Consider the following 141,061-nt stretch of genomic DNA (forward strand, 5'->3'; position numbering starts at 1 on the left):
ATAAGTTTTTGTATGAGAGACTGACTTGATTTGTAACTTTCACTTAAAGCACCATTAAAAAAAAAAAGAATGTCCCTTCTGCCCGGCTGGGCAGCGGTGTCCCGGTGCTGTGAGCCTGTTGAAGGTGTCCCCAGGTCTCCACCAGCCCTGGGCAGAGGATGGGGGCTTCAGGGAGGAGGGTTTGGTGATAAGAGCTGCAGTTTTCTGGGCAGAATGGAAAATGCTGCTCTGGAAGTGAAATAACAAAGCCGAAGGGGCTCGCTATGAATAGAGCTATTTACTTACGCTCAGGTATGGAACCTTGGCTCTCATTTAAAGTTCTGTTTGCTTCAGGCTAACTCACGGTTAGAGGTGAAGTGATTCCCTGAAGTTAGGAAGGGAGACCTGGAAACTCGGCCCAGATTCCCACAAACCAGAGCCTATAAACTTTGGGCCTGGGAACAAAAGCCCTAAGAAAGAAAGACGGAGAGAGGGAGGGAGGAGAAACATCCAGACTGTGGGCCTTTTGTGTACTGTCAGATGTTCTCCTGAACGCTGCTTCCATAATGACACCACCCTCACATTCCACGTTTAAATTCCTCCAACACACAGAGTTCACTTGTGCCTCAGGGCCTTTGCACTTGCTGTTTGTTCTCTCTGCCTGGATAGGGCTGCCTCTTCTTCGTTCAGTTCTCTGCTCTAAAGCCACCTTCCAGAGAAGCCTCACCTCCATCAAGAAAAAACCCAAACCCATTGCTGTAGAGTCGATTCCGACTCATAGCGACCCTGTAGGACAGAGTAGAGCTACCCATAGGGTTTCCAAGGAGAAGCTGGTGGATTCAGGCTGCCAACGTTTTGGTTGGCAGCTGAGCTCTTAACCACTGTGCCACCGGGCTCCATTCACCTCAGTCAGTCTCTATCAAATCACTACTTTATTTCTTTCTCAGCATTTAATGTTATCTGAAATGGTTTTGTTTGTTTATTCATGGACATGTCTTTGTGCCTGTCTCCGCCTCCTGGAAGTTACCTCTACGACAGAAGGACCTCTCTCATGATCTCTGGTGCCCAGACTGTCCTGACACAGAGAAGGCTCTCAGCAACTCTTCACTGAATGAACAAACCAATAAAGCTGTTGATTGTGGCTGCTGGCTACTTGCCGGGGGTGTGGGTTCCATATCTGAATCCATTGAGATGCTTTTGGCTGAAGTTGCTATAAAGCGCCAACCCGAGCTTTAACAATGAAGACATTATTTCCACAGCTGGGGGAGTCCTAGATGGGGCAGCTTCAGGGTTCTTAGCTTCAGTGGTCAAGGACATTGCTGAAGGCCCAGGTTTTTTCCAGTTCTCTGTTCCAGCACTTCCCACATTGCAAGATGGCCACTGTCAACCCAGGCGTCTTACCCAGACGGGACAATGTTCAACAGAAGAAGTTAGCTGGAGGGAGCAGCTTGTTATGGATTGAACTGTATCCCCAAAACATATGTGTCGACTTGGCTCAGCCACGATTCCCAGTATTATATGACTGTCCACTATTTTGTCATCTGATGTGATTTTCCTGTGTGTTGTAAACCCTGCCTCCATGATGTTAATGAGGCAGGATTAGAGGCAGCTATGTTAATGAGGCAGGATTCAATCTACAAGATTAGGTTATGCCTTAAATCAATCTCTTTTGAGATATAAAAGAGAGAAGGCAGCAGAAGGACAAGGGTGACCTCATACCACCAAGAAACAAGACCCAGGAGAATAGTGCCTCCTTTGGACCCAGGGTCCCTGTGCTGAGAAGCTCCTTGACTGAGGAAGATTGATGACAAGGACCTTCCCCAGAGCCTACAGAGAGAGAAAGCCTTCCCCTGGAGCTGGCACCCTGAATTTGGACTTCTAGCCTCCTAAACTATGAGAGAATATAGTTCTGTTTGTTAAAGCCATCCACTTGTGGTATTTCTGTTGTAACAGCACTAAATGACTAAGACACACCTCATGTCCCTTTTTGACAGTGAGGACACCTTTCCCAGATATCCTCCAGCACACTGCCCCTAACGTTTTACTGGCCACAATTTGGTCACATGACAACCCCTAAACCAATCACAGTGAGAGGACTGGTAATCAGGATTTATTCCTGATGAGTGACAGAGGCCCTTTTTCTGAGAGTTTTTGGCTTCCTGGAGGGAAGCAAACAATCTACTGTGGAGCACAAAGGGAGTGAGAGAGAATAAACTTTTGGGAAGGTAACCAGAGGTGTCCATCATCACACACATTATTTAATTTTATCCTCACAAAAACCGTTTGCAGTATCACCTGTTCCCATCAGCAGTGTAGCTAGTATTTGACCCCCAGGTGGAGAATTTTTTCAATGCAATTTTAAAAACACAGTAAACAATTATTTTCATTCATAATTGTGATAATAGGTTTGATCCTTAACGTTGTGTGTCAGCTTGGCTGGGCCGGGTCCTCAGTGGGTTGTCAGTTATGATGTAGTTTGGCAGTCGTATTAGGATGCGAACACTTCCATAATGAGATTGGGTATAATGTCATCACCTCCATGATGGGATCTGCTGGGAGTATCCAATCAGTTCAGTGGAAGTTTCCTTGGGGGTGTGGCCTGGATCCAATATAAGTAGACTTTCTAGTAAGGCTTGTGGGCTTTTCCTCGCTCTGTATCCTGCAGCTGGCTCCTGTTCGTCTAACCTCCGGTTCTTGGGACTCGAGCTAGCAGTTTACCTGTGGTCTTGCCTCCTGATCTTGGGACTTGTCAGTCTTTGCAGCCTTGTAAGAAAGAGCCCTGCCGTCTGACCTGCCGATCTTGGGTTCATCAGCCCCTGTGGCTATGTGAATCAGGAGAGCCCTCTATCGTGACCCACAGATTTGGGACGTTCCAGCCTCTACAACCGCATGAGCCATTTTCTTGATATAAATCTCTCTATATATATATTTATATGCTTTATTGGTTTTCTGGGGTTGGTTTTGCTTCTCTAGAGAGCCCAGCCTAATCCAATAATAATAATAAAAAAAAAAACCCACTGCCACTGAGTTGATTCCAACACACAGCAACCCTATAGGACAGAGGACAGCTGCATAGTTTCCAAGGCTGTAATCTTTAAGGAAGCAGACTGGCACATCTTTCTCCCACGGAGCGGCTGGTGGGTTCAAACTGCTGACCTTGCAGTTAGCAGCCAAGCACTTTAACCACTGGGCCACCAGAGCTCCGCCTAAGCCAATAAAAAAAACTAATAATTATTTTCTTGATTCCTTTTTTAATTTTAAACAAAAAAGAGAAATAAATTTCTATTTTAAAGATATTCAAATTCAGTAAAATATTTCACGTGTGCGGCTGAGTCTGTGTGTAAGTGGATCTGCCGTTCTCCATACCAAATTCTATGTAGAATACAATAGTTATTAAAATATACGAGACAAAAATATGCTTGTTTGAAGCTTACGTATGTGCTGTTAAAACTCAGCAGCCATCCCAGAAATTGTTTAGACAAGGGATAGTGCAGTTTTTCTGTAAAGGGCCAGAGAGCAAATATTTTAGGCTTTGCAGGACAGACGACTCTGGCGATGACCCACCTCTGCTCTTGTAGCAAAGGCAGCCGTGGGCATGCCTGTGTCCCGTGACACTTTATTTACAAAAACAGGTGGTGGGCCACATTTGACCTGTGGGCTGTAGTTTGCTAACTCCTGGTTTAGTACTTAGACCAGTGAAAGATTGTTTCAGAGGGAGTATTTTATTATATTTTTTTATTTATTATTTTTTTTCCTTTATTTAATTGTACTTTAGATGAAGGTTTACAGAGCAAATCAGTTTCTCATTAAACAGCTACTACACATACCGTTTTGTGACGTTGGTTGCCAACCCCACAACATGTCAACACCTCTCTTTCTTGACCTTGGGCTCCCCATTACCAGCTTTTCTGTCCCCTCCTGCCTTCTTGTCCTTGCCCCCGGGCTGGTATGCCCATTTAGTCTCATTTTGTCTTATGGGCCTTTCAAATCTTTGAATGAAGGTAGAACCTCAGGAGTGACTTCAGTATTGAGCTATGAGAGTGTCTGGGGGCCATACTCTCGGGGTTTCTCCGGTCTCTGTCAGACCAGTGAGTCTGTTTTTTTTTTTATGATTTAGAATTTTGTTCTGTCTTTCTCCAGCTGTGTCCGGGGCTCTCTGTTGTGACCCATGTCAGAGCAGTTAGTGGTGGTATTTGGGTACAATCTAGTTATGCCAGACTCAGTCTGGTGGAGGCTGTGGTAGTTGTGGTCCATTAGTCCTTCGGACTAATCTTTCCCTTGTGTCTGGTTTTCTTCTTTCTTCCTTGCTCCAGATGGGATGGGACCAGTGAGGCATCTTTAGATGACTGCTCACAAGCTTCTAAGACCCCAGACGCTACTCGCCAAAGTAGAATGTAGAACGTTTTCTTTATAAACTATGTTATGCCAATTGAACTAGATGTCCCCCAAGACCATGGCCAGAGGAAGTATTTTATCACTGACATTTTTAGAGTTACTGGCACATGGTAAAATAAAATGCAGCTTGACTTTTACTCGGTTTATTATTGTTTAAAAATCTACAGACCAAGCACCCATTATTGCCTGCAATGAGTGGTCAACTCCTATTAGTCTGCCTTTGGCACCTCTCTGATTCCCAGTTCACAGAATGGCGTCTGGAACTGGACACATGGACACTGGGAACCCAGGGTAGAAGGGGGGAGTGTACTGTCACATTGTGGGGATTGGAACCAATGCCACAAAACAATATGTGTATAAATTTTTGAATGAGAAATTAAAAAAAAAAAGGGCACCTGGGACTTGAAGGGGGTACCCAGAACTTGGAGAGGGCACCCAGCACTTAGAGAGGACACCCGGGGCTCAGAGAGGACACCCGGGGCTTAGGGAGACACTTCGGGCTCGGGGGCGGGGGGCACCTGGAGCTGCTCAGAAGAGACACCCAGGGCTCAGAGTTCAGCAGCTTACTGAGAAATCCAGAATTTTTGTCCTTTGGTGACTCCCTGGCTCCTTCTCTGGCTGCCCTGGACATTGGCATGGCTCACTTCCTCTCTTTTTCCTGCCTCCCTGGGTAGGGCTGCCTCCCTCAGGGACAGATGGCGTCTGAGTCTGTGTTGTTCAAGGGGCCTGACAAGGGCTCCTCCAGTCACACCTGCCAGCAGCTATCCCTCTAACCTAGGCCGGGGCAGGGAGGGAGGAAGTCCCAGGGTGGGCTTGGGGACAGTTTGTAGGCCCACAGGCCTCCATCAAGGTCTCCTGGCCCCTTCCTTCCCTCTTCAGAAGGCCCTTTGGGACCTGGGCCTGCTTTTCCTCCCTAGGCCTTCCCCACCCACTTCTTATCTGCTGCCTCTCCAGTTCTTGTCCAAAGACCGACTCTCAAGTTTGCTTCCTCATAGCCCGGTTTCCCTCACGTCTCCTGAGAGGATCCTCGAAGCGCTGACCAGTGTGCACTTTGTGGGGACCCCTCTTCTATCCTTCCATCTGGCCTGGGCCTTTGAAGCCAGGGCTCCTAACACTCCTCCCGTATTTGGTGTCTCTACTGCTGAGAGCCCAACAGTGAGTGAGGGTCTGGTCTTACACCTGAGGACGTGGCTGCTTCTCTCTGGGTATCTGCCAGCTTTCCCCTCTGTAGAATGGAGCCGACGACAAAACGCACACCGCTCTGGGCCTCGTGAGGATTCTGTGGGTCAGCACATCCAAAGCCCTTAGAACCCGCCTGGCAGATAGGAAGTGCTCAGTAAATATTGTTCTTGCTTGTGCAACCATCACCACTATGTGCTTCCGAGATGTTCTCATCATCCCAAACAAAAACTCGGCACCCCGTAAACAATATCTCCCTGTTGCCCTTTCCCCCAGCCCTGGTAACCACTAACCTACTTTGGCCACGGTACGTTTGCCTTTTCTAGATATTTCATGTAAGTGGGATAACACAGTGTTTGTCCTTTTGTGGATTTGTAGCTGCTTTTTGGTACTTTATTACGCTTCAGGGATGTATGAAACCTGAAGAGTGAGAGAGTTGTGCTTGGAGAAAGGGCTTGTGACAAGGGCTAGAGTGACCGAAGTTGACCTCTTGACTCTGCTGCAGCTCTTGAGAGCCCCCTCCAGCTCAGGGAGTACCCAGTTCCCACCATCTCCCTCTCCTCAGACCCCTACCAGCCTGTTATTGTTCTGTTTCCTTGTTTTGATCTCAGAGCTACATAGAGATGAACTCGTTTAATCCATCCCACAACCCTCTGAATAGGTATTATTAGCCCCATTTTATAGATTGGGAAATGGAGGCACAGAGAGTGTCTTAGTCATCTAGTGCTGCTATAACAGAAATACCACAAGTGGATGGCTTTAACAAACAGAAATTTATTCTCATACAGTCTAGGAGGCTAGAATTAAGAATTCAGAGCACCAGCTCCATGGGAAGGCTTTTCCTCTCTGTCGGCTCTGGGAAAAGGTCCTTGTCATCAGTCTTCCCCTGGTCTAGGAGCTCCTCAATGCAGGAACCTCTGGTCCAAAGAACATGCCCTGCTCCTGGCATTGCTTTCTTGGTGGTATGAGGTCCGCTGTCTTTCTGCTTGCTTCTCTCTTTTATATCTCAAGACAGATTGACTAAGACACAACCTAATCTTGTAGATTAAGCCCTGTCTCATTAACAAAACTCCCTCTAATCCTGCCTCATTAACATCATAGAGATAAGATTTACAACACACAGGAAAATCACGTCAGATGTCAAAATGGATAATCACACAATACTGGGCATCACGGCCTAGCCAAATCAACACACATTTCTGGGGGACACAATTTAATCCATGACAGAGAGGTTAAGTAATGTGCCCAAGGGAGAGCTGGGTCTTGAACCCACATTGTCTGGCTCCAGGTTTTGTGTTTTTAGCGACTACTCTTTATTACCTAAAGGCCTTTGCCCTGGCTACACCTTTCACCTGGAACATTGTCTCCAAGGCTCCCTTCCTCTTCTCTAATGAGTTCCTTTCCTACCTTTAGGGGCTCCTGCATCCCACTCCATCACAGAACCGTTCCTGTATCCATCAGAATCTCAGCAGGAAGCAGAACACTGAAAATAGGAGAAGCTGAAGAGGGTTTCATAGAGGACACAAAGGTGTAGGGAAAACAAAAGAGTGGAGCTTTTCCCATGCCTAGGACCCAGGAAAGAGGGGAAGGAGTTATGATTGGAGCTGGGAAGGAGACAGGTGTATAGACAGGCTGCCTTGCCTAGAACTGCGTTTCCGTTATCTGTTGCTGTATAACAAACCACCCCAAAACTTAGTGACTTAAAACAACACCAGTTTTCTCAGAATTGAGTATTTTGTGGGTTGAACAAGTTTTTCTGTTTCACGTGGTGGTGGCTGGGATGCTGAGATGGCTACCGGTTGCCGACATGTTGTCTCCAATTCATGGTGACCCCATGTGTGTCAGGGTAGAACGGTGCTCCATAGGGTTTTCAGTGGCTGATTTTTCTGAAGTTGATCGCCAGGGTTTTCTTTTGAGGTGCCTCTGGATGGTCTCGAACTGCCAACCCTTTAGTTAGCAGCTGAGAGTGCTTACTACAACACCCAGGGGCTCCCTGAGGTGTCTGAGGGGTCCCAAATGACTTCATTCATGGTGCTGATTGCCAGGTGGAAGCCCAGCTGGGCTGAGGGCTTGGCTCCCCTTCATGTGGGCATTCCACACAGCTGCCTGGGCTTCCTCACAACATGTCAGCTGAATTCAAGAAGGAGTGTTCTAAGAGGCAAAGGCAGAAGCCGCTGATCTCTTAAGGTCTGTTCTTGGATGCTACACAGTGTTACTTCTGCCATATCCTATTGGCTGAAACAGGTCACAAGGTCAGCCCAGATTCAAAGGAAGTGGGAAATATACTCTCAATGGGAGAAACGGCAAAGGATTACCAGCCATGTCTAATCTATCACACTAAGGAAATACCACAGGGAGGAGGCTGGGGAATAAACATTTTATTTCCCCGTTCTTGTCTTCCTTGGATCTCCTATCTCCCATTGGCCAAATCCAACTGGAAACCAGAGGGCAAGGGAGCCTGTGGACATGATTCCTGAGGGCCACCTTCCTGGGGCAGAGGATAGAGTGGAGAGTAGAGGAAAGTTCTTGGCGGGGGTGTGTGGGGGGGTGCTCTTCTAGAACTCCTTTTTTTTTTCTTTGTACAATTTGTAATTATAGTCCTCTGTGATTGTTTATGGCCAGTCTCTCCTTCTAGAGCATAATCCTCAAGAGGACAGGGACCATGTCTGCTTTGCCCACCATTGGATTCCCAGTGCCCAGCACAGCACCTGGGTGCTCCATAAATATTGAATGAGTGAGTCCTTCCTGCTATGACCCAACCTGAGTTTCCTCTCCCCTTTACCCTGCTGATCCAGTCCATCTGCTAGGGATGTACGTTCTGCTTCCAAAATACATCTCAAATCCGCTCAGCTCTCCCTGGTTCCTCCTAACCCAAGTCGCTACAACCCAGTCGCCCAGGACAAACACGACAATTCATCCTTACTGAGCCTTGGCTTTTGCTCTTTCCTCCTACCCAGTGGCCAGAGAGTCGTGTTTTCATTCTACAAAAGCCTGAAACACGCAGGACTTCACCAGATAATCCGTTTTCCAGATTCAACAGTTATCAGGTTTTTTTTTTTTTTCCCCATACTTGCTTCATCCATCCTTTTCTCTCTTTCTGTTTTAGTGAATTATTTCGAAGCGAATCTCAGTCATGGTGGCCTTTCTTCCCTACAGTTTTCAGTATTCACCTCCAAAAACATGGACATTGCCTTGCACAACCATGAATGCTGTTATCACCTCTTAAAAAACTTGCAAGAGTTGAAAGATATTTGGCAAACCTCAATCAGACCAGGTTACTCCTGTCCTTCAAGCCCTCCGTGGCTAAAATCAGAATTCTTCATCATGGGTTAAGAAAAGGATGTCCAAACCAGGAGTGCCAAGGAGGTGCTGTGAATGATTACCTCGTGGCGACAGGCATACACCGAGGTGGCCGTCCTATCTAAGGGGTCCATCTTTGTTGGTAGGTGTGGTGAAGTCAACCCCCAACTCATGACGGTCCCATGTGTTACAGAGTAGAATTGCTCCATAGGGTTTTCTTGCCTGTAATCTTTACGGAGGCAGACTGTCAGGCCTTTTCTTCCATAGAGCTGCTTGGTGGGTTTGAACCGCCAAACTTTTGCTTAGCTGCCAATCACAAACCGCTCGTGCCCCCTGCTTATTTGACCCCTGAACAACCGACCACTCCCAGCCACAGGGACTTTGTATCTGCTGCTGTTTTGTTGGGAGTGCCTTTCCCCCAGTTCTCATCCTTCAGGTCTCACCCCTGCCCCTTCATCTCTCTGTGACATCACTTTGTTGGTTCCCCTCATGGGCACAAAGAATCATTTGAAATCCTTATTTATTATTAGCTTATGCATTAAAAAAAATCTCTTCCTCCCCCTAGAAATAAGGCCAGGACATAGGGGGCCTGTCTGCCTCAGTCATCATCTCATCAGCACCCAGCACACAGTAGGCCTGGCACACAGTGGACACTCAGCACGTGTTTGCCACACCAATGAATCAATGAATGTGCGCGTCCCTTCCCCGGGCAGGCGGGGCAGGGCCAAGTGACCTCCGAGGAGCTTTCTGGGTCCTGGGACAGGACAGTCCTTATGTCTCCAGCTGTTTCCACCACAGGAGCAGACGGAGCATTTGTACCTTTGTCCTGGAAGGCTTTCCTGTTCAAAGGGCTAGTCCTTGACAAAGACATGATAGCTCAAGTCCCAAGGGCCAGAGGCAAAGGTGACAGTGATTGCCAGCCGTGAGTCAGAGAGGGAAGGTCCTGGAGGAAAGTCAGAACTTCAGGAATTTGCAAGGCGGGAGATGGCCTTGCAGGAAGTCAAGTTTGCAGGGGCTCAGGGGCTGAGACTGGCGTCTAAGGGCCGGGGCAGGATCACCACTGGGGACATTGGGGGGCTCTGGGACCGCCCCTAACAGCCACAATATCGAAGGGGCATTTTTAACTTACTGAAGAAAAATAACTTCAAAGGCGTCATTTGTATCAACGTAAGAAATCAGCAGCTTAATTAAAATCAAGCTAGGCACACTCCTGCCTCAGGGCCTCTGCCCTGGCTCTTCCCTCTACCTGGAATGCCCTTCCCTGGATATCTGCATGGCTCCTTCCTGTGCCTCCTTTAGTTCTCCGAGGGGCTTCCCCACCAGCTCATCCAGTCTGCCTCCTCACTGGTGCTACTTATTCTCTTCTGATTTTTGTCCCTAATCCAACCCATTGCTCTCCGGTTGATCCCAACTCATAGTGACTATAGGACAGAGTAGAACTGTCCCACAGGGTTTCCAAGGTTTGACTGGTGGATTCGGACTGCTAACCTTTTGGTTAGCAGCCTTAGCTCTTAACCATAATCCCCTAACACAGCGCTGCCAAACGGAAACACAAGGGAAGCCACATTTCTAGTAGTGGTTAAATTTTCTAGTGGCCACACTTAAAAAAATAAAAAGAAACAGGTGAGATTTTAATAATACGTTTTATTTAACCCATTGGATCCAAAATATCACTGTTTCAACATGTAATCAATATGAAAAGTGATTACGAGGTATTTAAGCCTTTGAAATCCAGCGCATATTTTACACCGAAAGCCCATCTCAGTTAAGACCAGCCCCATTTCAAGGGCTCGACAGCCTCACGCGGCTGGTTGGCCACTATCCCTCACAGCTCAGCTCTGACACGTAATTCACCAGCGGTCATGTTTATTATTGACTGCTATTGTTTGTCTACTGGGATGCAACACCCACAAGGGCAGGCATCTTCATGATGTCAGCTGCTGGACCCCCGGTGCCCAGCGCTGTGTCTGGCATGTACAGGTGGTGGACACACAGTTGTGCAGTGGAGTTGATTGAATTAGGCGTTGGTGGCCCACCTGGCTCCAGCCACCACCTGGGTTAACAGCATAGGATACCCACAGTCAGAGAGGTTATGGCGGGGATCCTGGCAATCAAATTCAAACTCCTCAGCTTGACCTACCAGGTCCCATAGCAGCGGCCCCTGCCCGCCCCTCCTGTACTCTTCTCCCACCGCCACCCGACTTCCCCATTTCTGTGCCCCAGCAACCATGGCTTTCCTTGGTTCCTCTGACCGCCAGGACTTGTACTTTCACAGCTGGGCCCCAGCACCAGCACGGTGCCTGGCACACAGTAGGCACTCAGTCAGCGCTGGTTGAAGAAATAAAGCAAGCCCAGTGTGCTCTCTGGCTCCTTCCCTACCACGCAGGTGGCAGATGTGGCCAAAAGGATGTTGTGACCTCTTCCTCCTTGGCTTTTCCTTTTGCTCCTGGTCCTTTCTCTCAGCCTTCTCTTTCCTCCTCTCCATTTTCTTCCTCCTTTCCCATCCTCTACTTTTCCCCAGCAAAGAGAACAGTGATTCATGGTCAGGCTCTGCAGCCAAGTGGCCTTGGTTTCAAGTCCCTGCCCCGCCACTAATTAGCTGTAGCTCTTTAATCAAATTGTTGGCTTGGATGCCATGACATCTCAGGGCACTCATAATTCCAACCTCCTGGATTGGGGTACCTGGGCTGCCCGCATATAGTGGTGGTCACACTGGACATTTACTGAGCATCTAACCCTACTCCAGACGCCTTGCTAAGCATGTAACAATGATCAGCTCTTTTAATCTCCATGACGGCCCTACATGGTAGGTACTCTTCATACCACCCCTATTCAAATAAAGGAGCCTGGGAACAGAGGGGTTAAGCAACTTGCCCCCTGGGCAGCTGGGTGGCCTGGCTGCTGGGCTCTGATAGCTGCTGTTCGTGCAACCTCAGCACATACCGATCGAGGATGACTGTGTGCCGGGGCTGTCCTAGGAGCTGGGGATGCAGCAATGGACAAAACAGGCCACGATTCCTGCCCCTGTGAGCTGTTTCATTCTAGAGGGGAAGGGAGGCAATAAAACACACAAATACATGAGTGATGTGGTGTGGTGGATGGTGATAAGTCTTTGGAGAAAAATGAAGCCAGGAAGGGAGATGGGAGCATGTTGTGGGGTACAGTTTGTCGTCTACAAAGAGGGGAGGAAGGAAGCCCTCACTGAGGAGACAGGGTTTGAGTAAGTACTTGGAGGAAGTGAGGCCGAGCCCCACGGATGTCTGGGAACAGAAGTTCCAAGAAGAAGACCAGTAAGTGCAAAGGCCCTGAGGCTAAGACAAGGTGGGCACTTTGGATGAACAGCCAGGAGGTAGGTGTGGCTGGAGAGCAGACAAGAGGGGCAGAGGGGGAGATAAGGTCAGGGGGATGATGGGGGACTTGGGGGCCACAGCGAGGACTTTGACTTTTACTACAGGTAAGGTGGAAGCTATGGGAGGTTTGTTTGCTTGTTTAAAACAGCTTTACGGTGGCGCACACAGTTAACCCACCAACTATTAGCTGAAAGGTTGGTGATTTGAACTCTCCCATAGGCACCTCGGAAGACAGGCCTGGTGATCTGCTCCGAAAGGTCACAGCCTTGAAAACCCTAAGGAGCAGTTCTACTCTAGCAACATGGGGTCTCTATGAATCTGAACTGACTTGAAGGCAACCAACAATTGAGATATAATTCACACACCATATGATTCACCCACTGAACAGTGTCTAATTCAACGGCTTTCAGTATATTCACACCACAAGGAATTTTAGAACATTTCCTCACCCCAAAAAGAAACCCTGAACCCGTTGCTCCCCATTCTCCCTTCTCCCCCTTCCCTGGCTCTAGGAAATGACTAATCTGCTGTCCATCTCCGTGGTTTTGCCTCTTCTGGGTGTTTCATGTAACGGGAATCCCATAAGACATGGACTGTTGTGTCTGGCTTCTTTCACTTAGCATTGTTTTCAAGGTTCATCCATTTCGTAGCATGTATCAGAACGTTGTTTCTTTTTTACGCCAAGTAGTATTTCATCGTATGGGTAGACCACACTTTGCTTATCCATTCATCTGCTGAGGGACATTTAGGTGGCTTCCACTTCTAGCTATGGTGGATAGCGTTGTTGTGAACATGCTGGTACAAGCTTTTGTCTGGGGACCTGCTTTCCATTTCCATTCTTTTGGGTACCCAAAAGAGTGGGGCTGGTATAAACCACACCTCCTAGGAGTAAATTGCTGGGCACATGGTGACTCTACACTTACCTTTTGAGGCAACGCCAGAGTGTTTTCGAAAGCAGCTGTACCTCTACATTCCACCAACAATGGGTGAGGTTCCGATTGTCCCACACCCTCACGACCGCTTGTTTTGATCATGGGAGAGCCTGAATGGAGAGGGGACACGATCCAAGTGGCTTTTTCAGGAGCCCTGATGCCCAGGCTGATGACCCTTCGTTATCGCTCACCATTTTCTCCTTCTGCTCCTTTGTCATTCCTCACCCCGACAAGGCCTCTCTCTGTACTGTGACGAAATCTTTCTCCCCCTTTGGAGGTCATCCTCCTTGCCACCCGGAAAGACTGCTCAGCGAGGTCAGGCACATGCGTGGGACATCCTTTCATCTCCGCCTTTCTCTCTTGTCAGGTGACAATGTAGAGCGGCACAAGGGCACTCTGCCACGGCCTTGGGGCTTCTTGGGTAAATACCACGCATACTTGGACCTTGAAGACTGGGTAGTGAATAAAAGTTAGATCGGGTGAGATAGTCAAGGTAAATGCGGCCTCGAGGAGAGAGGACGGACGTCAAGGCCAGGGCCAACCCCAGTTCTCAGTTAACAGGCTCATTTCCAAGAACTACAAAAGTCAGTGAAAATAAAATAATCTCCATAGCTGAAGGCTGTTGGAAGCCTCAAGGAGCTCAGTGAGATTTTATAAATTAATTGACTAGTTAATTAATCGGTGAGTTGATTGACAGTTATGAATGAATTATTAGCTGTTTACTTATAGTCTTTATGGAGTACCTGCTGGGAGCTAGGCATTGTTTCAAGTGCTGGGGAGGCATTGATTTGCAAAGACAGACGAGCTTCTCTCTCACAGGAGTTGGGGAGACAAACATGTGAACAGATGGCTGAATAAGACAACTTCAGATGAAACGGAGCGATGATCTGATAGAGAGTGCTTGGTGGGTAGTGTCTTAGCTATCTAGTGCCGGTGTAAAAGAAATACCACAAGTGGGTGGCTTGAACAAACAGAAATTTATTCTTTCACAGTCTAGGAGGCTAGAAGTTCAAATTCAGGGTGGCTGCTTCAGGGGAAGGCTTTCTTTCTCTGGCAGCTCTGGGGGAAGGTCCTTGTCATCAATATTCCCATGGTCTAGGAGCGTCTCAGAGCAGGGACCCCAGGTCCAAAGGATGCACTCCACTCCCAGCTCTTCTTTCTTGGTGGTATGAGGTCCCTTCCATCTCTGCTTGCTTCTCTCTTTTATATCTCAAAAGAGATTGGCTCAAGATACAACCTAATCCTTTGGATTGTCTCCCCCCTCAACATAACTGCCTGTAATCCTACCTCATTAACATTATAGAGTTTAAGATTTACAACACACAGGATAATTACATCAGATCACAAAATGGAGGACATAATACTGAAAATCCTGGCCTAGTCAAGTTGACACATATTTTCTGGGGACAAAATTCCATCCATAACAGGTGGGGACACCAGTTTCTGCAGACTGAATAGTGAGGGTTTCTCTGAGGAAGGTCTTTGAGCTGAGACCTAAAGGAGAAGGAGTCAGCCATGGAAAGACCTAGATGAGTCACCCAGGATGAGTCCCTTGCTCTCTCAGTAACTCCATCTAAAAAATGAGGAGAGTAGCCTAAAGCAGGGATCCCAAACTCAGATGTCTGGGGTCAGGCAGGCCAGGTGGGGGCTGTGGAGAGCTGCAGGGAGCACGTGGCATCAGAGGGCAAAGCCCCTCAGTGCCAGCCCACTGTTCTGAACCCCGCTTTGTTTTCTTGGAGCATTTATTCTCTGCAATTACTCCACTGTTGATTCGCTCATTTGCTCATCGTCTGTCTTCTTCTCCATGAGAAAGCAGTTTTGTTGACTTAACTGCTCTATGCCTCAGTTTCCTTAACTGTAAAATGGAGCCATAATGTGCAAAGCACTTAGCACAGGCCCCAGCTTGTAGAAGATCCTCATTCACTCGTTTAAGAATGTTTTACTGCCAGGCAAGCATTACCTGCTGGGCCATGTTCTAGCCTTGGGACGTGCAGGCAGCAGGAGAGACAGAGCCTGCCTCATGAGGCTGACATCCTGGTGGGCTGGGGAAACGGACAGAAAGCAGACCAGCAAGAGTGTATGTCACACGGCAGGTGGTGCTGAGATAAGGGCTGCACAGGGGGCATGGGGCAGTGTTTTACAGAGGTTGGCTTGGGGGGGGGGGCCTTTCTGATAAGGAGACGCTGGGACAGAGCATGAAGGTATGAGCAGGGCAGAGACGGGAAAGGGAATTTCAAGTGGAGGGCTTCAAAGACCTGAGGTACAGCCTGCTAGGTGTGTGTGTGTGTGTGTAGGTGCATGACTGTGTGTACATGTCTGTATGTGGGTGAGTGTATATGTGTATACTGTGTGTGCGTGTGTGCATATGGCTGTGTGCATGTGCATGTGCGTGTGTATGTATGCACGTGTGTGTATCGTGTGTGCACGTGTGCATATGCGTGTGTGTGCGCGTGTGCATGTGTGTGTGTACTGTGTGTGCACGTATGCATATGGGTGTGTGTATGTGTGTATGTAGGTGAGTGTATATGTATACGTGTATATATTGTGTGCATGTGGGTGAGTGTATATGTATACGTGTATATATTGTGTGCATGTGGGTGACTGTATATGTATACGCGTATATATTGTGTGCACGTGGGTGACAGTATGTGTGTGTACGCACGTGCATGTATGTGTATTGCGTGTGCACGTGTGTATGTGTACGAGCTAAGGCGGAGAGGGGTGGGGCGGTACTAGTCCATCTTAAGGGTCTTGGTTTTCCTGAGTGAGCTGGGAAGCTCCTTCTAAAAGCCACGTCAGCACCCAGGAGGTGGGGAGGCAGGCGGAGGAAGGAGGACCAGAGGGGAAAGGGACAAAAAGCTGGGGAGACGGAGGGGGAGGCGCGGGGAGGGGCGGAGGGCAGGGGAGGAGGCAGGGCCGAACCCCAGGAAAGGAGGGAGCCAGGGCCGGGCCCGGATCCAGGCGCAGAGAGCGGAGGGCGCAGGGCAAGGGGCGGAGCCCGGGGCGTGTCCTGGCGGCTGCACCCGCCCCGGGCCCGGCTGATCGGCGCTCCGCCCCGGCCCGCCCCCGTCGCAGGCTCGAATCCAGGCGCCCAGGCGGCCCCGGGGGCGGTGCGGACGCCGGGCCAGGCCGCATAAAGCCGCTGGCCACATGCCGGCCGGCTCCTGTGGCCGCCTGCGTCCGAGCTCTCCACGCCGCCCGGAGTCCCCGCCTTTGCCGCCGCCGTCGCCTGTGTCCTCCGAGCCGCCGAGCCCGGCGGGCGCCGTGTGCGCAGATATGGGCAGCTGCACCGGAGCGCGCCGGGCGGCCGTGGCGCTGGGTGTCGTCGGGCTGCTGTGCGTCGTGCTGGGCGCTGTCATGATCGTCCTGGTGCCCTCGTTCATCGAGCAGCAGGTCCTCAAGGTGGGCACGGTGCCGGGGGCAGCTCCCACCGCCCCAGTACCCTCCCGGGCCACGCGGAGGCTGGGGGCCTCAGAGACACCCAGGTGCTTTGCGGGGGACCAGAGTTGGGGAAGCCTGAGTGAGAGACCACCCGGGGCCTGAGCCCTCCACAACTGGTGAGGGGTCTGGGCCCAGGACGGGCCCGGAGTGTGGCCACTGTGCCCGGCAGTGCTGGCCCAGGAGCCCAGGCGCGAGCTTGCCCTGTAGCCAAGCCGGTAAAATTGCTTGCTGGGGTCCGGTCGAGGGCAGGAACCTCTCATTCATGCGTGAGGCTCACGCGGGTGCCCGGCACTGAGGTGGGGGCACCGAGGTAGACGCCTGGCACCGAGACGCAGGTGCTCAGCAGAGCGTCCTTCACCGCTGGAATCTCCCTTAGAAACCCCTCTCAGAGGCAGAACCTCCTCTCTGCCTGCACCCCCCTCCCCCCACTGATGTTGACTGGATTTGATAAGCCGCTTTTCTCCCCCGGATTCCCTCCAAGGCGAGCTCCAGCTCTCAGGGCTGCCAGCAGGGCCCTGGGAGCGCACGTAGCTCAGGAATCTCCTCTGAGCCTAACCTTGCTCTCCACTGCCCTTTCAACCAGGGAGACAAACTAAGGCTGTCAGCTGGACTTCAGGCTCGCAGACTGCCATGGGGCTGGGTGGCCTGCTGGAAGGAGCCTTGAGTAACTTAAGGACAAGGAGATTACAAAGAGAAATCCTGCAGCTAAAAGTCTTTCAGAGCTTTTCAAAGCTTTTTCAGAGCTTTTTCAAAGCTTTCAGAGGCTACCCAGCCAGCAACCACAGTGTCCTTGAGGGGAAACTGAGGCTAGGCTGTGTCCAAGATCCTATCAGGACAGCCACAGAACTGGAGTGGAGATGTGGACATAGTCACGCAAGCTGGCTTTTCCCCTAGACCCTCTACTGGGCCGAGTTTCTTAAGAGCAGGGACTGTCTGCATTTCATGTCTCCGTCCTCATGCCGGACAGAGAGCTTGGCACAAGTGGGGCCTGGGGAGTGAAAAGTGAGTGGATGACTGAAGGGTGCCTCCGCTTAGACCCGGCTGCCACTTCCTGGCACCTGGCTGGCATTAAAGATGGGGAAACATCTGGCCTTTTCCAAGGTCTTTGGGGGAGCAGCTGTCTGAGTCATCTTGGCCTCATGGTATCTTCCTTCGACTCTGGTTTTTCAAATTCTGTCCCGTTAAGTCCTATAATCTGATGCCAGGAGGCCAGGGCCTGCTTATCGATGGTCACACTGTGTCCCTCTTGGCAGTTTGGTGTTTTGTTTTCCTCTCTGATGATGGCTGCAGACACGTGTGTGGGGAACCCTCAGAGGCACTTTTCGAAGCCACAATGGCGACAGCTTGGCATCAGTGAAAATCTTTCCTGAACTCCCTGTGGCTCAGTGGTTTCTGTGATGCCTAGACCACGCTGTGTGCACGCAGCTGGCACACCCTCTCACCCCACCCCGGAGGCTGTCTCTGGGACTGTCACTCGGGGGTGTAAGCATGGCTAGCTATGACTCTGTACAAAGACCTACTTGCCTCTTGCTTTGGGGGTATGGGAGTGAGTGGGGTTTATACTAGATGAAGAATCTTGTCAGCCCAGTAATTCTGGGGCATATTTTAGGGTGTTTTGTTTCTAAGGCTGCTGATCAGGTTAAGGATGGGGGGGTGGGGGGTATGTGTGGAGGGTGCTTAATCTCTGCCACTTTCAAAGAGGAAAGCCACATTGTCCTCGGTTGTCCTGGAGCTAGGATCTCTGGGTATGAGGTTGAGTAAGAACCTCCTTGCAGCTTTGGTTCATACCCTAGAAGTGGCTAGGTTTGGGACCAAGTGGTGTGAGGGCGGCAAGACAGCCCAGCCCCAGCCAGTAGCTCCTCAGGCAGCCCAGGATGGAGCTTCGGCCAAGTGCCTTCCCGTGTAAGAAGGCGGCCTGTGTTCAGGGCACGGAGCTGGGTGGGACGCTGGCCAGGCGGGGATGCCTGCCCGTGTTTTTTTTGGCTGCACATGTCCATGGGCAACTTGAATGGGCAGCCTTGTATTTTATTTTTGTTTTCTAGCGCTGTCTTTTTTTTTTTTTTAATTAAAAAAAGTCTGTATATAAAAGACACAAATACTGTTAAAAAAAATTCAAATAGAGGATAAAAAGAGAAAATTCCCCCATTTTATCCATTTTATTCCCCTCCTCAGTGGTTACCACTATCAGTGTGTATTGTTCTTCTTTTTCTTTATTGTTGTACTTCAGTTCAAGAGTTACAGGACTAGCTTTTCATTAAACAGTTAGTATACACATTGTTTTGTGGCATTGGTTACCAACCCCACGACATGTCAACACTCTCCCCTTCGTGATCTTGGGTTCCCTGTTACCATCTTTCCCGTCCCCTCCTGCCTTCTCGTCCTTGCCCCTGGGCTGGTGTGTCCCTTTAGTCTCATTTTGTCTTATGGTCCTGTCTAATCTCTGGCTGAAGGGTGAACCTCAGGAGTGACTTCAGTACCTCTCGGGGTTTCTCCAGTCTCTGTCAGGCCAGCAAGTCTGGTCTTTTTTTGTGAGTTAGAATTTTGTTCTGCATTTTTTTCCAACTCTGTCCAGGACCCTCCGTTGTGATCCTTGTCAGCGCAGTCAGTGGTGGTACCGGGGCACCATCTAGTTGTCCCGGGCTCAGTCTGGTGGAGGCTGTGGTAGTTGTGGTCCCTTAGTCCCTTGGACTAATCTTTCCCTCGTGTCTTTAGTTTTCTTCATTCTCCCTTGCGTCTGGTGTGTGTACAGTTCTTGCTCTTTCTTTATACATCATGAGCACTTGCGTATACACATTGATATACATTGCTACATAAATTGAACTTTGCTACGTATTAATATCGTTTAGTGTGCATTTCAATTCAGTCATAAAAAAAAAAAGTTGCCATCAAGTTGATTCAGACTCAGAGCAACCCTGTAGGACAGAGTAGAACTGTCCCATAAAGTTTCTAAGGAGCCGAGCTCTTAACCACTGCACCACCAGGGCTCCATAGAGGTTGAAAATTTTTCCGTGTCAAAACATATGAACCTTCCACTTTTTTTTTTCACAGCTGTATGGTATTCCTGGCGATAAATGTATGCTTGTTCATTTATCTATTGATGGATGATTTTTTGTCACAAACAACAGTGAGGGGATATCCCGATACATGTCTCTCTGTGTGCATGTGTGTATAGTTCCATAGGGCAGATTTCTAGAAGTGGAATCTCTAGATCGAAATGTACTCTCAGCTTTATTGAGATATAAATCACATACTATATCATTCACTGATTTAAAGTGCATCCTTCAGTGTTTTTTTTAATATATTCACAGAGTTATGCAACCACCACCACAATCAATTTTAGAACATTTTCATCACCCCAAAAAGAAACCCCATACCCTCTGGCTGTCACTCCCAGCTCTCCAATCCCCGACCCTGAAGCCCTAGGCAACCGCTACTGGACTTCTGCCTCTGTAGATTGGCCTGTTCTCAGTTTGAATTTTAACGTTGCAGGTGTAAGTTGTTGGTGAGCCAACGTTCTGTGTAACAGAACGAAAAGCTGCCCGGGCCTGCACCGCCTTCACAGTCATGGGTATGTCTGAGTTCATTGTTGCGGCTATTGTGTTAGCCCGTCTCGTAGAGGGTTTCCCTCTTCTTCACTGACCTTACTGAACATGATGTCCTATTCTACCAGTTGGTCTTTCCTGATGACGTGTACAAAGTAAGCAAGCCAGAGCCTCCCCATCTTCCCTTCTAAGGAGCATTCTGTTTGTATTTCTCCTAAGAATGATTTGTTTGTTCTCCTGGCAGTCATGGTATATTCAGTATCCCTCGCCAACAGCATAATTCAAATGCATCAGTTCTCCTCTCTTCCTTTTTCCTTGTCCAGCTTTCTCGTGGTGAGGTGATTGAAAAGACCACGGCTTGGGTCAGGCACATCTCTGTCATCGAAGCGGCATCTTTGCTTTTTAAAACATTGAAGAGGTCTTTTCCAGCAGATTTGCCCAGTTCAGTACGTCGTTTGATCTCTTGACCACTGCTGCTATGGGTGTTGATTGTTGATACAAGTAGAATGAATTTTAGTTCTTTCAAGACCTATTATTTTCTGCTTTGAATTGTTTTGTTTGATACCATTTGTTTTCATTTATGGAAGCATGCTGAGCTATTGAGCGTGTTTAATTTTTTGGTTGGTAATGTGAATTTTGAGAAATATTATGTGGAAGTACCTGATTTGGAGGTGCCCACCTGGCCCACCAGTCATGGGTGGAGGCTTTATTGCAGGGCACCTTCCATTTGAGTATACGGGGCACTGCTACTTTTGCCCTAATACTTCAGCTATTTTGCTTCAATGAATGTTTCTTTTGCTTTTCACAAGCCCCCACTGGAGAGCAGCAGATATTTTTAGTGGGACATACGGAGTCCCAAGAAACCTGAGAGGCAGAAAAAGTGGGTATTATGCCAAGGGTATTGAAAATGTTTTAACAGATACTGCCAAATTGCCCTTCTGAAAACTCTACCATTTATCCTTCCACCAACAGGGTGTGAAAGGACCCATTTTCCTCGCTTCTTTGCCATCACTGGGGATTGTTGATTTAAAATTATTATTCTTTTGTTAATCTGATGGGTTTGATTTACATTTCTCGGGTTGCTGGTGAGGTCGAGTAGGACACGCTACATCTGGAAACCTGTGTTAGTGTCTGGGAGATTAGGGTTCTAGGCTGGCTGTGCTGTTGGGTAGCTGGGACCTCAGGCCAGCTACTTCACCTCTCCAAGCTGGGATTCTTTCTTCAGCTCCAGCCTGGGGGTCAGATCTGGCCTGCCACCTGGAGAGATGATGAGATACAAAGGAGGTGACATGGATTTTGAAATACCCTGAGTGAGCCTGGGTTCTCATTTGAATCTGATAGCAGCTGTGTGAAACGGGTGAGGGGGTAGTATTTTTCATTCCTACAGATAAGGAAACTGAGGCATAGCAAAGGTCAGAGACTTGCCCGGATTGGCACAGTTTGTGGCAGTGCTGGGCAAGCATCCCGATCACTGGCTCTTGGCTTGCCTTCCTTTCCCAATATATCTGCTCGAGAATAACAACAACAAAAGATGGCTACTGAGTGGGTTACTTTGCCCCGATTTTCCCCTCACTCCACAAGGTCACTGCTAAAATCGTTACCCCCCTTTTCACAACCAGAGTAGGGGGAAGTGGAACCACTGGCCTCAAGCCTCACAGGGAGGCAGTGGCGAGGCCAGCGTGAGCTTGCAGCCTGCATCTGGAACTGCTGTTCTTACTCTCTGAGCGGGGTCCCTGGGTGGTGCAAATCGTTAATGAGCTCAGCTGCTAACGGAAAGGTTGGAGGTTCAAGTCCACCCAGAGGCCCCTCGGAAGAAAGACCTGGCAGTGCCCTTCTGAAAACGCAGTCATTGGAAACACTGTGGAGCACAGCTCTACTCTGACACCCGTGGGGTCGCCGTGAGCGACACCCGTGGGGTCGCCGTGAGTGACACCCGTGGGGTCACCGTGAGTTGGAGTCAGCTAAGGAGCAACCGGTACTGGTTATTCTCTGAGCACAGCCCGCCAAACTGAGCAGCAGCAAAGAGAAGACGTCACGTGTGCTCGTTGTGTGTGTGTGTGTGTGTTTTCAAGCTTTTGGTCTTACTTCCATGGAGGCGGAGTGGGAAGTTTCCCAGTTGAGGTCCTCTCCTTCTTTTTCCTTCTTTCCCCTGGCCTTGGGCTAGGCCAGGGTACATGTGCTAGGGGGAGGCATCACTAAAAATAAAACTAGTTGCCACCATCAAGAAAGTGAACGACAACCCACAGGATTGGAGAAAGTACATGCAAACCATGTGTCTGATAAGGGAAATAACCTAATTTTAAAATGGGCAAAGGATCTGAATAGAAGAGTGGCAGTTATATTCATGAGATAGGACTCAATCTACAAGATTAGATTGTGTCTTAAATCAATCTCTTTGGAGATATAAAAGAGAGAAGGGAGCAGAGAGACAGGGAGAGCTCACACCACCAAGAAAGGCACGCTGGGAGCAGAGTGCATCCTCTGGACCCGGGGTCCCTGCGCTGAGATGCCCCTCAACTGGGAAAGATTGATGACAAAGACCTTCCTCCAGAGCTGACAGAGAGAAAAAACCTTCCCCTGGAGCCAGCACCCTGAATTCAGACTTTTAGCCTCCTAGACTGTGAGAAAAAATTTCTCTTTGTTAAAACCACCCACTTGTGGTATTTCTGTTATAGCAGCACTAGATGACTAAGACAAGGTGTTTCTCCAAGGAAGAAATGCAAATGGCCAGCAAGCACAGGAAAAGATGCTCAGTGTCATTCAGGATCAGGGAAATGCAAATCAAAACCACTGTGAGACACCACACCCACTAGGATGTTGGATGCGCCTTAGAAGCAAGGACGGTGAGACTGTGTCTTACATACTTCAGACATGTTGTCAGGAAAGATCAGGCTCCGGAGAAGGACATCATGCTTGGTAAAGGAGAGGGTCAAGAGGAATGAAGTACTGATACCTGCTACAACATAAAGGGACCTTGAAAACATTATGCTGGGTAAAAGACACCAGTCACAAAAGATCACATATGATTCTATTCATATGAAATGTCCAGAATTGGAAAATCTGTCGTGACAAAAAATAGATTAGCGGTTACCAGGGGCTGGGGAAGCAAGGGCAAAAAGGGATGATAGCTGAAGGATATGGTGTTTCATTTTTTTTTTTAAATTGTGCTTTAAGTGAAAGTTTACAAATCAAGTCAGTCTCTCGTACAAAAACTTATACATGCCCTGCTGTATACTCCTAGTTGCTCTCGCTCCAATGAGAGAGCACACCCCCTCTCTCTACCCCACATTCCCTATGTCCATTCAGCCAGCTTCTGTCCCCCCTTGCCTCGTCATCTCCCCTCCAGACAGGAGCTGCCCACAGTCTCATGTGTCTACTTGATCCAAGAAGCCCACTCCTCACCAGTATCATTATCTCATAGTCCACTCCAAGCCGCGTCTGAAGAGCTGGCTTTGGAAATGGTTCCAGTCTTGGGCTAACAGAAGGTCTGGGGACTATGACCTCCGGGGTCTTTCTAGTCTCAGTCAGACCATCATATGGTGTTTCTTTTGTGTGTGTAATATATATATATATAAAACAACACGTGCCAGTTCAACATTTTTTTCAGGTGGACAGTTTCATGTTTCTGTTTGAGGTGATAAAGATATTTTGAAATTGCTTGTGGGGATGGTTACACAACTCTGTATGTACTGAAACCCACTGAATTGTACACATTAATGGGGGAGTTGTATGGCAATGGATTATATCTAAATAAAGCTGTCTTCAAAAGACAAAAACCAAAACAAGTTGCTGAGGCTTTAGGTGGGCAACTCCTCTTCTTCACCTCAGGGATCAGCAAGGTTATCTGTAGGCCAAGGAGATCCTTGGAGGGATTTGTGTGTGTGTGTGTGTGTGTGTATTTTAGGTAATTCACTCTCCCTCTCTAGACCTTAGTTTTTTAAAAATTATTGTTAATATTTTGTATTATTGTACTTTAGATGAAGATTTACAGAACAAGCTAGCGTCTCATTAAATGGTTAGTACACATATTGTTTTGTGATATTGGCTACCAACTCCACGACATGTCAACACTCTCCCTTCTCAGCCTTGGGTTCCTTAATACCAGCTTTCCTGTCCCCTCCTGCCTTCTCATCCTTGCCTCTGGGCTGCTGTGCCCCTTTAGTCTCATTTTTTTAAATGGGCCTATCTAATCTTCAGCTGAAGGGTGAAGCTCAGGAGTGACTTCATTACTGAGCTAAAAGGTTGTCCCAGGGGCCATACTCTTGGGGTTTCTCCAGTCTCTGTCAGACCAGTAAGTCTGGTCTTTTTTTGTGAGTTAGAATTTTGTTCTAGAATTTTCTCCAGCTCTGTCCAGGACCCACTATTGTGGTCCCTGTCAGAGATGTCAGTGGTAGTAGCCATGCACCATCTAGTTGTACTGGACTCAGTCTGATGGAGACTGTGGTAATTGTGGCCCTTAAGTCCTTTGGACTAATCTTTCTCTTGTATCTTTAGTTTTCTTCATTCTCCCTTGCTCTCGAGTAGATGAGACCAGTGGAGTATATTAGATGGCCACTCACAAGCTTTTAAGACTCCTTGGAGGGACTTCTATTTGAGAAGCAGACCCTCTAAATTGATTTCATGACCCACTGAAGATGGGGTTTGACAAACCCTGCCTGTCTTAGTCAGGGTTCTCTAGAGAAACAGACCCAGTAAAATATATATACATTTTTTAAGGAATTGGCTAAGGCAATTGTGGGGGGCTGACAAGTTCAAAATCCATAGGTCAGTCAAGAGGCTGAAGATTTCTACAGTCTTGTGTCCCCAAATCAGTAGGTCACGCGATAAGAAGAGGGAAGAATAAAGGAATTCTGTTAAAATATCTATTTATAGTCTGGAGGCAGAACACACTCTAGGGGAGGGACTGGGGGTGTGGGCCAAGAAGATACACTTCTGTTTTTTTTTTAAACAATGGGAATGTATTCATGTATTCAGTGTTTAATTGATAATTAATAATGAATAATGATGGTTGCACAACACAATGAATGTCATTAATGTCACTGAATTGTACATGTAAAAAAAGGTCAGAATGGCAAATTTTTGTTATATTTTTTCATCTGCTGGAATGAACTGGGCAGTTAGTACTTTGAGACCAGGTTGTTTCTTTACGCTTCCCCCGCCCCCCAACACCTCACCTGAGCCTCCTTGTCCCTGGGGACTTCACACCCTTCTCTGAGTTGCTCTGTGTCCCTTGGCAGGTCTCCTTTACCTGGCAGTTAACCCTTTCATGGGTGAATTTTTTTTTTTTTAATTTTTTGGTGATAACATGTTTTTTCACTAATGGAATAGATGCTGAATCATTGTTTGTTGGTAGTTTTTTTAAATTATTATTTGAAACAAAGGGGCGCCAGCTACAAGCAGGGCATGTCGGTCCCCTGTTCCGTGAAGCACATCACAGACACTGTAGGTATCTGTTCCTTGGCCCAGGAAGTACATCACAAACTGTTTTCAGGGAGGCGAGCACTTTATAAAAGATGTCATCTGGGAGGTGACCAATGCAGGTAGGCCATATCGGTCCCCTGTTCCATGACGCACATCACACACGCAGTACATATCGGTCCCGTGGCCCAGGAAGTGCATCACAAGCTGTTATCACTCAAAAATAACTCATTTACTTGCATATTACCGAATGTCAGTAACTGTACCTTCCCAGTAACCCAGAGGAAATAGTAAACATACTTGCAAGCCTTATCTCAATGTACAAAAGCCAAAAGACACAAAAGTTTCACACAGTCACTCCTCTGGGAAGCATCCCCTCATACGAATCGCTCTCAACACTCAAATGTGGTGCAGACCAACTTCCTTGTTTTTCAGGCAGTTGCACCCGTATCTGCCATGACACCAGAACGTACTAAAGTGGCTCAAATGCTGCCAGTAACCCTCCAGGGGCGGAAAACGTAGCAGAAACACATATGTATGTACCATCCCTTGCTAAAGAGTTACAGGTGGGGGTTGATGATAGTTGACAGTTTAAGGAGCATTATTATGTGCCGGACCCTGTTCTAGGTGTGGTACAAACATCAACTCATTTAATTCAGTATCTAAGTCACTACTGGTGCCTCTGTTTTACAGAGGGAAAGGCAAGCACAGAGAGGTTAAGTAACTTGCACCAGGTCACACAGCTCAGAAGTGGCAGATCCAGGATTTCAACCCAGGGAGTCAGATTCCACAGCTCTTGACTGCTGTGCTGGGCTCCACTGGAGACCGTATCTTCCTGCTCAAGGCATTTCTGAGCCTCTGTACTTGGTATTTGGAGGCAGGGCAGGGGCTGCTCCCAAATTCTCTACTTGCATAGCCTTTCCTTTTCTCTACATAGCCAGCGGCCTTTCTTCTCATAATAACCTCCCAAGAAATTGCTGGCAGCGTTTCCTCCTATGCCTCCCTTTCTGGGGCCCTTTGATAGGCCCAGGGGCATGTTCTAAAGTCAGATGCCTTGCCATTCTTGGGGTAGGTGGTCTTCTTCTGGGGGCCGCAGTGACCCCTGGGGCTGGGCTCCCCACCTGTCCTACAGGGTCTGTTCAGCCAGCCTTGTGCCCTGGAAAGACCCCTGATGCTGGGACTCAAGAAAGCCCCAGGGCCAAATCTTGGAGGGCGTCCCAGCCTCAAGGAATGACCAGCTCTTGACACCAGACCCTTGGCTCTTCCCGCCAGAGCCTCCAAGTCTGGGCCCCAGGACCAGGCACAGACCTTGTCAGTGGCTGGGACTGGGGGAGGGAGGCTCCCTTCTCAGAGCGTGGGGGACAGGGGATGTCACAGGTGTGTTGTCCTTCTTCCTCTTTCTTGCCTTCCCACTTCCTATTCCTTTGGCCATGTGAGAAGATCCACTTCAACTTATGCCTTGGTGACAGCTAAAAACATGCGTCTATTTTTAATTTCCCTGAGTCTAGTTGATTTTTGTTTCCTTCTTTGCTCCGGGTGGATCTGCTTCTGGCTTCATGAATGTGCATACGTGTGTGTGCTTGTGCGTGCATGTGCACACGTGTGTGTCGTGTTCCCACCACCACCTGGCTCGCCCAAGGCCCTGGGCTCTTCCCATTCCATGAACCGTCCCTTCCGGAACACCGAGTACTCGCTGTGCCTCCATGCTGTGATCCAATCCGGATCAGCTGGAACGTGGTTCAGCAGACATGCTCAGCTACCCGGAATCTTTAGCCTGGTCTTCAGTTTCTAGGCAGGAGATCCAGCTGTGTGGCCTGGAGGGCTTGCTGAATAAAAGGGCTTTCTTTCTTGGACAAGTCCTGCTCTCAGTGGAGATTTGGCACAGGCGTCCACATTGGCTCTTGGTGTCCGTGGGTCCTGGGCTTGGATCATTAGTGTCCGTGGTCCACAAGAGAGAAAAGCCTAGGGTTATGAGCTCCTGCCCCCAAGGCTGGGGGTGGTTGGGGTGTTCCAGAGAGGCTTCGGCCACAGGGAGTGCCGTGGGAAGGGTTTTCTGTTCCCAATGTGGTAAGGAGACAATTTAGTTAGGGAGCATTTCGCCTGAGCCTTCTGGTTCACGAGGGTCTCATGGTTTCAGCACCATGCTCACCGCTATTCTGCAGAGAAATGAAAGGTCTGGCTTGGCCAAAAATCAAAGACAGAGAGAGAGAAGCCCTCTTATTTACCGCATTTCCCTCCCCTGCAATCAAACGTGACCTTGGCCGCCACTGGCTGAAGCTGAAATGCAAAAAGGAACAAAAACAACACAAAAAAGCTCATTCTTGCTTTGGATCCTTACAGGGCCCAGGAACTGACTATTTACTGGGCGTATGTGTGTGCGCGCGTGCGCTTGCGGGGCGGGGGATGGGGTGGGGTGGGGTGTTGACGATCATAATCCCTGGAGTGAGATTTGAGGCCAGTCTGCTCAGAACCTCATGGCCAGAGGCATAGCTGTGTGCATTTTCTCATCTCCTTCCACCTTCTTTCATCAGCTGAGATTCGTCTTGTCCACTGGTTGCCTCCTGCTGGGCCAGGGAAGGAACAGGAGTGGCCTGACCCTTGTTCACTTTCTGGCATTTGGCCTGACCCTTGTTCACTTCCTGGCATTTGGAAGAAGTTCCTTCCACCTTCCCTGGGAGCCTTGAGAAGGGACCTGTAGACTACTTGAGTGTCTGGTCTCTTGGTTTTCCTCCCTCCTCACTGGCGGCGGCACTGGGCCCCATCTGTTGGGCCCGCCTTACCCCCCTGACCTGTTACTGTTGGAGTGTCCTAGGGCGCAGACCTTGGATCTAGTTTCCAAGCTCACTCACTCCCTGGGTGATTGCATTCCATCACGCTTCCAGCACTGCCATCTTTGTTCTGGCTACTCCCACGCTGGCGTGCCAGGCCCAGATCTTTCTCCTGAACTCCAGCTTTCAGCATCCAATGACCAACTCTGTATCTCAGTTTGGAAGGCTCTCAGACCCGTCCCACTTAACCTGGCCAACATTTCCCTGTTCCTCCCCAAATTTTCCCATCTCAGCCAGCGGCCACTCCATCCACCCATGGCCCAGGTGCCGTACTTGCTCCTCCTCTCTGTCTCTCCATCCCCCATTGAACCCATCAGGAGACTATATGGCCTCTTGTTCAGCATGCACCCAGAATCCACCCACTCCTGGCCATGCCTGCTGCCACCATCTTGGTCCAGGTGCCCTCAGCTCTCACCAGCTCCTCTTCAGCCCCCTGCCTCCATGCCTGCTCCCACAGCCTCCAAAGGGAAGATCCTATTAACACTGCAGTCTAAGCATGGTCTCCTTTGCTCAAAGTCCTGTCCTGAGCGTTACAGCCAAGTCCTCACCCTGGCCTGTGAGGCCTGCACCACCCACCCCGATGCCTTTCTGGCCTCATCCCCTCTCCGCCTTGCACGCTGGCCTCCCAGATGCCGCAAGCATACCAGGCCCATTCCAGGTTAGCTGTTCCCTCTGCCCAGAACTCTTTTCCTCCTGGATACATGCATGCGCAAGGTACCCTCCCTCTTCCTTCAGGGCTCTGTTCAAATCTCACCTGCTTAGGGTGCCCACCCTGTCCACTCTTCTTAATATGGCCTCTACCCTCTTCACCTGCCAGGCTCCCAGCCCTCCTGACCCTGCTCTGTTTTTTCTGTAGCCCTTTCACCCTCTAAGATACCATGTAATTTACTTGTGTACCATGTTTATTGTTTGTTTTTTGGTAAGAGCTTTATTGAGACATTCACATATCATACAGCTGACCCATTTAAGGTGTACAGTTCAGTGGTTTTGAGCACATTCACTGGGTATGCAGCCATCACCATAATCAATTGTAGAACATTTTCATCACCTCAGAAAGAAACCCCATACCCAGCAGTGGTCACTCCCCATCTCTGCTGTCCCCGGCCCCCAGCCCCTGGCAACCACCAATCTACTTTCTGTCTCTATAGATTTGCCCATTCTGGACATTTCATATAAAGGGAATCATAGGACATGTGTTTTTTGTGACGGGCTTCTTTCACTCAACATAATGTTTTCAAGGTTCATTCCTCTTTATGGCCAAATATTATTCCACTGGAGCCCTGGTGGTGTAGTGATTAAGAGTTCATCTACTAACCAGAAGGTCGGCAGTCTGAATCCACCAGCTGCTCCTTGGCAACCCTATAGGGTAGTTCTACGTTGTCCTATAGGGTCGCTGTGAGTTAGGATCAACTTGACAGCAATGAGTCTGGCTTTTTTTTTAATATTCTATTGTGTGTATAGATCACATTTTGTTTATCCATTCATCCTTGATGGACATTTGGGTTGTTTTCTACCTTTTGGTGGAATAAAGGCTGTGAACATCCACATACACATTTTTGTGTGGACGTATGTTTCACGTTTCATGTTCCTTTTCTGTTTCTCCCAAAGGGAATGTCCCAGACATCTTGAACGACCCCTAGCACATAATCGTAGGTTCTCGAGTATTTACTGAATGGATATTTAAAAGACGGGTTGTTTCACAGGGTGGTTTGTGACCACCGGCAGGTTGTGGCCCTGGAGCATGCAAAGGAGGTCTGCTCCCATCCACCCAGCCGGGCCACTGCCGTCTCTCCCTGCGCGGCTTCAGGAATTTCTCTCCCTGCTCCTGTCTGTTTGTTCCACTCTGCAGTCAGCTCTCTGTGCCACACGAGAATGCTCTTTAGAAATGTAAATCGGATCATTTCACAGACCTGATTAAAACCTTCCTGTATTTAGCATAAAACCCTCTGCGCCTTGGCCTGTAAGGGCCTTTGTCCATCAGCCGTGCCTCTGTTAACTCTCAGCACACTCACCTGCTCCAGGCTCATGGTTCTTCCTTTTCCTCCTATGTGCCGGGCTCTTTCCTGCCTCAGGGCCTTTGCACGTGCTGTTCCTTCTGCCTTTTCTCCCCTGGCTCTTCTCATGCCTGGTTCTGCTTTTACTTTTCTGCCCAAATGTGACCTCTTGAAGAAGCTATCCCCTGACCACAACGACCTTGTTTACTTGCTTGTTGTTCACTGTGCTGTCCACAAGGACAAGTGTCTTGTCTATGTTCTTCATGACTGTTTCCCATATTTGGGACCCTCGTCCAGGCCCCGGCTTGGGTAGGACTTTGGGCTGAGGCAGGGAGAGGATCCCAGTGGGCGTCTTCAAAAGCATCCACTTTGGAGTCAGACTCCCTGGGTTCAAGCAGTGGCTCTTCTACTCCTTGTCTGTATGATGTGGGCAAGTTTCCTCATTTGTAAAATGGGGATGATGACCTGCCGACCTCATAGGACAGTAGAAAAAAAAAAAACCAAGAAACAAACTCGTTGCAGTAGAGTTGATTTTGACTCATAGTGACCCTATAAGACAGAGTAGAGCTACCCCATTGGATTTCCAAGGAGCGCCTGGTAGATTTGAACTGCCAACCTTTTGGTTAGCAGAAATAGCTCTTAACCACTATACTACCAGGGTTTCCCTTGGGGGTAATGAGGGTTAAATGAGGTCTTACGTGTAAAGCGCTCAGTACAGTGCCTGATGCAAGACAGCGTGAAGGAGTCTGGGCCTCTAGGGTTCCACAGGAGCATCTGACTTCCTGGCTCATGGGTTCAGGGCCTGAGTCTTAATAAGCCCTATTGTAGATTCCAGGGACTTGTCTGATTCCGGTACTGGGCGATTCCCCAAGCTGAGCGTTGGCGCTTTCTGACTGGCCCTCCCTGCCCCAGCAGGCAGGTGAAGTGGTCGGGAGAGAGGCTGCTTAGAAAGATGTCACTGGGCTGCCTGTGGGCAAAGCAAGCAGCCCTGTCCCAGGGTGGGGATGAGGGTGCGAAGGCCGGGTCTGGGCCCCTCCCTCTGCCTCGGGATGCAGCCTAAGGCCAGCGTCTCAGTCCTAGCTGGGGGCCCTGCATGGGGCGGGGGGCTTTGCCCCCTACTGCATTTAGGCCTCCATCAGGCATGTGAAGTTGAACCGTTTGTGCTTCATTTTCATGTCGTCACCAGCGGAGGCCGTGTGAAGCTGGCGTCGGGAGATGGAGGTCCGTCCTGTTGGTGATCTTACTCAGGACAGCGCAGAGGACGGGGCACTTAATTCACGCAAAGTCACCTACCTACCTGCACGCACTTAATAAAAGCAAAACGGCAGCGATGTTCACAGGTCCAGGTGGTCGAGGTGGGTGGGAGAGGGCAGGGAGTGTCCTGGGACCGCAGCCTCCTCCTATGGGCCTGCAAGGAGAGCGAGGTGAGCTGAGTTCTCTTCCGGAGTTAAGGGTAATTAGGGGGGACCAATCCTTGGCTCTGATTGGCTGGGCTTGGGTCACATGCCCATCCCTGAGCTAATCACTATAGCTCCAGAAATGGACTCCTCTGATTGGTCAGGCTTGGGTCACATGCCCATCCTTGAAGCTGAGGAGGGAGGCTTTTCCCCCCTAAACTACCAGGGCTGAGGTGGGTTGGGGTGGCAACCTAAAGGGAAGCTGAGAGGCTGTTAGCAGAGGGAGGAAAGGGTGACAAGCAGCCAAACAGTGATAGGCCCCTTTGCCCTAAACTAGCTTCCCCACTTGATCCGCACATCACCTCTCACTCTGTTACAGAATTAGAGATTATTTTGTTTGGATACGTTGCCAAGGATTCTTGAGGAGGTAGTACCTTTTCAGCTAATTGTGTTTATCAGAGAAGGTTTCATAAGCCCTCTGACATTAGACCCAGAACTTGAGTATCACTCAGTTCCATCTTTTATTTTTCTTTGGGGGAAATCAAAAGCTAGAGGTGTTCGGAATTTACTCAAGGCGCTAGAGCTGGTTAGTGTTGGCAGAACAGACTATTCCAGGTTACCTCGGGAAGTGGGATGTGGGCAGAGGAGGCCAGAAGGGATGGGGAGCAGGGCTTGGAAGGGGCCTGGGAAGGTGTAGGGGAAGCTCTTAACTAGTGTCCTTCAGGCAGAAGGTCCCCAGGGACCTGTGTGCACCCCTGCCTGCCCATGTCCTGGCAGCAGGACTGGGAGGAGGTATCACAGCTGGGGTATGCCACAGTTCAGGCCTTGTCCATCCCAGCTGGAGGCTCTGCGGGTGTGTGCTGGGCGGGCAGGGGCAGGAGGGGTGAGTTGGACCCTGTCAGACCACGGAGGCAGAGGAGTGCATCTGGATCATGGCCAGAAGGTATATTCTGCAATGTGTCCCAGCACGAATCTCAGCAAGTCCCTGGACAAAACATTGCTATCCTTCTGGCTCTTGCCACCCAGCCCAGGGCAAACTCTTGTTCACCTGGGACAATGTGAAGGCTGTAGCCCCTGCCCCAGGTGTGTGGGGAGGCCCTCTCCGAGACAGGCATGCCAGGACAACCCTCTGGGAGCACCTCTGTCTGGCTGAGAGAGTGCCCTGGTGCCCATGTGGGCACCTGCCACCTGGGTGAGAGGCTGTGGGGTCCTGGATGGTGGTGCCAAAAAGTGTGGCTCTGGGTGTCACCATCAAAGGCCAGGCCTGAGTGTTCAAGTTCCCAGGCTTCTCTCTGCACCTTGGCAGAATCCTGGCTTCTAGAGCTTGAGTGGACCCAAGCTCATGGATTTTGGAGCATACAGCCCCAGCTTGAATCCTGCCTCTGCCACTTACCAGCTGTGTGCCTTTGGGCAAGTGTCTTAGTTATCTAGTGTTGTGTCTTAGTCATCTAGCACTGCTATAACAGAAATACCAAAAGTAGATGGCTTTAGCAAAGAGAAATTTATTCTCTCACAGTCTAGGAGGTTACAAGTCCTAATTCAGGGTGCTCCAGGGGAAGGCTTTCTCTGTCGGCCCTGGGGGAAGGTCCTTGTCATCAATCTTCCCTGGTCAAGGAGCTTCTCAGCACAGGGACCGTGGGTCCAAAGGACATCCTATTCTCCTAGCTCCTGTTTCTTGATGGTATGAGGTCCTCATGTCTCTTTGCTTGCATCTCTCTTTTTTTTTTTTTATTAACTTTTATTGAGCTTCAAGTGAACGTTTACAAATCAAGTCAGACTGTCACATATAAGTTTATATACACCTTACTCCGTACTCCCATTTACTCTCCCCCTAATGAGTCAGCCCTTCCAGTCTCTCTTTTCGTGACAATTTTGCCAGCTTCCAACTCTCTCTATCCTCCCATCCCCCCTCCAGACAGGAGATGCCAACACAGTCTCAAGTGTCCACCTGATCTAATTAGCTCACTCTTCATCAGCATCTCTCTCCTACCCACTGTCCAGTCCCTTCCATGTCTGATGAGTTGTCTTCGGGAATGGTTCCTGTCCTGGGCCAACAGAAGGTTTGGGGACGATGACCGCCAGGATTCCTCTAGTCTCAGTCAGACCATTAAGTATGGTCTTTTTGTGAGAATTTGGGGTCTGCATCCCACTGATCTCCTGCTCCCTCAGGGGTTCTCTGTTGTGCTCCCTGTCAGGGCAGTCATCAATTGTGGCCGGGCACCAACTAGTTCTTCTGGTCTCAGGATGATGTAGGTCTCTGGTTCATGTGGCTCTTTCTGTCTCTTGGGCTCTTAGTTGTCGTGTGACCTTGGTGTTCTTCATTCTCCTTTGATCCAGGTGGGTTGAGACTAATTGATGCATCTTAGATGGCCGCTTGTTAGCATTTAAGACCCCAGATGCCACATTTCAAAGTGGGATGCAGAATGTTTTCATAATAGAATTATTTTCCCAATTGACTTAGAAGTCCCCTTAAACCATGGTCCCCAAACCCCCACCCTTGCTCCGCTGACCTTTGAAGCATTCAGTTTATTCTGGAAACTTCTTTGCTTTTGGTCCAGTCCAGTTGAGCTGACCTTCCATGTATTGAGTATTGTCCTTCCCTTCACCTAAAGCAGTTCTTATCTACTAATTAATCAGTAAAAAACCCTCTCCCACCCTCCCTCCCTCCCCTTGCATCTCTGTTTTATATCTCAAAAGAGATTGATTTAAGACACAACCTAATCTTGTAGATTGAGTCCTGCCTCAGTAACATAACTGCCACTAATCCCATCTCATCAACAGCATAGAAATAGGATTAACGACACATAAGAAAATCACATCAGATGAAAAATGGTGGACACTCACACAATACTGGGAATCGTGGTCCAGCCAAGTTGATATACATTTTTGGGGGACACAGTTCAATCCATGATAGCAAATTACTCAACCTGTCTGTGCCTTATTTCCTCATTTGTAAAACAGGGTTTTAAAAATATGTCCTATTTGGGCAGTTGTGAATGTGGGAAGCTGGTGTATGTAAAATGCTCAGGACAGCTTGGCCAATGTGTTACATAAGTGTTTGGTGGGGTTATTACTGTAATCTTTGGATAGATACATTGACAAGGATTATTTTGTCATCGTTTTATCAAATGTAACCACACTGCACACTGCCCTTCCTCTTGCTTTCCTCACTCTGTCAGCTCTTGTCAAAATCCTCCCCAGTGTCCTGGGAGCTCCAACTGATTAAATAAGAGGTGTGAGTACCTGAAGGTGTGGATGCCCCTCAGTGGGGTCATAGTTCCCATGAGGGAGCTTTCACACTTGTAAAACCATCTGTAAGGCAGCCCAGGGAGTTCTTTCTCACCCTGCATTTTTATTTAGAAAAAAATTTGTTTTGCAAAAATGGTGAGAGCAGCACAGCCAACTCCTGCATACCTCTACCAAGGAGCCCTGGTGGCGCACTCGTTAAGTGCTTGGCTGCTATCCGAAAGGTCAGGCTTTGAACCCACCAGAGACTGTGCAGGAGAAAAGACCTGGTGATCTGCTTCCATAAATGTGAACCAAAACCTGTTGCCGTCAAGCGTCCCTGTAGGACAGAGTAGAACTGCCTCATAGGGTCTCCAAGGAGTGGCTGGTGGATTCGAACTGGTGACCTTTTGGTTAGCAGCTAAGCTCTTAACCACTGCACCACCAGGGCTCCTTCGTAAAGATTACAGCCTAGGAAACCCTATGGGGCAGTACTGCTCTGTCACATGGCATCGCTGTGAGTCCGGATCGACTTGATGACACGCAACAACAACGTGCCTTTACCTGGGTGCACCCGTTGTTTACAGCTTGCTGCATTTGCTTTCTCTCGCTCTCTCTCATTCTCTCTCTTGCTGCTGAGCCATTTGACAGTGACTTCCCAGCTTCCTGACATCTCACCCCTGAATAGCTCAGCATGCACGTCCTAAGAACAAGGACCTTCTGCTCCGTGAACAGACCAAGGCCATGCAGGGAAGTTCGCGGTGCTTCAGTTCTTTGATCTAACACCCCGTCTATATTCACAACCCCTCAGTGTCCCTATGTAGCCCTTTGTAGCAGCTTTATTTTTCTTTTTAAGCAAATTCATTGTGATAAATACATATATAACAAAATATTTGACGTCTCAACATTTTTTACGTGTTTAATTCAGTGACATTATTTACATCCACCATGTTGTTCAACCGTCACCACTATCCATTTCCAGGTTTTGCCATCACCCTTAACAGAAGCTTAGCATCCCCTAAGCAATGAGTCAGGCTTTCTCCTTCCCTCCCGCCCTCGCCTGGTAGCCGCTCATCATCTTTGGTCTCTGTACACTTGCTTATTTTAGATGTTTCATATAAGTGAGATTGCACGATATTTGTTTTGTTTTTAAAATCTGGGATCAGATACGGCGTTTGGCTGTCTTGTGTCTTTCTCTGCCTTTATCTAGACCTGTTCTCCGGCCTTTTGTCTTACTTAATTGGGTCTTTCGCAGTGCTGGCACTTGAGACGTGGCTGAGCCTGTCGTTTGGCAGAATGCCCCCCAATTTGGATTTGCCTAATGGTTTCCTCGTGATTTCATGTTTTCTTTTGACGGACCCTGACACAAAAGCCTCCTTGTGCTATCAGAGGAGAGGAGTGCTGTCCAGGCTGAGCCAGAATGGGCCTCAGACCCCCCTACCCCCCCAGTGTGGCAGCCCCCAACGCACAGTGGGCCAGGGCCTCAGGCTGAAGGAAGTGGAGGTCCCTCTGGTGGCCTCCCAAAGCCACTCTTTCACCTAATTTCCTGGCTCTGGGCCCCTACCCTGCTGATCTGTCCAGGGCTCTGGGCTAGCCTCTGTCTACCATGGGCGCCCCCCCGCCCCATCTTGGGATTACTGCAGTGCTGGGTCTGTGATCCCATTCTACCGAGACCTCTGGGACACTGGGGTGCTGGGGCCTGTCTGGAGGAGACAGGACTCAGGAGTGGCAGGTGGGGGTGCTCTCTTTGGGTCCCCCCCGCCGGTCCTGCAGTCAGTCCACGCCAGGTCTACATGGCCCCATCTGCCCTGTGGGCGGTGGAAGTCAGGCCGGTTTTACTGGGCTCTCAGCTGGGGCCGCTTTGGGATCCCCCACTCCTCAGGAGAATCTCCTTTTCCTGCCTGGTTCCAGGCTCCTGGGGCTACACCTGCTGCAGTCTCACCTCACGGGGCACAGAGCTCAGAGCTTTCGTGTCTTTTTATTACGAAATATCACACACTTCAAGGACATGAACCCCCGCCCCGTGACCATCACCCGGATCAAGAAACAGAACCTCGCCCACCCCCAGGAGCCTCAGCTGAGGATGCCAGGCTCCCAGTTTGCCTTGCTTTTTACAGTATGTATTGTAGATGTGAAACCTGTGAGAGTCAGAACTTCCGTGTTTTCCTAGTCTCGCAAGTTTTCCACCTTTGACAGGGTGCAGTCTTACCATTTTTCTCTTGCTCTCTGTCAGTGGGAAATATTTGAGTTTTCTTCCTCTGACAGGTTTCCACTTTACACAGGTTCCAGATTTCGTAGGTTTTACTGTGTGTGTGTTTTTTTTTTTATATATATACTTGATAAAGTAGAGGGTCAACAAAAGAGAGGAAGACCCTCAACAAGATGGATTGACACAGTGGCTGCAACGATGGGCTCAAGCATAATAACAACGATTGTGAGGATGGCACAGGAGCGGGCAGTGTTTCATTCTGTTGTGCACAGGGTTGCTGTGAGTCCAAGCCGACTCGACTGCACCTAACAACAACATATATCCCTAAACACTGAGGCTTAGTTTTGTCTGTTTTTGAACTTTACTTGAATGTACTCATACACTGTGTTTATCTGTCTTGCTACATTAAGCAATTTTTTTAACTATGGTAAAATATATATAAAATATAGATACATTTTATAAAAATATAAAATTTGCCGTTTTAGCCATTTTTAAGCGTACAGTTCAGTGACACTAAGTACATTCACCGTGTTGTGAAGCCATCCCCATTATCTATTTCCAAAAATGTTTTATCACCCCAAACAGAAGCTCTGTGCCTGGTAAGCTGTAACTCCCCCTTGCCCCTTCACCCGCCCCTGGTAACCATTAATAAACTTTGGTCTTCGTGCATTTGCCTGTGCAGGTATTTCATGTAAGTGGGATCCCGCTGTATTTGTCCTTCTGCACCTGGCTCATTTCACTCAGTATTATGTTTTCAAGGTGCATCCATGTCATAGTAAGGACTATGCACTGTAGCAGGACTTCATCGCTTTACATGGCTTCCATTGTGTGGACGCAGCATGTTTCGTTTATCCATTCATCAGTGGACGGACACTTGGGTTGTTTCTACATTTTGCTTATTGTAAATAGTGCGTCTGTGAACATGGGTGTTTAGGAGCCTGTTTTCAAGTCTCTTGGGCATATATTTAGGAGTAGAATTTCTTGGCTGCATGCTAACTCTGTTTCATTTTTTGAGGGAACTCTCTTACTGCTTTCGCTTTGCATTGCTTGTGAAATTCATCCGTGTTGTTGCAGTAAGCTGGACCTCATTTTCATGGCTGCGTAATATTCCACAAAGACATCATAATTTATCCATGCTTATCATGATGGCTGTAAGGGTTTCCAGGCCTGGGTGATGAACAGAAAAATTGGCAGTTCCAACCCACCCAGTGGTGCCACGGAAGAAGGACCTGGCAATCTTTTTCCATAAAGATTACAGCCAAGAAACAGTTCCACTGTGACATACGTGGGGTCGCCATGAGTCAGAATTGATTCGATGGGAACAGATTTGGTTTTTGGTTTAGAATGAGAGCACTAACAGCCCTTGCCTCACAGAGCTGTTGGGGGATACGAGTGGCATGGGTGTGGCCTGGTGGTGAGGTGACCTGTGTCGGACGGACATCGTTGCTGTTAATGCCAGCCTTTTTGGTATAAGTCCAGAGTCAGTTCATGGAGGCCGTTAGAGCTTCTTTGGATGGTGCTGTGGGGAAGGCCTCTCCGTGGAGGGGTCATTTGACAGAAGGAGGAGTCAGGCATGGGAACAGCATTCTAGGCTGAGGCCTGGAGGTGAGGAGGGAGGAGCTGGCTGTTTCGGTGGAAGAGGAAGCAGTTGGGAGAAGCACAGTGTCTGGGGAGGGAGGTTGGGGAGGGTGGCTTGAGGTGAAGGGGTGGGGTTTGTGGAACACAGTGAGGAGTTTAGATTGCATTTTCAGTTCCTGGGAAAGCCATGACATGATTTGGTCTTAAAGGACCCTCTGGCTGCTGTGGGGAGGAAGGGTTTTTGGGGGCCAGGCTGGAGGCAGGGAGACTCAGGGGACAGTCATCCAGGGAAGAGAGGATGATGGCTCAGACCAGGGTGGGGCAGCAAAATGCAGAGAGGTGGATGGACTCATGATCTTGTGGGCCTGTGGACTTGGGGGGTGAGGCAGGTGGGAAAGGGGGGATCTGAGAGAGCTGGTTGTGGGTGGCTGTTCCTGGAACACTTTTGCAAGATGGAGAGGTTGAGAGAAGGCCGCCGGGGGCAGCTGGAGGGGATGAGACTCAGGTCAGTTCTCAAGGTCATGGTGAGGAGGGTCAGGGCCCCTCCTGGTGGCACAGGTTGGGCTGCTGATTTGTGGACGACAGCAAGGTCCCCAGTCCCCGGGGCTGAGGTGTAGTTACCACACACTGAGCCTTTTGGGGGAGACTCAGCCTTGGCCTGACCCCTGGTGCCTCATTTGACAAGACCTTGGCAGGCTCCAGCCTGTGAGCTGGAACTTGTGCCTGTGGGAGCCGAGGACAGCTCCTTTAGCAGTCCTCCTCTGCCACTCGTTCACACTCAGGAACCTTCTTCAGAACAGCCTTGTTCTAGACTCTGATTCTCTCTGCGCAGCCACGGGTGGGGGCGGGAGCGGGAGTGGGAGCGGGAGGTATTCCTGCGTCCCTCTGGCAGATGGGGAGACTGAGATGGGGTGCAGCTGAGGAAGGGAGAGCAGAATCCGGGGTTCTGGCACTTATTTTTTCCATTTAAAATTAAAAAAAATTTTTTTTTTTTAATTGTGCTTTAGGTGAAGGTTTACAGGGCAGCTTGGGTTCTCATGAAGCAATTAATACACACATGGTTTTATGACATTGGCTGCCAACCTCACAATGTGTCAACACTCTCCCTTCTCTACCTTGGGTTCCCCGTTAACAGCTTTCCTGTCTCCTCCTGCCTCCTCGTCCCTTCCCCTGGGCTGGTGTGCCCGCTTAGTCTTGTATACGTGGTTAAATTATGTCCATTATTATTTGTTTTAGCGGCCTGTCTAATCTTTGGCTGAGGGTGAACCTCAGGAGTGACTTCGGTCCTGAGTTAAAAGGGTGTCTGGGGGCCGTACTCTTGGGGTTTCTCTAGTCTCCGTCAGACCAGTAAGTCTGGTCTTTTTTTGTGAGTTAGAATTTTGTTCTACATTTTTCTCCCGCTCTGCCTGGGACCCTCTGTTGTGATTCCCTGTCAGAGCAGCCGGTCGTGGTAGCTGGGCACCATCTAGCTGTGCTGGAGTCAGTCTGGTGGAGGTTTCGGTAGATGTGGTCCATTAATCCTTTGAACTAATCTTTCCCTTGTATCTTTAGTTTTCTTCATTCTTCCTTCCTCCCGAAGGGCTGAGGCCAGTGGAGGATCTTAGATGGCTGCTCACAGGCTTTTAAGATCCCAGATGCTCCTTATTAAAGTAGAATATAGAACATTTTCATTATAAACTCTGTTACGCCAATTGAGCTAGATGTCCCCTGAGGCCATGGTCCCCACAGCCCTCAGCCCGGTAATTTGGTTCCTCAGGGACTTTGATTGTGTCTATGGAGCTTCCATGACCTTGCTTTGGACAAGTTGTGCTGGCGTCCAGAGTATTGTGTACTGTCTTACCCTTCACCAAAGTTACCACTTCTCTATTGTCTAGTTAGTGGTTTTCCCTCCCCAGCCCTCCCCTCCCTCGTTACCATCAAAGATTGTTTCTTTCTGTGTGCAAACCTTTTCATGAGTTTTTATAATAGTGATCGCATACAATATTTGTCCTTTTGTGATTGTCTTATTTCACTCAGCATAGTGCCGTCCAGATTCATCTGTGTTGTGAGATGCTTCACAGATTCATCACTGTTCTTTACCGCTGCATTGTACTCCGTCGTATGTGTGTACCATAGTTTGTTTATCCACTCATCTGTTGATGGGCATCTAGGTTGTTTCCGTCTTTTGGTATTGTGGACAATGCTGCAGTGAACATGGGTGTGCATATGTCTATTTATGTGACGGCTCTTATTTCTCTAGGATATATTCCTAGGAGTGGGATTGCTGGGTCATATGCTATTTCTATTTTTAACTTTTTAAGGAAGGACCATATCATTTTCCAAAATAGTGGTACCATTTTGCATTCCCACCAGCAGTGCCTAAGAGTTTCAACCTCCCCTTGGCTTCTCCAACATTCGTTATTTTCTTTTTTCCCATTAGTGCCAGTAATGTCGGGGTGAGATGGTATCTCATTTAGTTTTGATTTGCCTTTCTCTAATGGCTAGTGATTGTGAGCATTTCCTCATGTGTCTGTGTTAGCTGCCTGAATGTCTTCTTGGGTGGAGTGTCTGTTCATATCCTTTACCCATTTTTTAATTGGATTGTTTGTCTTTTTGTGGTAGAGGTGTTGGATTTTTTATAAATTTTAGAGAGTAGACCTTTGTTGGATTTGTCATAGCCAGAAATTTTTTCCCAGTCTGTAGGTTCTTCTTTTACGCTTTTGGTGAAGTCTTTGATGAGCATAAGTATTTAATTCTTAGAAGATCCTAGTTATCTAGCTTATCTTCTGGTGTTTGTGTATTGTTAGTTTTAGTTTGTATCCTATTTATGCCGTCTACTAATTTTTTTTTATTAGGGCCTCTAGCATTGACCTTACTTTTTCTTCCATGATCTTTTTATTTTTTGGTTTTATATTTAGGTCTTTGATCCATTTTGAATTAGTTTTTGTGTATGGTATGAGGTATGGGTTCTATTTCATTTTTTTACAGATGGATATCCAGTTTTGCCAGCACCATTTGTTAAAAAGACGGTCGGAGGGTCTGGCCTTTTTGAGCGCCCTTGCAGCGTCCCCTAATGGCCATGATCTGGCCCCACGCACCAGGGTGTCATGCAGGGGACAGCTCTTTCTGAACTTCAGAATGGTCTAAGATGGGCTTTGGGGTCAGATCCGAGCTCCAGGCCTTCTGCCACTGCATGGTTTTTGCCTTTGGGCAAGTGGTTTAATCATCTGGGCCTCAGTTTCCTTACCTGAAAAACAGAGCTAAAAATAGGACCTACCTCACCAATTAATTGTCAGGTTTAAATGAAAAAAAGCATAATTTCAGGTGCAATGCTTTGGGCTGCAAGTAACAAAAAACCTACCTGTATCAGTCAGGGCTTTCCAGAGAAACAAAACAAAGAATATATGTGTGTGTGTATATATGTACATATATATACGTATACATAGATATATATTTCTGTCTTCCTTCCTTCCTTTCTTTCTCTCTCTCTCCTCTTTCTCAATTTTCTTCCTTCTCTCTCTCAATTTCCTTCTTCCCTCCCTCCCTTCTTTGGAATTGGCTCATGCCATTGTGGGGGCCAGCAAGTCTGAAATCTGTAAGGCAGACCCAAAACCCATTGCCGTCGAGTCAGACCAGCAGTCTGGAAATTCAGATAAGAGGTGACATTGTACTCTTGAGTGTGGACTTTGTAGGGCAGGCCAGCAGGCTGGAAACTCAGCAGGGTTTCTGTGTTACAGTCTTGAGGCTGTCACGTAGAAACCTTCTGTGGGAAGGTTTGGGAAACCTCAGTTTTTGCTCTTAAACCCTTCAACCTATTGAGTGAGACCCACCCACATCGTGGAGGGTAAAACCCAAAAAAAAACCCCAGTGCCCTTGAGTTGATTCCGACTAGTCAGCTTTATTTAAAGTCAACTGAATGTTAAACGTTAATCCCCGCTTCACCACCAGGGCGCCTATAAATGTTAATCACATGTAAATACCTTCATAGCAACATCCACACCATCCATATCTCCTAGTTCTTCAGAAGGAGCCAGAAATCCAGAATTTATCATCTGGTTTTAACATATTGTCCACACATTCAAATCTTCTGAAAATACTACATGATCCAAAACACACCCATTGACCAAATAACTGGGCACCATCTGTCCTATTGGATCACTGTGTGTTGGAATCGACTTGACGGCAACGGATTTTTTGGTATAGCCTAGCCAAGTGGACGCACAAAATTAGCCATCACACTACCTCAGAGTGGCTTCTATGCTACGAATGTTTATTATTACTCTTAAATACGAGACTGAAGGAAGCAGGTGATTCCAGATTTGTTCAACACCATCAGAGCTTTGGGTTAATGTCTCTGTGATGCTCTTGGCCTTGCCCTCATGGCCGAAAGATGGCTGCCAAAGCACTAGACACCGTACTGTCACAAAGCGTCATTCAAAGCCAGAAGAGAGGGGTGGAACGATGGGAGGAATCTGCCCAAGTTGTCCTCTTTTATTGGAAGAGGAATTTTCCCCAGAAGCCTGCAACAGACTTCCCCTTCCTTCTCACTGGCCAGAACAGGGTCATGGACCTACTGCTGGACTAGAGTCTATGGCCACCTTTGCTGAGATTTAAGGCTTTCTGTCCAATACTAGAACCAAGTCAGGGTTCTGTCTGCAGTGTGGAGGGGGTAGGGGGATGAGACAGGGAGGCAGAAGAATAGAGATGGCTTTTGGGTGGGCATCAGTGTCTGCCACATGTGTGTCAAATGCTTATTTAGTGTACAGCCTGGCAAACAGTCAGCACACACTAAATGCTGACGTCACAGCCATTAGGCTACTGCTTATCAGATGCACAGAACCGACCTGGCAACCAGTACCCAGATCAAGAACCAACAGTTCCCCAGAGTCCTGGCAGTCACTACACCCAAGGCTAATCATCACCTTGACTTCTTACAACAGAGATTGTAACATAGTTTTACCTGTTTTTGTACTTTATAGACATGGAATTCCACCACAGGTACCCTCGTATCTGGCTTCTCTCACTCAGCATTTGAGAGTCATCCATGCTGTGTACAGGCGTAGGTTGTTCTTGCTCACTGCTATGTACAGGTGTAGCTTCTTCCTCACTGCTGTGTACAGGTGTAGGTTGTTCTTGCTCACTGCCGTGTACAGGCGTAGGTTGTTCTGGCTCACTGCTGTGTACAGGCGTAGGTTGTTCTGGCTCACTGCCGTATACAGGCATAGGTTGTTCTGGCTCACTGCTGTGTACAGGCATAGGTTGTTCTTGCTCACTGCTGTGTACAGGCGTAGGTCGTTCTGGCTCACTGCTGTGTACAGGTGTAGGTTGTTCTGGCTCACTGCTGTGTACAGGTGTAGGTTGTTCTGGCTTACTGCTGTGTGCAGGTGTTGGTTCTTTCTCATTGTTTCCTGTCTGGGGCTATTAGGGTCCAAGAACATTTGTGTGCAAGTCTTTGTGTGGATGTGTTTTTACCTCTCTTGGGTAACACCTAGGGATGGCATCACTGGGTTGCGGAGCGTGTATATGTCCCGTCTTCCAGTGTGGCTGTGCCAGATGACACTCCCACCAGCTGGGTGTGAGTGGTTGGTTGCTTGCCAATGCATGTCAATAAAAGCTGATTTCCCTGATCTCTTCCTGTTGTGTAGCTGAGTTACTGTAAACAACATGCCCTCTTCCCCACTGCACAGTCAGCACCCTGAGGGCAGGAGTCCTATCTGACTGATTTTGCCTCTCACGGCACTTAGCACCAGCCTTGAGCTTATTAGACGCTCAGGAAGTGTTGGAATGAATGAATGAATGAATGCTGTACTCTCATCCTGTGTTACTCTAGGACAGGGATTGCAAACTCAGGTGCCCATAAGAGCCTTGCAGGCACCATAAATGAGCGAAGCAGCCTGTGGTGAGCGATAGGAAGCGGTGGGGCTTGAGGAAGCTGGAGGGCGCACCCCATCTAGGAGGGCAGCTGCTGCCCAGCTCCAGCAGGCTATGCCTGTGTGGGAATGCAGGCCCAGTGCAGGCACACCTCCCAGTTTTTCAAAAGAAGCCAGAAATCTGGAATTTAATGTATTGTCAGCAAATTCAAACCTTTCGGAAATACCAGATGATCTAAGACGGATCCACCAGCCACATCTGACCCCTGGGCTGACAGTGTGTGGAGTTGGTGCGGTGAGATGGATTGCTTTTATATGGCCTTCCTCACCAGGGTCTTGTAACAACCACCAAGCGATTGGGTGGGACTATGCAAATAAGGTGCTTGGGGCCACCAAGGGGATTGGACAGCTTGCTAATAATGCAAATAAGGCACATGGTACCCCTGCGGGGGTGAAGCCATGCAAATAACGTGTATGGAACCCTAACTAGGGGATTGGTCAGTTTTGCCATCCCGCTAGGCTTAAGATGAGCCACCCCAGAGTCGGGAAGGCATTATGCTGAGTGAAATTAGTCAGTTGCAAAAGGACAAATATTGTATAAGACCACTATTCTAAGAACTTGAGAAATAGTTTAAACTGAGAAGAAAACATTCTTTTGTGGTTACGAGATGGGGGAGGGAGGGAGGGTGGGAGGGGGCATTCACTAATTAGATAGTAGATAACAACTACTTTAGGTGAAGGGAAAGACAGCACACAGTACAGGGGAGGTCAGCACAACTGGACTAAACCAAAAGCAAAGAAGTTTCCTGAATAAACTGAATGCTTCGAAGGCCAGCGTAGCAGGGGCAGGGGTCTGGGGACCATGGTTTCAGGGGACATCTAAGTCAATTGGCAAAACAAAATCTATTAAGAAAACATTCTGCATCCCACTTTGAGGAGTGGCGCCTGGAGTCTTAAAAGCTAGCAAGCAGCCAGATAAGATGCATCAATTGGTCTTAACCCACCTGGATCAAAGGAGAATGAAGAACACCAAGGACACAAGGTGATTACAAGCCCAAGAGACAGAAAGGGCCCCATGAACCAGCGACTACATCATCCTGAGATCAGAAGAACTGGATGGTGCCTGGCTACAACCGATGACTGCCCTGACAGGGGACACAACAGAGAACCCCTGAGGGAGCAGGAGAGCAGTGGGATGCAGACCCCAAATTCTCATAAGACCAGACTTAATGGTCTGACTGAGACTAGAAGGACCCCGGTGGTCATGGCCCCCAGGCCTTCTGTTGGCCCAGGACAGGAACCATTCCCGAAGCCAACTCTTCAGACAGGGATTGGACTGGACAGTGGGTTGGAGAGGGATGCTGGTGAGGAGTGAGCTTCTTGGATCAGGTGGACACTTGAGACTATGTTGGCGTCTCCTGCCTGGAGGGGAGATGAGAGGGTGGAGGGGGTTAGAAGCTGGCGAAATGGACACAAAAAGAGAGAGTGGAGGGAGAGAGAGGGCCGTCTCATTAAAAAAAAAAAATTTTTTTTTTTTTTTTAGGGGGAGAGTAATTGGGAGGGTGTAGCAAGGTGTATATGGGTTTTTGTGTGAGAGACTGACTTGATTTGTGAACTTTCACTTAAAGCACAATAAAAATTATAAAAAAAAAAAGAGTTATGGCAGCTAACCAAAAGGTCGGCAGTGTGAACCCACCAGGCGCTCCTTGGAAACCCTGTGGGGCAGTTCTACTCTGTCCCATGGGCTCACTATGAGTCAGAATTGGTAATGGGTTTGGTTTTGGTTTTGGATGAGTTGAAATAGATTCAACAGCAGCCAACGACAGCCACCACCCAGGCAGCTTCTGTCTGGGCCCTCAGCCCCTTGCTGTTAGGTCCCTTTGGGGAGGCTGAGGGATTGTAGCTAAATGGTTAGTGCAAAGGCACCAGCACATCTGTTTCCTGGCCCTGCCTCAGTCTGGATGCTTCTCAGGAACCCTAGGGTCCTTGAGTTGCTCTGACCCCTGGGTGCCTCCACTTTCTTCTGTCTGCCTGTGGGAAGCTACTGGCTTTATGTGTTCTTTTTTTGGTGGTAGAATATATATATAGCAAGAAATTTGCCATTTTAGCCATTTTAAGTATGCAATTTGGTGACATTAATTACACTCACGATGTTGTCAGCTGTCACCACTGTTTGCAGAGCTTTTTCATCACTCCAGACAGAAGGCCTGTATCCAGTAAGCACTAAGTCCTTCCTTCCCTCCTCCCTGCTCTCCCTAGTCCCTGGGAACCCCTAATCTACTTCTTGTCTCTGTGCATTTTTCTGTTCTAGATATTTCATATAAGCGGGATCACCGTGTTTGCCCTTCTTGACTGGCTTCTTTCACTCAGCATAATGTTTTCAAGATTCGCCGATGTTGTAATATGGATCAGAACTTCGTGTCTGTGTATAGGCGAGGAATACTCCATTTTATGGAGGTGACTCAGTGGTTAAGAGCTTGGCTGGAAACCGAAAGGTCAGCAGTTCAAATCCACCAGCTGCTCCTTGGAAACTCTATGGGGCAGCTCTACTCTGTCCTATAGGGTCGCTATGAGTTGGAACTGACTTGACGGCAATGAGTTTGGTTTTTTCTTTTTTTCTGGTTTATGGTTATGGTTTATTTGGTTTATCCATTCGTCTGTTGATGGACACTTGGAATGTTCTGCCTTTTGGCTGTTGTGAACAGTGCTGCTGTGAACACTGGTATCCAAGGATCCTGCTGGGCTTTGATGCCTGCTTTTGGTAAGACCCAGTTCTGATGCTCTGGGGAGACGGAGATGGCCCCCCGCGGGGCCCTCAGATCTCCAAGGAGCGTGTAGTTCCGCAGGAAGCTCCTGGCATTTCCTTCTTTTGTGGCTGAGAATGAAGCAGCAAACCACGTTTCTCTTTGGTGTAACTGGTCAGGAGACATCCGAGGCGTGTTTACAGCCAGGAGGGGCCTGCCTTCCGGCCCCCAGTTGTAGAACAAAGGACCCCCTGCTGGGTCACTTGAAAGGCTCTGCCCTGAGCGTGTCCTGCCTCATACAGGGCCACCTGTGACACGTATCTCTTACGGCTGATCAGGCTGCAAATAGAAGCCTGTTCAAACCAGGGAGTAGGCCAAGCCATCCTGGGCCTGAGGGCTGATGTTAAAGAGAGCAGCTGGGCCTCCCAGGGCATCCTGGACCCCCCGTGTCTAATCTGCTCCAGCTCGTGTGCTGGGTGGACACCCAAATGGTCGCCAGGCCGGGGGACTTTTAAACGCATATGTGGAAATTTCAGATATCAGTAATAGCAGGAAGATAGTACAGGGTGGTGATAGAATGTGAGGGGGAAGGCCAGGTCCAGAAAAGGTGGTCGTTATGTCCGTTTTGTTCACTGTTGTGTCCTCAGCCCTCAGACAGAGCCTGGCATGTGATGGATGCTCAGTAAATACTGCTGATGGAATGAAGAATGTTCAGGTAGCTTTAGACCTGAAAAGAGAGGGGCCACCTATGTGGGCGTTGGGCAGCGGGAGGGTGCCCCAGGAGGAGCAAACGGTCATTGCAAAGGCCCTGTGGCAGAAAGTTGCCTGCCAGGCTCAGGAACAGCAAGGCCAGTGTGGTTGAAACAGAGGGAGAGAGGTGGGTCGTAGAGGGAGATGGGATTGGAGTGGCTCCAAGGAGCCATGTCGTCACTGCTAGGAGTTTGGATTTTATTCCAAGGTAATAGGGAGCCATGGGAGGGTTTTGAGCAAGGAGGTGACATGATCTGACTCAAACCCCTGGGGAGAATAGACCAGTGGGCAAGAGCAGAAGTAGGGAAATCAGCAAGGAGGCTACTGCTCCAGTCCAGGTGTGCAATGGCGGCCCCAGCATGGTGCCGGAGAGATGTGGATGGACCTGGGGAGTGTTTTGGAAGGAGAGCAGCCAAGATTTGTCGGTGGGTGGGTGTTATTGTTGGGTGTCCTCCAGTCGATTTGACTCATGGCAACCACATGTGACAGAGTAGGGTTTTCTAGGCTGTGATCCTTGCTGAAGCAGGTGGCCTGGTCTTTCTCCCGTGGAGCTGCTGGTGGGTTCAAGCTGAGTGCTTAGCCACTGCACCACCAGGGCTCCTTGGGTGGGTGCTGTTGTTGTTATTGTGTGCCGTCAAGTCAATTCCAACTCATGGTGACCCTATGGGACAGAGTAGAAATGCACCATAGGGTTTCCAAGGCTGTAAATCTGGGTGGGTGTTAGTGGGAGGGAAATGGAGGGGTTAAGAATGACTCTACTTCTTAGTGTAAATGACACACCATTGGCTTGGCAACATGCTTGGGTTTCCTGTGAAAGACTTTCTTTTACTCTTCTTACCTTGGCCATTTAAAGTAAAATTGAGACATTAGTCAAGGACATGGTTCCAGGGTTCCAGATTCCCAGAGCGGGCTAGCCGACTCTCCTTCCTGTGCCCGGATGCCACCAGAGCCCTAGGGTTCAGGGTGTACTGAGTGACTGCTCCCAGTCCTGAGTGGGTAGGACCTGTCCTGCCCAGGGAGCTGGGCCTAGAGCAGCGGCTGACCTCTTGGCTCATCTGGTCAGAGACGGTTCCTTGACCCATTTCCTGTTATTCCCGGGGGAGGAGCTGGGTTTTGCAATCCGAGGCCCTGGTCAGCCAGTGATTTGTTTGTGAAGCTCCTGTGTGCCCTGATCACAGTGGGGAGGGTGGAGAGAAGTGTGGGGACACGGGCCTAGATGTGGATACGGAAGCCGTGCTCAGCCTCCAAACCTCAGGGTCCACAATCTGTGACATGGGTGTGTTGAGAACTGAATGAGGTGAAGTAGGTAGAAGTGTTTGGTAGGCTGAGCAGTGGTGTATATAGATGAGCGATATGATTCTGCTCCTCCCTCCCCAAGCTTCTTGGTGCAGAGACCCCGTCTTGTTCATCTTTGCATCTTTAAATTCCTAGCATAGCTTCTCGAACAGGGTGTGAGAGGGTCCAATGAATGAGCTGGAATCCTAACAGGAGGTCAGAGCAGGCTTATTTGGGGACGAGGTAGTTCCTGAAGGCTTCCTGGAGGAGGTGGCTTGGCTGAGTGAGGTTGTAGACTTGGAGGTCGGGGCATTCTGGGAGTGGGGAGAGCACGTGGGTGGGTGGAAGTAGTAGAGCCGCTGTGTGGGCAGTTTGTCTGACATTTGGGTTGTTTCCACGTCATTATTTAAAAAAAAAAAAAAAGTTTTTGATGGGCATCTAGTTGAGTTGTACTCTTCAAGGCCCTTCACGTTTGAACAGGCTGTGGCCTCTGCCAGGAATGCCCTCCCCATCTTCTTTTCCCGGCAAAGCTCAGCTCAGTTTTCAATGTTGTTAGGCACCGTCGAGATGGTTCTGACTCACGACGACCTTATCTGTGTACAGCAGAGCAAAACACTGCCCGGTCCTGCACCATCCTCACAATCGTTGTTATGCTTGAGCCCACTGTTGCAGCCACTGTGTCAATCTATCTTGTTGAGGTTCTTCCTCTTTCTACCTGACCCTCTGCTTTACCAAGTGTGATCTCTTTCTCCAGGGACTGGTCTCTCCTGGTATCATGTCTAAAGTATGTGAGAAGTCTCACCATCCTTGCTTCTAAGGTGCATTCTGGATGGACTTCTTCCAAGACAGATTTGTTTTTTTCTTCTGGCAGCCCATTGTATATTCAATATTCTTTGCCAACACTGTAATTCGAAGGCATCAATTCTTCTTTGGTCTTCCTTATTCATTGTTTAGCTTTTGCAGGCATAGGAAGTGATTGAAAACACCATGCAGCAGATTTGCCCAATGCAATACATCGTTTGATTTCCTGACTGCTGCCTCCATGGGCATTGGTTGTGGATCTGAGTAAAATGAAATCTCTGACAACTTCAATATTTTCTCTGTTTTCAATACACAGCTTCAAATGTCCCCTCTTCCAGGCAGCCTTCCTGACTGCTGCAGGAATGGATTCGAAGGGTCTGCTTGGCTGGATGAGAGGGAGTGGTGTCCAGAAAGAGATCACCTCGGCCCTCTCACACAATCTTTGTGTTCCAGGGTCATGCTCTTTGGCCTTGGGAAGTGGGGGGAGAATCAGCCATGTTAAACAAAAGGCGGTGAGCTTGGCTAGCCCACTGCAGTTATCTAATCAGCTGCCTGATCCAGATGCCTCTGGCCCAGCGTGACTGAAAGGAACTTATCCTGCTGATCAAAACCAGTGCAAAGTCCACCCCCCCCACCCCAGCCAGGGGTGGGAGTGGGGTGGCTGACAGGGGAGGAGGAGGGCTCATTCCATGCCCAGCTGATCTTCTGGATGCCCCGGGATCTGCCCAGCCCTGTTCTAAGCACTTCACCTCTATGGACTCATTTAAACCTCGCAACGGCCCTACAAGTTGGGGGCTGTCATTATACCCATTTCATAGATGAGGAAACTGAAGCCCAGAGAGGGTTAGCAACTCATCCACAGTCACTCAGATGAAAGGCACAGAGCTGGGTCTCTAAAGATTCCCTGTGGGTTAGGAGTGCTAAATAGGTGAGGGGAACCCCAGATCCCCGAGGCCCCTTCTGTTGGGAGGACAGATGGACGTGTGGCTGTATCCAGTGACTTGCTGGTGTGGCCACAGCTTCTCCACAGCAGCTGGGTGAGCAGGACATTGGGCGAGGAAGGCACACCGGGATTCCAGAGGCCTCCCCGGCCCAGCTGTCTTTGCGAGAAGCGCAGCCTCGGGGAGAAGCAGCAAGGGAAACAGGTTTCATTTTTATTTTTCTGTTGTGCTGAAATATATAGAAGAAAACATCTGCCATCTCAACCGTGTTTACATGTACAATTCAGTGGCAGTAACTACAGTCCCCGTGCTGTGCAGCCAGCACCACCATGATTCTTTCATCACCCTTGACGGAAGCTTGGCACCCCATTGCCTCACCCCAGCCCCCGGTAACCAACTAATAAGCTTTGGTCTCTGTACATTTGCCTATTCTGGGTATTTCACAGAAGTGTGTTCATGCAATATTTGCCCCTTCGTGTCTCCCTTCTTCCCCTCAGCATCACGCTTTAAAGGTTCATCTGTGTTGTGCTTCGTTTCTCTTTATGGCTGAGTAGTATTCCATTGTGCGGGTGGACTACAATCTGTTTATCCATCCTCTGCTGACGGGACACTGTTTTTTTGGGGTTTTTTAATTGAACTTTAGATGAATGTTTACAGAACAAACTAGTTTCTCATCAGTTAGTACACAACATTGTTGTATGACCTTAGTTAACAACCCCACCACATGTCAACACTCTCCCTTCTCAACCCTGGGTTGCCTATTACCGGCTTTCCTGTTTCCTCCTGGCTTCCAGTCCCTGCCCCAGTGCTGGTGTGCCCCTTTAGTTTTGTTTTGTTCCATGGGCCTGCTCAATATTTGGCTGAAGGGTGAACCTCAGGAGTGACCTCATTACTGAGCTGAAAGGGTGTCCGGGGGCCATACTCTCAGGGTTTCCCCAGTCTCGGTCAGGCCAGCAAGTCTGATCTTTCTTTTTGAGTTAGAATTTTGTTCTACATTTTTCTCCAGCTCTGTCCAGGACCCTCTACTGTGATCTCTGTCAAAGCAGTCAGTGGTGGTAGCCGGGCACTGTCTAGTTATACTGGACTCAGTCTGGTAGAGGCTGTGGTAGATGTGGGGACCCTGGGTTTTGATGCTGAGTTTTCGCCAGCAAAGGGCGGGAGCCTCGTTCCGGAGTCTCTCTGTCAGTGAAAGGCTGGCGGGAAGGGTGGGTCGCCACTTCCCAGCCTCCTTTCTATGGGCCTGTCTGTGTTGCAGCGGGTGAAAGACTTCGAAGATTTCTCTCCTGGCAGCCTCGGATGAGGTCTGGCTCCTGGTGGCCCAGCCCTGCGGAGCCCGACGGTCTCACTCCTGGTGTCAGTCCAGCTGGAGGGGCCTGGAAGGAGCCAGTCACCTTGCCCGGCCTCAGTTTCTTCCCTGTAGCCCCCTCCTTCCATGCACTGGTGCTGTTAAGGGGCTCCAGCAGATCCTGCAAAGCGGCGGCCGTAGCCAATGATATGACTTGGCTTCCGCGTGTGTTAGATTTTGAAAAACAAGTTGCCAATGTTTAAACAATTAGGAGATGTGTAGAGAGATCCGGATTTCTGGTAGCGTTTGAAGCATGGAAGGGTCCGGAACAACTCAACCCACAGAACCTCAGGACACCGGTGGCCAGAGAGCCGTGATAGCTGCTGCCTTTGTGGGAACATGACCTCTTCAGCTCTCCGCTGACCTCCTCTCACCCCACCTGCCTGGCCCCCGAACCTTGGGCACTCCACCCGCTGTCATGATGATGGTGCAGGTGCCAGGGGAGAAAAGACAGATAGGTCCTTCCCTGCCCAGGGGAGGAACAGGAGCCAGGAAGGGTGTGGTCTCCAGACCCTGGTGGCCAGTAGGACAGTTCACGGTTCAGAGTATGGACTCTGAGCTCGTCTTCTGGGTTCAAGTCCCAGCATCCCTACTCACTGGCTGTGTGACTTCAGGCAACTTATAAGCCTTTTGTGGCTCAGTTCCACCATCTGCAAAACGGGGCTAACAATGGACTTACCTCCTTTTTGTGAGGGTGGAATGAGCTAGCCTGTGTGAACATTTAGATCCATGCCTGATACGTGGTCAGTGCCACGTAAGTGTCAGCTACTGTTAGGAGGAGGATTCTGTTTGTGTGCTGAGCCTTGGGGCAGTCTTCCACCCGAAGGGCCTCAGTTTCCCCAGCTGGGAAGACCAGGAGCACAGGACCATGGCTGCCCTATGCACAAGTCGGGGTGGGGCTGACTCCACCCTGCCCCCTCACCTTGGAGGAGCCCCAAGAAGGTGTCCTATGGGGCCAAGGGTCAGGTCTCTGGTCTCCTGATTTCTTTTTTTTCCAACGTTTTTTGCTGTTTATTTTGGTATTTACCTCTATATTTCTAAGTAATAGACTTATAATTGCTGTCTCTTGATTTGTGAATGTTAGATACTTCCTATTGATTTTCTGTTATGTTACTTGAGGGTTTATCTATCCTCTACCTATTACTTCTTCTTACCGTTTCCTTTCAAAATAGTTAAATCGGCGCACAAGTGTAGTATATTATTGTTCTGGGTATACGTTATTCGCTGTTGAGCCACGAGGTGCACTGTGCTCCTGCATCCTGTCTTGTGCAGATTCTGGCTTTACATGTTGTTGTTGGTAGCTGCCATTGATTGGGTCCCTGGCTCATAGTGACCCCGGGCTCAAGGGAATGAAGTGCTGTCCAATTCTACTTTGTCCTCGCGATTTGTTGTGGATCAGATGGTTGCGATCCATAGGGTTTTCTTTGTCTGATTTTTGGAAGTAGGTCAGTGGGCCTTTCTTTCTAGTCTGTCTTAGTCTGGAAACTCTGCTAAAATCTATTCAGCATCACGGCAATGTGCAAACCAGCACTGACAGATGAGCGTCGGCCAGGAATCAAACCCGGTCTCCAGAATGGAAATCGAGAATTATGATCTCCTGATTTTGTTCATGAGAACCCTGAAGTCTGCATTTTATATTAAACCTCCCAAGTTTTAGTTCTCGATAATGACTGCAGCTTTTCTTCATTTCAGTGCCGTGTAGGTCAAACCAGACACAGGTGCGGTACAGAGTCACTCTCCCCATTGTACAGATGGGGAAAGTGAGGCTCAGAGAGTTGACTACTGACCCGAGTGGCCCAGTGGGGGATGCTCAGGGTCCAGCAGTCTCCAAATCTGCTCAGGGACAGGGGGCTGGGCCTGCCTGGCCAGCCCTGAACCCTGCTTCCTCCCAAGCCTCTGCCTGTTGGTTCTGGCTGTTTGAGGACAGTGGTGGTGGCTGTCCTTGTCCTGGAAGGCCATGTTCAAAAGAAGGTGGAAGGTGACGCTTTGTGACATCAGCCTGCGTGCATTTATCTGATGGGCTGGGGGCCGGGGCTCGGCCTGGGCAAAGAAGGGGCTGTGAATGCAGTGGGGGCTGATGAAGCAGCTGAGCCAGGGCGGAGGATGCTGTTGTGACCCTGGACAGGGACGGCAAAGCCAGGGGTGTGTATAAACAGAACGGTGGGGGCCTCTGACTTCACGAGGGAGAGAGAGAATCTCCATCAGCCTCAGCTCAAAGCTGATTTCTATGAGGTGGATCGGACATACTCTCCACTCCTCTGCTGGGTTTGGTAATTCCTTGGAATAGCCACACAGAGCTCACAGGTCATATTACAGTTATGGAGTTTGTTAGGGAAGTAACAGGTTACAACTCAGGATCAGGAATGACTCAGGAGACAGTTCTTACATCAGGGCAGCCTCTTCTCAGCCGTGCCTGCCAGCAGGCCCCTCTCTGGCCCTCGGTCCCTCAGTCCTCAGCGCCTCTGGCCCTTTTGCCCGGCCTCTGCCCTGCTAGGGCAAGTGTTACAAAGCTCTTTAGTTCTGCCAATAAGTGCCCAGGGGGGCACCCCACTCTGCCAGTAAGCCTCTGCCCAAAGGTGCTGAACTCTGTCTTGTGGGTCAGCAAGTGTAGCTCCCCTGACAAGTCCCTGGAGTCTTCCCACTCCATGAGGAAGCCTCCTGCCCGAAGGTGCTCAGCTCTCTCACTCCATGGGTCCACACGCCCACTGTAACCGCCTTGCTCTGTTGGCCGGGAAGCCCACCTTGCATTCTTGAGCCTGTCTCCTGGTTCTGTTGCCACCGCTTCTTGCCACCTTGCACTGTCTCTGTTTCCTGGGCCTAGGAGGTTCTTAGTACTGGGATGACAGGTCCAAAGGATGTGCTCTGCTCCTGTCTCTTCTTCTTGGTGGCAGTGAGTTCCCCCACTTCCTGTTTCTGGGATGGCTCATTTTAAGCCTAGTGGAATGGCAAAACTGACCAATCCCTCACTAAGCTTCTATACACCTTATTTGCATGGTCTCACCCCCACAAGGGTGCCATGGACCTGATTTGCATTAGTAGCAAGCTATCCAGTCCCCTTGGTGAGCCACAAGCACCTCATTTGCATAGTCCCACCCAGTCATATAAAAGCGATGCATTGCACTGCAAGGAGCAAAGCTAAGCTGAGATTAGATGCAGATGTCTCTGATGGGTATGCTGGCTGAGTGGGCTGCCAGCCATTTAAGAAAATTAAGTCATTGCCAAGCTTTATAAATCGGGAGCTTTCACATAAATGCCTATTTCTGGCTCTTTGTGGAAAACTGCCGTTTTTGCATCTTCTCCTGCACACCCCCACATGCTCTGCCCAGCAATACTGGCCTCCTCACTGCCCCTCCAGCTTTCTTCAAGCAGCCCCTGGCCCAGGACCTCTGCACTGGCCACTCCTGCTGCGTGAGACTCACCTCTCCTGGAATCCCTGTCGTTCTCTCCCTTCCCCCCTTTAGTTTCTGTTTCATTTTGTTGCTGTTTATTTTCTCACCTTTCACCTAGCTGACTACCCTATTTAAAATCCAAGTCCTCTTCCCTCTCCTGCTTTGTTTTCCCACCCTGTGTCACAGAGCACGCACGGCTGTTGCCTTCATTGTTTGATGTCTGTCTTTCTCCCCACAGAGTGGGGATTCGGGTCTGTTTGTTCACTGTCCTACCTGCAGCTCTTGGAGCAGAGCCTGGCAGGTAGTAGGTGCTCAACAAGTGCTTGTTGACTGAGTTAGTGAATAGTTGTTGACTGAGTGAGTGAATGAGTGAGTGAGTTAGTGAGTGAATGAGTGAACAAATGAAAGAGCGAATGAGTGAGTGAATGAAAGAATGACTGAGTGAGTGAATCAAAGATTGAGTAAGTGAACGAATGAAAGAATGAGCAAATAAGTGAAAGAACGAGTGAGTGAGTGGAGGAATTAGTGAATGAATGGGTGAGTGAGTGAGTGACTACGTTTGGCTGCAAGGAGCCCGCCTTCCCGCAGCCGCTCAGCAGTCACCCCCTTTAGTTGGGGCATGGGCCCTGCCTTATTTGCCACGTCCCCCGATCAGCGTTAGCTGTCATTGTTAAAATGCATTTTAAAAAATAACAGAGTGAACGCATTACCTATTAACTTTACTTTTAATGATAGAAACTGTGTACCAGGGCAGCGCGTGGGAAGGGCTATTGCTCCAGCTCCCGTCCCCACGGCACCCGCCTGGGAGTGTGTGGTGGGTCGGCGAGGGGCAGGCGCCCACAGTGCACCATGGAGCTGCTTGTGTCGTCCCTGCAGAATGTGCGCATCGACCCCAGTAGCCTGTCCTTCAACATGTGGAAGGAGATCCCTGTCCCGTTCTACCTCTCTGTCTACTTCTTCCACGTGGTCAACCCCGACAACGTCCTGAAGGGCGAGAAGCCGCAGGTGCAGGAGCGTGGGCCCTACGTGTACAGGTGAGGACGTGTACAGGTGAAGCTGGCTGAGACCAGGGCCTGGAATCCCAGGTGGATAGCCCTGGCAAGGACTGAAGGTGGTACAGCTGGGCTGAGCCCCAGAGTTTGTTCCAGAAGCAGCCAGGCACAGCAGGGAAAGCAGCAGGGCTGGAGGGGGCCTTTATGGAGCAGGGAGGCAGCAGTGATGTGGCTCTGGGTGGCGGGTGTGTGTTAGAGAGAGAGACACACACACACACATATACACACACAACCAGGGCTGGTCTCTAGGCAAGCTGAACCTCCTCCCAACTCTTGTCTGGTCTTTGAGCTCTGCCTTGGTCATTCGTTCATTTATTCAATGTGCTAGATAAGCAGTGGCTATGTGCCAACCACTGTTCTGGGCAGCAGGGAGACGTGAGTGAACAAGACAGACAAAGGTCACTGCCTCACAGAGCTGACATTCGGGTGATAACTCAGAAAATACACAGATGACACTTTGTCAGGTAGTGAGTATTAAGTGTTCGGGAGAGAAATCCAGCAGGGTAAGGGCGTAGCTTTGCATGTGTGTGTCTACGTCTTCGTGTGTGCGTATGAGTGCGTCTGCATATGTGTCCATTGTAGTTAGTGGAGTGGTCTGGCAAGGCTCCTTGGCCTTTTGTGCGAGGGTAGGAGTCATGGGGGAAGGTGTCCCAGGCAAAGGGCACGGCACATGCAAAGGGCCTGAGGTTGGAAAGAGCCGGGTGTGTTTGTGGAGCACCAGGGAGGCCAGCGTGATTGGATGGGATGAGCTAGGTGGAGAGGGCAGGGGATGAGGGTGGAGATGGGCGGGGCCCCTTCATGAAGGGCAGCACTCTGGGGGGCTGAAGGAGCCTGGAATGAGGACAGGTGGTCTTGGAGGAGCACTTTGTTGTGTCAGGTCAGTATTTTTTGATGCCAGCTGTGTGCCAAGCATTGGGGATGTGAGGGTGGACAGACATGCTGTCTACTGAGGGTGCAGGGCCAGAACAAACGTACGTGTTCAAGAGAAATAAAACTGCAATGATGAACCAGTGACACATATTTTTGGGGGACACAGTTCAATCCATGACATCAGCCTAGGCTAAGATCCCCCTTGGGCACAGAGCCCTGGCACTGGGGCCATTACTGCCAGTGTAATATCAAGAGGGGGAGAGTGGAGAGATGAGGCCTGACAGTTGCGGGGGGGGGGGCGGATGGTGAGGGCCTTGGAGGACATGTAGGAGTTTGATATCCTATATGCAAAGGATTTTGGGTGAGAGAATGACATGATCTGATTTCCATTTTTCAAAGAATTCTTCTGGATGTTTTGTGGAGAATGGATTGAAGAGGCAAGAAATAATAACAGCTAATGTTCACATAGTGTTTTCTGTGCATAGGGCAACTGTTTTAATTGCTTTATGTGCATTAACTCATTTAATCCTCAAAGCAGCCCCACGAAGCAGGGCTTGTTGTTACTCCCATTTTACAGATGGGAAAACTGAGGCACAGTGAGTATATTAGTTTCCTGTGGCTCCTGTAACAGTACTACAAACTGGGTGGCTAAAAGCCACAGAAATGTACTCTCTCACAGTCCTGGAGGCCAGAAGTCTGGAATCGAGATGTCAGTAGGGCCATGCTCCCTCGGAAGGCTCTAGGGGGGACTGCTTCCAGTTTCTGGTGACCCCTGGCTTTTCTCGGCTTTTGACAGCATCACTACAGTCCCTCCCTTGCCTTCACGCGGTGTCCTCCCCGTGCGTCTATCTGTGCCACCCTTCCTCCCTTATAAGGATACCTGTCATGAAGAGGCCAGGGCCCAGCCTAATGACCTCATCTGAGGTAATTACATCTGCAAAGACCCTATGTCCAAACAAGGTCACGTTCACAGGAACTGGGACCTGGGACTCTCTTTTGGGGGGATATAATTCATAAGAGATGGTGTTGGAGACATGCCCTGAGCCCCCAGCCATCTGACTTCCAGCTCTGGAGTGCATGTCCTAACCACTGTACTACGCTTCCTCCCTGTGAAAAAGTAGCGACACGTGGTAGGAGGCGGGTGGAGTCACCCCAGCTCGGCGACAGATGGTCTTGACATGGCTGGGGTAGAGAAGAGGGAGCGTATGCTTTTGGGGGGCTCTGAGCCGGACAGAGGGACGTGGGGGGTGGGGGAGAGCAGCAGCAGCTGGGTGGGCAGTGGAGAGGCAGACCTGGGGGAGGCAGCCAAGTCCCACTTTGGCTGTGTTGGGGTGGAGATGTCCTCAACACTCAAGGGCTCTACCCAGAAGTCTGATGTTGGTCCCACGGCACACCAGCCCACCCACCACTGCCTCCCACCCCCAGGGAGTTCAGGCATAAGAGCAACATCACCTTCAACGACAATGACACAGTGTCCTTCCTGGAGTACCGGACCTTCCAGTTCCAGCCCGCCAAGTCCTATGGCCTGGAGAGTGACTACATCGTCATGCCCAACATCCTGGTCCTGGTGAGGCTCCCCCACAGCCGTGCCACTCCACATCCCCACCCTCAGCCTCTTCTTGCCTGCTCCTGGCACAGGACAGTCCCCTGGATGGCAGAATGTGGCAGCCCTTAGGCCCAGTGGGTGGCTCTCAGGAGTTGGATCTCTGTCCAGGCTATGTCCACTACCCCATGAATTCTGAGTTTCCTTGGTGGGCGCACCTGTCTCTCTTTCAGAAGTACTAGCCAATGTCATTTTCTTTTCCTTTCTAACCTACAAACCTGAAATCTCCAAAAGGAAGGCACCACATGGGGGGCTGGATCGGCACGCCCATGTCATGGCCTGCAGCTTTTGGGGCAGGGTGTGGGCCGAGAATCATAGGAACAGCTGGCATTTCCTGACTTCTTGCTCTGTGTGTCGGCCTCCTTCTGCAGACTGCCGCCATGTTGGTGGAGCACCAGCCCTTGAGCCTGAAGGTGCTCATGTCCTTGGCATTCAGCACCCTTGGGGAGCGTGCCTTCATGAACCGCACTGTTGGGGAGATCATGTGGGGCTACGAAGACCCCCTCATGGACTTCATCAATAAGTACTTTCCAAACTTGCTCCCCTTCAATGGCAAGTTCGGGTTATTTTCGGAGGTACGTGTACGGCCCATGTCTTGTTCACTGTTGACTCAACGTGCCAAGCTGGTTACCACCTTGCTTTGGAGCTGGCTGTTGGTAGGAATCCATCAGCTATGAATTCTGAATAGCAGAAAACCTAACCCAAATGGGCTCAAGCGAAATAGGGAACTGAAAACTAGGGATGGATTCAGGTACAGCTCGATCCAGCACTCAGCTGATGTGATATAGGTTTGGCTTAGAAAATTGGAAGCTGTTTCTAGAAGGGGAAATGGAGGCTGGGGAGGCAGGTCACAAATTCCTGCCCTGATCAGACCCCTGGTAACCTGGTAGGGTCAGTGATTAGGCTCCTGAGCCATGTAGTCTAATCCGTGACCTCTTACCCTTGACTTTGTTCTACTTCATCAACCACAGGTTTTACTGAGCCTTTTGTGTTGCTCCAGCCTCAACCCTCTCTTTGAGCTCTGCTGATCTGGTGTAGAGTGTTGGTGGGTGGTGGGGGGCAGCTGCAATTCAAAACATTTTTGACCAGGATGACAGGTTCTGAGTCTGTAGGTAAATTGTCAAGTTTGGGATAAGTGATGTGATTCTGTGAAAGCACTTTGTAAACTTTGAAGCGCTTTGCAAATGAAAGTTATTACAGTCACTAACCAAGCCAGGAAACCAAACCCATTGCCATTGGGTTGATTCCGGCTCATAGCAACCCGATAGGACAGAGTAGAACTGCCCCAGAGGGCTTCTGAGGAGTGGTTGGTGGATTCAAACTGCTGACCTTTTGGTTACCAGCCAAGCTCTTAACCACTGTGCCACCAGTCACTAGCATAAAGAAAGAAAAAAAAAAACAGACCAGTTGCCATCAAGCTGATTCTGACTCACGATGACCTCATGTGTCAGAGTAGAACTGGGCTCCATAGGGTTTTCAATGGCTGATTTTTTGGACATAGATTGCCAGGACTTTCTTCCAAGGCACCTCTGGGAGAACTCGAACCTCCAACCTTTTGGTTAGCAGCCAAGTGCTTAAGTGTTTGCACCACACAGGAACACAGTCTGTGTTTGACTGCGTCTGCTGGAAATCCTGGAATAACCATCTAGAGGGAGGCCGTTCAGTGCTGGTGGCGACTTCACATCTTCAGGGACCTAGAATCCTCCTTTCGTAGAGTCCCTGAGTGGTGCACATGGTTAAGGGCTCAACTCCTAGCTAGAAGTGTAGAGGCTCGAACTCGCCCAGAGGTGCCTTGGAAGATAGACCTGGCGATCTTCTGAAAGGCCACAGACTTGAAAACCTTTGCAGCTCAGTTCTCTGACACACACAGGGTTGCCGTGAGTCAGAATTAACTCGACGGCAACTAACAATGACGATGAAGGGCCCTCCTACTGCTCTGCCCTGCCATCCTTAGGGGATGGTTTCCACACTCGAGGTGACCTCGTGGTCCAAGGTGGCTGCTAGGCTGGCTGACCGAGGTCCTATGGCTGAGCTTTGGTTTAGGTTGGGGTGGGGTGGGGAGGTTGGTCCTACCGTATACCGGGGAGGAGAGCCTGACTCTCCTTGAATTGGGAGGGAAGGTGGGGTACTCCCAGGGAGCTCCAAGCCCTCTTTCTCTTGATGCCTGGGTGCTGGGCTGCAGCAGTGGACAGGATGACGAGGTCCCTGTCCCCCTAGAGGAGGGGAGGCACAGCCTGGAACTGAACAGGCAGGCTGGAGGGCAGCCCTGGGCCCTTTGCTTCCGGCCCCGAGGCCTTAACGATGCTGTTCTCTGCTGTTGTCTACAGCTCAACAACACCCATTCTGGGCTCTTCACCGTGTTCACAGGGGTCAAGGACTTCAGCAGGATCCACCTGGTGAACAAGTGGAATGGGCTCAGCAAGGTGAGGGAGAGGGCTGGGTGGAACAGGAACCTGGGGTAAGCAGGGGCCTCTGGGCTGGCTGCTCCTCACTCTGGCTTTCTCCTAAAACTCAGGAAGGTGGGTGAAATCTGCCCTGCAGCAGGGGCTTTGGGGAAGAACACTCCTGGAGTTCAGGATTTTACCTGTGGGGAACACAAATGATTAAGTCCTCAGCTGCTAACTAAAAGGCTGAAGGTTCGAGTCCACCCAGAGGCACTGTGGAAGAAAGGCTTGGCTATGTACTTTGGAAAAATCAGCCACTGAAAACCCCACAGAGCACACATGGGCACAGTGGGAGTTGCAGTCAACTCAACGACAACTGGTTTTGTTTTTTAAAAGCTCCATGAGTCCTTGGTTTCCAGGGCCCCTCAGTGCTGATCTTTGTTGAGGGGTGGGTTGGGTACAGAACAGTATCTGCTTACTGAGCTCCCAGTATGTGCCAGGAACTGAGTTCTTTCTTCCTTTGGTTCTGAATTTATAAAAATGTTTTAAAAATGTTCTGCTAGAAACACAGAAAGACATTCACATTAAAAAAGAAACAAGGCAGAGAGATATAAAGCACACTTGATACCAGCTCACACTCCTCCTCCACACCCCCACCCCAACCACAGAGGAAACTCCCAATGATCAGTTTGGGGTATGTTTTTCTTGTCTGTTTTTATCCACTCACACACATTTATGTGCACATAGAAATATGTGGGGTTTTTTCTTCTTCTTTGAACAGATCATACTGTGTTATTTTGCAGCGAGCTTTTCCCACCCTAGTGGGCTTTCCTCAACATGCTTGAAAAAGACCGGGACTGGCAGTGCTCCCGCCTATGAAACATGGGCCTTGATAATCACAGCTCAGGTCTGCAAAGACCCCAGAGTGGCAAGGCCGCTACCTGCAGCCGAAATAGCCATTCTTCATGACTACCGTTCACATTCTTTCTGGCTCATTTTTTAAATATAAAAGTGTGCCTGAAAAGGACAAATGCTGTATGACCCCACTTAAAGGAAATGAGCAAATTCATAGAAACCAAAGATTATTGGTGGGTACCGGGGTTGGGGGTGGGGGGAATTTTTTGCTTAGGGGGCATTGAGTTTATGTTAACAGTGGTGGAATAATTTGGAAAAGGATAGCGGGAATGGTTGTACACCATGAAAAACGTAGTAAGTGCCACTGCATTGTGCATATAGAAGTTGTTGAGGTGCCTACAGGAATGTACCTGTCCATGATTTAAAAAACCCAGTAGCGCAGAAGGAAGGAGCCCTGGTGGTGGAAACGGTTAAATGCTCGGCTGCTAACGGAAAGGTCAGCGGTTCGAACCCACCGGTGGGTCCACAGAAGAAAGGCCTGGTGACCTGCATCTGTGATGACTACAGCCTAGAAAACCCTACAGGGCAGTTCTACTCTGTAACACATGGGGTCGCCACGAGTCGGGATTGACTTAATGGCACACAATAGCAGTACCAAAGCCACTGCTGTTGAGTCAATTCCAATTCAGAGTAGAACTGCCCCATAGGATTTCCAAAGCTGTAATCTTTTTTTTTTTAATTGTTTTAGGTGAAAGTTTACACAGCAGATTAGGTTCCCATTTAACAATTTTTATACAAATTGTTCCATCAAGGCTGTAATCTTTACAGAAGAAGACTGCCACACCTTTCTCCCGCTGAGCGGCCAATGGGTTCCAACCGATGACCTTTTAGTTAGCAGCTGAGCACTTTAACCACTGTGTCACCAGGGCTCCTAACAACAGTACGAAGGATCAAAACTGAAAAATCTGATTTGTTCTGCCCAGGTCTCGCCCTGAAGGAACTACTCGGATGGGCTCTGTTTTGAGCTTTCCTGGCGGCCACCATTATAATTTTGTGTTACTTATTATTGCTCCATTTCTTAACTTCATCTGTTTTTAGGAGTGCCGGTTGACTTCCTTTGTGGAGGGTGAGGATGTCCCTGGTCCACCTCCCACCTCACCTGCCCGCTGTGTTCTTGCTCTGTTCAGTCTGGAGATGTGGGGGATACGCCCATTTTACAGATGAAGTAACTGAGTCCCAGCAAAGTTGGGAAGGGAGTGAGAAGCTGCAGCAGACGCTCCCCGTGTCTGTCTATCTGGCCACACAGCTGCTCTGCGCCCGCTCTGCCAGGCCTTGTCCCCGAGTGCACTGGCTTCTGTCGAAGGACAGTGTTGGGAATGAGAAGGCAATGTCCACACCAGGGTCTGTGGTGTGTGATGCCATAGCGCCAAATCAAGAGTTGGACACTTGAGAGCCACAGAGGCCGTGGCTGTCCTGACGGGCCACGTCTCAATGCTTCCCCCCAGGTCAGCTTCTGGCATTCTGACCAGTGCAACATGATTAATGGAACTTCTGGACAAATGTGGGCACCCTTCATGACTCCTGAATCCTCGCTGGAATTCTACAGCCCTGATGCCTGCCGGTAATCACTCAAACCTGAGCATTCTGGGTCTCCCCTACAGCAGGAATCTGCTCCCTGGATGGCAAATAGCACTTGGGGAGGCCCTGGGTGGTACAAACGTTAACAGTTAAGGTTGGGGGTTCGAGTCCACTCACATGTGCCTTGGAAGAAAGGCCTGGCAATCTACTTCCAAAAAAGTGGCCATTGAAAACCCTCTGGAGCTCAGTTCTACTCTGACTCACGTGGGGTTGCCATGGGTCAGAGCTGACTCAACAGCACCTGGTTTTCATGGCACTTGGCAGGTGACTTCTGATCGGCAGTACTTGATCTTAAAAAGTGGTTGTTGGGTGCCATTGAGTCAATCCCAACTCATAGTGACTCCGCGACAGAGTAGAACTTCCCCATAGGGTTTTCTTGGCTGTAGACTTTATGGAAGCAGATCACCAGGTGGCTTTCCTGCGGAGTCACTAGGTAGGTTTGAACCGTCACGCCTTCTAATAGAGCTAGGAGCTGAGAGCATAACTGTTTGTGCCACCAAAGCTCCTTTTTCGTAGCACTTGGAGAGCTTTGGAAACCCTGGTGGCTCAGAGGTTAAGTACTATGGCTGCTAACTAAGAGGTCGGCAGTTCAAATCTGCCAGCCGCTCCTTGGAAACTCTATGGGGCAGTTCTACTGTCCTATAGGGTTGCTATGAGTCGGAATTGACTCGATGGCAGTGGGTTTTGGTTTGAAGAGCGTTGGGCTTGTTGCTCACCAGCCCTCTGGCGCCATCTTGAATTCTCTTTTGCTGCACCTTGGAGAGCCAAGCTCCAACCGCTGAAGCTTCTGCAAGAAGCCCAAACAGCGGCTGCTGCCAGGGGTGTGTGTGGAGCAGGGGACAGGAAAGGATCGAGGCATCAGGGGCTGAGCAATGAAGGCGTGAGGGGCTCCCTTCCTACACCGTCTGGCCGGCTGCCCTGATTACCATTTTGGGGCTGAGACATCCAGCTCAACCATCCTGCAGCCCATCAGTCTCCAGCTCTCACGCCTTGAAGGGTTAACAGTTGTGCTTTGAGGGGTGAACAATCCCTGTGGTCACAGCCTGTGAACTGAGAGCAGAGAGGGTCCCCTGGAGCACTCCTCTGGGTGCTGCTGTGTCCTGTCTTCCTTTCTGGGGAAATCCTTTACCTGGGAATTAACTAACGTGAACCTTGGCTTGTCTGCCTTCCTCAACTAGCTGAGTTTTTCCCCTGTGCTGGGCATGCAGCAGGGACAAGATGGGCAAAGTCCCTGTTCTCTGGGGCCTGACGTCCCATTGCGCGGTCAGCAAATATGTGAACAAGAGGGTGTCAAAAACCAGAAGTGCTTCTGCTCTGTGTGTGTTCTAGGTTTTCAATGTAATTGCAGACTTAGAAGTTCCCTGAAAACACGAGCACCTCCCCTATACCCTTCACCCAGAACTACCCACTGTTTGTTTGCCTCTCTGCTCCCTGAATACCCCCCACTTTGTGTACCTTTTTCTTGAGCCATTTGAGAGTAAGCTGGAAACACTGTGTCCCTTTACACCTAAATACTTGGGCCTGTGTTCTCTAACAACCAGGACCTTTCTAACATAACGGCATTACAGTTATTGACATCGGGGAATTCAAGGTTGATAGAACACGGCTGTCTAATCAGGTGGTGACCAATGAAAGTATAGTACAAGTTGCATGTGTAATTTAAAAATCTTCTAGTAGCCACATTAAAACAAAAAGTAAAAAGAAACAGGTGGAAATCGTTTTAATAATATAGTTTATTGGACCTAGTATGTCCCAAATATTCTCATTTCTACATGTAACCCATACAAAACACTATCAAAGGGCCTTAGAAATTTGAAGTGTCCTTTACACTTACGGAGTCCCTGAGTGGTGCGAAGAGTTAACGCGCTCGGCTACTAACTGAATGTTTGACGGTTTGAGTCCACCCAGAGGTGCCTTGGAAGAAAGGCCTGGCAATCTACTTCCAAAAAATCAGCCACCAAAACCCTGTGGAGCACAGTTCTGCTCTGACACGCATGTGGTCGCCTAAACTCAGAGTTGACTCGACAGCAGCTGGTTTTACTGGTGGTTTATATACTGACAGCCCATCTCAATTTGGACAAGCCCCATTTCAAGGGCTAGGTACATGTGTCACTGTATCCGACAGCGCAGGTCTAATCCACAGTCCATATTCAAACTGAGGAGTGCTTTTGAGAAAGTACAGCAGGGAGAATGGACGGAGGATGAATAGGGCGAGTGCAAGAGCTGAGGTGATACTGCTACCTGAGCAGGTGAGAACTGGACTCAGACCCTACTGAAAAAGCAAAGTCTGACATGTGAGGATTCAAGGCAAGAACATTCTAGGCAGAGGGAACGGCAGGTGCAAAGTCCCTGAGGCAGAGATGAGCATGTCTGAGGAAGAGCAAGGAGGCCTGTGGGGTAAAGAAAAGTGGGCGAGGACATGAGAGGCAGGGACTAGACCTCGTAGGACCTCGTGGGCCGTGGTGAGTGTGCTGGAGCTTATCGCCAGCCCAAGTGCAGGTGATTGCAGGTTTAAGCAGGGGCGTGATGTCTTCTTGTCTTAAAGACCTGGCTGATGTGGGGAGTTGATTGGTGGGGTGAGGGGCAGAGCTGAGGCAGGGAGACAGTTTCCAGGGCAAGAGGTGACGGTGGGTGTCCTGGGAGGTGGCAGTGAAGGTGGGGAGGAATGGACGGATGGGGACTGCATTAAACAGGATGCGGTTCCAGCCACCTGGTTCTGGGGGTCACCCCCCATTTTCTGCCCCCCACAGGTCCATGAAGCTGGTCTACCAGGAGGCGGGGGTGTTTGAAGGCATCCCCATCTACCGCTTCGTGGCCCCCCCTACCTTATTTGCCAACGGGTCCGTCTACCCGCCCAATGAGGGTTTCTGCCCATGCCTGGAGTCTGGGATCCAGAACGTCAGCACCTGCCGCTTTGGTATGTACCACCCCACGGAGGGCGGAGAGCAGAGGGCAGAGGGCAGAGGGCAGAGGGCAGAGGGCCGTCATGGTGAGGGCTTATCTGCCTGTCCCTGTCGGCTGCATCTCTGGCCTCTGAACTCTTGATAATCCCATTAGGCTGGAGATAAGGAGAACAGCAGAAAGATAATTAGAGAAAAAAAATGCTGTGTGTATTAGTGCCTGCGGCAATAAATTACCACAAAGGGTGGCTTAAAACAACACAAATTTATTATCTCATGGTTCTGGAGGTCAGAAGTCCACTATGGGTCTCACCGGGTTAAAATCAAGGTGTCAGCAGGGCTGTATTCCTTCCGAAGGGCTTCTTGGCCTTTTCTAGCTTCTAGAGGCCCCCACGTTCCTTGGCTTGTGGTCCCTTCCTCCATCTTGAAAGCCAGTGAGTTTGCATCTCTCTGATTCCTGCCTCCTTCTTCCAGTTTTAAGAACCCATGTGATTACTTTGGGCCCACCTGGGTACTCGCCTTGTTCTAAGGTCAGCTGGTTAGAACCTTAATTCCATATGCTACTTAATCCCCCCTCCACTTGCCATGAAAGGTAATATATTCACAGGTTCCGGGGGTTAGGACGAGGTCAACTTTCGGGGGCCATTCTTCTGCTGACCACAACGTGATATGTGCTCCAGAGTGAGGTGAGGCTTGAGGTGGAGGGTCTTTCCCCTTTCCGGGGACAGAAGAAATTGATGATGGTCAGATTGTCACATAAATCCTCTTGGTTGGTGGTATGAACTTGTCACCGTTGGGCGTGACATAGATGCCACCAGCAGAACTTCCTCTGGCATCTTTGATGGGTTTTGGTTGTGCCGGTTCCCAAGACAGCCCCACTGCAGCTGCTCCATTTGGAGACTTGGGTGTCAGCTCGATTCCCCTTCCCTGGCCCCTGCCCCCTTATCCAGGATGTCAGCAAGCCCAGTGGGCTCTACTTCCAGAATAAGCCCCGAATCCTTCCTCTCTCCTGTCCTCACTCCCGCCTCGTGGTCCAAGGCACCACCATCTCTTACTCAGTGACTCTAGTCCCTTCTCAGGTGGCCTCCATGTGGCATTGTTGCTGCCCTACAACCCCTTCCCCGGACTGTCCAGTTTGGTTCCCACTAGCCTCATGTGGCTACTTTCACTGGACTGGACTTCATGAAGTAAATTTAAAATGCAGTTCCTCAGCTGCACTGACTACACTTTAAGTGATCAAGAGCCATGGGCACCTAGTGGTTCCCGAATTGGAGAGCACAGATATGGAGTATTTCCATCATTGCAGAAAGTTCTCTTGGACAATGCTGCTCCAGACAGTAGGCCAGGGAGCTCTCAAAAGTGCAGACTATCACCCCCTCCTTGACTTAAAATTTCTAATGACTTCCTCCATGTTTGGAGCCCTGGTGGTGAAGTGGTTAAGAGCTACAGCAGCTAACCAAAAGGTCAGCAGTTCGAATCCACCAGCTGCTCCTTGGAAACCCTATGGGGCAGTTCTACTCTGTCCCACAGGGTGGCTAGGAGTCAGAATTGACTCGACAGCACCCAACAACATCCTCCACGTTTATGGTGAAGCCCAAACCTCTTAGCCTGGACTCAAGGCCTGCCAGCTGCTCTCCACACCATTATGTTGCATGCTTCCCCCTCTCACTATTCTTCACTATTGCAGGAGTCACCCGTTTCTAGAATATAACAAATTTGGTCCCTTTGCACCAGCTGTTCCCGCTGCCAGGAGATCTCTTTCCCCAGAGATCCACGTGGGTCATCCCCTCACCTTCTTTTGGTCTCAGCTCAAATGTTACCTCCTCCAAGAAGACTTCTCTGATTTTCCCTTCTAAAATGGCCCCACTATCTCTCAGCTGTTCTCTCTCACATCATCTTTTCATAGTCTTCTTGGCACTCATCGCTGCCTGAGATCACTGTGTATTTTATTTTACTTGTTTGTCGTTTGGTCCCTCCACTAGACAGTAACTCAGTAAGGCAGGACTACCTTCTCTTTTTCTTTGCTGTCTCCTCAGCTTCTAGAGCTAGACCCATCATTTTGTGGGCCTCATCAAATATTTGAATACATGGGTGTGTGAAGTGTTCTGTATTTAGGAACCAAGGCCCCAAGCTGGGACGTAATGAGGTCACACATTAGTGGGACCAGAAGCCGGCCTTCTACCTGACTGGCTTTCCATTAAGGGTCTGCTCTCTCTCCGTTTGCCTTTCGGAAGCTGCTTTGGTTGAAGCCACGTCTTCTAGCTGGAGATGGCAATTTGGTAGGATGGGGTTGGGAGGAAGGACGTCAGCAGACTGGACAGCTTCCTCAGTTTCAGGTGGAACAGGCACTCTGTGGTGGGGGGTTTTGAAGATGGACCTGGTTCTGCCCACCTGCGTGTTGTCCTCTATCATTTCGTCTTCCTTCACTGGCATCTACAGGAATTTTTCCTTGTAGGGAGGCTGATCAGTGCTGAAGCCTGGTAGGCGTGTGTTAGATCCACTTCCGTGGCAAGTGGCCGATGTCACACAACTTGATTTTAGGCCTACAAAAGGCCCTTTTTGGTTTGTGTAACTAAAAGGTGCAGGGTAGATATTTGTATCATGCTTGGAATCAGAGCTCAGACATTGGAAGTTTTTCCATAGCCAGCTCAGTTTTCCTCACGGCTGGCTTTGCTGTTAGTCAAGCTCTTCCTGAGCGGCTCCAGGCTCACCTCCTTACAGTCTGAGTCCAGCAGAAAGGGGCTACCTCCATCCCCTTCACGCCAGCAAAAGTCCCAGGACTTGCCCTGATTGGTCTGCCTTGCATCACATGTCCAACTGTGAACCAATCACTGTAGCTGAGGATGGAGTATGCAGATTGGCCAGGCTGTTTTACATGCTCAACTCCTGGATCCATGGATGGGGCCAGCCCTACCCAAAGCACATGGCTGAGAGTCAGAGAGGGTCAAAATCAGAGTGTAGGTACCAAAAGAAGGGGGCGGGGTGGTGGCTGGGCAGATAGAAACAACACACGTCCATCTACTGCAGAGGACTTGAGGAGGTTTGCACCTCCTTAGGTTAGCATAGCTGACAAATGAATTTCAAAAGTCTTTGCAAGGGATTTTAAAATTACTTATTCAAATGAAGTTTTTTTTTTTAATTGAAGTAAATATATGTTATGGATTGAATTGTGTCCCCCAAAAATGTGTGTCCACTTGGCTAGGCCAGGATTCCCAGTATTTTGTGGTTTTGTCCACCATTTGTGCTCTGATGTAATTATCCTAGGTGTTATAAATCCTAACCTCTATGATGTTAATGAGGCAGGACTAGAGGCAGTTATGTTAATGAGGCAGGATTCAATCTACAAGATTAGGTTATGTTTTAAACCAATCCATTTTGAGATATAAAAGAGAGAAGTGAGCAGAGAAGAGTGGGACCTCATACCACTAAGAAAGAAGTGCTAGGAGTGGAGTGTGTCCTTTGGACCTGGGGTCCTTGTGCTGAGAAACTCCTAGACCAGGGAAGATTGGTGACAAGAATCTTCCCCAGAGCAGACAGAGAGAGAGCCTTCCCCTGGAGCTGGTGCCCTGAATTCGGACTTCTAGCCTCCTAGACTGTTAGAGAATAAATGTCTGTTTGTTAAAGCCATCCACTTGTGATATTTCTGTTATAGCAGCACTAGGTGACTAAGACCACATATATAGAGAGAAGTTCCCAAATTGTATGTGCAGTTTGAATTTCCACAAAATGAAAATGTAACCAGTGCCCAGATCAAGAAACAGAACATGACAAGCCCCTCATGTCCCCTCCCAGCCACGATCCTGACTTCTAACACCACAGAGAAAGCTTTGCCTGCTTTTGGTCTTTATGTGAATGAAATTGTACATACATCTTCCTTCTTTTCTGGCTTCTTTTACTTAATGTTTGTGAGATTGTGTTGTTGGGGGCGGTTGTGCTTTGTTCCCTTCGTTGTGTCTAGATCCCATTCCGTGAATACACACCAGTTTACTCACCCCACCTATTCTTCATGGGCATCTGAGTTTCCGGTGTTTGACCATTTTCCTCGTGTTCCTGGGAACATCCCCCCACCCCGCAATAACTGCTTACCTCCCCCTCCCCCAGCCCCTGGCAACCACTAATCTACTTTGGTCTTTATGCATTTATCTGTTCTAGATATTCCATATAAGTGGGATCATACAGTTTGGTCCTTTTGTGCCTGCTTTTTTCACTCAGCGTGTTTTCAGGGTCCACCCATGTCATAGCATGTGTCAGGACTTTGTTCCTTTTTATGGATGAACAAGACTCCATTGTGTGGATAGACCATATTTTGTGTACCCATTCGTGGCTTGATGGGACCTTGGCCCGTTTGCGCCTTTTGGCTCTTGCAAATAGTGCTGCTGTCAATCCTGGTGCATCTGTTGGAGTCCTGCTTTGAATTCTTGGGTCTGTACCTAGGAGTGGAATCGCTGGGTCACAGGAACACCCTCGTACGTGTCTTTCGGTGCACATACACCTGCATTTCTGTGGCGTTTTATCTGAAGTTAAGAAATACCCACACCTTTCCCCTCCTGGGCCTTGAAAGTTCCTTGGGCCAGAGAACCTTCTCATATCAAACTTCCCTGCTCCGTGGCGACCTCAGACTTGCCCAACAGAGTCTCTCAATCCTAATTTGTGGTGATCCTCGGCAACTATCTGTGGTTAGACATGCCATAAGGCTATAAACTAATTACCGCTTATTGCCTGGGCAGGTCTCTATCAGCCCGTTTGAAAATAAAATAGAAGCGGCACGTGCACATGTGCGTGCAGTTAAAAACCACCAAGCAGGCTCAACGTCTGAAGTAAGCCAGGTGTTGGCCAACGGGTCCGGCCCACTTCATCCTGCTCTGGCGGTTGGAGGCGCAGCGGGGCTTGTTTGAGATTCTCCACCTTCAGGAGCCTGGCTTGGTGGCTGCTTCCTTTACTGAGGTTCTCCAGAATTCTGTCACTTGTAAAAATGGGGCCCTTGCACTTGTCCTGGTCGTATCTTTTCACAGTGGAGGTGGGAGGGTGGGACACGGGGTTTTCCAGGATGTGGGATGTTGCCTCCAGAACGTGCCAAGGATGACCTCAGAGGGACCTAGGATGTGGCTTTAAAGCACATTGCCTTACGCAGAGCGAGAACTTCCCTTTCCTGCCTCTTTCCATACAGACAATCTCCGGGAGAAAGTCTCCGCTGTTGCTGAGAAGACCAGAATGCCTTTCTAACACTTGGCAGTCTCCCTTTTTGAACAGAGAGGAGCAGGTCTCAGGGCCAGAGCCTTGGACAGGCCCATAGTAACAGTATCTACCTAGAATTTAAAATGCTCTTTGCTTTTCATTATATTTATTCACGTGGTTACTTCCTAATTGTGGCGAGTGTTTGCACTTATGGTAGTGATATAATCAACCAACCAGTTGCTGTTGCGTGAACTCCAACTCGTGAGTAGAACTGTGCCCCGTAGGGTTTTCAGTGGCTGATTTTTCAGGAGATTGCCAGGCCTTTCTTCTGAGGTACCTCTGGGTGGACTCGAACCACCAGCCTTTTGGTTAGCAGCTGAGCATGTTAACCGTTTTCACCACCCAGGGACTCCAGTGATATAAAGGTCCATTTTAAAATAGAGTTATTTAAGTAAAGCAATGGAGTTGATTTAAAGAAGAACTTTATATAATAGTACAGGGGGTATTCAGATGTGGCCACTTTGAAGAGGTCCAATTGAAGAGGAAATAAATGATATTTGAGAAACAGTAGGGTGATGGGTATAAAAGGATGCTGAGAGAAACAGATATCAATAAAATCCCAGCTTGTCCTTCAAATCGATGCTTGGCTCGGCTAAGAAAAGCAGAAAAACTATCCAGACACTTGAGGCTGTCAGATGCCTGTCAATGTGAATGTCTGTCACCTGGCTGGCAGCAAAGAGGGGCTCATGATGGAACGGAAGGGGACCTCTTGAGTTTTTTGTTCATTTTTTACTTTTAATAATACTTTATTTTTTGGTGAAGGTTTATACAGCAATTTAGGTTTCCATTCAACAATTTCTATACCAATTGTCCAGCGACATCGGTTACGTTCTTCAAGTGGGTGAACGTTCTCATCATGTCCATTCTGGTTGTTCCATTCCCATTAATCTAGTTTTCCGGCCCCTCTATTTCTCGTGTTCGTTTTAAAGTAATTGTTGACCATTTGGTCTCATATAAAAAAAAAACCAAACCTGTTGCCGTCGAGTTGACGCCAACTCACAGAGAGTCATACGACAGAGCAGAACTGCCCCCATAGAATTTCCAAGGAGCGCCTGGTGGATTTGAACTGTCGACCTTTTGATTAGCAGCCGTAGCTTTTAATCACTATGCCACAAGGGTTTCCTGTTTTGTTTTTTTTTAAAGGAGCACAGTATGAATGAGCGATCTTCTTTATTTTGTGAGCCAATCTGTTGTTCAGCTAAAAGGTGACCTCAGGGGCTAGTTTTGATTCAAAGTTTAAAGAGTAGCTCAGGGCAATAGTTCTTTTTTTTTAATTGAAGTGAAATTCACCTAACATAAAATGAACGACGTTTCAGTGAACAATTAAGGGACATTAGTACATTCACAGAGTTGTGCAACCGTCTTCATTACCTAATCCCAGATCATACTCTTCACCCCAAAAGGAGACCTCATACCCATGAGCAGTCGTTCCCCAAACTCCCTTCTCCCCCGGCCCCCGACAACCACCAGTCTGAGCTCTATCTCCGTGGGCTTGTGTATTCTGCATCCTCGGGGGATTTTGGAGACAGGCTTTTTCTTCCTCACTAACTCAGCGCTCGGGCCAGTCATTCTCTGTTCCTGAGCACTCAAGGGTGATGTGGCCTTGCTTTGTTTGGCCGGATGATGGAGATGGTTCAGCCTCACATTTCTGCGGGTAGATTTCTCACTCAGAGGGTCCGGTGTCAGTTCCTGACCACACGCTGGCATGCAGCTGCTGGGCGAGAAGGAGCCAGGCAGGTGTGTCCAGTTCCCTCCTGCCCGCAGGTGCACACACCTAAGCATCTCGTTTTGCTGCGTCGTCGGGCTGCTGGGCATGGTGCTCAAGATGCCACCTGCACCTTCCCATTCAGATCCAGCCTCTGCTTACCTTTCCTCCCCCAGCCCCTGTAATTCATCCTTTCTGCCCCTTCTGCTCCATCTGCAGCGTGCTTTTTCCCACGTCCCGGCCTTTGCTTCTGCCGTCCCTTCTACCTGGAACGCTGCCCCTAACCGCCTCTGCTGGGCCTTTAGAGTCCATCTTCTTGACCTGCTCCCAGAACCAGTGACTCTTGCCTCACTGTTCCTACAACACCAACCTGGCCCCGGCCATGTCCCCAGCATTGGTGACTTGTGGATGCTCGGCAAATTTTTACTGAATGGAGGAAGGGGCTTACCCCGTTTTGGCTGCTGGTGTTGTTGGTGTTTGCTGTTGGTGTAGCCAGTGGCCCTGTTTCACTGTCTGGGCCTCCCCTCTGGACATGCCGATGCCCTCTCCCCGTCTGATGTCCTCTCTTGCTCCTCTGCTTCCAGGTGCACCCCTGTTTCTCTCCCATCCTCACTTCTACAACGCGGACCCAGTCTTGGCTGAGGCAGTGCTCGGCCTCCACCCTAACCACCAAGAGCATTCCTTGTTCCTGGACATTCACCCGGTGAGTGCTGGCCTGCAGCTGGGCAGGCGCTGAGTGGGGGGGTTTCTGATTATCCCACACTGATCCCTCCTCTCCTCCAGGCACAGAGCCAGTCCAGGGCTGGGTGGTGGGAAGCCCAGTTCTCTTTGACATTGTAGCTTCTAGAACATTGAGCCCTTAAGTGTGCCTACTTTAGCCTGACTCCATAGTTCAAGGGTTTTATTATTGCTTTATAAGGGAATTGGCTCTATAAAAGGGCAACAAGGCAGTAAATCAATTAGGAATTACAATATCAGCCTGGCGTGTCTCTTGTTAATTACCCAGGGACAGCCTTCTGGCCGTGCCAAGATACCAGAAAGATCTTCAGGGATCAGTTGGCGCCCAGTGCGTCCTGTAGATAAATCTGTTCAAGGGAATTTGTCCTGTGTGAAGTTCTATCTCCATGCAGGGACCAAGGGGGTCAGACCTGGGCCAGTCCCCTCTTCTCTCTACACCTATGTTCCCTGTCTGTAGAAACAGACAGTCTGACTCCATGGGTTCTACCATTGGTCAGATATTCCGTGGGTTTCTGTTCTCTAAGTGGACTCTCAGGAAACCCTGGTGGCGTAGTGGTTAAGAGCTATGGCTGCTAGCCAAAAGGTCGGCAGTTCGAATCCACCAGGCACTCATTGGAAACTCTATGGGGGCAGTTCTGCTCTGTCCTGTAGGGTTGCTATGAGTTGGAAACGACTCAACGGCAGGGGGTTGTTTTGGGCAAGTGGACTCTCTTGGGCTGCCCAGCAATTCTGTTCCAAAGCCTGACGCTGTCCCACACCATTCTCTTTGTCCTCCCAGACTTTCTTAGCATTGATCAGACCTCCCCTCCCCCGGCACCCAGCACTCCACCTTCTGTCCTTTGAGTTAATTTCTTTTACCTACTTTCTGCTGGCTCCTGGAGAATTCCACCAGGAACACAGTCTCCTCCCTGCTCTTACTGGAGACTTAGGCCAGTGCATGGGTTTTCCCTGGTCCCCGGGTGCCGGGAGACTGTTCTGTTTTGGAGGCTGGAGGGATGCAGACAGCTGCTTAGCGGCTGCATCATCAGCAGGCGCCTCTGCGTCTCTGCTCTCAGGCCAGCTCCAGGCAGGCAGGGAGAGGAAATGGGTGTTTTTCTATTGTGGATGTGGGCGCTTGGGGAGGATGATTTTATGGAGCAAGTGGCTACCTGGCAGGCACTACCTGTGAGAATGGAATGCCTGCTGGAAGCGGCTTCTGTGTGGTGGCTGCTTTTCTGCACCTGAAGCTGGGGAGGGTGACGGAGAGGGGAGCCCTAGTGGTGCAGTGGGTAAGAGCTTGGCTGTTAATCAAAAGGTCGGCAGTTCGAATCCACCAGCTGCTCCTTGGAAAGCCTATGGGGCAGTTCTACTCTATCCTGTAGGGTTGCTGTGAGTCAGAATGGACTCTATGGCAACAGGTTGGTGAGTCACATGGCACAGTAGTTAAGGGCTATAGCTGCAAACCAAAAGGTCAGGAGTTCGAATCCTCCAGCTGCTCCTTGGAAACCCTATAGGGACAGTTCTACTCTGCCCTATAGGGTCACTATGAGTTGGAATTGACTCAACAGCAACAGGTTTTTTTGGTTGGTTCTCTGCAGCGTGTGGAACAGGTGGGGCTGTGTCCACCAAGCGGGGCCTGAGGACAGCTAGAGGAATGAGCCAGGGAGAGACTGAAGCAAACTTTCTGGGGAAGGAAGTGGCCCAAGACCCCAGAACAGGCAGTGCTGCTCTTTAGATGGGGAGGGGCAGCAGGTTGTATAGGGTCCCCAAGAGCACCCCCAGGATTGACAATTTGCTGGGAGAACTCCCTGGACTCAGTGTAGAGGCATACTCACAGCTGTGATTTGTTACAGAGAAAGGACACCCAGCAAAGTCAGCAAAGGGAAAAAGCAGATGGGGCAAGGTGCAGGGAAACCAGGCAAAGAGTCCAACGGCAAGGCCTCTGTCCTGTGCAGTTGGGAATCATACTACTAGCTGGCATTTACTGACTGCTTACTGTGTGAGTCGAAGTCCCCAAGAGCCACCCCCAGGCTCAATGAATCACCAGGACTCAGCATAGAGTCATACTCACAGCTGTGATTCATTACAGAGAAAGGCCGCAAAGCACAGTCAGCAAAGGGAAAAGCCATATGGGAAGTCCAGAGGAAACGAGGTGCAAGATTCCAGGGTCCTCTGTCCATGGAGTCACACAGGAGACCCTTAAGTCCCCCAGCAACGAACATGATAACACTTGTGAGATGTTGTCTACCAGGGAAGCCCATTAGAGGCTCAGCACCCAGGAATTTATTGGGGCTGGTCACATAGGCACCTTCTGCCTGGCATGTACTCAAATTCCAGACCACCTGAAGGAAAGCAGGTGTCCAGCACCATCCACATTGTTTGCACAGTCTAGGCACAGGGAGTGCTCTTACCACTTAGGGAATGGCGGGAACCTCTAAGGCCAGATCCCTTACTGCATCCGTCTTTTGCCACAGGTCACTGGGATCCCCATGAACTGCTCCGTGAAGCTGCAGCTGAGCCTCTACATCAAGGCCGTCAAGGGCATCGGGTGAGTGGCATCTTGGAGCTGGGGCTGTGGTGCTCATTTAGAGTTCAGGGACTCGCGACTTCTCACAGTCAAGACTCCGTGATCCCCAAGAATGAGCGTATGGGGGATACCGTCAGGTGGATGTGAATCCGGACCCTGCCCAGCTCCCCCAGTGGGTGTCTTACCTCAGGGCCCTGCCCCAGAACCCCCTTTTCTCTCTTGACATTTCCGTAGAACTAGCCAAAATCTTCAACCCAAACTGTCCCCCACTCAACAGAGCGGCAAAAATTAAAGTCTGACCAAACCAAGTGTTTGAAAATGGAATCTTACCAAACAGCATCCTTAAGTGTGGCTTTTCACTTAACAAGAGTAATTTTTAAAGCACTAATTAAAACATTAAAAAAAAAACAGCTTAGACACAAGGCCCAAGAGACAGAAAGGGCCACATGAACCATCCTGAGACCAGGAGAACTAGATGGTGCCTGGCTACAACCAATGACTGCCCTGCAGGGAACACAACAGAGAACCCCTGAGGGAGCAGGAGATCAGTGGGATGCAGACCCCAAATTCTCGTAAGACCAGACTTAATGGTCTGACTGAGACTAGAAGGACCCTGGTGGTCATGGCCCCCAGACCTTCTGTTGGCCCAGGACAGGAACCATTCCCGAAGCCAACTCTTCAGACCTGGATTGGACTAGACAATGGGTTGGAGAGGGATGCTGGTGAGGAGTGAGCTTCTTGGATCAGATGGACACTTGAGACTAGGTTGGCATCTCCTGCCTGGAGGGGAGATGGGAGGGTGGAGGGGGTTAGAAGCTGGCGAAAAGAGAGTGGAGGGAGAGAGCAGGCTGTCTCATTAAGGGGAGGGTAATTGGGAGTGTGTAGCAAGGTGTATATGGGTTTTTGTGTGAGAGACTGACTTGATTTGTGAACTTTCACTTAAAGAACAACAAAAATCATAAAAAAAACCGAGCTTCATTGAGATATAATTAATATACTATAAAATTCAGTGTTTTTCAGTACATTGACTATGTTGTACCACCAGCACCAGTCTCTAGTTCCAGAACATTCTCATCACCCCCAACAGAAACTCTGTGCCAGTCAGCAGCCACTCCTCATTCTCTCTGCCCCCAGCACCTGGCAACCACTTATCTACTTCCTGTCTCTCTGGATTTTCCTATTCCGAACATTTTTAATAAATGAAATCCTATAATAGGTGTCCTTTTGTGATGAGCTCCCTTTATTTTCTTTCATTTATTTTCAGCGTTCATCCACGTTGTGGCATGTATCAGGACTTCATTCCTTTTCATGGCTGAATTATATTCCCTTGTACGGACAGACCACACTTTGTCTATCCATTCATCAGTCGATGGACATTTGGGGTGTTTGCACCTTTTGGCTATTGCGAATAGTGCTGCCATGAACATTCATCTACAACTTTTTGTTTGAGTATCTGTTTTTATTTCTCTTGGGTATGTACCTAGGAGTGGAATTTCGGGTCATGTGGTAACTCCACATTTAACTTTTTGAGGAACTTCCAGACTGTCTTCCACAGTGCACGCACCGTTTCGCATTCCCACCAGCAATGCACGAGGGTTCCAGCATCTCCACATCTTCTCCAGTACTTGTTATAGCATCGTATTTTGATAGAGCAGGTGGAGGTACACTGCTTTGTTGTCAGTATCTGTACTCGTTAGCATATTTGAAATACTATCATTAAAAAAAACAACACTTCCCCTAGACAGATGCCCAGGCTGCAGGAATGTGAGCGTCTACCCAGCTTTGTATAACGCCTCTCAGCTGGAAAGAATACGGCTTTTGTCAGAGAATGGCTGGGATGAGAACTGCAAACTTCTTTCCCCCCCTCCCACCGGAGCCTTTTGTTTTACATTTGAGGCTGTTCCAGGGAGTAGGGATCAGTGAGCAGTGAAGGGCGCCAGGCGGGACTAGGGGTTTGCAGCCCAGGCTCTCACTCTGGTGCCCATGGTCACTTGGCACCTGGTCTGCCAACTCAGATGCCACCTGGGCAAGTCACGTAACTTAGGAAAGGGAACCAGGTGGGCTGGGGGATGAGGCCAACGGTGCTGACCCTCCCCAGCATCTGCCAGCTGTGGCCATGTGGGAATACCATCCCAGAGTAGCCATGTGCTCTGCGTTTATCAAAAGGAGCTGGGAGCCTGGATGCTCACATGAGCTGTCCCCCTGCTTCTCTGTGGGGTGCCTACTCAAATTAAAAAAAAAAAATTATTTATTTTGTTGTTGAGAATATAAACAGCAAAATATACACCAATTCAACAGTTCCTACGCATACAATTCAGTGACATTGATTACATTCTTCCAGCTGTCCAACCATTCTCACCCTCCTTCTGAGTTGTTCTTCCCGTTTATATAAACTCACTAATTCAATTTTTTTTTTGTTTAGCCCTTATGTGAATTATAATCCGTTAGTCCAGTGTAGGGTTTTATAATCAGACAGACTTCATTCTGAACCCCAACTCTGCCACCACTCACTAGCTGTGTGGTATCTTTTTTGTTGTTGTTGTTGTTGTGCTTTAGGTGAAAGTTCACAGCTCAAGTCAGTTTGTCACACAAAATGTATACACACATTGTTATGGGACACTAGCTGCAATCCCTATAAAGTGACAGCACACTCCTCCTCTCCACCCTGTATTTCCCGTGTCCATCCAACCAGCTCCTGTTCCTTTCTGCCTTCTTATCCCGCCTCCGGACAGGAGCTGCCCATTTAGTTTTTTATCTACTTGAACTAAGAGGCACACTCCTCATGAGTATTATTTTATGTTTTATATAGCCCATTTTAATCTTTGTCTGAATGGTTTTAATTCTGGGTTAACAGAAAGTCCGGGGGCCATGTCTTCTGGGGTTCCTCTAGTCTCAGTCAGACCATTAAGTTTGGTCTTTTTACTAGAATTTGAGTTCTGCACCCCACTTTTCTTCTGCTCCGTCAGGGACTCTGTTGTGTTCCCTGTCAGGGCGGTCATTGGTGGTAGCTGGACACCATCTAGTTCTTCTGGTCTCAGGGTGACAGAGTCTGATTTATGTGGACCTTTTGTCTTTTGGGCTAATATTTTCCTGTGTCTTTGGTGTTCTTCATTTTCCTTTGCTCCAGGTGGGTTGGGACTAATTGATGTATCTTAGATGGCCGCTTGCAATCCTTTAAGACCCCAGACACCACTCACCAAAGTGGGATGCAGAACATTTTCTTAATAAACTTTGTTATGCCAATTGACTTAGATGTCCCCTGAAACCATGGTCCCCAGGCCCCAGGCTCTGCTACTCTGTCCCTTGAAGTGTTTGGTTGTATTCAGGAAACTTCTTAGCTTTTGGTTTAGTACAGTTGTGCTGACTTCCCCTGTATTGTGTGTTGTCCTTCCCTTCACCTAAGATAATTCTTACCTACTATCTAGTTAGTGAATTCCCTTCATCCTCTCTCCCCACCTTTGTAACCATCAAAGAATGCTTTCTTCTGTGTTCAAACCTTTTCTTGAGTTCTTATAATAGTGGTCTCATACAATATTTGTCCTTCTGTAACTGGCTAATTTCACTCAGCATAATGGCTTCCAGATTCATCCATGTTGTGAGATGTTTTGGGAATTCATCATTGTTCTTTATCATTGCATGGCATTCCATTGTGTGAACATACCATAATTTGTTTATCCATTTATCTGCTGATGGGCATCTAATTTGCCATCTTTGTGCTATTGTGAACAGTGCTGCAATGAACATGGGTATGCATATATCTATGCCTGTGATGGCTTATTTCTCTAGGATATATTCCAAGGAGTGGGATTGCTGGATCACATGGTACTTCTATTTCTAGCTTTTTAAGGAAGCGCCAAATCGATTTCCAAAGTGGTTGTACCATTTTACATTCCCACCAGCAGTGAATAAGTGTTCCAGTCTTTCCACAACCTCTGCAACATTTATTATTTTGTGTTTTTTGGATTAGTGCTAGCCTTTTTGGGCTGAGATGGTATCTCATTATAGTTTTGATTTGCATTTCTCTAATGGCTACTGATAGTGGCCATTTCCTCGTGTATCTGTTAGCCACCTGAATGTCTTCTTTGTTGAAGTGTCTGTTCATATCCTTTGCCCATTTTTTAATTGGGTTGTCTTTTTGTCATTGCAGTTTTACAGTACCTTGTGAATTTTAGGGATTAGATCCTGATCAAATATATTGTAGCCAAAAAATTTTCCCCAGTCTGCAGGTTGTCTTTTTACTCTTTTGGTGAAGTCTTTTGATGAGCATAAGTGTTTGATTTTTAGGAGCTCCCAGTTATCTAGTTTTTCTTCTGGTGTTTTTGCATTGTTAGTTATGGTTTGTATTCTGTTTATGTCATGTCTCCTAAAGTTGTCCCTATTTTTTCTTCCATGATCTTTATAGTTTTAGATTTTATATTTAGATCTTTGATCCATTTTGAGTTAGTTTTTGTACATGGTATGAGGTATGGGTCTTGTTTCATTTTTTTTGCATGTAGATATCCAGTTATGCCAGCACCATTTGTTAAAGAAACTTCCTTTTTCTCATTTAATGGACTTTGGGCCTTTGTCAAAGGCCAGCTGCTCATAGGTGGATAAATTTACATCTGGATTCTCAATTCTGTTTCATTGGTCTGTGTATCTGTTGTACCAGTACCAGGCAGTTTTGGCAACCGTGGCAGTATAATAGTTTCTAAAATCAGGTAGTGTGAGGCCTCCTACTTTGTTATTTTTCTTCGGCAATTTTTTACTTATCAAGGGTTTCTTCCCTTTCCATATGAAGTTGGTGATTTGTTTCTCCATCTCATTAAAAAATGCCATTGGAATTTGGATCAGGATTGCACTGTATCTGTAGATTGCTTTGGGTAGAATTGACATTTTCACGGTGTTGAGTCTTCCTATCCATGAGCAAGGTATGTTTTTCCACATTTGTAGGTCTCTTTTGGTTTCTTAGAGTAGTGCCTGTAGTTTTCTTTGTCTTTTACATCTCTAGTTACATTTATTCCTAAATATTTTATCTTCTTGGGTGCTATTGTAAATGGTATTGATTTGGTGATTTCCTCTTTGAAGGTTTCTTTGTTGGTGTAGAGGAATCCAACTGATTTTTGTATATTTATCTTGTAACTTGATACTTGGCTGACATCTTCTATTAGTTCCAGTAGTTTTTTTGTGGATTCTTTGGGGTTTTCTGTGTATAAGATCATATCATCTATACATAGAGATACTTCTACTTCTTCCTTATTGATTTGGATGCCCTTTATTTTTTTTCTAGCCCAATTGCTCTGGCTAGGACCTTCAGCACAATGTTGAGTAAGAGCGGTGATAAATGGCATCCTTGTCGGTTTCTGTTCTAAAGGGGAATGCTTTCAGACTTTCTCCATTTAGGACGATATTGGCTATTGGCTTTGTATAAATGCCCTTTATTGTGTTGAGGAGTTTCCCTTCTATTCCTGTTTTGCTGAGAGTTCTTATCATGGATGGGTATTGGACTTTGTTAAATGCCTTTTCTGCATCAATCAATAAGATTATATGGTTCTTATCTTTTGTTTTATTTGTGTGATGAGTTACATTGATTGTTTTTCTAATGTTGAACCATCCCTGGATACCTGGTATGAATCTTGCTTGGTCATGATGACTTATTTTTTTGATATGTTGTTGTGTTGTTGAATTCTATTGGCTAGAATTTTGTTGAAGATTTTTGCATCTGTGTTCATGAGGGATATTCGTCTGTAATTTTCTTTTTTTTTTTTTTGGTGTCTTTACCTGATTTTGGTATAAGGGTTATGCTGGCTTCATAGAATGAGCTTCGGAGTATTCCATCCTTCATTATGTTCTGAAATACCTTTAGTAGTACTGCTGTTAACTCTTTTCTGAAAGTTTGGTAGAATTCTCCAGTGAAGCCGTTAGGGCCAGGACTTTTTTTTTGTCGGAAGTTTTAAAATTACTTCTTCAATCTCTTCTTTTGTTACAGGTTTATTTAGTTTTTCTACCTCAGTTTGTATTAGTTTAGGTAGGTGGTATGTTTCTAGAAATGTGTACATTTCCTCTAGGTTTTCAAATTTGTTGCAGTACAATTTTTCATAGTATTCTGTTATGATTATTTTAATTTCAGTTGGGACTGTTGTGATATCACCCATCTCATTTCTTATTCAGGTTATTTGCTTCCTCTCCTGTTTTTCTTTTGTCAGTTTGGCCAGTGGCTTATCGATTCTGATCTTTTCAGAGAACAGCTTTTGGTCTTGTTAACTCTTTCAATTGTTTTTCTGTTCTCTATTTCATTTATTTTTGCTCTGATTTTTATAATTTCCTTTCTTCTGGTGCCTAAGGCCTTCTTTTGCTGCTCTCTTTCTATCTGTTTGAGTTGTAGGGTTAATGTTTTGATTTTGGCCCTTTTTTTATTTTGTATGTATGCATTTGTTGCCATCAATTGACCTCTGAGCACTGATTTTGCTGTGTCCCAAAGGATCTGGTAGCATGTGTTTTTATTTTCATTTGATTCCATGAATTTCTTTATTCCATGCTTGATTTCTTCTATAACCCAGTAGTTTTTGAGCAAGGTGTTGTTCAATTTCCATGTAGTTGATTTTTTTTTTCCTTACTTTTTCTGTTATTGATTTCTGCTTTTATGGCTTTATGGTCAGAAAAGATGCTGTGTAATATTTCGATGTTTTGGATTCTGTTAAGGCTTGCTTTGAGGCCTAATATGTGGTCTATTCTGGAGAATGTTCCATGTGCATTGGAAAAGAAAGTATTCTTGACTGCTTTTGGGTAAAGTGTTCTGTATATGTCTATGAGATCAAGCTGGTTGATTGTGGCATATAGATCTTCTGTGTCTTTACTGAGCTTCTTTCTGGAAGTTCTGTCCTTTACTGAAAGTGGTGTGTTAAAGTCTCCTACTATTATTGTGGAACTATTTATTTTTCTTTTCGATGCTGTTAGAGTTTGTTTTATGTATTTTGGAGCTCTGTCATTGAGTGCGTAAATATTTATTATGGTTATGTCCTCCTGGCGTAGTGACCCTTTAATCTTTACATAGTATTCTTCCTTATCCTTTGTGGTGGGTTTTGTTTAAAGTCTATTTTGTCAGAGATTAATATTGCCACTCCTGCTCTTTTTGGAGTGTTGTTTGCTTGATATATTTTTTTCCATCCTTTGAGTTTTTGTTTGTGTCTTTAAGTCTAAGGTGTGTCTCTTGTAGGGAGCATATAGAGAGATCGTGTTTTTTTTAATCCATTCTGCCACTCTCTGTCTCCTTATTGGTGCATTTAGTCCATTTACGTTCAGTGTAATTATTGATAGATATGAGTTTAGTGCTGTCCTTTTGATGTATTTTTGTGTGTGTGTTGTTGACAGTTTCTTTGTTCCACTTAATTTTCTGTGCTGAGTCATTTTTCTTTATGTATTTTCTTCTCATCTTTTTCATTGTTGTTGATTTTTGTATTGGCTGAATCTTTATGTTTTTCTTGTTTTTTATTTTGATGTGTAGGATTGTTAGTTTCCTTTGTGGTTACCTTAAAATTTACCTCTATTTTTCTAAGTTTAAACCAATCTTTTATTTTTTGATATCGCCTTGATTTCCTCTCCACATAGAAGTTCTATGACTACATTATTTAGTCCTTCTTCTTGTTTTAATGTTGTCATCTTTTACATAGTGATGTCTCTGTTTCCCTATTTTCAGTGTTTTAGGTTTCACTTATTTTTTGTGACTTCCCTATCTGGGTTGATACCTAGGTGTTCTAGTCTTGTGTTGTTATCTGATATTATTGATTCTCTAACTGGAGGATTCCCTTTAGTATTTCTTGTAATTTTGGTTTGGTTTTTACAAATTCCCTTAACTTCCGTTTATCTGGAAATGCCCTAAATTCACCATCATATTTGAGAGACAGTTTTGCTGGATATGTGATTCTTGGCCGGCAATTTTTTTCCCTCAAGGCTTTACATATGTCGTCCATTGCCTTCTTGCCTGTGTGGTCTCTGTTGAGTAGTCAGAGCTTAGTCTTATTGACTTCTTTGTAGATGACTTTCCATTTATCCCTAGCTGCTCTTAAAATTCTCTTTATCTTTGGTTTTGGCAAGTTTGATTATAATATGTCTTAGTGACTTTCTTTTGGGATCTACCCTGTGTGGGGTTTGATGAGCTTCTTGGATAGATAACTTCTTGTCTTTCACAATATCAGGGACGTTTTCTGTCAACGAATCTTCAACAACTCTCTGTATTTTCTGTTATCCCCCCGTTCTGGTATTCCAATCGCTCAGAGGTTATTCCTCTTGATAGAGTCCCACATAATTCTTAGAGTTTCTTCATTTAAAAAAAATCTTTTATCTGATTTTTCCTCAAATAAACTGGTGTCAAGTGCTTTATCTTCAGTCTCACTAATTCTGACTTCCATTCCCTCAATTCTGTTCTATGACTTTCTCTTGAGTTGTCTAATTCTGAAATTTTATTGTTAATCTTTTGGATATCTATTTGCTGTCTTTGTATGGATTTTTGCAGCCTGTTAAATTGGTCATTTTGCCCTTGTATAACCTTCTTAAAGTCCTCTATTGCTTTGTCTCTGTGTTCCTTGGCTTGGTCTGAATTTTGCCTGATCTCTTGAAGAGCTCTGTATATTAAATCTTTTGTATTCTACTTCTGGTAATTCCAAGAATTTATCTTCCTCTGGGAAGTTTCCTGGTTCTTTGTTTTGGTTGCTTGCTGAAGCCATCGTGGCCTGCCTCTCTGTGTGATTTAATATTGAATATTGTCACTGAGCCATCAACAAAGTTATCATATTTATTATTTTATGTTTGCTTACTGTGTCCTAGCTTCTTGTTTTGTTTTGTTTTAATATGCCTAAATAGGGTGGTCATGTGAGCTACTTTAATTATTGGCATCTTTGAAGCTCTCACGACCTGTCACCAGGTGGTTAGAGCTGCTACTAGGTATGTGAGCCCAGGAGTCTGTTTACTTTTCTTGTGTGGATTCAGCTCAAGTATCCAGGTCATCAGTCACCGAGTATGTGGTGCAGGCTCTCACCTAAGTCCTAGATGGGTAGGGTTACGTAGTGGTGATTGGAGCAGGCACAGTAGGGGGTTATGTGCTGAGCAGGGTAGGGGGCTGACAGCTGTTTCTGAGTGCCTGTGTGGAAGGCATGTCACTGCTCCCTAGAGCATGTAGGTGGGTGGATTTTGCAGCTGGACTTTGGGCACCCAATGTTCTTGGCTTTAAGGACTGGGGGTACCACTTATTGTTGGACCCCTGTCGTGGGTGGCTAGGTGGAGTGGGTGGAGCCACCAGTCCTCAGGCCCCTGATGTAGGTAGGTGAGGACTCTGCGTAATGGACAGGGTGGTGTCAGATGTCATGCATCTGCCACTCTCTCTTAGCTGTTGCAGTTGAAAACAGGCTTCAGGTATATACCCTGCTGTACCATGCTAATGAGGGCCTACACTGTTGAAATGGGCCCACACAGGTCTAGGCAGGAGTGAAAGGTATTCAAAGTCCATGGACCCCTTATGCCTGTGCTTAAGCAAGGGGGCTGTGCCTGCCCTGAGATCCTGGCTTAGGGAAGCTGGCATATTATTTTTTCCTGTTTATTATTTGTTTGTTAATTTGTTCCCTCTCCAAAGCCAGGAGAACGGCTTGGGGCATTTGACGGGTCCATTTCCAGCCCAGGGGGTGCAGCAATTACTGCATCTGGACTAGGCCCAGAGCAGAGTGGGGAGGGTGTGGGTGAAGAGGAGAGAGGTACTTCCCAGAGGGGGAAGGATTATTTTGATCCCAAGTGGTAGGTTAGACCCTTACACTTAACTTTCACAGATCCAGCGCCACTTTCCCTTGATTCCGGAGGCTTGTGCAGACTCTCCATTGCTCAGTATCTCCTGATGTGGAAAACGCATCCCAAGTGCTACTGCTTGCCTCAGCCTGTGCGCGCCAGCTGATCCAGCCTGCAGGGTGCTGACCAGGCCAGGCCTGGCAAACCCTTGCTGCTTCTGAACTGTCTCTCCCTCCCCCTGCCACACGGTCTGACTCCTCAACTTTGTCTTTGATGTTCAGGGCTCCTAGATTGTCATATATAATTGATTCACTTGTTTTTCAGGTCTTTGTTGTAAGAGGGACCACAGGAAGCATCTGACTATTCTGCCATCTTGGCCCTACTAATTCTGCCTCTTGCTCACTAATTCAAATTCTTGATAAACACTTTGCAAGCCTGCAGTTCACATGGATGGCTGGATTCTGCCTGTTTGTGAACCTGGTGTCTGTGGGCTGCTACTTTTGCCTCTGTGGGCCTCTGGTGGTCTCAAGGGCGGTGGTCTCAACAGCAGGCGTGCATTGCCATTCCCAGGGCCCAGGCTTGGGGTGATGAGGGATGGCGTGGGAGAGCTCTAGAGGCACAGCCATCTGGAAGCAGGAGCTGTTGAACTGTGATCCTCAGAGGAACTTTTGTACTGTGTTACTCACCAGGCAAAGACAGTGGGAGCTGCATTGAAGCTTGCATTTAATTTACATCAGTCCTTACAAACTCTTTCAGAGAAAAGAGGCCCAAGTAAATGACACCTTCCACGGCGCTTCTGAACCTTTATCACCTGTAGGCGGTGCTGTGTGAACTCATTTCTGTCAGTGTGTGCTTGAGAGATTCTGGAGAGAATTGTGATAGCGCGATTTGGCCCCCAAGTGAGTTCCATTTCCCAATGCACAGCTGAGCCATCCTTTAAGCAGACTCAAGAACGATGACTTCACCTCCGCACTGTGCCAGCTCACTGTTAAGCAGCCTTCCCAGATGCCCTGCAGAACATGTCTGCAAATGTGTCACTAAGAACTTGATGGCACAGCCTTCCCTTGCTGCAAGGAGGCTGAGAAATGGTATTTTAACTGGGTGCATTGCCATCCTGCATAGAACGGGGCTCTGTTCCTAAAAGAGAAGAATGGATATAGGCAGGTAGGCAGTCTCTGCCATATAGAAGATGTGAGCTTCGATTTAAAAAGATATTGTCCCACTGTCGAATTGCTCCCTGCAAAGGGAGACTCCTACCAAGCCCTCACCAATCAAGCAGCTGCAAAATCAAACCCTGCCTGATCCCAGAGCTTACCCAGGAGATGGAGACAAAGATGCGGTGAAACCCACGTGAAATTGTGCACTACAGATCACTAAGTAAATACAATTAAGCCCGTGTGTACCTGGCTTACTGGTTAATCCACCCCCATTACAAGCACACATCCAAAGCTATCCGGCTTAGAACATGGTGAAGAGACTTCTCACCTTCAGTGTCTGTTGTCTTGCTTATTTCCAGACAAACGGGGAGCATCAGTCCTGTGGTCCTGCCCCTGCTTTGGTTTGGAGAGGTAAGGCGTTCCCCACTTGCTTCACCAGGTACCTTTGGGCAGGTGTTGGGTACCTGTGGAGGAGCCAGTGGGGATTATGAGGCCGGACAGGAATGTGACATCGAGCAATATATTAGAAACTTTTCACACTGTCCCGGCACTCACACTGTCCCGGCACTTTGTCCGTTGTTTCACTGAGTTGAAAAGATCACTCGGTTTGGGGCAGACAGGAGCTGCATGAATGTATGAAAAGGTGAAGTCCCTGGCCCAGGGCATAAGGTAGTTTTGTCAATGCCAGTGACCACTTCTGCTGAGAGAAGGAGAGCTGGCTTTCAGGGTGTCAGCTTTTCGTCTGAACTTTCTTCTCTACCAGCTTTTCGGGTTTTCGTCCTGGCCTAGCTCCTTTTAAGTCGGGGTGAGAAAAGGGTTAGACTTTCCAAATCTCAGATTTACTTACTGCTTGCATCACAGTCTGATGTAGGTTGGTGGGGAGGCGGAGCTCTGCTCCATGCAGTCATTCAGGGAGGTGCAGGCCCCGCCCATCACAAAGCCCTTCTCATCTTGTGACCCCACCCCCGAGGTCCTCAGGTTCCCTCCCTCCCTGCCCCGCAATCTGCACTCAAATGGAAGGTTTCATGGGCCAGGCTTGGAGGGCTTACGTGTCACTGCTAAAACCCCATTGGCCAGAGCGCGATCACATGGCCCTACCCCACTGCAAGGGCATCTGGGAAATGTAGTCTCTCAGGTTGTCCTGGAGGCAAAGGTGGCTCGGGCAGGCTCCAGCATCAGCTTTGCCCGTGAACTTGAGATGGGGAAGGTCTGAGGGCGGGGCCGAGGCCGGTGGAGGGGTGGCCCCCAGCCCGTGGCCCCAGTCCACCTGTCGGCCATCCCACCTCCCCAGAGCGGCACGATGGAGGGCCAGGCCCTGCAAACCTTCTACACGCAGCTGGTGCTGCTGCCTGCAGTGCTGCACTACGCCCAGTACGTGCTCCTCGCCCTGGGCTGCGCCCTGCTGCTCATCCCGGTCGTCCACCTGATCCGGAGCCAGGTAGGTGGTGCTGGAGCGCGGCCTGGGCCGGCGCCTTAGCTTGCCTGCTGGGGGGGGGGCCTGGACTCGATCTCCCAGCCGCCCCTTCTTTCTCTGCCTTCCTGCGCTTGGCGCCCTCAGCCTGGAGCCCCCTGGGGCTGCCGGCAGAGCCCCGGGCGCTCCGGCCCCTCGGCCTCTGCTTGGGGCGGGAAGCCTTCTCTGGCATCTTGCATGGCCTCTTCTCTGCCTGTTCTGGGTGGCCTGGGGACTCTCGCTTGGAGGGGCTGCAGGCAGGTTTGGGGGAATGACACCTGGTACTTGTCTCATTTGTCCGTGGAGTCAGCATCTGCTGGATGTCAGACCCTGTGAACAAGTCCCTGCTGGGGGTAGGGGCATGCTAGTGGGGAGTCAAGACGAAAAACAAGTAAACGGAAACAATTAGTTCACCGATAATGATGGGCTAGAGCGGGGCTGCCCACAGAACTAGAACCTGAGCCACGTGTGTGATTTTGAGTTTCCCGGTAGCCACACTAAACGAAGTAAAAAACCAAGCCCCTTGCCGTCGAGTCGATTCGGACTCATAGCGACCCTTTAGGACAGAGTAGAACTGCCCCATAGCGTTTCCAAGGAGCCGCTGGTGGATTCGAATTGCTGACCTTTTGGTTAGCAGCTGAGCTCTTAACCAGTGCACCACTAGGGCCCCAATTCTAATCACATATCTTATTCAATATATCCAAAAATATTGCCATTTCAACATGGAATCAATATAAGAAGCATAAATGAGACATTTTGCATATTTTGGTATTAAGTTTTTGAAATCTGGTGTGTATTTTACACTTACAACGTGTCTCAGTCCTGACCAGCCCAGTCCCAAGGGCTCAGTAGCCACATGGGACCCTTAGCAATGGTACTGGACAGCACAGTGGCCAAGTGGATTGGGGCAAGTAGGGGTGTCAGGAAAGGCTTCTCTGAAAAGGTAAAGTTTAAGCTTAGATGTGACTGCTAAGAAGACCTTCAGGATAGAAGCCATGGAAAAGCGTTCTCCAGGCAGTGGGTATGGCTGTGCAAAGGCCCTGAGGTAGGGGTGGGTGTGGCACACTGGAGAATGAGACAGAGAACCAGAGTGGCATGAGAGCAGTGAGCACAAGGGAGAGAGAGGTAGGAGGTGGTGTCTGAGAGGGGAGAGGGAAAGGCCCCCCAGGTCCTGTAATGCAGGGTGAGGAGCTTGAAATTGGTTCTAGGAGTGACTAGAAGTTTTTCAGGAGAAGAGTGGCTGATTAGACTGCTGTGTGTAGAATAGGTCCAGGGTTGGGAGGGGTGTAGCTTGAGAAGAACTCTGACGATGGATCCGGAGGACATCCAACCCTCAGAGACAGGAACAAGAGGGGCAGACAACGAATCCCCCTTCTTGATTTGCGGTCATTCATGCATGGTATTCACTGACAAATGCTCACCAGGCAGCTTATTTTTTGTGAGGCACTGTGCAAAATTTTGGGGATACAGAAGTAACTAGAACATGAAGTCTGGAGACCAGTGGGCAGATAGATCTTTAAGCAAATGACTGTAGTCACACGATGACAAAGGCTGTGATCAGGGGCTACCATACTAGGCAGGGGATGGCCACTCAGGGGCAGGAGTCAGGGAAGGGTGATTTCGAATGCAAGAACCAGAAAGTGATTGCAGGGCCCCACCGGCATGCCCTGGAGCAGCAGGCGATGTCTTCCGGGGTGCCCTTAGTGCTGGCCAGGTCTCTGCTTGTTTTCAGGCCAACTTCAAACCTTCTTTCTTGCTTAGCTTTGCCAGACCAGCCTCTTCTCTTTTTGCTCTTTCTTGGAGAAGCTTACTCGCTTGCTTGCTTGCTTGCTGGGGCAATAACAAACCTTTCTAGACTTTTAACCTCTACTTCTAGAACCTGAACTAGACTTCCCTTCTTATTCCCCCATTCTTTGGGGGGAGAAGTTTCCAATAGGTGAGGTTGCCAGGGCCCCACCAGCCATAGCTCTGGTCACGTTGCTGGCTCTAGTGTTTGAGCCCCCTCCCCCCACACCGCTCCGTGAAGGTTCAGCCCACCCACCTGGCTGGACACCTCACTTCTGCTGCTGCCCCAGTGAGAGCCAGGACAGAGCTGGGTGGAGCTGGTGGGCATGAGGGAGCTCCCTGTAGTTCTTGGCTGGATTCTGTGGGAGGGCAGAAGGGAAGGGCCTCCCTGAGCATAGCATCAACATGGGTTTCCGCTGGTGAAGATGCACACATCTACCCACAGGGGCCCTCTGGGGACTGGCTGTCCAGGGGCTGGGCCAGAATAGGGGGAGGCAAGACAGCCTTGTCCTCTGGCCGCCTCTGTCTCTTTCTTAATCTTCTATCAAGAGCAAGAGAAAGCCTCGGCGGGGGAGGGAAGGAGCATGGGGAAACAATCTGAGAACCCTGGCTTGGGTCCTCTTCCCCTGCCTCATCCCCAAATCAGTGTCCCACCCTGAATCCAGTCAGAACACTATTATTTCCACTGACAATGTGGTTGACACTCCCCTTCCTGCAAGTTTCACTGAGGCCAAATGACGGAAATTTATCCCACTAGGTTCTTTGGCTTAATAGGGTTAACCCTTGGTGGGGTTTTTTTTTTTTTTAATTTGTCCTGATTTAAAAAGAAAAAACAATCACACACGTATAAATTCCATCATATATTTTCATTTCTCTTCCAGTCAAGCCATTCTTAAAAAAAAAAAAAAAATCAAAAATATTTTAAGAGAGAAATCTCTGTTTCTGGTCGATGTAAAACACCACCTGCTCAGTGCCCAGCCCGCCCAGCACAGTCCAGCTCCCCACCTCACGTCCTGTCGCCCGCCCAGCATAGTCCAGCTCCCCACCTCACCTCCTGTCTACAGCCTACCTTTACAGGCAGACAGACCCTTTTAAGCTTGACTAGACCATCTCTCGGAGCATGTTTTCCGAAGGCACCTTTATTTCCGTGTGTGGTGGTGATGGGTAGCAAACCCCCAAATCTCAGCTGACTCCAATCACTATCAGTCACTGGACTCTGAAATTCCACGCCCTGCCGGTCTTCCCTTTGCTCTTTGAAAATTGAAGAACCGCGTAAAAACGTCAACTATAAATTAGCTTGGTTATCTTCTAGGAGAAATGCTATTTATTTTGGAGTAGTAGTAAAAAGGGCTCAAAGGATAAGGAGGCCATTCAGGCCTATTCCGAAACTCTGATGACCTCAACTCCCAAGGGGACTGTGCTGCAAGAAGCAAGGCTGTAGGTGGGTACCAGGTAATGGCGCACCTCTCCTGTAGTGGGTAGAACCCTGACAACTTGCAACACCTTGGATCCTACACATTTCTTCAGCCTCAACTTTACCTGGAGTGTCTACAGACTGAAAACACACGTTTGTTTATTTTACGTTTGGAGAAACTACTCTTCTTATAGTCAGTGAATTTTACCCCAGGCATGGTAGGAGATGGAGGGTGGTCCCTGTTCTGCCAGCTGGTGTCTTTTTCTCAGGGTTGTATTAGAAAAGTTGGAAACCCTGGTGGCCTAGTGGTTAAGAGCTACAGCTGCTAACCAAAAGGTTGGCAGTTCGAATCTACCAGGCGCTCTTTGGAAACTCTGTGGGGCAGTTCTACTGTGTCCTGTAGGGTCACTATGAGTCAAAATCGACTTGATGGCAATGGTTTGAGTTTTTTTTGGTTTGATTGGAAAGGTGAAGGAGCCCTGGTGGCGCAGTAGTTAAGTGCTGGGCTGCTAACCGAAAGGTTGGTGGTTCGAACCTATCAGCTGCACCACAGAAGAAAGATGTGGCAGTCTGCTTCCATACAGATTACAGCCTTGGAAACCCTATGGGACAGTTTTATTCTGTCCTATAGGCTCTCTATGAGTCAAAATCAACTCAACAGCGGCAGATATTAGAAAGGCAATGTGTAGGGTTTAGACCAGCTGCTTCTCAAACCTCTCGTACAATTGACTTCTGGGGGAAGTTTACTAAAAATATAGATCCCTGGACAGGCTTCTAGAAGTCCTGGAATAGAATCGTGGCTGGGGCCCAGGAATCTGTATTTTAATGGACCTCCTCGAGGATTCTAATGTAGATAGCTCAGGGACCCCCTTTTTGAGAAACATTGGTCTAAATCTGGGATACCTGACCAATAAAAAGTAATTTAGACATCAGTTGGGCACCAACTGTGTACCCAAGACTTGGCCTGAGGGTAAGGCTGCCAGATTTGGTTAAAAAATAAAAACAGCAAAAAACAAGGATGCGGAATTAAATTTGAATTTGACAAAACACCAGATAATTTTTTTAAGTTTATTTTTGGTGGCAATATACAAAACCAAACATACATCTGTTTGCAATTTCTATATGAACAGTTCAGTGACATTGGTTATATACTTCACATTTTGTCACCTTTCCATCTCTACCCATATTGTTTCATCACCATTAATTTAGACTCTCTGCCCTTTAAAATTCTCATCTGTGCATTAGATTAACTGTTGGCAGTTTGCACTTAGATAGATAACCCTTTATAAAAGCAGAATGCTCAAGGCAACATTCTGAATTAATTGAGCTAAACTGTTGTTTACTTTAGTGATGGGTTCATGGAATAGTTTTGGTTCAAGGTTTAAAGATTATTTCCAGGCAATACATTCAGGGGTGTCCACAGTCTCAATGGATCCAGTAAGTCTGGTTTCCATATGAGTTTGAAGTTCTGTTCCATGCTTTTCCTCTTTTGTTCAGGACTCATCTGTTGGATCCTTGCTCAAAACGTTCAGTACTGGTTGCTGGGCACCATCCATGTCTTCTGGTCTCTTGGCAGAGGAGGCAGTAGTTCATGGAGGCAATTAAAACTGCAGTCCATTTCCTTCTCCCATTCCTGAGTCTCCTTCTTTCTCTGCTATTCCAGGCGAATGGAAACCAGTTATTGTATCTTGGGTGGCTGCTTGCAATCTTTTAAAACCCCAAGTGCTACTCATTGAATTAGGAGGTTGAACAGAAACTCTTAAAAACAACATTAGGCCCACGAAGCCATGACCCCAAACCTTTGAACTGAAAAAACTAATCCCACGAAGTATTTGTTGTTGAGTGCCATCAAGTCGATTCCAACTCATAGTGACCCTATATGACAAAGTAGAAGTGCCCATAGGGTTTCCAAGACTGTATTCTTTATAGGAGCAGATTGCCAGGTCTTTTCTCCCGAAGAACAGCTGCTGGGTTCAAACCCAAGACCTTTTAGCTAGCAGCCAAGCCCTTAACCATTGCACTGGCAGGACTCCTGTGAATTGTCTTCTTTTTTTTTTTTACCTAAGTAGTATCAACAAGTGCAGCCTTTTTTTTTTTTTTTTGGCTGCTACAACAAATAATTTTTTATTAGTAAGTATATTCCATACATATTTATAGTATAAGTATGTTTCAAATATTGCATGGGACATACTTATACTAAAAAGTTATTCCTTGTTTATCTGAAATTGGAATTTAACTGGTTGCCCTGGTTTTCTCTGGCAAACCTCCCTGAGGGAGAAGTAGGTGCCAGGGCTGGTGCCAGGGCTGGTGATACTGGGGATGCTCCCTTCCCCGCCCCCCACATTTCTTTAGATCTGAAGTCTTAGGAGAGCCTCAGCCAGGGCAGTATCCTCCCAGGGAAGGTGACAGGCAGAGCCACAGGCCCTACAACTTGGGTTTGGGCTGGGGAGAGGCGTTTTACCACTGTGCCTCTAATAATAGCTGTTATCTTGGTTTCCGAAAAATGTGCTGCCCTGATGAGCCAGGCCTACCTTGGGTGTAAACAGTTTTCTTGGGAGCCGTGGAGTTCGGGTGTGAGGCAACAGCCATGCATTTTAGGGCCAGTTGGCTGCCGCCAGCTTGCTTCAACTGCCAGGGCAGGAGGGGAAATCAAAAAGAAAATGAGAAGTAGTGGGCTGAGGTGTGTTTGCATTGACAGGCACCACCAGGAGGGGGGCAGCCGCTCCCCAACCAGGCTCTGGGGAGACACCGGGGAGGGAGGGGCAGGGGCTTATCACGTGGGGGCTGAGCACTAAGGGGACGTGGCCCCATTTCAGCAGCAGGGTGTCCTGGCTGGAGATGTGTCCTCCTTCCTGCCTCCCAAGAATTCCTCCGGGTGCCATATCCTTGTGCGCCATCTGGCCCCATGAGCACCACGTTCCCTTCCAGCCATGAGTCCCTTCGGCAGACACTTGCTTGGCACTCTTGGGGTACAGTGGTGGGAGGTTTTGGGCATAGAACAGGGAATCCCTCATCTGTTCAGCTGTTAGATGGGGTGGAAGGGGGGAGTTGAGAAAAGCCAGAGTTGCTTTTAGCACAGATAGAGCTGGAGGTGCACCTCTCAGGACGTAACCACGATGTCCTGCCAACCCCCTCCCAATAAGCTCAAAGGGGAGTTCCTCTTTATTTTGCCAACAGACTCCAATTTTCAACTTATTAGGGAAGTATTTGACTTAGGGAGTATCCCCCCACCCCCACCTCTCCTGCCTTCTGTGAAGCGGCTTGGCCCCCACCCTTGCCCGGCCCCAGCTGTCTGTCTTTGGGGGAGGCAATGTCCTTGGGGACCAGGCCCCTGGGAAGTGGCCATTGGTCATGTCAGGCTGCCTCCACCTAGCTGAGTCAGATTCTTTTAAGTCTCAGGCCTGGGTCCCTGGGGGAATCCCTATACCTTGCCCTGCACCTGGGGGTGGTCCAGAGGCACCTGGGCCAGAGAGGGTGCCTTGCTTGAGAAAAGTCATCAAACAGGTCTCCACTAGCCCCAAAGTGTATTTTTATGTGAATAAGAAAAGATGGCCCATCTGGGCAGACCTGGCCTGCTCTAGGGCAGAAGATTTGGCAAACAAGGTGCCAACTGGTTTTCAGCCCCCTCTGCTGGGCACCCTTGTGCAGTGAGCAGCCCGGACAACTGTACGTGGCAGCCCTTCCTTCCAGGAACTGCCCAAGGCCTTTCTCTCCTTTCATTTCATCTCTTTCCCATTCTAAGTGCTCTTTCCTCAGTGGAAGGGAAGTGGAAAGGAAGAGGAAGAGCCGATTCTTTGTTCTTGCTCCCTGGGGCTTGTTAAACATTACATTCTTGGGGAGACCAGGAGTCCTTCCTCAGCCTTTTTACTTTAGAGTGATAGAGTGAGACTTCCTCACTCATGGCGACTTGGGGCCAAATTGCCGACATTCCAGCCACACCTGGGTGCCCCGAGCTGCCTCAGTGTAGTGGTATATGTAGGGAGGACCGGGGCTTGAATCTGGCTCAGTCCAGGAGGCTTTGGGTGTATCCCGGAAAGACAGAGAGGAGCTGGCCTGCCCGTACCCCGAGCCCAGAGAGTGAAGCAGGTTGCTGGGGGTGGGGAACAAGACTGGAGCTTTTGGGGGTTTTCCAACTAGAGCCACTGGGCAAGGAGGCCCCTTCTTCCTTTGGGGGCAGGGACACAGGACTTACAGGGGATGAATAGGTACCCTAGCGTTATGATTGTTGTTAACTGTATTTTAGTTTGAGAGCTTAAAAAAATGTAATTTTAGATAAGTTATGTCTGCATTCTTCTCCTTCACCCAGAACCAGTAATTAATTATACCTGCCATACCTGTCTCACCTTCTTCCTCAGGTCCCTCTTCCTCTCCCCCTCCCCTTCCCCTCCTCACCCCCTAGAGGAACCATAGTCATGAACTTGGTGTGTGTGTTTTTTTTTTCTTCTTCTTTTCTAAATCTGTATATATGTGACTATGAACAATAGATAACTTAAAAATTTTCTTATCTAAGTGGGGTCATACTCTGTAGCTGGCTGCCCCTCTTCGTTTGTTTGTGAGAAGTGCCACATTAAATAGCACTCCGTGACTACATTTTTGAAATACAGTCTCCCATTGCCAGACAGGCTGCTTCCAGTTTTTCTGTTAATGGTATCGCACATAAGCCCTGGACTCCTTGTTCTGTCTCTTTCCTGTATTAGGCAAGCCTCTCTGGGCCTCAGTTTCCTCATCTCTAAAATGGGGTGGTGGCCAGGGCAAGGTACAGTTTGCCAAGATAAGGTGGCCTTTTCCACATGTATCTTCCAGGAGTCTGTAGGTCACTCCAGCCTTTCCTGTGCCATCTTGAGCTTGACAGATGGGTTCTGGCTGACATTGAGGGAAAGGGGAGGTTTCCACTCTGGGTGGATGTGGGTGCAGGGACCAGGGTGGGCCAGGCATGAGGGTAGGCCTTGGAGAGCCGGTCCGGAGGCCCAGCGTCCCCTTTCTCCACAGGGCCGCAAAGATGCCACGAGCCAGCCCAGCCTGGCGGCTCAGCCAGACCAGCTCCCCAGCCCCTGCACCCCACTTCTAAAGGAGTCTTGAAGCGGACAGCTCACCAGCCACAAAGCCTGAGCACCTTAGTTTCCACACGTGTGCACACACCTGCACACACACATACACAGGTGTGTGCAGACACTCAGGGATGGAGCTGCTGCAGAGGGGACTCAACCAGCACTGTTCCAGAACCTTCTCTCCAAGTGACTTACAGGCCTCTGTCCCCCGGACTGTGGTCACCACTTGCTGTGGGGATTGCGGCCCTCCCTTGGGTGAGCCTGGGAGGTTCCATCCATCCATTGGGCCCCAACTCCTGGTGACGCACGCCACCCTTCCCGAGACCCCCTCCCCTTGAGGCAGGAAACACTGCAGCACCTGCGTGGGATCTCAGCCTTGCAGGAGCTTCACATCCAGGGGCTGGGAGTGCAGAGTTCCTGTGTCAAGGACGGGTGGGTAGAGGGCCGTGGGCTCATCACTCACGCTGGGTCAAGAGTATCTGTTTATAGGCCCACCTGGGCGAAGAACCTGCATACAGGCCTCAGGAAACACTGAACACAGGACTGAAACACTGAACACACGCTCCTGGTCCCATTGTCTCCTTACCCCCGAGCAGGAATTTTCATCTCCCCGAAGTTGACTCAGGCACAGTTTTTGGTGTCTGGGGCCCTTTTCCACCAGTCTAAACTAATGCCATCCTGGATGTTGTGCCAGCTGTACCCAGGCCGGAGCGGCAGCAGGCTCTGTCCTGAGATGCCTAGCCACGGGGTCCCTTGGCTTTTGGGTGCCAGGGCAAAGGTGGAGAGGCCTGGGGGGCCTCCACAGGGTGGGAGACCCCTCCGCCTGGTGCTTCTCATCTCTGGGGCAAGCCACTGTCTCTTTTCTACTGGAAGAGAAATGAATTTTATTGTCTTTTAAAAATAAATCACGGTTGAAACAATAAACCTTTTTAAAAAGCTAACACTCGAGTCTGTGACAACTTATTTGCCGGGTGGAGTAGGCGGTGAGGGGCTTCCGGGAAAGTTTTAAGTTCTTTTTTTTGTTTTTGTCAATAGTTCCTTTCTGGTGGCTGCCACGAGTGTCTCTCACAGGGCTAGGCTGCAGATTTGCTGTTCTTTTGTTATAAATTTCAAACTGTGTATATATTGAAACATTTTTGTAAATCGTGCATGAAGACACTGCTTGTTTCCAAAGAGTAGGCCCAGGTCCTTTGAGACCACTGCTCACAATCTCTGGGTGCCGTGGTAAGTACCGTTGCCATTTTGGTATGGAACTGCCAGACTTTTTTCTGTGCGTTTGTGTATACATCTGCTTCCTGGCAGAGGTACACAGCATCAGCCTGGGCTTTTTCTTTTTTCTTGTTACACAACTGACAGAAGAGAGACGCGGTTAGGAGAATGGATTGGAGCCAGCTGGCCTGGGTTTGCATCCGGGCTCTGCTTCTTATTAGTTCTGTGACCTTGTGCAAGTCACATGCCTACTCTGTGCCTCAGTTTCACCACTTCTAAAATCAAGATCCTAGTACTGACCTCTCAGCGTGGTATTGTGAGGAGTCAATGAGTTTGTGCACAAAATGCTCTCACAACGCAGTTGGCCCATGGAACAGGCTGTATGTTTGCCATCATTAGTATTGTCGCTATCATTGTTAATGATTCACCATCCCACAACTAGATTTTTTTCCACCTAAGTTGTCTTGGACATTGTTCCCTGTTCGTATTTAGTGAGCCACCCCTTTTTAACTAGCGGCTGCGTAGTATTCTGAGGACTGGGACTTACCACACTTTATTTACACTGCCCCCTATTGGTGGACACCCAAGTTGCTTGGACTTTTCCCCCATGGCAAACACAGCTTTAGCCAACATTCCCTCCTTCATTCGCTAGATATTGAGCCCCTGGGGCAGTGCCCAGCACCTGCGCTGTGCAGACACTGCTCCAGGGGCTGGGATATGGCGGTGACCTAACCCTCCCTGCTCTGGCCTTCTAGGGTGAGTTTCTCTCCCTAGAGAAAGGTAAGGGAGGGCGAATTACTAGGTCATTGGTTGTGCAGGTTATTGCAGCCCTAATGGACACTGCCAAATGCTGCCTCCCCAGGCATCCTGAGGTTCTCATGTGCAGCTTTCCGGCTTGCTGCGTGTGTATGTGTAGAGGCGGTGCTCACACCCGCGTGTGTGTGTGTGCGTGTGTGTGTCTAAACCAGGGCCAGTTATCCACAGAGCCCAGGCCCCATAATACTTTTCAGGGACCCACAAAAACGCTTTAAAATCAGAGGGGAAAAAAATGAACTTTTAGGTCAAAGAAAATGTTTTTGTATACAACGTATACACGAATGCAGTTGTGTAAATATCATATATGATATGGCCCCGGCCTGTGGGCTTATGGGGCACGTGAGACCCATCCTGAGCCCAGACTCCCTCCGGGCGCTTCCACCCGCTTTAAGACTCTGTTCTTAGCCTTGTGGAATTTGGTGCAAAACACACTTTTCCGGGGGAGGAGCTCAAATTGGATTTTCTGAGCGGTCCAAAAGGCCCTGCTCAGCGACGCCGTGATGACGTCAGAGGCGCCGTGATGACACACGAGGCGCCGTGGTAACGTCACAGGCGCCGTGATGACACACGAGGCGTCGTGGTAACGTCACAGGCGCCGTGGTAACGTCAGAGGCACCGTGATGACACACGAGGCACCGTGGTAACGTCAGAGGCGCCGTGGTAACGTCAGGGGCGCCGTGATGACACACCAGGCGCCGTGGTAACGTCAGAGGCGCCGTGGTAACGTCAGGGGCGCCGTGGTAACGTCAGGGGCGCCGTGATGACACACGAGGCGCCGTGGTAACGTCAGGGGCGCCGTGATGACACACCAGGCGCCGTGGTAACGTCAGAGGCGCCGTGATGACACACGAGGCGCCGTGGCAACGTCAGAGGCGCCGTGGTGACGTCAGAGGCGCCGCGATGACGCAAGAAAGGCGCTGAGAACCTAGGGGCGCCGTGGTTCCTCGAGGTGCGGGGACGGCCTGGAGGCGCCGCGATGACGTAGGAGGCGCCGAGGTGAGGTAAGAGGCTCGTGATGACGGGAACGCTCAGCCCGGGCGGGCCTGCTGGTTTCCGCCGGGCGCCGAGGCGCGGGCTCCGGGTCCGCCGGGCCGGCAGCGGGTCCAGGGCTCCCGCCGCCTCACCGGCGAGCCCTTCCCGCCTTCGCGGCCGGCTGCTCCTGCTCCCGAGGGGCCGCCAAGCCGCGCACCTGCCCGCCCGCAGCAGGTGGCGTCCTCAGCAGCGACTTATCCTGAGGTCAAGTGCGCAGTTGTTAGAGACGAAACTTCCCGCTTATTGTCACGGTTGATGTTTTAAAGTAAAAGTGTCACCAGCGTCTTAAAATGTACCCAGTGGGATCTAAATAAAACGGTGAGATGATACCCACCGTTCTCCATTAAAAAAAAAAAAAAAAACCCACATACATGATCAGCCTCTATAATAAGATATCTTATGCCTTTTGTCCCTCTTAAACTTGTATTTCCGTCTTCCTTTGAATTTTATCTAAATGTTATACATGTTATGTTTTAAAGTCTTGTATTAATCACCGTATTGTAGTAATCTACAACATAAATATATTTATAAGCCAAAGCAGACATTTTTATTATTTCTTGTGACTGTACATGTTTAAAATTTTGGGGGGTGAGGATCACCATTCAGCTATAGATATCTAATTGATGAAAACATCAGTGTTTTGTTTTTTGTGTGTGTGTATGAAACAAATTTTTCTTAGGATGCATCACCTTTTTGTATGTATTTTTTATATATGTTTTAATTTTCGTGGAGTAAAATGGGATTGTATGTCTGTGCCTACATGCACGTTCAGTTATATGAGTTTGACCCCATATATAGGTTCAAGCACTCATCACCACAGTCAGGATACAGAGCAGTTTCCATCATCCCCCCAAATTTCCTCATGCTTCCTCTTCCTAGTGAAAGCCTCCCCCAACACCTCACCTCTGGCAACCATCAATCAGTCCGTGCTCCCTGTAGTTCTGCCTTTCTAGAATGGCATGTAAAGGGAATCATACTGTATGTAGCTTTTGAGACTGGCTTCTTTTCACTCATCGTGTCTTTGAGATTCATCCATGTCATAGCGTGTATCAGTACTTCATTCCTTTTTATGACCGAATAATATTCCACTACATGAATATATCACATTTGGATTAGCCACCCATTCAAAACGAGCCCTGGTGGTGCAGTGGTTAAGTGGTTGACTGCTAACCCAAAGATCTGTCATTTGAACCTACCAGCTGCTCCGTGGGAGAACAGACCTGGTAGTCTGCTTTAGTAAAGATTTACAGCCTTGGATCCCTTATTGAACAGTTCCACTCCGTCTTCTAGAGTCACAGTGAGTTGGAATCGACTTGACGGCAGTAGGTTTGGTTTGGCTTTTTTATCCATCATTCAGCGGGCATGTGGATTGTTTCCGCTCTTTGGCTGTTATGAATAATGGTGCTGTCAACAGCTATGTGCAGGTTTTTGTGAACATAAGGCTTCATTTCTCTTGGGTAGGTATCTAGGAGTGGGATGGCTTATTCACATGGTAACTCCATGTTTCTTTTCTGGAGGAATTGCCAGACTCTTTTCAAAGCTGTACCATTCTGGCTTTCCTCTGGCAGTGTTTGAGAGTTTCACTTGCTTTGCATACTCGCCAGCTTCTTGGTATTTTTAGTTTTAAAAAAAAATTTTAGTCATTCTGAAAGATACATAGTGGTATCTCACTGTGGTTTTAATTTGCATGGAAATGCATCCCTTAATGAGATGCCTGGGACTTTCCTTCCACCCCCAGGTGTCCATGGGTGACTGTCACTTTTTGCTAGAATCATCGATTCTATTCTTATTTCGTAGCTATAAACCCAGAGCAGCCTTGTTGACATAAGTAAGTAGCTGGGAGTAGAAGGAATACTCTGATGCAATGTCCTTCAGTTCTTTAAACTCCTTCTGAGTAATGGACAGAAATCACACAGTGAGCTGTCAGCAAGAAGTATTTTAATGCTCTCTCGGCTGACAACTCCATTTGACCTGCCCTCAAATTCTTAGAAAACAATGAAGTATAAATTACCTGACTTGCAAAAGTACTTATTACCCAGTCTTTCGATTTGTTCTCAAAACCAATATTTGGGAATTTCCCTCTGGTGGGTGCTGGGGGGAGTGGAGGGGTTTGCCTGCCTGCTGCGGGGTGGGTGAAGGGCCTCATGAAGGGGCTGGGGAAGCAGCCCCTACAACTTGGGCCTCCTCTTGGGGAGATGCCAAGGCCAAATGCTCCTGCCTGAGTCAGAGGCCTGGAAAATGGTTCCCTTAATACCCCCAGTGCCTGTTCCCCTTGGAAAGATGAGCCCAGTGGTCCCCAACTTTAGTTACTTAATAACTACTGCATGGATGGCACAGTAGTTAAGTGATTGGCTGCTAACCAAAAAGTCAGTGGTTCGAACCCACCAGACACTCTGAGGGGGAACGATGTGGCAGTCTGCTTCCATAAACATTAAAACCAAATTGAGTCTGTTGCTGTCGAGTCAGTTCAGACTCATATAGGACAAACTAGAACTGCCCCATAGGGTTTCCAAGGAGCTGCTGGTGGATTCAAACTGCTGACCGTTTGGTTAACAGTCAAACACTTAACCACTGTGCCACGAGGGCTCCTCCATAAAGATCACAGGCTTGGAAACTCTATGGGTTAGTTCTACACTCTTCTATAGGGTTGCTATGAGCTGGACTTGATGGCAGTGGGTTTTGGCAAGGGTGTTTGACTTAACGAGTGTATGAGCCACATCACTGTCACCTTTTGCCTTCAGCTCTACTTGCTCTACTTGCTCTTAAAAAAGAAAAGAGACCATCTCCATAGAGCGTTCCATTCTGTGTGGCCCAGGGGAGCTGGAGACCAGAGAGCTTTGCCCTCCACTTGGCCCATCTGTGAACATCTTGCTCTGAGCATCCTTCTAAGAGTTTAGTCGATTTGTTTTTTGATACAACCTTGGTCCCTAAACCCAGGCAACTCCTTCATCTGGGGCTCCCGGAGAAATCTGCCATCTGCCCCATGTGGATGGAAGGGTTGTGTGAACACCCTGGGGGATGCCTCGTCCCTCTCCACCGTGGCCTCATCCTGAGGAATTTTCAGGAGTATCTTTGACTCCGTGAGACCTTATTCTCATGCCCTCACTTTAGACCCTAACCCCTCTGCAGTGTGTCTCTGCTACTTAGTATTTTTCTTTAAATCGACTCACTTTTTTACTTAAAGAATTTTGCTTTGAAAGGAAGGAGCTGTGTCTGTGAAATTATGGGTCCAAAGAACAAGTTATACATTTGCAATATCAAAATAAACACATACCGAAATAAAGCTGTTCGTCCAGGTACCATGAGTACTGCCCTGCACCCCGGGGGGCTCTGCCCTGTCCGGCTGTGTGTGCCACTCCCACTCTTCCCCCAACCCTGTGGAATAAGTGCCACCCCTGCATGGCAGCCTTCCCTCCTCTGTCTCCCTCAGCACTGGTGTCGGCAAAAGGCTTGATTCCAGCCATGCCCCCTCCCCCAGGAAGCCCTCCTGATCACTCCTGCTTGTTCAGCTTTCCTTCCTCTTGGAACTCCTGGAGCACTGTGTCTGAACCCCAGTTGATCCTAGAATGTTCTAGAATACTAGAAGTCCTAACTCCAGTTGGCTACAGCCTGAAACCCCAAGGGCATGTAACATAACCCCAGTGCTGGAATAAACACAACCAAGAAGTTTACTTACTTGCGTTGGCTCACTGAGATCTTCATTCTTTCAGTCAGCACTGGGGATAGAAGGGTGGACCAGACAGATCTGGCCCGTCCTCTCAGGCAGCTTTACGGTTCACCACTTACCAGCTGTGGGACCCTGGATGAGTCACAGAACCTAGGGCAAGTCAGTAGCCTCTCCTGAGCCCCAGCTTCCCCCTTCTCCTCCACAGAGAACTAAAACCTATTTCTGGGACGTTGTATCTGCAAGAGATGTCTGAAGCTCATTGTTAATACGGTTGCCAGGGCAGTATTCCTCATTTGAAAAGATGGGAACAATCTAACACCTGCCTTACGGGGTCACCAGGAGCTCAGCAGGGTTGGTGGCTCCATGCGACATGCTCCAGGGAGGGTACCCCAGGATCAAGCCCACTGCCCTGGAGCTATCCACGTCACACACTGAGCCGTGGTCTCCCAGCTCCCACGCGTGCCCGTGCAGACCATTCTCCACGCAGGGCCTGAGATGTACATCTATCACAAGGTCCAGCTCTTGCTCAACTAGGGATGAAGCGCCCCTCCCTCCCCTGTCCAAGGCTGCTGGGAAAATCCCTCCCCTCCTCCGACTGCAGTTCCAGAAGCGGCCAGTGGGGGGCGAGCTGTGCATGCGATTGTTCAGAGAAGTCTGGGTTCAAAGAGGTGCTGCCGGATCACCCCACTGGTCTGTGAATGGATTTTAAATTGGGGGCTGTTACCAGGCTTCCACCTCTTGGCTTCGGGAACCTGTAAACCCGAGAAGTTGTCTTTTATGTGTGTGTCTGGGCGTTATGTTTCTGGGAAACATTGCCGTCAGACTTTCACAGGGGTCCGTGACCCTCTCCAAGTCCCTATAGAGGGGATTCAAGTCAAAACAAAATCCCTGCAAGCCTCGCTCTTCCTTCGCGGGCTCAGGCCTTGGGGGCAAGCTGCCTGCATGCTGATCCATATGCTGCTCCTGTCGGGGGGTGGCCTTGGATAGTTCCGGAACCACGTTTCCCTGCCATGAGGTGGGAGCGAGATCCCTGGTCCCCGAATCCCCAGGAACCCCCGTGATGTTGAGGCAGAATGGGTGTGTGGGCATTCCCTGTGGAGTCTGGGACCTCTCTGAAGATCTCAGCTGCTGCAGGCATGCCTTAGATACCTGCTGTATGCAGAGCCCTTGCTGGACACTGACAGGGAGTCTCCTCTGAGATGGCTGTGTGGATGCGTGCACGCATTGATTCATTGATTCATTCATTCATTCAGCCGGTAGTGTTGGGAGCCCGCTAGCCCGGCATGTGTCAGGCTCTGCAGGTCTGTTGGGAGTTGTCCTGGGTTATGCCGGCGATTCTCAAGGAAGCGCTCCCAGGAGGAATGGGGGGTGATCGGGCCTGACCGGACCCACAGGGGACACTGCAGTGTAAACTGGCCACCTATCTTAATTATCTAGTGCTGCTATAACAGAAATACCACAAATGGGTGACTTAACAAATTTATTCTCTCATGGTCTGGGAGGCTAGAAGTCCGAATTCAGGGTGCTGGCTCTAGGAGAAGGCTGTCTGTCTCCATTGGCTCTGGGGAAAGGCCCTTGTCTCTTTTCAGCATCTGTAGGCCCTACATTCCTTGGCTCCTTGACGATCTTCATCTCTCTTCCCCCCACTGTGCTCCTTTTCTTCCTTGCTTAATCTTCTCTAAAAAGAGATTGACTCAGATCACATTTTACGCTAATCCTGTCTCATTAACATAACAATGAAAACCCATTCCCAAATGGGATTATAACCACTACCCAAACCAGAAAACCAAACCCATTGCCATCGAGTTGATTTCAACTCATAGCAACCCTATAGGATGGAGTAGAACTGACCCATAGGGATTCCAGGGAGCACCTGGTGGGTTCAAACTGTCAACCTTTTGGTTAGCAGCCAAACTCTTAACCACTGTGCTATCAGGGTTTTCATAACCACTGCAGCCAAAAAACCAAACCAAGCCCAGTGCTGTCGAGTCGATTCCAACTCATAGCGACCCTATAGGACAGAGTAGAACTGCCCCAACCACTACAGGAGCTAGGATTTACAACACATTTTGGGGACACAATTCAATCTGTAACATTCTACCCTTTGGCCCCCCAAAATCTATGTTCCTCCCACAAGCAGAACCCAAGATGTTAGCTCTCCCACACCCAACCATCCTTGGCTGAGGGCTGTCCCAGGAGGGAGGCTGGGCTCCAGCAGCCAGCCCCAGGACAGCTGTCTAAGGAAGGCCTGCAGGGGCTGGGCTCTGGGTGTGAAATCAGACAAGTTTGTTGGGGGGGAGGGTAGGCAAAACCAGTAAAAAAAGATTGATTGGGATCTGGGGGCAGGGCAAAGCACCACACTACCTGCTTCAGAAATACACTGGACACTGCAGGAGAGGTCCCTACCCTCATGGGGAGGCAGGGAGAGACAGTGAACCATGAATAAGTGAGATTATTCCACAGAGACAGGTGCCAGGAAAGAAAGCAAAGGGACATGATGGCGAGGAGACTGGGGGGGGGAGGGGCGCTACTTAAATGAGAGTATTTCTAGAAGTTTCCTGAATAGGTGCCATTTATACTGATTCCTGAAGGATTTGAAAGAGCCAGGAAAAGAGCCTTTCCTGAACAGGGAGCAGCACGTGCAAAGGCCCTGAGGTTGCAACATGTAGAGCAGAAGTTGAGTGTGGAGTGGAGCATAGTAAGCTGGGGGAGGCGAGGAGATGGGCAGGAGATGGGGTTGGAGGGTTAGACAGGGCCTCCTAGGCCTGGAGTTTGGATTTGAAGCACTATGGGAAACCTCAGGAGGGTGTTTGTGGATGGGATCTACATCCTTTAAGCACCTTTATTTCTGCTGTGTGGAGAATAGCTTAGGGGCAGGCACACACTTAGGATGTGTCTGCACATACATTTATGTTGACTAAAGGAAGGAAAGCTCTGGGAGTGAGCAGGGTGGGGAGTGTGATTTGCAGAAGGAGAGAACTAGGTCCAGCTGCTCCTGTCTGCACCCCCAAGTCGTGTCCCCTGGGTTCAGGTCTAAGAGCCCAGCCCAGGGCCTGCCAAAGGCCGGGAGCTCAGGCCTTGGCCACCAGGGGGCACTGTGGGTCCATCACTCCAGGGCAGCGGCTCCCTCTTGTAAAGCATTTTCTTGAACTGTTGTTAATGTCTGCTGAGCATTTTCTGTGTGCCAGACACTGTATTAAACCCTTGGCATGTGCTCATTTCATCCTCACGATAACCCAGTTAAGTGCTGTTGTTCTCATCATCCTCCTTTTACAGATGAGGAAACAGAGGCACAGAGAGGGGCAGTAGTTGTCTGATGTCTTATGGCTGGTAGGTGTCAGAGTCTGGATTTGAACCTTGACCACCTGGTCGGGGGCATGCACACTTAACCACTACTCTGCACGTCTTCGAGTTGTTCAGTTAACCACGCTCGTTGCTGTCGCTGTCAGCCAGACTCCTGCCTTTGCGTATCCCTTCTGAAATCACACTTAGGAGCCAGTGTGAAGGGGCATCATTTCCAATCGGCACAGATGGGTCCTGATGCTGGAGAATCTGAGAAGCCTGGGAGAGGAAGGGAGCTTGCAAGGCTCATTTCTCCCAGACCTAAACCCTAGCTCCACCTGGCCAGTGGCTAAGGCATGCCAGGCATGTTGTGCCCCACAGCTCCGGAAAGGCCCCCGGCGGGGGGGCGGGAGGGGGACACATTCAGGCTCATTCCAGAGAGGTCGAGAATGGGAGGGAAGGAGATGAATAAAAGTAAACATTTCTAAAAATAGTGCTTGGCTCTTCAAACCCCACAACAAAACCAGAAGAGAGAGCTGGGGAGCTGGGAGGAAGCACCCAGGAGCTTTGGCAGAGTTAAGAATGTAGCCCGCTGCTTCCTAGGGGCTCTTCTCTGACTTTCCTCTCCTTGGTCTTGGGTGCCAGGTCCAGGGTGTCTTTCCTGTTGATGAGACTCCCAGCCAGATGGCAGTATCTTTGGAGTCTGGAGTCATGAGCATTTCCTGATTTCCTGTCACATTTGTCATGAAGCCTCGGCCTTAGTGAATCTGATAGCATTCAGAAGTCTTGGGCTGCGTCAGAAGGGGGGCCTTTGAGATGGAACTGTTTGTTTTCTGCTCTAAGGAACTGATGTTTGAGCCACACTGGCCGTGATGCGCATTTCTGCGTACTGGATCTCATTACCTCCTCAACTTGCGTTACAAAATGGGACTTCCAGTCCCCTGGGAAAACATCCCAGCAGATGGATGTGAACGCCGTGGTGTGGAAGGCATTAAATCGGTGGCCAGGCCTGTGGCGATTTCTCAGAACTGTGCAACACCCTTCTGGTCTCTGAGATCTTCCCCCAGCTTTTCTGACCCGCCCCATCTGCTCTACCACCGCAGGAATGTCTTCCATCTCACGGGGTGGGAATTCCCAGACTAGATGTTAGCGTCTCTGGTCCTCCGGCATGATGTGCTCAGCCCTGTGGTCTCTCTGGCTGTGGCAGCAGCAGCTGTTTGAAGGGAGGACATTTTTCCCCCGTGCTATCAGCCTTGGAGACTAGGCCTGCAGCAGGGTTTAGTAGCTAGGGCTGTGTGCTGAAGAGGCCTGGATTTACTGTGTCGCTTCAGGCAAGTCGTTTGACCCCTCTGTGCCTGTGCCCACCTCTGTCCAAAAGGACTTCTGCCCTGCCTATCTATTTCACAGGGCCCTCATGAGGGTTGTGAAGACAGACATTTTATACACTTCAGGCTGAAAATAGTTTGAAAATACTTTCCAGTGTCTCATTAAGGACTCTTGTAACAAACCCTCACATCCAGGACTCAGTTTATCTAAATATTTACAAGGTCTGGTGGTGCAGTAGTTAAGTGCTCAGCTACTAACCAAACTCACCAGCTGCTCTGCAGAAGAAAGACTGGCAGTCTGCTTCCGTAAAGATTACAGCCTTGGAAACCCTATGGAGTTGTAGGGTCGCTATGAGTTGGTGTTGGAGTCAACTCCATGGCCCACATCAAGCTAACTTGTAATACCATATGTCACCAGAAGGTGCCGCTGTCAAACACAGCATGGGCATTCTCACACGTGTGAGTCACTGTATGGATAGCCTGATGTTGCCAAAAACTAGCTTCTTCAAAGGAGGAATACGTGGGATCAGCAGAGGCAAGTTCAGTGCCTACAGAGCCAGGCAAGCAATGTAAATAGGCCCAGCAGACCAGTGTTTGTTCACCGAGTGGAAGGGTAGCTTGAGTGACAAGCCACAGGGTTGAAGGGGTCTGTCCTGCTGTAAAGCCTGGCTAGAGAGCAAATGGGGTTGGGGGAGCTGATGCTCCACCTCCCCAAAGCGCACCTTCTCAGCCTTTTTAAAGGCACGCTATTGACAGCATTGTTAAGACTGTGGTGATAATAACCCTTAAGCTTTACGGTGAGACAGTTGGGCCTGTGTGTTGGGTTCTCTGCCATTGTCACCCCCTCCGTCCTCCAGTCCAGGCCTTTACTTTGTCTTAGAACCCACCTGGCGCTTAAGGTCTCAGCTGACTGCTGCCTGGGGGTGGTGCATGCTGGTGCTGCCACATCTTCCAATTTTTTTTTTGAGAAAAGATGGGAATCAGTCTTTTTTAAAAAACGTGAAACCTCTTGAGTTTTAATTATTGGCAGTGAATTCCAATTAAAAATACACTATCTGGGCCAAACGAAACACGTCTTGGACAGGACTTGGTCTGCGGGGTTTTGAGCAGTGTCTGCCTTTGCTTGCTGATTGTATAATTTAAAATCGTGCACATGTCTGTGACTACATCAACCCCCGCCTTTCCGGGCGTGTGTGGGTGGGTGTCCTTCATCAGTCTAACTCACTGAATGTGTTTATCTTATGTGCAAATGGGTAAAACTGGTCACCTGTTGCTGTTGGGTCATGTCTGACTCACGGCAAACCCATGTGTTAGACAGAGTAGGATTGTTCTATGGGATTTTCTTGGCTGTAATCATTATGGAAGCAGATCACCAGGCCTTTCCTCCGTGGTGCGACTGGGTGGGTTCAAACCACCAACCTCTAGGTTCGTAGCCTAGCACCGACTGTACGCTCCACCCAGGGACCTTTAAACAGATTACACGTTGGGGTTTATATATGGTAATGGTTAAGGCCTTTAGAGTCAGACAGAACTGGGTATGAATTCCAGCTCTGCTATTTACTAGCTGTGTGACCTTGGCCAAGTCACTTAACCTCTCTGAGCTTCCACCTCCTCTTCTGTGACAATGGGGATAATATAAATACCAATGTCCTAGTCATCAGTGCTGTGTAACTTTCACCTCTGGGCACATGGCAGGGTGGCACTTCTGCAGGGGATTGTGGGATCATGAACGTCTCAGGCCAGGTGAACCCAGGCTGCCCATCAATAATTGAGCTGAATATTGGTCAGAGACCATATCGACCTTGCCTGCGGAGTCTTTTGAAGGGAGTTGGTACCAGACACATCTACATGAAGGTGGGGGAGGAAGTCACCACACACCTGTAAATAGGTGGCAAGTTTCTCGTTCAGACACCACCTACCTTGATGCAGAAGCTAGGAACTGTGGTAAAAGAGTGCGCTGGGAATTTCTAGAAGGGGCCTGACATTTTTCAAGTGCCTTTTTTTTATGCCTTACTGTATGTATTTCAATCCTTACAAAAATTCTGCAAAGAGGAATTAGCCCCGCTTGACCGATGAGGAAACTGAGGCTCAGAGGAGTTGAGTGAGCTGTTGAAGGCTGCACAGCTAGGTAGTGAGGCAGCTGGGATTCAAACCCAAGTCACCTGCCACCAGATCTTGAGTATGTCCCCTGCGTTGATCTCATGATATCCTGGTGACCAAGAGAAAAAATATAGAGAAGTTAGTGATTTAGTTCTGGGCATTTTCCCTTCTCACTCAAGTCTGCGGAGACCCCAGCCTAAACAATATTTTTTCTCTGTGGTTTGGGTTATTTTGCTCTGTTTGCCGAGAACCTGCTCACTGTCTGCAGGCCCGGCTAAGTGCTCTACCTGTGCTGCCTCATTTCCTGCTTACGGTGACCCCTACAAGCGGTTGCTATCCTTATCTCCATTTTACAGATGAGCCACAGAGGCTCGGAGAGGTGGTGACATAGCCAGGTGGCCAGCTGGTGTGGGCCAGCTTTGTGAAACTGACTTGGTGCTTAGCCGTAGGACCAAAAAAGGGTGGCAGAGCAGGTAAAGAGTCAGTGTGCCCTGACCCTCCTTTCCCTTGAGCCAGTTGGCAGGGCGCCGCCATGCTGTGTCTTTGGCCATAAGCCCGTAGCAGGGTATACTTGAGTCATGCAGGCTTTTGTGGGGTCATCCCCCAGGATTAAAAATGGCCTCAGACCAGGCCAGAGGGTGCAAGCTAGTGGCCTACAAATGTATTTTCTTTGGCTCACACAGTGTTTAAAGAAAAAAAAAAATCTGAATTATTGTTAGGTGCCCTCGAGGTGGTTCTGACTCAGAGCAACCCTGTATACAACAGAACAAAACACAGGTCAGTCCTGTGTCGTTCTCACAATCTTTGTTATGTTTGAGCCCATTGTTTCTGAGCAGTCTCTGTGTCAGTCCGTCTTGCTGAGGGTCTTCCTCTCTTTTGCTGACCCTCTAGTTTACCAAGCATGACATCCTTTTCCAGGGACTGGTCCTTCCTGATAACATGTCCAGAGTATGTGAGATGGAGTCTCGCCGTCCTCACTTTGAAGAAACATTCTGGCTGTATGTCTTCCAAGACATGTGTTCCTTCTTTTGGTCAGTCCGTGGTATATGCAATATTCTTCGCCAACACCACAATTCAAAGGCATCAGTTCTTCTTCTGTCTTCTTTATTCATTGTCCAGCTTTTGCATTGCATATGAGGCAATTGAAAATACCATGGCTTGGGTCAGGTGCACTTGAGTGACGTCTTTACTTTTTAACACTTTAAGGAGGTCTGTCGCAGTTCGAATCCACCAGCCGCTCCTTGGAAACCCTATGGGGACAGTTCTACTCTGTCCTATAGGGCCGCTATGGATCAGAGTGGGTTTAGATTTATGTTGAGGTGTAATCTGTACTGAAGACTGTAGTCTTTGATCTTCATTAGTAAGTGCTTCAGGTCCTCTTCACTTTTATCAAGCAGGGTTGTGTCATCTCCATATCGAAGGTTTTTAATGAGTCTTCCTCCAATCCTAATGCCCCATTCTTTTTCATATAGTCCAGTTTCTCAGATTATTTGCTCAGCATACAGATTGAATAAAAAAAAAAATATGGTAAAATGATCCAACCTTGACACATACCTTTTCTGACTTTAAACCATGCAGGATCCCCTTGTTCTGTTTGAATGACTGCCTCTTGATCCATGTACAGACTCCTTACAAGCACAATTAAGAGTTCTGGAATTCCCATTTTTCACAGTGTTAAACATCTTTTTGGTATTTTCTGCTTTCAGCCAAGATCCATCTGACATCAGCAGTGATATCCCTTGTTCTCGTCCTCTTCTGAATCCAGCTTGAATTTCCGGCAGTTTCCTATCGATGTAGTGCTGCAACTGGTTTGTAATTATCTTCAGCAAAATTTTACTTGCATGTGATATTAATGGTATTGTTTGATAATTTCCACATTCTTTTGCATCACCTTTCTTTGGAATGGGCACAAATACGGATCTCTTCCAGTGGTTGGCAGGGAGCTGTCTTCCAGATTTCTTGGCATGGACTAGCGAGTGCTTCCAGAGCTGCATCCGTTTGTTGAAACGTCTCAGTTGGTGTCCTGTCAGTTCCTGGAGCCTTGTTTTCCGTCCGTGCCTTCAGTGCTGCTTGGACTTCTGCCTTCAGTACCATTGGTTCTTGATCTTATGCTGCCTCCTGAAATGGCTGAATGTCAACCAATTCCTTTTGATACAGTGACTCTGTATTCCTTCCGTCTTCTTTTGATGCTTCGTGTGTCATACCATATTTTGCCCCTAGAATCCTTCGGTATTGCAACTCAAGGCTTGAATTTTTCCTTCAGTTCTTTCAGCTTGAGAAATGCTGAGTGTGTTCTTCCCTGTTGGTTTTCTAACTCCAGGTCTTTGCGCGTTTCGTTGTAATACTTCTTAAGCTGCCCTTTGAAATCTTCTGTTCAGCTCTTTTGCTTCATTATTTCTTCCATTTGCTTTAGCTGCTCTACATTAAAGAGCAAGTTTGAGAGCTTCTTCTGACATCTGTTTTTCTTCTTTTTCTTCCTTTCCTGTCTTTTAAATGATCTTTTGATTTCTTCGTGTACGATGTCCTTGATGTCATTCCACAACTCGTCTGGCCTTCGTCATTAGTGTTCAGTGCGTCAAATCTATTCTTGAGATTATCTGTAAATTCGGGTGGGATATACTCAGGGCCATACTTTGGCTCTCATGGACTCATTTGAATTTTCTTCAGCTTCTGCATGAACTTGTATGTGAGCAATTGATGGTCTGTTCCAAAGTTGGCCCGTTGCCTTGTTCTGACCGGTAATATTGAGCCTTTCTGTCCTCTCTTTCCACAGACGTAGTCGATTTGATTCCCGTGTATTCCATCTGGCAAGGTCCGTGTGTATAGTTGCCATTTATGTTGCTGAAAAAAGGTGTTTCTAATAAATAAATCTTTGTTCTTGTAAAATTCTATTGTGCCATCTCCAGTGTCATTTTCCAACTCTCACCAATGCCATATTTTCCAACTACCAAGCCTTCTGTTTCCAGCTTTTACATTCCAGTCACCAATAATTATCAATGCGTCTTGATTGCATGTGTGATCAATTTCAGACTGCAGAAGTTGGTAAAAATCTTCACTTTCTTTGTCTTTTGCATTAATGGTTGGTGTGTAAATTTGAATAGTAGTGGTATTAACTGGTCTTCCTTGTGGGCATGTAGATATTATCCTATCACTAACAGCACTGTACTTCAGGATAGGTCTTGAAATGTTCCTTTTGACGATGAATGTGACGTAATTCCTCTTTAATTTGACATTACTGGCATAGCAGACCATATGATTATCAAATTCAAAATGGCCAATACCAGTCCATTTTAGCTCACTGATGGCCTGGGATATCGATCTTTATGCGTTCTATTTCATTTTTGATGACTTCCAATTTTCCTAGATTCATATTTTGTACACTCCATGTTCTGATTATTAATGGATGTTTGCAGCTGTTTCTTCTCGTTTTGAGTCATGCCACATCAGCAAAGGAAGGTCCCAAAAGCTTTACTCCATCCCTGTCATTAAGTTCGACTCTACTTTGAGGAGGCAGCTCTTTCTCAGTTGTATTTTGAGGGAGGGCCTTCCAACCTGGGGGCTCGTTTCCTGGCACTGTATCAGGCAGCGTTCTGCTGCTATAGCTGAGTTAGTGGCCAGTGTTTAAAAATTAGGTGTTTCCCCTGATCTTCAGCAAAGGCCCAAAGTCCATTAAATGGGGAGAAGACAGTCTTTTTAACAAATGGTGCTGGCAAAACTGGATGTCCCTCTGTAAAAAAATAAAATAGGACCCATACCTCACACCATACACAGAAACTAATTCAAAATGGATCCAAGCCCTAATTATAAAACCAAAAACTGTAAAGATCATAGAATTAAAAAGAGGGTCAATGCTAGAGGCTCTAATACATGGCATAAATAGCATACAAGCCATAATTAACAGCACATAAACACCAGAAGATGAGCTAGATAACTGGGATCTTTTAAAAATTAAACACGCTCATAAAAGACTTCACCAAAAGAGTAAAAACAGAACCTACAGACTGGGAAAAAGTTTTTGGCTATGACAAATCCAACAAAGGTCTAATCTCTGAAATCTATAGGAAAATCCCAATACCTCTACAACAAAAAGACAAATAATCCAGTTAAAAAAATGGGCAAAGGGAACTTGTACCTAAAGCACAATTAAAAAAAAAATTGGCAAAGGATATCAACAGGCACTTCACCAAAGAAGACATTCAGGTGGCTAACAGACACGTGAGGAAATAGTCAAGATCACTAGGCATTAGAGAAATGCAAATCAAAACTACAATGAGGTACCATCTTACCCCAACATTACTGGCACGAATCAAAAAAACAAAGTGACTAATGTTTGAGAGGCTGCAGGGAGCTTGGAACTCTTAGGCACTGCTGGTGGAATGCAAATGGTACAACTAGTTTGGAAAATGATATGGCACTTCCTTAAAAAGCTGGAAATAGAAATACCGTATAACCCAGCTATCCCACTCCTGGGAATATATCCCAGAGACATAAGAGCTGTCACATAAATAGACATATGCACACCCATGTTCATTGCAGCATTGTTCATGATAGCAAAAAGATGGAAACAATCTAGATGCCCATCAACAGATGAATGGATAAACAAACTGTGGTACACACACACAATGGGCAGCGAATGAGTGGATAAACAAACTATGGTACGTACACACGATGGACAGTGAATGAGTGGATAAATGAACTGGCATGTACACACGATGGACAGCAAATGGGCGGATAAACAAACTGGCACATACACACGATGGACAGCAAATGGGCAGATAAACAAACTGGCACATACACACGATGGACAGCAAATGGGTGGATAAACAAACTGTGGTACGTACACACGATGGGATACCATGCAACGACAGAGGACGGTGATGAATCTGAGAAACATCTCACAACACGGGTGAGTCTGTAGGGCATTGTGCTGAATGAAAAAGTATGATTACTGGGTCATATGGTAGTTCTATTTTTAGTTTTTTGAGGAACTGCCAGACCGTTTTCCACAATGGCTGCACCATTTTGGATTCCCACCAGCAGTGGATAAGGGTTCCATTTCCCCACATCCTTGCCAACATTTCTTGCTTTCTGTTTTTCTAATCTTAGCCACATTGGTGGGAATAAAATGATATTGTGGTTTTGATTTCCATCTCTCGGATGGCTAATGACGCTGAATGAGCATCTTTTCATGTGTTTGGTGGTCATTTGAATGTCTTCTTTGGTGAAATATCTGTTCAGGTCCTTTGCCTGTTTTATGATTGGGTTGTCTTTTTGTTGTTGTCAAAGTTCGCTTCTACTCTTAAGGGCCCAGTAACCAGGTGCCTTCGAGTCTACCCCAAACCCTGGCGGCCCCACGTGTGTCAGAGCAGAGCTGTGCTCCGTAAGGTTTTCAATGGCTGATTCTTTTGGAAATAGGTCTCCAGGCCTTTCTTCCGAGGTGCCTCTGGGTGGCACTTGAACCTCCAACCTTTCAGTTAGCAGCTGAGCATATTCACGGTTTGTGCCACCCAGGGACTCCAGGGAGTTGCAAAATGGAATTTCCTCCAGACGGCATTTTACTTGACCTTCCTACCCCTTAACGGAATTAATTTCCTGAAAAAGAAAAATCAATAGCCGTCCCCTCTGCACTCAATACTAAACCATTTTGCAGGACTTGAGCTGGCAGGCTGTTAATAGGTGATGGGGTGATGAGGCCTCTGATTTTGGGGGCGGGGATGCAGGTGGGGGGCCTGGCGAAGGGGCGGGAGCCCGGCTGGTGTCCCACAGTCCTGGCCTCCCTGCCCCTCCCTGCCCCGCGGAGCTTTGTCATTGAGGAGGCAGGACACATGCAGGCCCCCACGGAGCTGTTAGCCTCCCCTCGTTTGCAAGCGCTGAATGAAACCAAGCGAGCTATTTATGGGCCCTTTTTTTTTTTTTCAGCATTACTTGCGTATTATAATTAAGAGATAATGTCAGTGGAATAGAACATTGTCACCGGGTAATGGTCTCCTGCTGCTTCTGAAATGTCAAGGCAAAGTCACAGCATTTATCAAAAATAAATGTTGGCGGGAAGACACGACGTTTGTTTTCACAGCGGGGACATCAATCCCGGCACAACGACGCAGCAATGTCTTATCCCTCTTCTCCCCACCTCCCCCCCAGTGACAGGTGTCAAGGACGGCTCCGTCCGATGGACTTCGGGTCTCGCTGGAGGGGGTCGAGCTGGGTCCAGGTGCCAGCTGCCCAGCCAGGTGGTGACACTTTGATGGGGTTGGCAGGAGGCTGCCAGCCGCCCTGGGCAGTGGCTCCAGATCCACACACTGACTCTCTACTGATGTGCTGAAGGTGGCCCGTAGGGTGTCCTGGCCTCCGATTGGGTGGGGAGATTTCTGCAGCCACCAGCGGCCCCTCCAATTAGGTGGGAAGAGGGCAGACGTTTGGCAGAGGGCCTGCTTTCTGCTGCTGCTCCCGACCCAGGGGAGCCACGCTAATGATGGACTGGTGTACCCTTGGACAACCTGGATTTCCACTTCGCTGCCCAGGAGGCTGCAGCATCCGCAAGGGCAGCTCGGACAGCCAGCCCCATGGCTCCCAGTGATGGGACCGCCCGCACTGCAGGCTGGCCCAGGCCCCTCTGCACCAGGCAGCCTTCCCACCCGGCTTAACTGCATGCAGCCCCGGAGTGATCTTTCCCAAGTGCGCTCTGAGCACTCTAGGCTGAAATCCCCAGGCCATAAGATACAGTCCCAGCTCTGAAACGGCGTGCTGGGCTCTGCAGGACTAGACTTTAGGAGAACTTTCTCAGTCTCCTTGAGCTCAGTGAAGCAGCCGGGCCCTTTTCACTTGTTCTTTCCGTCTGGCACCCTCCTTTGCTCCTGCCTACACACACCCCAGCCTTCCCTGACCTCCTAAGCCTTGGGTAGGTACTCTTCCCAGGTTCTCCCATGGCCTGTGCACGCAGGCCTTTTACAGTACTTACCACACTTGTAAGCATGCAGATCCCTGTGTGTCTCCCCCCTGGACTGTGGGCCCCATGAGGGCTTTGCCAGCAGTTCTCTCCCTGGACACGCACTAGATGCTCGCTAAGTGTATGTGTGAACAGTTGAGTAAATGAGTGAATGGAGTGTGGCCTTTTGTCTGCATTTGTTATCAGTTATGTATTGGCAAAATGAGGCCAGGTAACAAATCAACCCAAGCGTCAGTAACCCTAAAACGGCAAGCATTTATTTGGCCCATGAGTCTGTAGGTCAGTGATGCAGGCTGTGGTTGGCTGGGCGGCTCTTCTGTCTCCCTTGGGCTTGCTGGTGTGTCTGTGGGGTGGCTGGCTGTTAGCTGATGTGGGATTGCTGGGCCAACTGTGCTTTGCTCACATGGCCCTCCAGCAGGCACGCCTGGGCAGGAGCTGTACTGATGGCAGACGGACGATATGATAAGCAGAAACACGCGAGGCCTCTTAAGGCCGGGGCTCCGAACTAGCACATGGTCACTTCTGTTGCATTTTATTAGCCAGTTAAGATGCAAGGGGTTGGGAAGTACACTTCTCCTTAGTGAGAAGGATTGCAAAGTCATATAGCAAAAGGTGTGGGGTCACAGAGTGGGGTATAGACTTGGGACCATCTTTGCATCCTATCAGGGAGTTTAATGAGCCGTTATCCAGTCCTTACACCAGTCCACTGAGCATCAGAAAAGTGCTGTCAGTGTAGCTGTTCTGTGATGGTGACGGGAAGATGATGGTCTAGCTTAGCTCAGCAGGGACCTATCCGATGGAGCAGCAGTTAACTGGGCAAGCTCTGGGGGCAGGCTGCTTGGTTTGAATCCCAGCTCTGCTGCTTTCTAATTGTGTATTCTCCATTGAGTTGCCCTCTCTGAGCCTTGGTTTTCTTCTCTGTAAAATGGGAATAATAGTAGTATCTATTCACAGAATATAAGGCTTACATGAGTAAGGTTTTTAGACAGGGTCTGGCATGTACTAAGCACTCGCTTAATAGGAGCCATGTGTTGTTTTACACGGAGGGCTTGTCCGAGGGTCTGTGCCTTTGACACTGCCCCACTTCACTAAGAGGGAGCATGTTGTGGCTAAAAGATGATGCTGTGGGTTTCGCTGTGTCCCCCAGAAAGGTATGTTGAAGTCCTGACCTTTGTACCTGTGAATGTTACCTTATGTGGAAATAGGTTTTCCCTTGGCAAATGTTAAATGAGGTCATATGGGAGCAGGGTGAGTCCTAGTCCCTCCTCAGTGGGCTTATGAAAGAGGAGTACAGACACACAGACATAGGGGCGAGGCAGACGCCACATGAAGATGCAGCTACAAGCCAAGGAATGCCACCAGACGCCTGGGGCTGCCAGAAGCTGGAGGGACAAGGAAGGGTCTTCCCCTAGAGCCCTTGGAGGGAGCCTGGCCTTGCCGACACCCTGCAGTTGGACTCTTAGCCCCCAGATCTGTGAGACAATACGTTTCTGTCCTTCAGAGCCACCCTCTTGTGGTGTTGTTATGGCACCTAGGGCACTAAGACTGGTGACTAGAAGGGACGTTTGTCCATCTCTGACCGTGTGTTCCCAGAGTGCATCCCCGGTCGGGCACAGCCCAGGGGCCGTCGGGGTAGTGTTCGCGGCCCAGCTGAGGCGCAGCACCCGCTCTGGTGGCCGGGTGGCAAGGCAGTGTTCAGCACAGGCGGTGGAGCAAGGCTTCCTGCACGGATGTTCAGCTCCTGACTGAGGGGCTGTCCCGCCAGGCCGCCGCCTCTCTTACCTCCCTGCAGGAAGAGAGAAACGAGCTTGCGTGATAGAAGAACGTTTGGTTCTTTGGGGCCGGGCCTGGAGAGCGGAAGATTTTTGTGCTGAAGTGTGCAGCTGGGGGCAGACCCTAGAGGTTTCCTGTGTCCTGGGCAGCAGAGCTCAGCCCCTGGGAGGAATTGCTCTGCTGCGTCCACATGGATGAGGAGGGGAGGGGCAGCTCCCTCAGGGAAGGGGGGGGTGCAGGGGGCTCCGTGACTTTGCTGGTTTCAAGAGGCAGGAAGGAGGCCGCCAGAAAGACCACACAGAGAGGAGGGGCTGAGGCCCCTGGGGCCAACAGCACCAGCCTTTTGGGCTACTTCCTTCTTGCCCAGAGGGATCTGGGCCTCTTGTGGAGTCGCACCTGCAACTTCCTGAGCCCAGGGGGTGGGTCTGAGCTGCCTCGTCGGGGGCCTCCCCAGGACCAATTGACTGGGATGTGAGGGAGGACCAAGGCCAGGTGTTCTGTCCCCCAGGTATGATGACTCTCATCCACAGACCCGACGCTGGGCTCTGCTCTATATCAGGGGGACAGAGATGAGCCTTCACCTACCCTGGAGGTCTGAGGGCCAGGGTTATTGTTAGCTGCTGTCCAGTTGGCCCCTGACTCATGGGGACCCCAAGCACAATGGAACAGAACACTGCCTGGTCCTGTGCCATCCCCATGATCCTTTGCAGATTGGACTGTTGTGAGCCATAGGGTTTTCACTGGCTGATTTTCGGAAGTAGGTTGCCAGGCTTTTCTTCCTAGTTCATCTTTATCTGGAAGCTCTACTGAAACCTGTTCAGCATCATAGCAATACGCAAGCCTCCACTGTCAGATGGGCAGTGGCTTTGTGTGAGGCGTATTGGCCAGGAATTGAACCCCAGTCTTCCGGGTGAAGACAGCCTAGGAAGAAAGGCCTGGCGATCTGCTACCAAAAACCAGCCAGTTGAACCCTGTGGATCACAGTGGTCCAGTGTGCAACCCATCACAGGGATGCTGCAGGATCGGGCAGCATTCTGTTCCGTTGTGCGTGGGGCCACCATGAGTTGGGACCAGCTTGACATTAGCTAACAACAGCAAACCTTAAGGGATAATAGGTGCTGGGCAGACAGGACAGCCAATGTTTAGTCCTGACCTCTGGGGTCCTGAGGAAGACCCTTCAACAGCTCTTTGATCCTGGGTGAGGTCCCTGGGGGCCCACGGCTGCTCCAGGCCTCCCCCTACTCCGATGTTTCCCGTGGGCGCTCTGTCTGGCTCTCGGAAGATTGGACGTGATTTATTCCTGGCGTCTGTGCTGCCACTCGCCGCGAGGTGCTTTGCAGAGGAGCAATAAGTTACAGGGCCATTCATCTTGTTGGCGGGTCCTGATAAAACGAGCAGCCTGAGCAGACAGGGCCTTTGACGAACATGATCAGGGTTGTTCATTTAGAAACCAGGAGACCTTGAAATGGGCTTTAATTGAAGGGGTTAGCAGTGAGGGGCTTGGCTGGGTTTGCTCAGAATGGAAGACACCCCCACCCCTGGAGAGGTCTCAGCAATGAGCAGACCTGGCTTTGAGTCTTGCCTGCGCCTCTGCTGTGTGTTTGCTTTGGGCAAGCTACGTGACCTCTCTGAGACTTTGTTCCCTCGTCTGTGACCTGGAGATGTGTCTGTCAGCACAGGCTGTTATGCTGCAGTAACAAACACCTCCAAATCTCAGTGGCTGAAAACAATCAACGTTCAGGTCTCACTTATGTGCACTGGGGGTCGGCTGGGGGCTCTGCCCTGCATGTCCTCACTCTGGCCCAAAGAGGTGATGATCCACGGCAGAGGCAGGGTTCAAACCTGGCTCACCTCCTCCACGAAGCCCTCCTCAGCTCCTACAGAACCAGGCCGTTTGCCTTCTGTCTCAGCACGCTGGCTGTCAGCCTCTGCCAGCCGAGCCCAAACCTTTCACTTCTTTTTGTGTTCCCCCCTCAGCTCCCTGGGGAGCCTTGGTGGCACTGTGGTTAGGCCCGGCTGCTAGCTGAAAGGTCAGCGGTTTGAACCCACCAGCCACTCCGTGGGAGAAACATGTGGCAGTGTGCTTCCATGAAGATTTATGGCCTTGAAAACTATGGGACAGTTCTCTGTCCCGTAGGGTGGCTGTGAGTCAGAATTCGACCTGACAGCAATGGGTCTGGTTTCCTGGTTGCATCTCCCTGTCTCTCGCTGATCAGCACGAGGTGCCAGCAGACCCCCTGGATGTGAATGGGCAGAGCCAAGGGACGGCCCCTCACGTAGAGGACCCCTCTCGGCACCTACCCTTTTCTCCCCGCCTCAAAGTCTTCTGGGCAGAGGCGCCCAACTCTTCTAAAACCTGAAGCTCTAACTCTCTAAAACAATGCGTGGAATGACAGCTGGCAGTTACCAGACACTGCCCTGTACTCAGCACCCCTAGTATTCAAGACAACCCCATGACCTCACTTAGGATTATCACACCGATTTTACAGGTGAGGAAACTGAGGCACAGAGAGTTCACTTGAATGCCCCAAGGTCACAGAGCTAAAAGGAGATGGAGCCAAAAGGTGAAGCCCTCCATTGGGTTGAGAGGCTCCAACTAGGGCTGTATTTATGGCCCTCTATACAAAAAAAAAAAAAAATTTTTTTTTTTTAATAAGTGAGAATGGAAACCCTGGTGGCATAATGGGTAAGTGCTACGGCTGCTAACCAAAGGGTTGGCAGTTCGAATCCACCAGGCGCTCCTTGGAAACTCTATGGGGCAGTTCTACTCTGTCCTGTAGGGTTGCTATGAGTCGGAATCGACTCGACGGCAGTGGGTTTGGTTTTGGGATAAGTGAGAATGTGGACCCAGGCGAGGTGGCCCCGCTAGGCTGTCTTTAGCTTCTTGTAATGTCCTCTCTCCCGGCTTAGCCAGCTTGGCCGAGCAGCTCCAATCCATGTTCAGCCCAGGCCAGGGAATGTCACAGCGTCTGTGGCTCAGCGGGCTGGGGATGGGTTGGGGGAGGGAGTGGCATTCTTGGCAGCCATGACAAATAGAAAACAGATTGTGTTTCCCTGTGCTTCCACCCCCAGCCGGGAAACGATGCACCGGAACCCAATTACCCACTTACAATGGATGTGCTGTTGTGCAAGGAGCAAGGTCAGGGCGGGCACAGTGCTCCCGCTGTGTGGCCCTCCACGGGCTGGCTGACCGGCTGCCTCCCGCCTCTGCGGCCAGCCCCTCCCCAGCTCTCAAGGGCCAGAACAGGTCTCTGCTCTCCAAGCTCCCACAGGCTCAGACCTTTCACCAGAATTGTGGATCCTGCTCTGAGACTCCAGGCCCTGTTCTTCATTCATCCACCTGTTCCTCTATCTCTGTATCTCTCTCTCTTTATTGTTGACAATTTGGAGATGTTCAAGCAGCCAGGCAGTTTGGCTTCCATTGAGATCCATTCATTAATTCACCACGTATTTGTTGAGCACATACTATGTGTACGCACTGAGGATATGTTTGTTAGTTTACCAACTATTTGCAGAGTACCTACTATGCACTAGGTGCTAGGACTATGTTCATTCATTCACCAAGTGTTTGTGCAGCACCTACTATGCACTGAGGGTGTGCTCATTCATTCACCAAGGGTTTGTGCAGCACCTACTATGCGCTGAGGATGTGTTCATTCATTCACCAAGTGTTTGTACAGTACCTACTATGCACTGAGGATGTGCTCATTCATTCACCAAGGGTTTGTGCAGCACCTACTATGCACTGAGGATGTGCTCATTCATTCACCAAAGGTTTGTGCAGCACCTACTCTGCGCTGAGGATGTGCTCATTCATTCACCAAGGGTTTGTGCAGCACCTACTATGTGCTGAGGATGTGCTCATTCATTCACCAAGTGTTTGTGCAGCACCTACTATGCGCTGAGGATGTGCTCATTCATTCACCAAGGGTTTGTGCAGCACCTATTATGCACTGAGGATGTGCTCATTCATTCACCAAGGGTTTGTGGAGCACCTACTATGCACTGAGGATGTGCTCATTCACCACGTGTTTGTGGAGCACCTACTGTGTGTTAGGCATAGTGAACAAGACATACATGGCCTCTGCCACATGAGGAGTGGGGAGCAGACCCTTAACAACAACTCAATTTGATGGGCATTTATGGCACACCAACTGTATGCAGGGTTCCTGGGCTCTTGGAGGACAGGATGAGAGATGCATGTTGCTCAGTGTGGGGAGCAGGGTTATTATGAATCAGACCCAGGTTAAGATTGGAATGCAGCCTCCATCATGAACTAAGTTTGCAATTTGAGAGACTGACTTAACTTCCAGCAACCTCAGTCTTCTCAGCTGTAAAATGGGTAGTAGTGATACTTAGAAAAAGGGGTCTGAGAAGTATCAGTTTGCCTCTGTAGGGGACAGCTGTTACTTTTGATCACTCAGCATCTGCTTCTCCTGGTAATTGCCCCCTGATTTCTTGTCGGGGGAAACAATTCTCTCAGCAGGTAAGGTTCACATGGGGCTGACCCCTCCTACCCTGCTCCCAGGGGAGCACATGACCAAGGCCTGGCCAATCAGATAATCCCATCCTCTGGCCACAGCCATTAGTTTAGAGTGGGGCACGTGGTCCAGGCAGGGTTCCATGAAATGTAGTGGGGGTTTCATTGGAACCATTAGAGAGAGAACCTCTTTCTGCTGGGGTTGTTAAGTAGACAAATGTGGTCCTGTGCTGCTGGGGCCGTCTTACCACATGAGGGACAGCCTGCCTGAGAATGAAACCAGCGCAGAAGAAATGGAGAGGATGAGTCCTTATGGTGCCATTTTTGAGCCCCTGGATCCAGCTATTCCTGAAGCTAGTCCAATTCCTAGATCTTTCAGAAACATAAGCAGATAAATTTTCTTAGTTGCTTCACCCACTTTAAATTGGGATTTTTATCACTTGTAACCAAGAGCCCAAGAGCCCTGATTGATAAATAGACCTTTCCTTGCCCCTCATTTCATGAAACAGAAATCCTGCTCTCCCACATGTGGAACAGGGAAAATTAATCCCCCTGCCTTCTAAAAGGCTGATGAGAAATGGATCAGCGGAGAGGGTGCACGATGACTCCTTTCTCTTGGGTCTGTGGGGACATTCATTGTCTTGCCTGCCCTGACCTCGCCTCACTGAGTCGGAGCAAAAATCACTTAACCTTCTGGGCCTCCGCGATTACAGATTTATGATGGACAGAGCTTGGCTTCGTGGGCAGAAATGGAAAATTCTATCTACTCTGTCCTTTCTTTCTGCGTCTCACAGCTGGCGCTGGGCTGGGGACAGAGTTGGGGAGCTAAACTGGTGGAAGTCAGAGGCAGCAGACTTTTTTGGTGAAGAGCAAGGTAGTAAATGTTTTAGGCTATGGGCCATAAGGTCTCGGTCATGTATGAACTTTATTGTTTTCTCCCCAATCTTTTAAAAATGTAAAAAGCATTCTTCTTACCTCACAGCCTTCCCTAAAACAGGCCACAGGCTGGATATGACTCAGGACCGCAGTTTGCTGACCCCTGGAAGATTATAGTAAGGGGAACTAAGCATTCCTTTTTTTTTTTTTTTTTTAATAGACCTTATTTTTTTAGAGCACTTCTAAGTTTATAGAAAACTGTGCAGAACATACAGAGGCTTCCCATACATACACCCTTCCTTCTCCTCACTGTTTCTCCTGTTAGGATCTTGCATTCCTGTGTAAATACCCCTTATTCTTTATTTTTCCATTCCTTTCCGTTTTTCTCTCCCTCTCTCTCTTATTTTCTCTCTTCCCCTCTGTCCCTCTTTCCTGGAACAAAACCCTCATTCCCCCACACCCAGGAAATACCCTAGAAATTATAATATTTTGGTGACAAGATTTACACTCAAACGTGGCCCCTGCCTCTTTTGCTTGACATTTCTCTGCAGGGCATTTACCGCATGTAATGGTAGATTATTGATCATTTTATTAGTTTTGGTATCTGTGTCCTCACTCTAGAATATAAGCGCCATGAAGGGAAAGGCCCTGGGGAAGTCCGGGGACTGGGTCTCCTGGCATTTGGGAGCTGATTTCAGCAGCTGCAGGGCAGGGCATGAATCTGCGGTGAACTTGACAAAGGGCAGAGGTGCTGGACTTGCAGCTGTGCAGGCAGAGCTGGTGGCTGGATGGCCGGAGTTCCCTCTGCGTAGGCAATCTCAATCCATGTCTCTGAGCATCTTTGCCATGGGGCAAGCACCCTTGATAAGGAGTAAGCTCCCCATCCTTGGAGACATGTAAGCCGGACCAGCTCCCTGCCGGGCCAGCTTGTAGATAGGCTTCCTGCCCCCAAAAGGCAAGTGTTTTCTCCACCAAAAGAAGCACACTGCTCCCTGGCCTGCTGAGAACCCCCAGCTGATATTTGCTGAGATCCTCATTTGGCCTCATTAGGATTAGAGAGCTGCCAGGAGCCACCCTGGGATCTTGCTTACACTTGTCAAGCAGAGGCAGAGAAATGTGTGCTCTGAAGTTCGTCAGGAGCCCAGCTCTCTGGGGAACCCCAGGCTTGGAGCATTCCAGCAGCCTGGACTTCTAAATAACCCCAGCCGTCCATTCACCTGCTGCCCCACCAGGGGGAGACCCCAAGCTCCAGGAGCCAAAACCAGCTGGGTAAGGGCCAGGCAGGTATCAGGATCCTCTGTGAGTTTGGGGAGTGGCAGGTGTTCCCTCCCCCGTCTTCTCCAGGTTTGGCTGCCCTCCCTGTAATCTGCAGATGGTCCCGTGACTCACTCGCCTTGGGCACCATTCCTGCTCCTGCGGGTCACCCTGGCTCTTCCACAGTAGCAGGTGTGGGCTTGTCAGAGGCCCAGAGCACCAGGTGGCAGAGCTGTGCCCCCAGCAGGTGCCAGGGGCCATACTTACCTGGTTTCCCACCAGGACCGCTGTCCTGAGCTTTGTGACCAGTTTTTGTTCTGATGGACGGTTGCCCAGGGTTGTCACCTCTGCCTGGGCCTCTGTGGCAGCATGACCCTGATTCCTGACATGCAGATGTGCTTGAGGCCCTCCCCCCTCACCACCTCCCCCGACGCCACCAGCTCTTAGATTCCTCATCAGTGTCCCTATCAAGAGGAGGGCCTCAGATATGCCCTTGTCAAAGTAGGTACCATTATTATCCCCATTTCACAAATGAGAATCTGAGGCACAAAAAGGGTAAGTGTCCAAGGTCACATGGCTGGGTGGCACACTCATTTATTTATGCATTTACACGTCCATGCAGGGATGCCTGGAGCACTGGGCTGGGGCCAGGGTCAGGTGAGCGAGGCAGCTCCCATCCTCATGGAGCACAGGGTCTGATGGGGCTGGAAGGCACAGCAGGAGTGCTGGGCTAAAGGTCAGGGGTCCAGGAAAGTCTTTCCCGAGAACATAGTCCTTGGGTAGCAGGGACCAGGTCCACCCCCAGCCCCAGCCCTAGCTTGGTATATAACTCAGTGGTTAAGCACCCAGCTGCTAGAGACTGCTCTGTCCAGCTCCAAATCCTGACTCTGCCACTTACTAGCTGTGCCATGGTTTCCCCACCGTGTAGTTTTTGGTTGAAGATTAAGTAAGATTATATATACCTACAGTAGTTAACAGAACAGAGTCTGGTATGTTCTGAGAACTGGATAAGTCTTATTATTTTTATTAATAATTTCATAAATTATTATAAAGTATAATTATTACTGAGTTTCAGCCCAGTCTTTGAGCATCAGTGGAAGACAGAAAGTTAAGGAGGTGCAGGGAGCAGTGTTCCAGGTAGAAGGAACGGCATGTGCAAAGGACTGCACTCTTGCTACACCTGAACACATGAAGAGCCGAGAGCAGGGCTCCTCACGGATCTGGCAAAGCTAAGCCCTGCCCTTTGGTGTTCGCAGGATAAATCAGCCTCTTCAGTGGGAAGTAGGAAAGGAACGGGCAGCTGTGTCCAGGTGGAGGTGGGTGCAGCTCAGGGGGAGGAAGCCCCCTTGGACTTCATTTCTCAGCCATGTCATGGGAGCACATACCAAGGGACTTTGTTGATTAAAATGATAGCTCAGGTCTGGGCACCTGACATGTAGGTCCTCCTGGAAGATTTTTCCCTCTCCAGCTTCTCCCCTCATCCTGTCAAAAACCTCCCCGCAGGGCCATGGTGGGTAAGGAGGAGTCTGCCTTCTCTGGGTGTGCAGTGAGTATGCTCCAGGAGTGAGGCGCTTCCTGCCCAGAAGTGACTCAGATAAATCAGCCAGTGGAGGCTGCAGCTGCCACCGGGGATTAATTTGGAAGTGCCGGCTCAGGACACGGCTGCCCACGAAGGCCAGCCCTTCATGCGCCTTCTGTCTGGGTCACTCTCAGGGCGTCTCGGAGGAAGCTGCCACCCCGGAGGGGATGTACCAGCCTGCGATTTGCGTCTGAAACATTACTTTGAGCCTTCCTCTGCCCTTTTGTTCCAGTGATGACTGGTGAGGGAAGGAACGGGCTGTTTCTTCAGTTGTTCAATTGGCAAATTGTTATTCAGTCAACAAACATTTGCTCGCTCCTCCTGTGTGCCAGGCACTGTGCCAGGTATTGATACAAAATTAAAAAAGGTCTTCTCCCGGCCCTCAAAGGATTTCACACACAAGGCTTGTCTGGCTCTGTGGCCTTAGCTACTAACTGTGATGCAATTTGGTTTCCTGGGGTGTCACTGTTGACCTTGAGGTGGCCAGGAATCTGTCATTAGTAGCGTGGACACGCACCACTGATCCCAGCCTTTCTCCAGCCTGGGTTCTGACTCAGATGAGGGCGCCGGAAAGATGTGATTTTCTTCCATGTGGTCTTACTCAGAGGTTAGGAATTTGTCCCCAGCTCTCCTAGCAATTAAATCGCAATTGTGGTAAATGTGCTGAAGGAAAAATTGTGGATATGAGAGTGTCGGGTGGGGGGTGGTCAGGAAAGAGCCATTTGAGCTGAGCCCTGGAAGATGGGTAAGAACTTTAAAGAGGCGAATTGGATTGGTTAGTACGCCTCAGCTTCGGATAACAGAAAACCCAAGTAACCGTGGCTTAAGGGTTAAAGCCATTTAATTAATAAGAAGTCCAGAGGTAGGGGGCTCCAGGTGTGCTCAGCAGCTCACTGATGTCATTGGAGACTAGGCTATTTGATTCTCTCTGCTCTGCCTTCTTTCCTGCCTCAGGCTCCCAGTATGAATGCAGTTGCTCCAGGCATCACGTCTTTACAACAACTTCTCAAGCAGGAGGAAGGGGGCTGGTGGAGGGGCGAAGATCATCTTTGTGTGCTTCTCTTCTGCCATGGAGTCTTGCCCTGAGGTCCCGACAGGCTGTTTTTTGTGTTTCATTGGCCAGACGTGGGTCACATGACCACATCTAGGCCAATCACTGGCAACCAAAACCAAACCTGTTGCTGTCGCGTAGATTCCAACCCACGGTGACCCTATACAGAGTAGGGCTGCCCTATAGGGCTTGGAAGGAGACTGGTGAATTCGAACTGCCAACCTTTTGGTTAGTAGCTCTAGCTCTTAACTACTGTGCCACTGGAGCTCCAATCACTGGCAGAGGGGGACTGAATTGCCATGACTGGTACCCGACCTGGCATTGCACGTGCCCTTGCTGGTAGCCATGAAGTTGAGTCTGACTCAGGCTGCCTGTATAAAAGCTGAAGGGGAATGGCCAGCAGTGTTGGCCACACCATGCCTTCCCTCCCTCCATGCATTCTTCCATATTCCAGGCATTCATTGAGCACCTACTGTGTGCCAGACAGCCTTACTGCTGTTGTATCGGAAGAAAGATTAAAACGAGGAGGGACCTCGGAGGCCTCTTGTGTAACACCCACATTTTACCAGTTGGGAAGCTGAGACCCAAGGCAGTCGTGGTGACTTCCTATGTCACCCTGTGGGTTAGTGATGGAATGTGTGTTCACTGTTACATCTCCACCCCCTGGAATAACTCCCAGACACTCAGTAGGGCCTCAGCACACCTTTGGTGCTGGGTGGGTGGATGGATTGGATTGGACTGGACTGGACTGGACTGGACTGGGCTGGACTGGATATTCTCAAGGAGCCTGTGGTCGCTTTGGGGCTGGGTAGAGATGGGTCGGAGCCCTGGTGGTGCAGTGGTTAAGAGCTTGGCTGTTAACTAGAAGATCAGCAGTTAGAATCCACCAGCCACTCCTTAGGAACGCTGTGGGGCAAATCTACTGTGCCTTATAGGGTCAGAATCAACTTGACTCCAACGAGTTTGATCGGGGTTAGAGAGGAGTCAGAACGGTACGGCGGGCCTCAGTGCACAGCGCGTGTCTCCTGGTATCCCTCTGCCATCTAACTTCCACCCCTCGGGTTCAGCCATAGCTCTTCCGGTGGCTGCTATCACTGCAGAGAGGGCAGGAGCTGGGCACCACCCTTTCCGTGGTCTGTTTCTTTAAATTAAGTCGCGCCTCCTTAAGTGCTACGGCTGCTAACCAAGAGGTTGGCAGTTCGAATCTGCCAGGCGCTCCTTGGAAACCCTATGGGGCAGTTCTACTCTGTCCTATAGGGTCGCTTTGAGTTGGAATCCACTCAACAGCAGTGGGTTTTCCACTTTGGAAAGCCCCGCCTCGTGATGGTCTTGGGAGGCCCGTTGGGTAGGGGCGGGCCTCAGACTCTGGAAGAGTTAAAGAGCAAAGGGGGGTGTGAAGGCCCCAGGCAGTTAATACCCTGTCTCCACTCTGGAGCCCCAGCGATTATTGAGGGAGGAGGGGCTCCAGGGTCCTCTGGAGAGCCTAGGCGCTGTGGGTATTGTTAGGTATCTACCTGGGTCTGGGTTTTAAAAACAGCACGTACAAGGACTCACCTGAGATCTAGCTCACATGCAGATTCTGGTCAGTAGGTCTGGGTTGGGGCCCGCAGGCTGCTCATCCATCAGACACTGGGGTCACCTGACACTGCTGGTCCACAGACTACACTTGGACTTGCAAGTGGCTTAGAGCACTGCTTTCGCAAGTCAGTAAGAAATATGTTTTGTGTTGTCACCCAGCGCACACACACAGGTACACGGAAGTTTGAGCGACTTGCTGCCTGGTGCCAGGGAGCGTCGATGGGCACATTACTCAGGACCTATGGGGATCCCTGGTGGCACAGTTGCTAAGCGCTTGGCTGCTAACCAAAAGGTCGACTGGTAAAACACATCACCTGCTCCTTGGGAGAAACGTGGTAGCCTGCTTCTGTGAATATTACAACCTTGGAAACCCCGTGGGGCAGTTCTGCTCTGTCCTATAGCATCTCTAAGAGTCGAAATCAACTTGACGGCAACGGATTTTTTTTTTTTTTTTTGTATTGGTTGCAAGTGGCGGAAAATCAGATCAAGTGGTTCAAACCCCGGCTCTGCCATTTACTAGCTGTGTGACCCTAAATAAGTCATTTCACCTCTCTGAGCACTTAAGCTTCTTAATTTACAAAACTGAGATCGCTTTCTGTGGGCGACTGTGTCTTCTGTTTACAGGCGGCAGCCACTAGGGATTCCCTGCAGGTCTCCCGCTCTTCTCGTTAAATAGAGTTTCTTTATGTACAACCAAATCTAATCCTAACTCCGCTCCTCTCTGGTCTTTTTTGTCTAAAGTGGCTCCCCTCGCTTCTGGTGAAATCCACGGGAAGAGGAAAGAAGTCCATGGTTTGTTTTGTGTATCGGTTAGGGTTAGATTTGTCTGTGAGCAAGAGCTCATTTAAGAGCTGATTAAATAATTATTTTTCTCTTACTATAAGAAGGCAGGTGGGCATCTGAGGGCAGAAGGCAGGTGGGCATCTGAGGGCAGCAGTCTTCAGGAATCTAGGCCCCTCCTGTCATTTTGCATTACCGTTCTTAGTGTGGCTTCTAAGTTTGCCTCATGGTTACAAGATGGTGGCTATAGCTCCAGCCATAATGTCTGCATGCAGGCAGGAAGGAGGGGAAAGGGCAGAAAGTCATTTTCCACTTGAGAGTGACTCCTTGAAAGGCTTTCCAAGGGAAGTAACTCAGATATTCTTCAGTGAGTAAATGGATCGATCATAAACTGTGGTACATCCATTCGGTGAAATAATACTCATCAATAAACAGGAATGAACTACAGGTGCACAGAATACCGTGGGTAAGTCTCATGCATTTTGCAAAGTGAAAGAAGCCAGACTGAAAAGGCTATACTGTATGATTCCATTTATATTACATTCTGGGAAAGGCAAAACTAGACATTGATGAATCTCAAATGCGTTTTGCTAAATGAAAGAAGCCAGCCTCAGAAGGCTACGTACTGTATGATTTTGTTCACGTGACACTCTGGAAAGGCAAAGCTACAGGGACAGGAGACAGGTGAGCGGTCGGTGGGGGAGAGGCTGGCTACAAAGGGCCATGGAGGAATTTTTCAGGGTGACAGAGCGATTCTGTGTCTTGATTGTGGTGGTGGACACACAGCTCTGACTTGTCAAGAGTCCTAGAACTGTTCACTTAAAAGGGTAAAATGTATCCATTGCATGCTTCTAAATGGCTGGAGCAGGGGAAGTCCTGCTTTGTAGTGTTTGCCGGGTTCCATGATGCAAATACTCCCACTGTAGCCAATTTTAAGATGCCAACAGCTCACACAATTCCTGAAAATTTTGCACTTGGTGGGAACACTATTGAATACTGTAGTATATAAATGATACTTCCGTAAACCTGATTTTAAGAAGAATGCTTTCCAAGGAACCTTGCCTCACAGCTTGTTATTGCTTGTCACTCACTGGGCACCTCCCTGTGCAAGGGGCTTGAGGAAATGGAGTCCTTCAGCTGCACACATTGCCACCCCAAAATAAAACAGGGTTCTGATACTTCAACGAGACTGCAGAGCTCTACCTGCCTCCAGGCTTCCAGAAAAATCCATCCTCCACAGAGCAGCTGGTGGCATGCTTCTTAGATGAAAGCTGGTCGTGCCACCTCATTCTGCTCCAGACCCCCCCGTGGTTCCCGTTGCCCTCCAGATGAAGTCAGAATTTGCTGACAATGCCTCCTGATCTGACTCCACTGAACCCCACACACACACACAGCTGAGCCCACTCAGCCCTCCACTCCGGCTTGCACACCCCAGCAGGGGCGCCCACACAGCCTGCTTTCTGTTCCTCGAAGCCGCCTGGCTCCTTCCCACCTCAGGGCCTTTGCACGTGTAGTTCCTGCTACCTGAATCACCTCCCCCAAGATTTCTATATAGCCGGCTCCTTCTTACCCAGTTTTCATCTCCAAAGTCAGTTACACAGAAGGGCCCCCTCTGGCCTCCTGGGTAGAGGAATCAAACACGCCTTGGGGCTTTATTTTCCTCATAGTTGAGCATTATCCAAAGCTACCCGTTTGTTTGTTTTCTTATTGCCTGTCTTCTCCTAAGAGAATGTAAGTCCCATGAGTGCGGGGAGCTTGCCCCCTGCTATTTTCTTGGACCTCAGAGGAGCACCAGGCACATTGTCAGCCCTTGGTCAGCTTTGGTGATTACACAGCACACGCCTCCCACACACTCTCCCTGCTCACAAGTGCGCAGTCACGAACACACGCTTCACTGCAGACACAGAGCGTCCCTCACACACAAGCCTATCTCTGCTCTTCCTGGAGGGCCAAGGGGATGGGGTAGGGGTAGGGCTGTGTCCTTCACTTATTCCTGTTGCAAGCTGACCTTCCTCTTTAGAGCTATGTCCTGGAATTGCTGAGATGTTTCCCACAGGGAAGTGAAAAAAACAAAGAGTTTTGCAAGAGAGAGAGAGAACTAATGCCAGAGGCCGCCTGAGCAGGGGCCGGTGCCAAGGAGGACTTGAGCTGCCACTCAGCCCCCAGCTCAGCTCCAGATGTCTCAATGGGGTGTGGGGAGAGGAGGCCCAGGACCCTGGGGCGGGGGGAGACAGTGCTCATGTAACTTCCCTGTTCTCTCAGCCGTGGCCCCCACTGGGCCCTCTTGGCTTGAGTCTGGCTTCTTTCGTTTATCAAAATGAAAGGACATTTGAGAACTAAATATCAAATGTGTTTGAGAGGAGGCCACCTGGCCTGTCCCTCAGCTTTTGCCATGTCACCTCAAGTGAATTCTCTCACGCTAGCAACCTAGACATTCCTAAAAGGGCTGCTAATTCAGTTAATCTGCCAACCAGCCAGGCCCTAGTGGTTACCAACGATTCCTCTTTCTACCTTTCTAACAGAGCCTGGGGGTTATTTGGTGGTGAACCGCCCTGTCTCGGGGAATTAATCATGGGAAAGCTAAGGAAATCCAGTTTTTCACTGGTCCGAGGTAGGCATGAGACCCAGTTCTAGCCAACAAAATACTAGGAGAACTCTGCTGGGGTCAGATTTTCCCCTTAATAGGAGAGGCACATGAGAAGAAAGCTCCTCTTGTTGTCTCAGCCTTCCTACCTGCTTGGTTCACTGTTGTGTGACGGTGTGTTGCCTGGAGCCACAGCAATCATTTTATGACTATGAGACAAAACATGCTGACCCACTGAGGATGGTGGAGCAGAAAGTCAGGAAGCTGCTAGGTTTTTTATGATGTTGTGGGGCTGGAATTACCCTAAAACTGCCCCTCTCCAGACTTCCTGTTATTTGGGATAATTAAATTTTCTCATAGTTGTTATTTGCAGCCAAAAGCATCCCAAATCATTCATAGACATTTGTATGTGAACAACCCCTCCCTCCTACTTCTCTTCTCTGCCTCCTTCCCCCACAACAAGTTAGTTCTCATTATTTAAAGCTCAGCTTAAAGTTTCTTCCTCAGAGAAGCCTGCCCTGATTCCATCCGCCTCAAACTGGATCATGCTTCCCTGCTTCACGGCCTGCTAGCGTCACAGGCCTTTCTGCTGTAGTTCAACAGCTGATAGATGTCGGTCTCACACACAAAACTGAATGCTCCACAAGGGAAGCCATGAATTATTTTTGCTCATAGCTGTGCCTGGCATTTTGTGGGTGCACAGTGAATGTTTGAACACGTGAATGAATATTCCAGACCTCAAAGATCTCATAGTCCAAAATCACAATGAGCTACCGCCGCATTCCAAGGAGAACAGCTGAAGATAAGAGACGGACAGCATCAAGTGTTGGTGAGGATGTGGAGGCACCAGAACTCTCAAGCGTAGCCGTGGGGATGTAAAATGGCGCGTCCACTTTGGAAGAGAGTTTGGAAGTTTCTTAAGAAGTTAATCATACATCTTCCATATGACCCAATAGTTGCGTCGCTAGGTATTTACATAAGAGAAATGAAAGCTGGTATCCACATAAAAATTTGTATACCAATATTCATAGCAGCTTTCTTTGTGATAGCCCAAAACTGGAAAAGAACCAACTGCCCACTAACAGGTGTACGCATAGACAATGTACATACGCATAGTAGATGCTGTTAAGTGCCCTTGAGTCGGTTCCAACTCATAATGACCCCATGTGACAGAACTGCCCTATAGAGTTTTCTAGGCTGTTATCTTTATGGGAGCGTATCACCTGGTCTTTCTCCCATGGAGTTGCTGGGTGTGTTTGAACTGCCAACCTTTTGATCAGCAGCCAAGTGCTTAACCGTTGTGCCACCAAGGCTCCTTCCACAATGAAACACTTTTCAGCAATAAAAAGGAGTGAACTGTTGATACACACAACAACGTGGACGAATCTCAGAATAATTATGCCGAGCAAAAGAAGCTAGACAAGAAAACTGGCACCTGCTGTGTGATCCCATTTATATGTATTTTTAAATTATCTCTCAGACCTGCATTGTGCAGAATAATAGCCACTAGTCACATGTAGTTGTCGAGCACTTGAAATGTGGCTAGTGAGTTTCAGGAACTAAATTAGAAACTTCATTTAATTTTAAGTTTTAAAATCTAAAACTGAAGTGATTGTCACCATGTGGATACAAATAGGAAAGGAAATTGATTGAGAGTCAACTCAGTTATTGGGAAACATTCAAGTTTTTGTGGAACAGCTTGGGTAGGTGAATCTACCTTCTCAACTGTCGGTTCTGTGAACTCTAAATACAGCTCACGCATTTCTGGTGCTAATTTTGTGTCTGAATTGGGATGGACCGTAAGTACAAAATACACAGAGGATTTCAAAGCCTTCATGTAAAAAAAAGGATGTCAACATCTCATGGATTGTTTTATGCTGATTAAATGTTAAAATGATATTTCAGAGCAGTTGGGTTAAATTATTAAAATTAATTCCATTTCGTTCTTTTTTTTTTTTTTTTTTTTAATGTGACTGCTAAGAAATTTTAAGTGCCATGTGTGGCTCGTGATGTATTCCCCTGGCTACAACCACGAGGGCAGGCACCTGATATGCTTGGCATCTGTCTTTGTCCTCAGCCTCCAGAACCTGGTGTACTATGTGCCCTCTGTCCCAGTTTCTCCCAGTGGCAGAAGCACCCTCGATTTGCAGAGTCTGGGTACCCAACCTCAAAACCAGGGCCTCGCCAGCTGCTGGAGCCAAAGCTCTTGGCACAGCGTGTCAGGGTGACTCAGCTCCTGTGTTGAAAAGAGGAACTGGGTGTCCCGGACCCTGCCCTCCCTGCCCCCAGGCACGATCCCTGGGCTGTGGCTGGGACCAGGCCCTCCTCCCTGCCCAGATGGTTTCCCTCATTTCTGAGCCCGAGGCCCTGGGCGTCGGAAGTTTAGACCCACCGGAAGGAAATCAGTCTGTGTCCTGGTTCTCCACGTGAAAAATGAATCTGTGGGACATTGACTGGGACGGGAACCTCTTCTTACCAAGGACCTCCAAGCAGGAATCTGTGTGGCCGGGTTGTTGGAGCGACCAGAAGTGGGCCGCCACTGCAGGAGGGCCTGCGCTCGCTGGGTTTCAAAAAAAAAAAAAAGATTATTATTATTTAAAAAATTTTTTATTTTGCTTTAAGTGAAAGTTTACAAATCAAGTCAGTCTCTCATACAAAAATTTATGTATACCCTGCTTTGAGTCGGAATCGACTCAACGGCAGTGGTTAGTGGTATATACTCCTAGTTGCTCTCCCACTAAAGAGACAGCCCACCCCTTCTCTCCACCCTGTATTCCCCATGTCCCTTTGGCCAGCTTCTGACCGCCTCTGCCCTCCCCTCTCCCCTCCAGACAGGAGCTGTCCACATAGTCTCATGTGTCTACTTGATCCAGGACTTTCATTCCTCAGCATTTTCTATCCCATGGTCCAGTCCAATCCCCGTCTGAAGAGTTGGCTTTGGGAATGGTTCCTGTCTTGGGCTAACAGAAGGTCTGGGGACCATGACCTCTGGAGTCCTTCTAGTCTCAGTCAGACCATTAAGTGTGGTCTTTTTATGAGAATTTGAGGTCTGCATCCCACTGCTCTCCTGCTCCCTCATGGGTTCTCTATTGTGTTCCCTGTCGGAGCAGTCATTGGTTGTAGCCAGGCACCATCTAGTTCTTCTGGTCTCAGGCTGATGTAGTCTCTGGTTTATGTGGCCCTTTCTGTCTCTCTGGCTCATAATTACCTTGTGTCTTTGGTGTTCTTCATTCTCCTTTGCACCAGGTGGGTTGAGACCAATTGATGCATCTTAGATGGCTGCTTACTAGCGTTTAAGACCCCAGATGCCACTCTCCAAAGTGGGATGCAGAATGTTTTCTTAATGGATTTTATTATGCCAATTGACTTAGATGCCCCCTGAAACCATGGTCCCCAAACCCCCGCCTCTGCTATGCTGGCCTTCGAAATGTTCAGTTTATTCAGGAAACTTCTTTGCTTTTGGTTTAGTCCAGTTGTGCTGACCTCCCCTGTATTGTGTGTAGTCTTTCCCTTCACCTAAAATAGCTCTTATCTACTAATTAGTGAAAACCCCTCTCCTTAAAAAAGATTATTTTTGACATTAATTTTATTCACCGTGTTGTGTAACCATTGCCACTGTCTATTTTCAGCAATTTTTTAATCGCCCAAAACAGAAACTGAGTACCCCTTCAGCAGTAACTCCTCATTCCCCCAGCCCCCGGTAACCGGGAATCTCCTTTGGTCTCTATACACTTGCTTATTGTAGATATTTCATGCAAGTGAGATCATACAGTATCTCTCCTTTTGCATCTGACTCATTTCACTTAGCATAATGTTTTCATGGTTTATCCAAGTCGTAGCGTGTCTCAGAACTTGGTTTCTCTTTAGGGCTGATGAATGCTCCATTGTATGGATGTACCACATTTTGTTTATCCAGCATCTGTTGATGGGTCGCTGGCTTTTAAGACTCACTGAAGGGCAGGGAGTGGAGCTGGAGGGTTGGGGAGAAGCCAGGCTTCCAGAATGAACTGGGTTTCTCCCGTGGCATCTCCCTGGGAGCAAGACTTTGGGAAACGGAGGCAATTCCATAGGGATAATTGCAGGATGGCTTAATAAAGAGACTGTTTACAAGGTTGGGCAGGGATGAGGGAACCCAGAACTAGAGATGAAGGACCTGTTATCACCCCTAGGCTGGAAGGCAGGGGGAAGGATGGGTTCAGAAACCCAGCAGGAGCGAGGATACAGGTGCCTAGCGAGGAAGGTGCCTCCAGTGGAAGGAAACCCTTGATGGAGCCTTTGCCCTCACTCTCCTCCAGGAGCTCCCATGGTCCAAAACCGTCTGGGAGGCAGAGAGCAGCGGGCTGTTGATGTGGTCAAGGTGCGTCAACCTCCTGGGCAGAGAGCCAGGGGAGGAGGGAAGAGACTAGTCTGTGGCAAACAGAAGATATCTGTGCACACTGTTGCTGTGTGATGTGGAATTGATTTCAACTTGGTGACCCCATGGGACAGAGTAGAACTGTCCCCTAGGGCTTCTCCTGGTGTAATCTTTATGGAGCAGATTGCCAGGTCTTTTCGCTTGTGGAGCCGCTGGGTGGGTTCAAACTGCTGACCTTTTGATTAGCAGCCAAGTGCTTAACCATTGTGCCACCAGGGCTCCTTTACCAGCACATCCCCCCCCCCCAAAAAAAAAAAACCAAATCCGTCGCTGTCCAGTTGATTCTGACTCATAGCAACCCTATAGGACAGAACAGAACTGCTCCACAGGGCTCCCAAGGAGCGCCTGGTAGATTTGAACTGCTGACCTTCTGGTTAGCAGCCAAGCTCTTCACCACCATGCCACCAGGGTTTTCAACCAGCACATGGGGGTCTGATTTGCTTCTTGACGTAGTGAACACTGTGTCTGCCTTCACAACATTTGTTTCCTCTTCTGACAACAGCCCTGATTTTCATCAGGGCCTCCAGCCCTCCACTTTCAGTCCAAAATTAAACCCAAAACCAAACCAAATCAACTGCTGTCGAATGGACTCTGACTCATGGAAACCACACGTGTGTCAGAGTAAACCTGAGCTTCCTAGGGTTTTCTGCGGCTGGTTTTTCAAAGGAGGTCACCAGGCCTTTCTTCTGTAGCTTTTCTGGGTGGACTTGAACCTCCATCCAACTGTTTGCACCAACCAAGGACTCTCTAGTCTAAAGGTAAAAAAAAAAAAAATTTTTTTTTTCTTTTTTCTTTTTTTTTTACACCCCAACTCCAGGGACAGTGATCTGGGTTGAAGCCAATCAGCATACCGTGCCCCCGGGCCCCTGTGACTGGCTCAGGGTGGGCTGTCAGGGCGGATCCTGGAGCCTTTGCTGTGGGACCCTGAAGAGGTGCCACCTTCATGCTGGACTTGGGCCTAAGGGATATAGCATGAAACTCCATGTGGCATCTGTGAATGAAGTCAGCACGGAGAAGATGGCAGAGCACAGAGAGGAAGAGGGAACCAGGCCCGATGATGTCGTCTTAAGGCCTGGATCCAGCTATGCCTGAAGCTGAACCGATTCCTGGAATTTTAGTTACCTGGGCCAGTAGATGTCCTTCTTTGCTTCAGCCAGTTTGATTTGCACTGGCTTGCGAGAAAGATTACTGACATTATCATTTCTTCTTCTTTTTTTTTTCTTTCATTTTAAGCAAGCTACAGCTCTGTTTCTGGCATTCTCAGGGATTTTTAAAAGTTCAGCGAGAATGCTGAGCCAGCAGCAGATGGGAGAGCACCGAACCAGCTTCTGCCTCTGATCCTTTGGGTCAGCATTCTCTCTGCAGAGCCAAGACGAAGTGCCAGGGAAGGGCGGGACTGCCTAGTGCCCATTCCAGCAGGTGGTGGATGTGGCACAGTGAAGATGAATATTGTTTGCCTCTGGCCTGGTGTCAGACACCCCAGGGGAAGAGGCAGGGAGCCTGGTGGTTAGAACCCTGGCTCTGGAGTCAGACGGACATCACCTCTGCTTCTTGTTAGCTGTATGATCCTGGGTTACCTGCATCACTTTGCCCATGCCTCAGTTTCTGCATCTGCAAAAGGGGCTCAGGTGGGAAAGAAAGGAGATAATACATAGCGTCTGGCTTGTGGCGAGCCTCAGAGAGGCAGTGGAGTGTAGGGGCTAAGAGCACAAGGCTCTGGGCGTCAATTCTGGTGCTGACGCTTCTTAGCTGTTTAACTTTGGGTGTACTACTTCACTTCTCTGTGCCTCAGTTTTGTCATCTGGAAAATGGGAATGATAACATTTCTTCCCTCTAGGTTTGTCATGGTGACTAAACGATTGCATCTGGACTAAACCACTTAGAACAGCGCCAGGCTCATGGTATTCCCCGGCCTCTATTATTACCCAAAGACAGTGTTACTGTTGGCAGCATTTTCCTCACTCATACTATAGGCAATTCTCTCTAAAATCTCAAGATAGTCCCTCTTTCTGTAAGTTCGCCAAATCTCATTTCCTCTTCCTTCCAATCTTACAGATATGCCACCTTTCCCAGCCTCCTTGGCTCTTAGATATGGCTATTCAACCCAGCTCCAGCCAACGGAATGTGAGACAGAGTGAGGGTGACCAGCTCGTCCAGGTTTGCCTCTTGCCAGCATTAGCTCTGAGGCTGCGCATCTTGGAAAACCTCCGAGCCCCTGCCGATACGAGTCACTTTCATGGTCTGCTCACCATTTTCAGGTCCTAGGAGCCCCTGGGTGGCGTGAATCGTTTACTGCGGGATTACTAACCAAAAGGTTAGTGGTTTGAACCCACCCAGAGATGCCTTGGAAGATGGCCTGGTGGT

At 48.9% G+C, this 141,061-nt stretch overlaps 1 protein-coding gene across 2 annotated transcripts; it reads left to right on the forward strand.

The window, feature by feature from the left end:
• The first annotated feature begins 16,202 nt into the window (after positions 1 to 16,202).
• Positions 16,203 to 98,936, forward strand: SCARB1 (scavenger receptor class B member 1). 2 transcript variants are annotated; one of them, XM_049867012.1, is made up of 13 exons: positions 16,203 to 16,537; positions 56,738 to 56,895; positions 59,209 to 59,350; positions 59,758 to 59,961; positions 61,714 to 61,809; positions 64,131 to 64,246; positions 67,014 to 67,180; positions 74,688 to 74,806; positions 77,295 to 77,368; positions 88,614 to 88,665; positions 89,546 to 89,692; positions 92,802 to 92,930; positions 97,893 to 97,979. In XM_049867012.1, the coding sequence occupies exons 1-12, from the start codon at positions 16,286 to 16,288 to the stop codon at positions 92,928 to 92,930; spliced, it is 1,656 nt and encodes a 551-aa protein (XP_049722969.1). In that variant the 5' UTR covers positions 16,203 to 16,285; the 3' UTR covers positions 97,893 to 97,979. The 2 variants fall into 2 exon arrangements, with proteins under 2 accessions (XP_049722969.1, XP_049722971.1); XM_049867014.1 differs by lacking the exon at positions 92,802 to 92,930 and having other exon boundaries at positions 97,893 to 98,936.
• Positions 98,937 to 141,061: the final 42,125 nt, after the last annotated feature.

This window comes from Elephas maximus, chromosome 22 (assembly GCF_024166365.1).
Source record: "Elephas maximus indicus isolate mEleMax1 chromosome 22, mEleMax1 primary haplotype, whole genome shotgun sequence".
Lineage (NCBI taxonomy): Eukaryota > Metazoa > Chordata > Mammalia > Proboscidea > Elephantidae > Elephas > Elephas maximus.

What these genes read in the sequence shown, in the direction of transcription:
- SCARB1 (XM_049867012.1), top strand. Translation starts at nt 16,286, where the DNA reads ATGCCGGCCGGCTCCTGTGGCCGCCTGCGTCCGAGCTCTCCACGCCGC. An exon ending in CGTGGGCCCTACGTGTACAG is followed by an intron (nt 56,896 to 59,208) that starts GTGAGGACGTGT and finishes TCCCACCCCCAG; the next exon opens with GGAGTTCAGGCATAAGAGCA. An exon ending in AGTGGAATGGGCTCAGCAAG is followed by an intron (nt 61,810 to 64,130) that starts GTGAGGGAGAGG and finishes GCTTCCCCCCAG; the next exon opens with GTCAGCTTCTGGCATTCTGA.